The sequence below is a fragment of the Chionomys nivalis genome, chromosome 17 (genome assembly GCF_950005125.1).
Source record: "Chionomys nivalis chromosome 17, mChiNiv1.1, whole genome shotgun sequence".
NCBI classification, from domain to species: Eukaryota; Metazoa; Chordata; class Mammalia; order Rodentia; family Cricetidae; genus Chionomys; species Chionomys nivalis.
Window position 1 is genome coordinate 62897752 of NC_080102.1, and position 144179 is coordinate 63041930.

Here is a 144179-nt window from a genome sequence, read left to right on the forward strand (position 1 = left end):
GTTTCTTACTAAGGCTTTCTTGAAATAAATAATCTTTCGAAAGAAAGCGATTGTCTTTCAAAGTAAAACTTGTAATAAGAAAGGGAACACTGATCTCAGTTCTAACAGTGCTTTCACACAGAGCAAACCACTGCTTGTCTTTACAAAGAAGCCTATGTTCGTTTCTTACTAAAGCTTTCGTGAAATTAATAAACTTTCGAAATAACGCGTTTATCTTTCAAAGTAAAGCTTGTACTGAGAAAAGAAACACTGATCTCAGTTCAAACAGTGATTTCACACGCACCAAACCACTGCTTGTCATTACAAAGAAACGCATGTGCCTTTCTTAATAAAGCTTTCGTGAAATTAATAAACTTTCGAAAGAACGCGATTATCTTTCAAAGTAAAGCTTTTACTGAAAAAAAAACACTGATCTCAGTTCTAACAGTGCTTTCACACGTAGCAAACCACTGCTTGTCGTTACAAAGAAACGCATGAGCGTTTCTTACTAAAGCTTTCGTGAAATTAATAATCTTTTGATAGAAAGCGATTATCTTTCAAATTAAAGCTTGTACTGAGAAAAGGAAAACTGATCTCAGTTCTAACAGTGCTTTCACACGTAGCAAACCATTGCATGTCTTTCCAAAGAAGCCCATGTTCGTTTCTTACTAAAGCTTTCGTGAAATTAATAAATTTTTGAAAGAACGCGTTTATCTTTCGAAGTAAAGCTTGTACTGAGAAAGAAACACTGATCTCAGTTCAAACAGTGCTTTCACAGGTACCAAAACACTGCTTGTCATTACAAAGAAACGCATGTGCCTTTCTTAATAAAGCTTTCGTGAAATTAATAAACTTTCGAAAGAACGCGATTATCTTTCAAAGTAAAGCTTTTACTGAGAAAAAAAACACTGATCTCAGTTCAAACAGTGCTTTCACACGTAGCAAACCACTGCTTGTCGTTACAAAGAAACGCATCTGCCTTTCTTACTAAAGCTTTCGTGAAATTAATAAACTTTCGAAAGAACGCGATTATCTTTCAAAATAAAGCTTGTACTGAGAAAAGGAAAACTGATCTCGGTTCTAACAGTGCTTTCACACGTAGCAAACCACTGCTTGTCTTTCCAAAGAAACCCATGTGCGTTTCTTACTAAATCTTTCGTAAAATTAATAATCTTTAGAAAGAACGCGATTATCTTGCAAAGTAAAGCTTGTACTGAGAAGAGGAACACTGATCTCAGTTCAAACAGTGCTTTCAAAAGAGGCAAACCACTGCTTGTCTTTCCAAGAAAACGCATGTGCGTTTCTTACTAAAGCTTTCGTGAAATTAATAAACTTTCCAAAGAACGCGATTATCTTTCAAAGTAAAGCTTGTACTGAGAAAAGGAACACTGATCTCAGTTCTAACCGTGCTTTCACACGTAGCAAACCACTGCTTGTCGTTACAAAGAAACGCATGAGCGTTTCTTACTAAAGCTTTCGTGAAATTAATAATCTTTAGAAAGAACGCGATTATCTTGCAAAGTAAAGCTTGTACTGAGAAAAGGAACACTGATCTCAGTTCAAACAGTGCTTTCACACGTAGCAAACCACTGCTTGTCTTTCCAAGAAAACGCATGTGCGTTTCTTACTAAAGCTTTAGTGAAATTAATATTCTTTGGAAAGAACGCGATTATCTTTCAAATTAAAGCTTGTACTGAAAAAAGGAACACTGATCTCAGTTCTAAGAGTGCTTTCACACATAGCAAACGACTGCATGTCTTTACAAAGAAACGCATGTGTTTTTCTTACTAAAGCTTTCGTGAAATTAATAAACTTTCGAAAGAACGCGATTATCTTTCAAAGTAAAGCTTGTACTGAGAAAAGGAACACTGATCTCAGTTCAAACAGTGCTTTCACACGTAGTAAACCACTGCTTGTCTTTCCAAAGAAACCCATGTGCGTTTCTTACTAAAGCTTTCGTGAAATTAATAATCTTTGAAAAGAACGTGATTATCTTTCAAATTAAAGCTTGTACTGAGAAAAGGAACACTTATTGAAATTCTAAAAGTGCTTTCACACGTAGCAAATCACTGCTTGTCTTTCCAAAGAAACCCATGTGCGTTTCTTACTAAAGCTTTCGTGAAATTAATAATATTTGGAAAGAACGCGATTATCTTTCAAATTAAAGCTTGTACTGAGAAAAGGAACACTTATAGAAATTCTAACAGTGCTTTCACACGTAGCAAACCACGACTTGCCTTTCCAAAGAAACCCATGTTTGTTTCTTACTAAAGCTTTCTTGAAATTAATAAACTTTGGAAAGAACGCGATTATCTTTCAAAGTAAAGCTTGTACTGAGAAAAGGAACACTGATCTCAGTTCAAACAGTGCTTTCACACATACCGAACCACTGCTTTTCGTTACAAAGAAACGCATGTGCGTTTCTTACTAAAGCTTTCTTGAAATTTATAATCTTTCGAAAGAAAGCGATTGTCTTTCAAAGTAAAACTTGTAATAAGAAAGGGAACACTGATCTCAGTTCTAACAGTGCTTTCACACAGAGCAAACCACTGCTTGTCTTTACAAAGAAGCCTATGTTCGTTTCTTACTAAAGCTTTCGTGAAATTAATAAACTTTCAAAAGAACGCGTTTATCTTTCAAAGTAAAGCTTGTACTGAGAAAAGAAACACTGATCTCAGTTCAAACAGTGATTTCACACGCACCAAACCACTGCTTGTCATTACAAAGAAACGCATGTGCCTTTCTTAATAAAGCTTTCGTGAAATTAATAAACTTTCGAAAGAACGCGATTATCTTTCAAAGTAAAGCTTTTACTGAAAAAAAAACACTGATCTCAGTTCTAACAGTGCTTTCACACGTAGCAAACCACTGCTTGTCGTTACAAAGAAACGCATGAGCGTTTCTTACTAAAGCTTTCGTGAAATTAATAATCTTTTGAAAGAAAGCGATTATCTTTCAAAGTAAAGCTTGTACTGAGAAAAGGAAAACTGATCTCAGTTCTAACAGTGCTTTCACACGTAGCAAACCACTGCTTGTCTTTACAAAGAAGCCCATGTTCGTTTCTTACTAAAGCTTTCGTGAAATTAATAAACTTTCGAAAGAACGCGATTATCTTTCAAAATAAAGCTTGTACTGAGAAAAGGAAAACTGATCTCAGTTCTAACAGTGCTTTCACACGTAGCAAACCACTGCTTGTCTTTCCAAAGAAACCCATGTGCGTTTCTTACTAAAGCTTTCGTGAAATTAATAATATTTGGAAAGAACGCGATTATCTTTCAAATTAAAGCTTGTACTGAGAAAAGGAACACTTATTGAAATTCTAACAGTGCTTTCACACGTAGCAAACCACGACTTGCCTTTCCAAAGAAACCCATGTTTGTTTCTTACTAAAGCTTTCTTGAAATTAATAAACTTTGGAAAGAACGTGATTATCTTTCAAAGTAAAGCTTGTACTGAGAAAAGGAATACTGATCTCAGTTCAAACAGTGCTTTCACACATACCGAACCACTGCTTTTCGTTACAAAGAAACGCATGTGCGTTTCTTACTAAGGCTTTCTTGAAATTTATAATCTTTAGAAAGAAAGCGATTGTCTTTCAAAGTAAAACTTGTAATAAGAAAGCGAACACTGATCTCAGTTCCAACAGTGCTTTCACACGGAGCAAACCACTGCTTCTCTTTACAAAGAAGCCCATGTTCGTTTCTTACTAAAGCTTTCGTGAAATTAATAAACTTTCGAAAGAACATGTTTATCTTTCAAAGTAAAGCTTGTACTGAGAAAAGAAACACTGATCTCAGTTCAAACAGTGATTTCACACGCACCAAACCACTGCTTGTCATTACAAAGAAACGCATGTGCCTTTCTTAATAAAGCTTTCGTGAAATTAATAAACTTTCGAAAGAACGCGATTATCTTTCAAAGTAAAGCTTTTACTGAAAAAAAAACACTGATCTCAGTTCTAACAGTGCTTTCACACGTAGCAAACCACTGCTTGTCGTTACAAAGAAACGCATGAGCGTTTCTTACTATAGCTTTCGTGAAATTAATAATCTTTTGAAAGAAAGCGATTATCTTTCAAAGTAAAGCTTGTACTGAGAAAAGGAAAACTGATCTCAGTTCTAACAGTGCTTTCACACGTAGCAAACCACTGCATGTCTTTCCAAAGAAACCCATGTGCGTTTCTTACTAAAGCTTTCGTGAAATTAATAAACTTTCGAAAGAACGCGATTATCTTTCAAAGTAAAGCTTGTACTGAGAAAAGGAACACTGATCTCAGTTCTAACAGTGCTTTCACACGTAGCAAACCACTGCTTGTCTTTCCAAAGAAACCCATGTGCATTTCTTACTAAAGCTTTAGTGAAATTAATATTCTTTGGAAAGAACGCGATTATCTTTCAAATTAAAGCTTGTACTGAGAAAAGGAACACTGATCTCAGTTCTAAGAGTGCTTTCACACATAGCAAACGACTGCATGTCTTTACAAAGAAACGCATGTGTTTTTCTTACTAAAGCTTTCGTGAAATTAATAAACTTTCGAAAGAACGCGATTATCTTTCAAAGTAAAGCTTGTACTGAGAAAAGGAACACTGATCTCAGTTCAAACAGTGCTTCCACACGTAGTAAACCACTGCTTGTCTTTCCAAAGAAACCCATGTGCGTTTCTTACTAAAGCTTTCCTGAAATTAATAATCTTTGGAAAGAATGCGATTATCTTTCAAATTAAAGCTTGTACTGAGAAAAGGAACACTTATTGAAATTCTAACAGTGCTTTCACACGTAGCAAACCACGACTTGCCTTTCCAAAGAAACCCATGTTTGTTTCTTACTAAAGCTTTCTTGAAATTAATAAACTTTGGAAAGAACGCGATTATCTTTCAAAGTAAAGCTTGTACTGAGAAAAGGAACACTGATCTCAGTTCAAACAGTGCTTTCACACATACCGAACCACTGCTTGTCATTACAAAGAAACGCATGTGCGTTTCTTACTAAAGCTTTCTTGAAATTTATAATCTTTCGAAAGAAAGCGATTGTCTTTCAAAGTAAAACTTGTAATAAGAAAGGGAACACTGATCTCAGTTCTAACAGTGCTTTCACACAGAGCAAACCACTGCTTGTCTTTACAAAGAAGCCCGTGTTCGTTTCTTACTAAAGCTTTCGTGAAATTAATAAACTTTCGAAAGAACGCGTTTATCTTTCAAAGTAAAGCTTGTACTGAGAAAAGAAACACTGATCTCAGTTCAAGCAGTGATTTCACATGCACCAAACCACTGCTTGTCATTACAAAGAAACGCATGTGCCTTTCTTAATAAAGCTTTCGTGAAATTAATAAACTTTCGAAAGAACGTGATTATCTTTCAAAGTAAAGCTTTTACTGAAAAAAAAACACTGATCTCAGTTCTAACAGTGCTTTCACACGTAGCAAACCACTGCTTGTCTTTCCAGAGAAACGCATGTGCGTTTCTTACTAAAGCTTTCTTGAAATTAATAAACTTTCGAAAGAACGCGAATCTCTTTCAAAATAAAGCTTATACTGAGAAAAGGAACACTGATTTCAATTCTAACAGTGCTTTCACACGTAGCAAACCACTGCTTGTCTTTACAAATAAACCCATGTGCGTTTCTTACTAAGGCTTTCTTGAAATTAATAATCTTTCGAAAGAAAGCGATTGTCTTTCAAAGTAAAACTTGTAATAAGAAAGGGAACACTGATCTCAGTTCTAACAGTGCTTTCACACGGAGCAAACCACTGCTTGTCTTTACAAAGAAGCCCATGTTCGTTTCTTACTAAAGCTTTCGTGAAATTAATAAATTTTTGAAAGAACGCGTTTATCTTTCGAAGTAAAGCTTGTACTGAGAAAGAAACACTGATCTCAGTTCAAACAGTGCTTTCACAGGTACCAAAACACTGCTTGTCACTACAAAGAAACGCATGTGCCTTTCTTAATAAAGCTTTCGTGAAATTAATAAACTTTCGAAAGAACGCGATTATCTTTCAAAGTAAAGCTTTTACTGAGAAAAAAAACACTGATCTCAGTTCAAACAGTGCTTTCACACGTAGCAAACCACTGCTTGTCGTTACAAAGAAACGCATCTGCCTTTCTTACTAAAGCTTTCGTGAAATTAATAAACTTTCGAAAGAACGCGATTATCTTTCAAAGTAAAGCTTGTACTGAGAAAAGGAAAACTGATCTCAGTTCTAACAGTGCTTTCACACGTAGCAAACCACTGCTTGTCTTTCCAAAGAAACCCATGTGCGTTTCTTACTAAAGTTTCGTAAAATTAATAATCTTTAGAAAGAACGCGATTATCTTGCAAAGTAAAGCTTGTACTGAGAAAAGGAACACTGATCTCAGTTCAAACAGTGCTTTCACAAGAGGCCAACCTCTGCTTGTCTTTCCAAGAAAACGCATGTGCGTTTCTTACTAAAGCTTTCGTGAAATTAATAAACTTTCCAAAGAACGCGATTATCTTTCAAAGTAAAGCTTGTACTGAGAAAAGGAACACTACTCTCAGTTTAAACAGTGCTTTCACACGTAGCAAACCACAGATTGTCTTTCCAAAGAAACGCATGTGCCTTTCTTAATAAAGCTTTCGTGAAATTAATAAACTTTCGAAAGAACGTGATTATCTTTCAAAGTAAAGCTTTTACTGAAAAAAAAACACTGATCTCAGTTCTAACCGTGCTTTCACACGTAGCAAACCACTGCTTGTCTTTCCAAAGAAACCCATGTGCATTTCTTACTAAAGCTTTAGTGAAATTAATATTCTTTGGAAAGAACGCGATTATCTTTCAAATTAAAGCTTGTACTGAGAAAAGTAACACTGATCTCAGTTCTAAGAGTGCTTTCACACATAGCAAACGACTGCATGTCTTTACAAAGAGACGCATGTGTTTTTCTTACTAAAGCTTTCGTGAAATTAATAAACTTTCGAAAGAACGCGATCATCATTCAAAGTAAAGGTTGTACTGAGAAAAGAAACACTGATCTCAGTTCAAACAGTGCTTTCACACGTAGAAAACCACTGCTTGTCTTTACAAAGAAACGCATGTGCGTTTCTTACTAAAGCTTGCGTGAAATTAATAAACTTTCGAAAGAACGCGATTATCTTTAAATGTAAAGCTTGTACTGAGAAAAGGAACACTAAACTCAGTTCAAAGAGTGCTTTCGCACGTAGAAAACCACTGCTTGTCTTTCCAAGAAAATGCATGTGCGTTTCTTACTAAAGCTTTCTTGAAATTAATAAACTTTCGAAAGAACGCGAATATCTTTCAAAGTAAAGCTTGTACTGAGAAAAGTAACACTGATTTCAATTCTAACAGTGCTTTCACACGTAGCAAACCACTGCTTGTCTTTCCAAAGAAACCCATGTGCGTTTCTTACTAAAGCTTTCGTGAAATTAATAATCTTTAGAAAGAACGCGATTATCTTTCAAAGCAAAGCTTGTACTGAGAAAAGGAAAACTGATCTCAGTTCTAACAGTGCTTTCACACGTAGTAAACCACTGCTTGTCTTTTCAGAGAAACGCATGTGCGTTTCTTACTAAAGCTTTCTTGAAATTAATAAACTTTCGAAAGAACGCGAATCTCTTTCAAAATAAAGCTTGTACTGAGAAAAGGAACACTGATTTCAATTCTAACAGTGCTTTCACACGTAGCAAACCACTGCTTGTCTTTACAAATAAACCCATGTGCGTTTCTTACTAAGGCTTTCTTGAAATAAATAATCTTTCGAAAGAAAGCGATTGTCTTTCAAAGTAAAACTTGTAATAAGAAAGGGAACACTGATCTCAGTTCTAACAGTGCTTTCACACAGAGCAAACCACTGCTTGTCTTTACAAAGAAGCCTATGTTCGTTTCTTACTAAAGCTTTCGTGAAATTAATAAACTTTCGAAATAACGCGTTTATCTTTCAAAGTAAAGCTTGTACTGAGAAAAGAAACACTGATCTCAGTTCAAACAGTGATTTCACACGCACCAAACCACTGCTTGTCATTACAAAGAAACGCATGTGCCTTTCTTAATAAAGCTTTCGTGAAATTAATAAACTTTCGAAAGAACGCGATTATCTTTCAAAGTAAAGCTTTTACTGAAAAAAAAACACTGATCTCAGTTCTAACAGTGCTTTCACACGTAGCAAACCACTGCTTGTCGTTACAAAGAAACGCATGAGCGTTTCTTACTAAAGCTTTCGTGAAATTAATAATCTTTTGATAGAAAGCGATTATCTTTCAAATTAAAGCTTGTACTGAGAAAAGGAAAACTGATCTCAGTTCTAACAGTGCTTTCACACGTAGCAAACCATTGCATGTCTTTCCAAAGAAGCCCATGTTCGTTTCTTACTAAAGCTTTCGTGAAATTAATAAATTTTTGAAAGAACGCGTTTATCTTTCGAAGTAAAGCTTGTACTGAGAAAGAAACACTGATCTCAGTTCAAACAGTGCTTTCACAGGTACCAAAACACTGCTTGTCATTACAAAGAAACGCATGTGCCTTTCTTAATAAAGCTTTCGTGAAATTAATAAACTTTCGAAAGAACGCGATTATCTTTCAAAGTAAAGCTTTTACTGAGAAAAAAAACACTGATCTCAGTTCAAACAGTGCTTTCACACGTAGCAAACCACTGCTTGTCGTTACAAAGAAACGCATCTGCCTTTCTTACTAAAGCTTTCGTGAAATTAATAAACTTTCGAAAGAACGCGATTATCTTTCAAAATAAAGCTTGTACTGAGAAAAGGAAAACTGATCTCGGTTCTAACAGTGCTTTCACACGTAGCAAACCACTGCTTGTCTTTCCAAAGAAACCCATGTGCGTTTCTTACTAAATCTTTCGTAAAATTAATAATCTTTAGAAAGAACGCGATTATCTTGCAAAGTAAAGCTTGTACTGAGAAGAGGAACACTGATCTCAGTTCAAACAGTGCTTTCAAAAGAGGCAAACCACTGCTTGTCTTTCCAAGAAAACGCATGTGCGTTTCTTACTAAAGCTTTCGTGAAATTAATAAACTTTCCAAAGAACGCGATTATCTTTCAAAGTAAAGCTTGTACTGAGAAAAGGAACACTGATCTCAGTTCTAACCGTGCTTTCACACGTAGCAAACCACTGCTTGTCGTTACAAAGAAACGCATGAGCGTTTCTTACTAAAGCTTTCGTGAAATTAATAATCTTTAGAAAGAACGCGATTATCTTGCAAAGTAAAGCTTGTACTGAGAAAAGGAACACTGATCTCAGTTCAAACAGTGCTTTCACACGTAGCAAACCACTGCTTGTCTTTCCAAGAAAACGCATGTGCGTTTCTTACTAAAGCTTTAGTGAAATTAATATTCTTTGGAAAGAACGCGATTATCTTTCAAATTAAAGCTTGTACTGAAAAAAGGAACACTGATCTCAGTTCTAAGAGTGCTTTCACACATAGCAAACGACTGCATGTCTTTACAAAGAAACGCATGTGTTTTTCTTACTAAAGCTTTCGTGAAATTAATAAACTTTCGAAAGAACGCGATTATCTTTCAAAGTAAAGCTTGTACTGAGAAAAGGAACACTGATCTCAGTTCAAACAGTGCTTTCACACGTAGTAAACCACTGCTTGTCTTTCCAAAGAAACCCATGTGCGTTTCTTACTAAAGCTTTCGTGAAATTAATAATCTTTGAAAAGAACGTGATTATCTTTCAAATTAAAGCTTGTACTGAGAAAAGGAACACTTATTGAAATTCTAAAAGTGCTTTCACACGTAGCAAATCACTGCTTGTCTTTCCAAAGAAACCCATGTGCGTTTCTTACTAAAGCTTTCGTGAAATTAATAATATTTGGAAAGAACGCGATTATCTTTCAAATTAAAGCTTGTACTGAGAAAAGGAACACTTATAGAAATTCTAACAGTGCTTTCACACGTAGCAAACCACGACTTGCCTTTCCAAAGAAACCCATGTTTGTTTCTTACTAAAGCTTTCTTGAAATTAATAAACTTTGGAAAGAACGCGATTATCTTTCAAAGTAAAGCTTGTACTGAGAAAAGGAACACTGATCTCAGTTCAAACAGTGCTTTCACACATACCGAACCACTGCTTTTCGTTACAAAGAAACGCATGTGCGTTTCTTACTAAAGCTTTCTTGAAATTTATAATCTTTCGAAAGAAAGCGATTGTCTTTCAAAGTAAAACTTGTAATAAGAAAGGGAACACTGATCTCAGTTCTAACAGTGCTTTCACACAGAGCAAACCACTGCTTGTCTTTACAAAGAAGCCTATGTTCGTTTCTTACTAAAGCTTTCGTGAAATTAATAAACTTTCAAAAGAACGCGTTTATCTTTCAAAGTAAAGCTTGTACTGAGAAAAGAAACACTGATCTCAGTTCAAACAGTGATTTCACACGCACCAAACCACTGCTTGTCATTACAAAGAAACGCATGTGCCTTTCTTAATAAAGCTTTCGTGAAATTAATAAACTTTCGAAAGAACGCGATTATCTTTCAAAGTAAAGCTTTTACTGAAAAAAAAACACTGATCTCAGTTCTAACAGTGCTTTCACACGTAGCAAACCACTGCTTGTCGTTACAAAGAAACGCATGAGCGTTTCTTACTAAAGCTTTCGTGAAATTAATAATCTTTTGAAAGAAAGCGATTATCTTTCAAAGTAAAGCTTGTACTGAGAAAAGGAAAACTGATCTCAGTTCTAACAGTGCTTTCACACGTAGCAAACCACTGCTTGTCTTTACAAAGAAGCCCATGTTCGTTTCTTACTAAAGCTTTCGTGAAATTAATAAACTTTCGAAAGAACGCGATTATCTTTCAAAATAAAGCTTGTACTGAGAAAAGGAAAACTGATCTCAGTTCTAACAGTGCTTTCACACGTAGCAAACCACTGCTTGTCTTTCCAAAGAAACCCATGTGCGTTTCTTACTAAAGCTTTCGTGAAATTAATAATATTTGGAAAGAACGCGATTATCTTTCAAATTAAAGCTTGTACTGAGAAAAGGAACACTTATTGAAATTCTAACAGTGCTTTCACACGTAGCAAACCACGACTTGCCTTTCCAAAGAAACCCATGTTTGTTTCTTACTAAAGCTTTCTTGAAATTAATAAACTTTGGAAAGAACGTGATTATCTTTCAAAGTAAAGCTTGTACTGAGAAAAGGAATACTGATCTCAGTTCAAACAGTGCTTTCACACATACCGAACCACTGCTTTTCGTTACAAAGAAACGCATGTGCGTTTCTTACTAAGGCTTTCTTGAAATTTATAATCTTTAGAAAGAAAGCGATTGTCTTTCAAAGTAAAACTTGTAATAAGAAAGCGAACACTGATCTCAGTTCCAACAGTGCTTTCACACAGAGCAAACCACTGCTTGTTTACAAAGAAGCCCATGTTCGTTTCTTACTAAAGCTTTCGTGAAATTAATAAACTTTCGAAAGAACATGTTTATCTTTCAAAGTAAAGCTTGTACTGAGAAAAGAAACACTGATCTCAGTTCAAACAGTGATTTCACACGCACCAAACCACTGCTTGTCATTACAAAGAAACGCATGTGCCTTTCTTAATAAAGCTTTCGTGAAATTAATAAACTTTCGAAAGAACGCGATTATCTTTCAAAGTAAAGCTTTTACTGAAAAAAAAACACTGATCTCAGTTCTAACAGTGCTTTCACACGTAGCAAACCACTGCTTGTCGTTACAAAGAAACGCATGAGCGTTTCTTACTATAGCTTTCGTGAAATTAATAATCTTTTGAAAGAAAGCGATTATCTTTCAAAGTAAAGCTTGTACTGAGAAAAGGAAAACTGATCTCAGTTCTAACAGTGCTTTCACACGTAGCAAACCACTGCATGTCTTTCCAAAGAAACCCATGTGCGTTTCTTACTAAAGCTTTCGTAAAATTAATAATCTTTAGAAAGAACGCAATTATCTTTCAAAGCAAAGCTTGTACTGAGAAAAGGAAAACTGATCTCAGTTCTAACAGTGCTTTCACACGTAGTAAACCACTGCTTGTCTTTCCAGAGAAACGCATGTGCGTTTCTTACTAAAGCTTTCTTGAAATTAATAAACTTTCGAAAGAACGCGAATCTCTTTCAAAGTAAAGCTTGTACTGAGAAAAGGAACACTGATTTCAATACTAACAGTGCTTTCACACGCAGCAAACCACTGCTTGTCTTTACAAATAAACCCATGTGCGTTTCTTACTAAGGCTTTCTTGAAATAAATAATCTTTCGAAAGATAGCGATTGTCTTTCAAAGTAAAACTTGTAATAAGAAAGGGAACACTGATCTCAGTTCTAACAGTGCTTTCACACGGAGCAAACCACTGCTTGTCTTTACAAAGAAGCCCATGTTCGTTTCTTACTAAAGCTTTCGTGAAATTAATAAATTTTTGAAAGAACGCGTTTATCTTTCGAAATAAAGCTTGTACTGTGAAAGAAACACTGATCTCAGTTCAAACAGTGATTTCACACGCACCAAACCACTGCTTGTCATTACAAAGAAACGCATGTGCCTTTCTTAATAAAGCTTTCGTGAAATTAATAAACTTTCGAAAGAACGCGATTATCTTTCAAAGTAAAGCTTTTACTGAGAAAAAAAACACTGATCTCAGTTCAAACAGTGCTTTCACACGTAGCAAACCACTGCTTTTCGTTACAAAGAAACGCATCTGCCTTTCTTACTAAAGCTTTCGTGAAATTAATAAACTTTCCAAAGAACGCGATTATCTTTCAAAGTAAAGCTTGTACTGAGAAAAGGAACACTGATCTCAGTTCTAACAGTGCTTTCACACGTAGCAAACCACTGCTTGTCTTTCCAAAGAAACCCATGTTCATTTCTTACTAAAGCTTTAGTGAAATTAATATTCTTTGGAAAGAACGCGATTATCTTTCAAATTAAAGCTTGTACTGAGAAAAGTAACACTGATCTCAGTTCTAAGAGTGCTTTCACACATAGCAAACGACTGCATGTCTTTACAAAGAGACGCATGTGTTTTTCTTACTAAAGCTTTCGTGAAATTAATAAACTTTCGAAAGAACGCGATTATCTTTAAATGTAAAGCTTGTACTGAGAAAAGGAACACTAATCTCAGTTCAAAGCGTGCTTTCGCACGTAGAAAACCACTGCTTGTCTTTCCAAGAAAACCCATGTGCGTTTCTTAATAAAGCTTTCGTAAAATTAATAATCTTTAGAAAGAACGCGATTATCTTTCAAAGCAAAGCTTGTACTGAGAAAAGGAAAACTGATCTCAGTTCTAACAGTGCTTTCACACGTAGTAAACCACTGCTTGTCTTTCCAGAGAAACACATGTGCGTTTCTTACTAAAGCTTTCTTGAAATTAATAAACTTTCGAAAGAACGCGAATATCTTTCAAAATAAAGCTTGTACTGAGAAAAGGAACACTGATTTCAATTCTAACAGTGCTTTCACACGTAGCAAACCACTGCTTGTCTTTACAAATAAACCCATGTTCGTTTCTTACTAAGGCTTTCTTGAAATTTATAATCTTTTGAAAGAAAGCGATTGTCTTTCAAAGTAAAACTTGTAATAGGAAAGGGAACACTGATCTCAGTTCTAACAGTGCTTTCACACGGAGCAAACCACTGCTTGTCTTTACAAAGAAGCCCATGTTCGTTTCTTACTAAAGCTTTCGTGAAATTAATAAATTTTTGAAAGAACGCGTTTATCTTTCAAAGTAAAGCTTGTACTGAGAAAAGGAACACTGATCTCAGTTCAAACAGTGCTTTCACACGTAGCAAACCACTGCTTGTCGTTACAAAGAAACGCATCTGCCTTTCTTACTAAAGCTTTCGTGAAATTAATAAACTTTGGAAAGAACGCGATTATCTTTCAAATTAAAGCTTGTACTGAGAAAAGGAACACTGATCTCAGTTCTAAGAGTGCTTTCACACATAGCAAACGACTGCATGTCTTTACAAAGAAACGCATGTGTTTTTCTTACTAAAGCTTTCGTGAAATTAATAAACTTTCGAAAGAACGCTATTATCTTTCAAAGTAAAGCTTGTACTGAGAAAAGGAACACTGATCTCAGTTCAAACAGTGCTTTCACACGTAGTAAACCACTGCTTGTCTTTCCAAAGAAACCCATGTGCGTTTCTTACTAAAGCTTTCGTGAAATTAATAATCTTTGGAAAGAACGCGATTATCTTTCAAATTAAAGCTTGTACTGAGAAAAGGAACACTTACTGAAATTCTAAAAGTGCTTTCACACGTAGCAAATCACTGCTTGTCTTTCCAAAGAAACCCATGTGCGTTTCTTACTAAAGCTTTCGTGAAATTAATAATATTTGGAAAGAACGCGATTATCTTTCAAATTAAAGCTTGTACTGAGAAAAGGAACACTTATTGAAATTCTAACAGTGCTTTCACACGTAGCAAACCACGACTTGCCTCTCCAAAGAAACCCATGTTTGTTTCTTACTAAAGCTTTTTTGAAATTAATAAACTTTGGAAAGAACGTGATTATCTTTCAAAGTAAAGCTTGTACTGAGAAAAGGAACACTGATCTCAGTTCAAACAGTGCTTTCACACATACCGAACCACTGCTTTTCGTTACAAAGAAACGCATGTGCGTTTCTTACTAAGGCTTTCTTGAAATTTATAATCTTTAGAAAGAAAGCGATTGTCTTTCAAAGTAAAACTTGTAATAAGAAAGGGAACACTGATCTCAGTTCCAACAGTGCTTTCACACAGAGCAAACCACTGCTTGTCTTTACAAAGAAGCCCATGTTCGTTTCTTACTAAAGCTTTCGTGAAATTAATAAACTTTCGAAAGAACATGTTTATCTTTCAAAGTAAAGTTTGTACTGAGAAAAGAAACACTGATCTCAGTTCAAACAGTGATTTCACACGCACCAAACCACTGCTTGTCATTACAAAGAAACGCATGTGCCTTTCTTAATAAAGCTTTCGTGAAATTAATAAACTTTCGAAAGAACGCGATTATCTTTCAAAGTAAAGCTTTTACTGAAAAAAAAACACTGATCTCAGTTCTAACAGTGCTTTCACACGTAGCAAACCACTGCTTGTCGTTACAAAGAAACGCATGAGCGTATCTTACTATAGCTTTCGTGAAATTAATAATCTTTTGAAAGAAAGCGATTATCTTTCAAAGTAAAGCTTGTACTGAGAAAAGGAAAACTGATCTCAGTTCTAACAGTGCTTTCACACGTAGCAAACCACTGCATGTCTTTCCAAAGAAACCCATGTGCGTTTCTTACTAAAGCTTTCGTAAAATTAATAATCTTTAGAAAGAACGCGATTATCTTGCAAAGTAAAGCTTGTACTGAGAAAAGGAACACTGATCTCAGTTCAAACAGTGCTTTCACAAGAGGCAAACCACTGCTTGTCTTTCCAAAGAAACCCATGTGCGTTTCTTACTAAAGCTTTCGTGAAATTAATAAACTTTCCAAAGAACGCGATTATCTTTCAAAGTAAAGCTTGTACTGAGAAAAGGAACACTGATCTCAGTTCTAACCGTGCTTTCACACGTAGCAAACCACTGCTTGTCTTTCCAAAGAAACCCATGTTCATTTCTTACTAAAGCTTTAGTGAAATTAATATTCTTTGGAAAGAACGCGATTATCTTTCAAATTAAAGCTTGTACTGAGAAAAGTAACACTGATCTCAGTTCTAAGAGTGCTTTCACACATAGCAAACGACTGCATGTCTTTACAAAGAGACGCATGTGTTTTTCTTACTAAAGCTTTCGTGAAATTAATAAACTTTCGAAAGAACGCGATTATCTTTAAATGTAAAGCTTGTACTGAGAAAAGGAACACTAATCTCAGTTCAAAGCGTGCTTTCGCACGTAGAAAACCACTGCTTGTCTTTCCAAGAAAACCCATGTGCGTTTCTTAATAAAGCTTTCGTAAAATTAATAATCTTTAGAAAGAACGCGATTATCTTTCAAAGCAAAGCTTGTACTGAGAAAAGGAAAACTGATCTCAGTTCTAACAGTGCTTTCACACGTAGTAAACCACTGCTTGTCTTTCCAGAGAAACACATGTGCGTTTCTTACTAAAGCTTTCTTGAAATTAATAAACTTTCGAAAGAACGCGAATATCTTTCAAAATAAAGCTTGTACTGAGAAAAGGAACACTGATTTCAATTCTAACAGTGCTTTCACACGTAGCAAACCACTGCTTGTCTTTACAAATAAACCCATGTTCGTTTCTTACTAAGGCTTTCTTGAAATTTATAATCTTTTGAAAGAAAGCGATTGTCTTTCAAAGTAAAACTTGTAATAGGAAAGGGAACACTGATCTCAGTTCTAACAGTGCTTTCACACGGAGCAAACCACTGCTTGTCTTTACAAAGAAGCCCATGTTCGTTTCTTACTAAAGCTTTCGTGAAATTAATAAATTTTTGAAAGAACGCGTTTATCTTTCAAAGTAAAGCTTGTACTGAGAAAAGGAACACTGATCTCAGTTCAAACAGTGCTTTCACACGTAGCAAACCACTGCTTGTCGTTACAAAGAAACGCATCTGCCTTTCTTACTAAAGCTTTCGTGAAATTAATAAACTTTGGAAAGAACGCGATTATCTTTCAAATTAAAGCTTGTACTGAGAAAAGGAACACTGATCTCAGTTCTAAGAGTGCTTTCACACATAGCAAACGACTGCATGTCTTTACAAAGAAACGCATGTGTTTTTCTTACTAAAGCTTTCGTGAAATTAATAAACTTTCGAAAGAACGCTATTATCTTTCAAAGTAAAGCTTGTACTGAGAAAAGGAACACTGATCTCAGTTCAAACAGTGCTTTCACACGTAGTAAACCACTGCTTGTCTTTCCAAAGAAACCCATGTGCGTTTCTTACTAAAGCTTTCGTGAAATTAATAATCTTTGGAAAGAACGCGATTATCTTTCAAATTAAAGCTTGTACTGAGAAAAGGAACACTTACTGAAATTCTAAAAGTGCTTTCACACGTAGCAAATCACTGCTTGTCTTTCCAAAGAAACCCATGTGCGTTTCTTACTAAAGCTTTCGTGAAATTAATAATATTTGGAAAGAACGCGATTATCTTTCAAATTAAAGCTTGTACTGAGAAAAGGAACACTTATTGAAATTCTAACAGTGCTTTCACACGTAGCAAACCACGACTTGCCTCTCCAAAGAAACCCATGTTTGTTTCTTACTAAAGCTTTTTTGAAATTAATAAACTTTGGAAAGAACGTGATTATCTTTCAAAGTAAAGCTTGTACTGAGAAAAGGAACACTGATCTCAGTTCAAACAGTGCTTTCACACATACCGAACCACTGCTTTTCGTTACAAAGAAACGCATGTGCGTTTCTTACTAAGGCTTTCTTGAAATTTATAATCTTTAGAAAGAAAGCGATTGTCTTTCAAAGTAAAACTTGTAATAAGAAAGGGAACACTGATCTCAGTTCCAACAGTGCTTTCACACAGAGCAAACCACTGCTTGTCTTTACAAAGAAGCCCATGTTCGTTTCTTACTAAAGCTTTCGTGAAATTAATAAACTTTCGAAAGAACATGTTTATCTTTCAAAGTAAAGTTTGTACTGAGAAAAGAAACACTGATCTCAGTTCAAACAGTGATTTCACACGCACCAAACCACTGCTTGTCATTACAAAGAAACGCATGTGCCTTTCTTAATAAAGCTTTCGTGAAATTAATAAACTTTCGAAAGAACGCGATTATCTTTCAAAGTAAAGCTTTTACTGAAAAAAAAACACTGATCTCAGTTCTAACAGTGCTTTCACACGTAGCAAACCACTGCTTGTCGTTACAAAGAAACGCATGAGCGTATCTTACTATAGCTTTCGTGAAATTAATAATCTTTTGAAAGAAAGCGATTATCTTTCAAAGTAAAGCTTGTACTGAGAAAAGGAAAACTGATCTCAGTTCTAACAGTGCTTTCACACGTAGCAAACCACTGCATGTCTTTCCAAAGAAACCCATGTGCGTTTCTTACTAAAGCTTTCGTAAAATTAATAATCTTTAGAAAGAACGCGATTATCTTGCAAAGTAAAGCTTGTACTGAGAAAAGGAACACTGATCTCAGTTCAAACAGTGCTTTCACAAGAGGCAAACCACTGCTTGTCTTTCCAAAGAAACCCATGTGCGTTTCTTACTAAAGCTTTCGTGAAATTAATAAACTTTCCAAAGAACGCGATTATCTTTCAAAGTAAAGCTTGTACTGAGAAAAGGAACACTGATCTCAGTTCTAACCGTGCTTTCACACGTAGCAAACCACTGCTTGTCTTTCCAAAGAAACCCATGTGCATTTCTTACTAAAGCTTTAGTGAAATTAATATTCTTTGGAAAGAACGCGATTATCTTTCAAATTAAAGCTTGTACTGAGAAAAGTAACACTGATCTCAGTTCTAAGAGTGCTTTCACACATAGCAAACGACTGCATGTCTTTACAAAGAGACGCATGTGTTTTTCTTACTAAAGCTTTCGTGAAATTAATAAACTTTCGAAAGAACGCGATTATCTTTAAATGTAAAGCTTGTACTGAGAAAAGGAACACTAATCTCAGTTCAAAGCGTGCTTTCGCACGTAGAAAACCACTGCTTGTCTTTCCAAGAAAACGCATGTGCGTTTCTTACTAAAGCTTTCTTGAAATTAATAAACTTTCGAAAGAACGCGAATATCTTTCAAAGTAAAGCTTGTACTGAGAAAAGGAACACTGATTTCAATTCTAACAGTGCTTTCACACGTAGCAAACCACTGCTTGTCTTTCCAAAGAAACCCATGTGCGTTTCTTAATAAAGCTTTCGTAAAATTAATAATCTTTAGAAAGAACGCGATTATCTTTCAAAGCAAAGCTTGTACTGAGAAAAGGAAAACTGATCTCAGTTCTAACAGTGCTTTCACACGTAGTAAACCACTGCTTGTCTTTCCAGAGAAACACATGTGCGTTTCTTACTAAAGCTTTCTTGAAATTAATAAACTTTCGAAAGAACGCGAATATCTTTCAAAATAAAGCTTGTACTGAGAAAAGGAACACTGATTTCAATTCTAACAGTGCTTTCACACGTAGCAAACCACTGCTTGTCTTTACAAATAAACCCATGTTCGTTTCTTACTAAGGCTTTCTTGAAATTTATAATCTTTTAAAGAAAGCGATTGTCTTTCAAAGTAAAACTTGTAATAAGAAAGGGAACACTGATCTCAGTTCTAACAGTGCTTTCACACGGAGCAAACCACTGCTTGTCTTTACAAAGAAGCCCATGTTCGTTTCTTACTAAAGCTTTCGTGAAATTAATAAATTTTTGAAAGAACGTGTTTATCTTTCAAAGTAAAGCTTTTACTGAGAAAAAAAACACTGATCTCAGTTCAAACAGTGCTTTCACACGTAGCAAACCACTGCTTGTCGTTACAAAGAAACGCATCTGCCTTTCTTACTAAAGCTTTCGTGAAATTAATAAACTTTGGAAAGAACGCGATTATCTTTCAAAGTAAAGCTTGTACTGAGAAAAGGAACACTGATCTCAGTTCAAACAGTGCTTTCACACATACCGAACCACTGCTTTTCGTTACAAAGAAACGCATGTGCGTTTCTTACTAAAGCTTTCTTGAAATTTATAATCTTTCGAAAGAAAGCGATTGTCTTTCAAAGTAAAACTTGTAATAAGAAAGGGAACACTGATCTCAGTTCTAACAGTGCTTTCACACAGAGCAAACCACTGCTTGTCTTTACAAAGAAGCCCATGTTCGTTTCTTACTAAAGCTTTCGTGAAATTAATAAACTTTCGAAAGAACGCGTTTATCTTTCAAAGTAAAGCTTGTACTGAGAAAAGGAACACTGATCTCAGTTCAAACAGTGCTTTCACACGTAGAAAACCACTGCTTGTCTTTCCAAGAAAACGCATGTGCCTTTCTTAATAAAGCTTTCGTGAAATTAATAAACTTTCGAAAGAACGCGATTATCTTTCAAAGTAAAGCTTTTACTGAAAAAAAAACACTGATCTCAGTTCTAACAGTGCTTTCACACGTAGCAAACCACTGCTTGTCGTTACAAAGAAACGCATGAGCGTTTCTTACTATAGCTTTCGTGAAATTAATAATCTTTTGAAAGAAAGCGATTATCTTTCAAAGTAAAGCTTGTACTGAGAAAAGGAAAACTGATCTCAGTTCTAACAGTGCTTTCACACGTAGTAAACCACTGCTTGTCTTTCCAGAGAAACGCATGTGCGTTTCTTACTAAAGCTTTCTTGAAATTAATAAACTTTCGAAAGAACGCGAATCTCTTTCAAAATAAAGCTTGTACTGAGAAAAGGAACACTGATTTCAATACTAACAGTGCTTTCACACGTAGCAAACCACTGCTTGTCTTTACAAATAAACCCATGTGCGTTTCTTACTAAGGCTTTCTTGAAATAAATAATCTTTCGAAAGATAGCGATTGTCTTTCAAAGTAAAACTTGTAATAAGAAAGGGAACACTGATCTCAGTTCTAACAGTGCTTTCACACGGAGCAAACCACTGCTTGTCTTTACAAAGAAGCCCATGTTCGTTTCTTACTAAAGCTTTCGTGAAATTAATAAATTTTTGAAAGAACGCGTTTATCTATCGAAGTAAAGCTTGTACTGAGAAAGAAACACTGATCTTAGTTCAAACAGTGCTTTCACAGGTACCAAACCACTGCTTGTCATTACAAAGAAACGCATGTGCCTTTCTTAATAAAGCTTTCGTGAAATTAATAAACTTTCGAAAGAACGCGATTATCTTTCAAAGTAAAGCTTTTACTGAGAAAAAAAACACTGATCTCAGTTCAAACAGTGCTTTCACACGTAGCAAACCACTGCTTGTCGTTACAAAGAAACGCATCTGCCTTTCTTACTAAAGCTTTCGTGAAATTAATAAACTTTCGAAAGAACGCGATTATCTTTCAAAATAAAGCTTGTACTGAGAAAAGGAAAACTGATCTCAGTTCTAACAGTGCTTTCACACGTAGCAAACCACTGCTTGTCTTTCCAAAGAAACCCATGTGCGTTTCTTACTAAAGCTTTCGTAAAATTAATAATCTTTAGAAAGAACGCGATTATCTTGCAAAGTAAAGCTTGTACTGAGAAAAGGAACACTGATCTCAGTTCAAACAGTGCTTTCACAAGAGGCAAACCACTGCTTGTCTTTCCAAAGAAACCCATGTGCGTTTCTTAATAAAGCTTTCGTAAAATTAATAATCTTTAGAAAGAACGCGATTATCTTTCAAAGCAAAGCTTGTACTGAGAAAAGGAAAACTGATCTCAGATCTAACAGTGCTTTCACACGTAGTAAACCACTGCTTGTCTTTCCAGAGAAACACATGTGCGTTTCTTACTAAAGCTTTCTTGAAATTAATAAACTTTCGAAAGAACGCGAATATCTTTCAAAATAAAGCTTGTACTGAGAAAAGGAACACTGATTTCAATTCTAACAGTGCTTTCACACGTAGCAAACCACTGCTTGTCTTTACAAATAAACCCATGTTCGTTTCTTACTAAGGCTTTCTTGAAATTTATAATCTTTTGAAAGAAAGCGATTGTCTTTCAAAGTAAAACTTGTAATAAGAAAGGGAACACTGATCTCAGTTCTAACAGTGCTTTCACACGGAGCAAACCACTGCTTGTCTTTACAAAGAAGCCCATGTTCGTTTCTTACTAAAGCTTTCGTGAAATTAATAAATTTTTGAAAGAACGCGTTTATCTTTCAAAGTAAAGCTTTTACTGAGAAAAAAAACACTGATCTCAGTTCAAACAGTGCTTTCACACGTAGCAAACCACTGCTTGTCGTTACACAGAAACGCATCTGCCTTTCTTACTAAAGCTTTCGTGAAATTAATAAACTTTGGAAAGAACGCGATTATCTTTCAAAGTAAAGCTTGTACTGAGAAAAGGAACACTGATCTCAGTTCAAACAGTGCTTTCACACATACCGAACCACTGCTTTTCGTTACAAAGAAACGCATGTGCGTTTCTTACTAAAGCTTTCTTGAAATTTATAATCTTTCGAAAGAAAGCGATTGTCTTTCAAAGTAAAACTTGTAATAAGAAAGGGAACACTGATCTCAGTTCTAACAGTGCTTTCACACAGAGCAAACCACTGCTTGTCTTTACAAAGAAGCCCATGTTCGTTTCTTACTAAAGCTTTCGTGAAATTAATAAACTTTCGAAAGAACGCGTTTATCTTTCAAAGTAAAGCTTGTACTGAGAAAAGAAACACTGATCTCAGTTCAAACAGTGATTTCACACGCACCAAACCACTGCTTGACATTACAAAGAAACGCATGTGCCTTTCTTAATAAAGCTTTCGTGAAATTAATAAACTTTCGAAAGAACGCGATTATCTTTCAAAGTAAAGCTTTTACTGAAAAAAAAACACTGATCTCAGTTCTAACAGTGCTTTCACACGTAGCAAATCACTGCTTGTCGTTACAAAGAAACGCATGAGCGTTTCTTACTAAAGCTTTCGTGAAATTAATAATCTTTAGAAAGAACGCGATTATCTTGCAAAGTAAAGCTTGTACTGAGAAAAGGAACACTGATCTCAGTTCAAACAGTGCTTTCACACGTAGAAAACCACTGCTTGTCTTTCCAAGAAAACGCATGTGCCTTTCTTAATAAAGCTTTCGTGAAATTAATAAACTTTCGAAAGAACGCGATTATCTTTCAAAGTAAAGCTTTTACTTAAAAAAAAACACTGATCTCAGTTCTAACAGTGCTTTCACACGTAGCAAACCACTGCTTGTCGTTACAAAGAAACGCATGAGCGTTTCTTACTATAGCTTTCGTGAAATTAATAATCTTTTGAAAGAAAGCGATTATCTTTCAATGTAAAGCTTGTACTGAGAAAAGGAAAACTGATCTCAGTTCTAACAGTGCTTTCACACGTAGCAAACCACTGCATGTCTTTCCAAAGAAACCCATGTGCGTTTCTTACTAAAGCTTTCGTAAAATTAATAATCTTTAGAAAGAACGCAATTATCTTTCAAAGCAAAGCTTGTACTGAGAAAAGGAAAACTGATCTCAGTTCTAACAGTGCTTTCACACGTAGTAAACCACTGCTTGTCTTTCCAGAGAAACGCATGTGCGTTTCTTACTAAAGCTTTCTTGAAATTAATAAACTTTCGAAAGAACGCGAATCTCTTTCAAAATAAAGCTTGTACTGAGAAAAGGAACACTGATTTCAATACTAACAGTGCTTTCACACGTAGCAAACCACTGCTTGTCTTTACAAATAAACCCATGTGCGTTTCTTACTAAGGCTTTCTTGAAATAAATAATCTTTCGAAAGATAGCGATTGTCTTTCAAAGTAAAACTTGTAATAAGAAAGGGAACACTGATCTCAGTTCTAACAGTGCTTTCACACGGAGCAAACCACTGCTTGTCTTTACAAAGAAGCCCATGTTCGTTTCTTACTAAAGCTTTCGTGAAATTAATAAATTTTTGAAAGAACGCGTTTATCTTTCGAAGTAAAGCTTGTACTGAGAAAGAAACACTGATCTTAGTTCAAACAGTGCTTTCACAGGTACCAAACCACTGCTTGTCATTACAAAGAAACGCATGTGCCTTTCTTAATAAAGCTTTCGTGAAATTAATAAACTTTCGAAAGAACGCGATTATCTTTCAAAGTAAAGCTTTTACTGAGAAAAAAAACACTGATCTCAGTTCAAACAGTGCTTTCACACGTAGCAAACCACTGCTTGTCGTTACAAAGAAACGCATCTGCCTTTCTTACTAAAGCTTTCGTGAAATTAATAAACTTTCGAAAGAACGCGATTATCTTTCAAAATAAAGCTTGTACTGAGAAAAGGAAAACTGATCTCAGTTCTAACAGTGCTTTCACACGTAGCAAACCACTGCTTGTCTTTCCAAAGAAACCCATGTGCGTTTCTTACTAAAGCTTTCGTAAAATTAATAATCTTTAGAAAGAACGCGATTATCTTGCAAAGTAAAGCTTTAACTGAGAAAAGGAACACTGATCTCAGTTCAAACAGTGCTTTCACAAGAGGCAAACCACTGCTTGTCTTTCCAAAGAAACCCATGTGCGTTTCTTAATAAAGCTTTCGTAAAATTAATAATCTTTAGAAAGAACGCGATTATCTTTCAAAGCAAAGCTTGTACTGAGAAAAGGAAAACTGATCTCAGATCTAACAGTGCTTTCACACGTAGTAAACCACTGCTTGTCTTTCCAGAGAAACACATGTGCGTTTCTTACTAAAGCTTTCTTGAAATTAATAAACTTTCGAAAGAACGCGAATATCTTTCAAAATAAAGCTTGTACTGAGAAAAGGAACACTGATTTCAATTCTAACAGTGCTTTCACACGTAGCAAACCACTGCTTGTCTTTACAAATAAACCCATGTTCGTTTCTTACTAAGGCTTTCTTGAAATTTATAATCTTTTGAAAGAAAGCGATTGTCTTTCAAAGTAAAACTTGTAATAAGAAAGGGAACACTGATCTCAGTTCTAACAGTGCTTTCACACGGAGCAAACCACTGCTTGTCTTTACAAAGAAGCCCATGTTCGTTTCTTACTAAAGCTTTCGTGAAATTAATAAATTTTTGAAAGAACGCGTTTATCTTTCAAAGTAAAGCTTTTACTGAGAAAAAAAACACTGATCTCAGTTCAAACAGTGCTTTCACACGTAGCAAACCACTGCTTGTCGTTACAAAGAAACGCATCTGCCTTTCTTACTAAAGCTTTCGTGAAATTAATAAACTTTGGAAAGAACGCGATTATCTTTCAAAGTAAAGCTTGTACTGAGAAAAGGAACACTGATCTCAGTTCAAACAGTGCTTTCACACATACCGAACCACTGCTTTTCGTTACAAAGAAACGCATGTGCGTTTCTTACTAAAGCTTTCTTGAAATTTATAATCTTTCGAAAGAAAACGATTGTCTTTCAAAGTAAAACTTGTAATAAGAAAGGGAACACTGATCTCAGTTCTAACAGTGCTTTCACACAGAGCAAACCACTGCTTGTCTTTACAAAGAAGCCCATGTTCGTTTCTTACTAAAGCTTTCGTGAAATTAATAAACTTTCGAAAGAACGCGTTTATCTTTCAAAGTAAAGCTTGTACTGAGAAAAGAAACACTGATCTCAGTTCAAACAGTGATTTCACACGCACCAAACCACTGCTTGACATTACAAAGAAACGCATGTGCCTTTCTTAATAAAGCTTTCGTGAAATTAATAAACTTTCGAAAGAACGCGATTATCTTTCAAAGTAAAGCTTTTACTGAAAAAAAAACACTGATCTCAGTTCTAACAGTGCTTTCACACGTAGCAAATCACTGCTTGTCGTTACAAAGAAACGCATGAGCGTTTCTTACTAAAGCTTTCGTGAAATTAATAATCTTTAGAAAGAACGCGATTATCTTGCAAAGTAAAGCTTGTACTGAGAAAAGGAACACTGATCTCAGTTCAAACAGTGCTTTCACACGTAGAAAACCACTGCTTGTCTTTCCAGAGAAACGCATGTGCGTTTCTTACTAAAGCTTTCTTGAAATTAATAAACTTTCGAAAGAACGCGAATCTCTTTCAAAATAAAGCTTGTACTGAGAAAAGGAACACTGATTTCAATACTAACAGTGCTTTCACACGTAGCAAACCACTGCTTGTCTTTACAAATAAACCCATGTGCGTTTCTTACTAAGGCTTTCTTGAAATAAATAATCTTTCGAAAGATAGCGATTGTCTTTCAAAGTAAAACTTGTAATAAGAAAGGGAACACTGATCTCAGTTCTAACAGTGCTTTCACACGGAGCAAACCACTGCTTGTCTTTACAAAGAAGCCCATGTTCGTTTCTTACGAAAGCTTTCGTGAAATTAATAAATTTTTGAAAGAACGCGTTTATCTTTCGAAGTAAAGCTTGTACTGAGAAAGAAACACTGATCTTAGTTCAAACAGTGCTTTCACAGGTACCAAACCACTGCTTGTCATTACAAAGAAACGCATGCGCCTTTCTTAATAAAGCTTTCGTGAAATTAATAAACTTTCGAAAGAACGCGATTATCTTTCAAAGTAAAGCTTTTACTGAGAAAAAAAACACTGATCTCAGTTCAAACAGTGCTTTCACACGTAGCAAACCACTGCTTGTCGTTACAAAGAAACGCATCTGCCTTTCTTACTAAAGCTTTCGTGAAATTAATAAACTTTCGAAAGAACGCGATTATCTTTCAAAATAAAGCTTGTACTGAGAAAAGGAAAACTGATCTCAGTTCTAACAGTGCTTTCACACGTAGCAAACCACTGCTTGTCTTTCCAAAGAAACCCATGTGCGTTTCTTACTAAAGCTTTCGTAAAATTAATAATCTTTAGAAAGAACGCGATTATCTTGCAAAGTAAAGCTTGTACTGAGAAAAGGAACACTGATCTCAGTTCAAACAGTGCTTTCACAAGAGGCAAACCACTGCTTGTCTTTCCAAAGAAACCCATGTGCGTTTCTTACTAAAGCTTTCGTGAAATTAATAAACTTTCCAAAGAACGCGATTATCTTTCAAAGTAAAGCTTGTACTGAGAAAAGGAACACTGATCTCAGTTCTAACCGTGCTTTCACACGTAGCAAACCACTGCTTGTCTTTCCAAAGAAACCCATGTGCATTTCTTACTAAAGCTTTAGTGAAATTAATATTCTTTGGAAAGAACGCGATTATCTTTCAAATTAAAGCTTGTACTGAGAAAAGTAACACTGATCTCAGTTCTAAGAGTGCTTTCACACATAGCAAACGACTGCATGTCTTTACAAAGAGACGCATGTGTTTTTCTTACTAAAGCTTTCGTGAAATTAATAAACTTTCGAAAGAACGCGATTATCTTTAAATGTAAAGCTTGTACTGAGAAAAGGAACACTAATCTCAGTTCAAAGCGTGCTTTCGCACGTAGAAAACCACTGCTTGTCTTTTCAAGAAAACGCATGTGCGTTTCTTACTAAAGCTTTCTTGAAATTAATAAACTTTCGAAAGAACGCGAATATCTTTCAAAGTAAAGCTTGTACTGAGAAAAGGAACACTGATTTCAATTCTAACAGTGCTTTCACACGTAGCAAACCACTGCTTGTCTTTCCAAAGAAACCCATGTGCGTTTCCTAATAAAGCTTTCGTAAAATTAATAATCTTTAGAAAGAACGCGATTATCTTTCAAAGCAAAGCTTGTACTGAGAAAAGGAAAACTGATCTCAGATCTAACAGTACTTTCACACGTAGTAAACCACTGCTTGTCTTTCCAGAGAAACACATGTGCGTTTCTTACTAAAGCTTTCTTGAAATTAATAAACTTTCGAAAGAACGCGAATATCTTTCAAAATAAAGCTTGTACTGAGAAAAGGAACACTGATTTCAATTCTAACAGTGCTTTCACACGTAGCAAACCACTGCTTGTCTTTACAAATAAACCCATGTTCGTTTCTTACTAAGGCTTTCTTGAAATTTATAATCTTTTGAAAGAAAGCGATTGTCTTTCAAAGTAAAACTTGTAATAAGAAAGGGAACACTGATCTCAGTTCTAACAGTGCTTTCACACGGAGCAAACCACTGCTTGTCTTTACAAAGAAGCCCATGTTCGTTTCTTACTAAAGCTTTCGTGAAATTAATAAACTTTCGAAAGAACGCGTTTATCTTTCAAAGTAAAGCTTGTACTGAGAAAAGAAACACTGATCTCAGTTCAAACAGTGATTTCACACGCACCAAACCACTGCTTGACATTACAAAGAAACGCATGTGCCTTTCTTAATAAAGCTTTCGTGAAATTAATAAAATTTCGAAAGAACGCGATTATCTTTCAAAGTAAAGCTTTTACTGAAAAAAAAACACTGATCTCAGTTCTAACAGTGCTTTCACACGTAGCAAATCACTGCTTGTCGTTACAAAGAAACGCATGAGCGTTTCTTACTAAAGCTTTCGTGAAATTAATAATCTTTAGAAAGAACGCGATTATCTTGCAAAGTAAAGCTTGTACTGAGAAAAGGAACACTGATCTCAGTTCAAACAGTGCTTTCACACGTAGCAAACCACTGCTTGTCTTTCCAAGAAAACGCATGTGCGTTTCTTACTAAAGCTTTCGTGAAATTAATAAACTTTCGAAAGAACGCGATTATCTTTCAAATTAAAGCTTGTACTGAGAAAAGGAACACTGATCTCAGTTCAAACAGTGCTTTCACAAGAAGCAAACCACTGCTTGTCTTTCCAAAGAAACCCATGTGCGTTTCTTACTAAAGCTTTCGTGAAATTAATAAACTTTCCAAAGAACGCGATTATCTTTCAAAGTAAAGCTTGTACTGAGAAAAGGAACACTGATCTCAGTTCTAACCGTGCTTTCACACGTAGCAAACCACTGCTTGTCTTTCCAAAGAAACCCATGTGCATTTCTTACTAAAGCTTTAGTGAAATTAATATTCTTTGGAAAGAACGCGATTATCTTTCAAATTAAAGCTTGTACTGAGAAAAGTAACACTGATCTCAGTTCTAAGAGTGCTTTCACACATAGCAAACGACTGCATGTCTTTACAAAGAGACGCATGTGTTTTTCTTACTAAAGCTTTCGTGAAATTAATAAACTTTCGAAAGAACGCGATTATCTTTAAATGTAAAGCTTGTACTGAGAAAAGGAACACTAATCTCAGTTCAAAGCGTGCTTTCGCACGTAGAAAACCACTGCTTGTCTTTCCAAGAAAACGCATGTGCGTTTCTTACTAAAGCTTTCTTGAAATTAATAAACTTTCGAAAGAACGCGAATATCTTTCAAAGTAAAGCTTGTACTGAGAAAAGGAACACTGATTTCAATTCTAACAGTGCTTTCACACGTAGCAAACCACTGCTTGTCTTTCCAAAGAAACCCATGTGCGTTTCTTACTAAAGCTTTCGTAAAATTAATAATCTTTAGAAAGAACGCGATTATCTTTCAAAGCAAAGCTTGTACTGAGAAAAGGAAAACTGATCTCAGTTCTAACAGTGCTTTCACACGTAGTAAACCACTGCTTGTCTTTCCAGAGAAACACATGTGCGTTTCTTACTAAAGCTTTCTTGAAATTAATAAACTTTCGAAAGAACGCGAATATCTTTCAAAATAAAGCTTGTACTGAGAAAAGGAACACTGATTTCAATTCTAACAGTGCTTTCACACGTAGCAAACCACTGCTTGTCTTTACAAATAAACCCATGTTCGTTTCTTACTAAGGCTTTCTTGAAATTTATAATCTTTTGAAAGAAAGCGATTGTCTTTCAAAGTAAAACTTGTAATAAGAAAGGGAACACTGATCTCAGTTCTAACAGTGCTTTCACACGGAGCAAACCACTGCTTGTCTTTACAAAGAAGCCCATGTTCGTTTCTTACTAAAGCTTTCGTGAAATTAATAAATTTTTGAAAGAACGCGTTTATCTTTCAAAGTAAAGCTTTTACTGAAAAAAAAAACACTGATCTCAGTTCAAACAGTGCTTTCACACGTAGCAAACCACTGCTTGTCGTTACAAAGAAACGCATCTGCCTTTCTTACTAAAGCTTTCGTGAAATTAATAAACTTTGGAAAGAACGCGATTATCTTTCAAAGTAAAGCTTGTACTGAGAAAAGGAACACTGATCTCAGTTCAAACAGTGCTTTCACACATACCGAACCACTGCTTTTCGTTACAAAGAAACGCATGTGCGTTTCTTACTAAAGCTTTCTTGAAATTTATAATCTTTCGAAAGAAAGCGATTGTCTTTCAAAGTAAAACTTGTAATAAGAAAGGGAACACTGATCTCAGTTCTAACAGTGCTTTCACACAGAGCAAACCACTGCTTGTCTTTACAAAGAAGCCCATGTTCGTTTCTTACTAAAGCTTTCGTGAAATTAATAAACTTTCGAAAGAACGCGTTTATCTTTCAAAGTAAAGCTTGTACTGAGAAAAGAAACACTGATCTCAGTTCAAACAGTGATTTCACACGCACCAAACCACTGCTTGACATTACAAAGAAACGCATGTGCCTTTCTTAATAAAGCTTTCGTGAAATTAATAAACTTTCGAAAGAACGCGATTATCTTTCAAAGTAAAGCTTTTACTGAAAAAAAAACACTGATCTCAGTTCTAACAGTGCTTTCACACGTAGCAAATCACTGCTTGTCGTTACAAAGAAACGCATGAGCGTTTCTTACTAAAGCTTTCGTGAAATTAATAATCTTTAGAAAGAACGCGATTATCTTGCAAAGTAAAGCTTGTACTGAGAAAAGGAACACTTATCTCAGTTCAAACAGTGCTTTCACACGTAGAAAACCACTGCTTGTCTTTCCAAGAAAACGCATGTGCCTTTCTTAATAAAGCTTTCGTGAAATTAATAAACTTTCGAAAGAACGCGATTATCTTTCAAAGTAAAGCTTTTACTGAAAAAAAAACACTGATCTCAGTTCTAACAGTGCTTTCACACGTAGCAAATCACTGCTTGTCGTTACAAAGAAACGCATGAGCGTTTCTTACTAAAGCTTTCGTGAAATTAATAAACTTTCGAAAGAACGCGATTATCTTGCAAAGTAAAGCTTGTACTGAGAAAAGGAACACTGATCTCAGTTCAAACAGTGCTTTCACACGTAGCAAACCACTGCTTGTCTTTCCAAAGAAACCCATGTGCATTTCTTACTAAAGCTTTAGTGAAATTAATATTCTTTGGAAAGAACGCGATTATCTTTCAAATTAAAGCTTGTACTGAGAAAAGGAACACTGATCTCAGTTCTAAGAGTGCTTTCACACATAGCAAACGACTGCATGTCTTTACAAAGAAACGCATGTGTTTTTCTTACTAAAGCTTTCGTGAAATTAATAAACTTTCGAAAGAACGCGATTATCTTTCAAAGTAAAGCTTGTACTGAGAAAAGGAACACTGATCTCAGTTCAAACAGTGCTTTCACACGTTGTAAACCACTGCTTGTCTTTCCAAAGAAACCCATGTGCGTTTCTTACTAAAGCTTTCGTGAAATTAATAATCTTTGGAAAGAACGCGATTATCTTTCAAATTAAAGCTTGTACTGAGAAAAGGAACACTTATTGAAATTCTAAAAGTGCTTTCACACGTAGCAAATCACTGCTTGTCTTTCCAAAGAAACCCATGTGCGTTTCTTACTAAAGCTTTCGTGAAATTAATAAATTTTTGAAAGAACGCGTTTATCTTTCGAAGTAAAGCTTGTACTGAGAAAGAAACACTGATCTTAGTTCAAACAGTGCTTTCACAGGTACCAAACCACTGCTTGTCATTACAAAGAAACGCATGTGCCTTTCTTAATAAAGCTTTCGTGAAATTAATAAACTTTCGAAAGAACGCGATTATCTTTCAAAGTAAAGCTTTTACTGAGAAAAAAAACACTGATCTCAGTTCAAACAGTGCTTTCACACGTAGCAAACCTCTGCTTGTCGTTACAAAGAAACGCATCTGCCTTTCTTACTAAAGCTTTCGTGAAATTAATAAACTTTCGAAAGAACGCGATTATCTTTCAAAATAAAGCTTGTACTGAGAAAAGGAAAACTGATCTCAGTTCTAACAGTGCTTTCACACGTAGCAAACCACTGCTTGTCTTTCCAAAGAAACCCATGTGCGTTTCTTACTAAAGCTTTCGTGAAATTAATAATATTTGGAAAGAACGCGATTATCTTTCAAATTAAAGCTTGTACTGAGAAAAGGAACACTTATTGAAATTCTAACAGTGCTTTCACACGTAGCAAACCACGACTTGCCTTTCCAAAGAAACCCATGTTTGTTTCTTACTAAAGCTTTCTTGAAATTAATAAACTTTGGAAAGAACGTGATTATCTTTCAAAGTAAAGCTTGTACTGAGAAAAGGAACACTGATCTCAGTTCAAACAGTGCTTTCACACATACCGAACCACTGCTTTTCGTTACAAAGATACGCATGTTCGTTTCTTACTAAGGCTTTCTTGAAATTTATAATCTTTAGAAAGAAAGCGATTGTCTTTCAAAGTAAAACTTGTAATAAGAAAGGGAACACTGATCTCAGTTCCAACAGTGCTTTCACACAGAGCAAACCACTGCTTGTCTTTACAAAGAAGCCCATGTTCGTTTCTTACTAAAGCTTTCGTGAAATTAAAAAACTTTCGAAAGAACATGTTTATCTTTCAAAGTAAAGCTTGTACTGAGAAAAGGAAAACTGATCTCAGTTCTAACAGTGCTTTCACACGTAGCAAACCACTGCATGTCTTTCCAAAGAAACCCATGTGCGTTTCTTACTAAAGCTTTCGTAAAATTAATAATCTTTAGAAAGAACGCAATTATCTTTCAAAGCAAAGCTTGTACTGAGAAAAGGAAAACTGATCTCAGTTCTAACAGTGCTTTCACACGTAGTAAACCACTGCTTGTCTTTCCAGAGAAACGCATGTGCGTTTCTTACTAAAGCTTTCTTGAAATTAATAAACTTTCGAAAGAACGCGAATCTCTTTCAAAATAAAGCTTGTACTGAGAAAAGGAACACTGATTTCAATACTAACAGTGCTTTCACACGTAGCAAACCACTGCTTGTCTTTACAAATAAACCCATGTGCGTTTCTTACTAAGGCTTTCTTGAAATAAATAATCTTTCGAAAGATAGCGATTGTCTTTCAAAGTAAAACTTGTAATAAGAAAGGGAACACTGATCTCAGTTCTAACAGTGCTTTCACACGGAGCAAACCACTGCTTGTCTTTACAAAGAAGCCCATGTTCGTTTCTTACTAAAGCTTTCGTGAAATTAATAAATTTTTGAAAGAACGCGTTTATCTTTCGAAGTAAAGCTTGTACTGAGAAAGAAACACTGATCTTAGTTCAAACAGTGCTTTCACAGGTACCAAACCACTGCTTGTCATTACAAAGAAACGCATGTGCCTTTCTTAATAAAGCTTTCGTGAAATTAATAAACTTTCGAAAGAACGCGATTATCTTTCAAAGTAAAGCTTTTACTGAGAAAAAAAACACTGATCTCAGTTCAAACAGTGCTTTCACACGTAGCAAACCACTGCTTGTCGTTACAAAGAAACGCATCTGCAATTCGTACTAAAGCTTTCGTGAAATTAATAAACTTTCGAAAGAACGCGATTATCTTTCAAAATAAAGCTTGTACTGAGAAAAGGAAAACTGATCTCAGTTCTAACAGTGCTTTCACACGTAGCAAACCACTGCTTGTCTTTCCAAAGAAACCCATGTGCGTTTCTTACTAAAGCTTTCGTAAAATTAATAATCTTTAGAAAGAACGCGATTATCTTGCAAAGTAAAGCTTTAACTGAGAAAAGGAACACTGATCTCAGTTCAAACAGTGCTTTCACAAGAGGCAAACCACTGCTTGTCTCTCCAAAGAAACCCATGTGCGTTTCTTAATAAAGCTTTCGTAAAATTAATAATCTTTAGAAAGAACGCGATTATCTTTCAAAGCAAAGCTTGTACTGAGAAAAGGAAAACTGATCTCAGATCTAACAGTGCTTTCACACGTAGTAAACCACTGCTTGTCTTTCCAGAGAAACACATGTGCGTTTCTTACTAAAGCATTCTTGAAATTAATAAACTTTCGAAAGAACGCGAATATCTTTCAAAATAAAGCTTGTACTGAGAAAAGGAACACTGATTTCAATTCTAACAGTGCTTTCACACGTAGCAAACCACTGCTTGTCTTTACAAATAAACCCATGTTCGTTTCTTACTAAGGCTTTCTTGAAATTTATAATCTTTTGAAAGAAAGCGATTGTCTTTCAAAGTAAAACTTGTAATAAGAAAGGGAACACTGATCTCAGTTCTAACAGTGCTTTCACACGGAGCAAACCACTGCTTGTCTTTACAAAGAAGCCCATGTTCGTTTCTTACTAAAGCTTTCGTGAAATTAATAAATTTTTGAAAGAACGCGTTTATCTTTCAAAGTAAAGCTTTTACTGAGAAAAAAAACACTGATCTCAGTTCAAACAGTGCTTTCACACGTAGCAAACCACTGCTTGTCGTTACAAAGAAACGCATCTGCCTTTCTTACTAAAGCTTTCGTGAAATTAATAAACTTTGGAAAGAACGCGATTATCTTTCAAAGTAAAGCTTGTACTGAGAAAAGGAACACTGATCTCAGTTCAAACAGTGCTTTCACACATACCGAACCACTGCTTTTCGTTACAAAGAAACGCATGTGCGTTTCTTACTAAAGCTTTCTTGAAATTTATAATCTTTCGAAAGAAAGCGATTGTCTTTCAAAGTAAAACTTGTAATAAGAAAGGGAACACTGATCTCAGTTCTAACAGTGCTTTCACACAGAGCAAACCACTGCTTGTCTTTACAAAGAAGCCCATGTTCGTTTCTTACTAAAGCTTTCGTGAAATTAATAAACTTTCGAAAGAACGCGTTTATCTTTCAAAGTAAAGCTTGTACTGAGAAAAGAAACACTGATCTCAGTTCAAACAGTGATTTCACACGCACCAAACCACTGCTTGACATTACAAAGAAACGCATGTGCCTTTCTTAATAAAGCTTTCGTGAAATTAATAAACTTTCGAAAGAACGCGATTATCTTTCAAAGTAAAGCTTTTACTGAAAAAAAAACACTGATCTCAGTTCTAACAGTGCTTTCACACGTAGCAAATCACTGCTTGTCGTTACAAAGAAACGCATGAGCGTTTCTTACTAAAGCTTTCGTGAAATTAATAATCTTTAGAAAGAACGCGATTATCTTGCAAAGTAAAGCTTGTACTGAGAAAAGGAACACTGATCTCAGTTCAAACAGTGCTTTCACACGTAGAAAACCACTGCTTGTCTTTCCAAGAAAACGCATGTGCCTTTCTTAATAAAGCTTTCGTGAAATTAATAAACTTTCGAAAGAACGCGATTATCTTTCAAAGTAAAGCTTTTACTGAAAAAAAAACACTGATCTCAGTTCTAACAGTGCTTTCACACGTAGCAAACCACTGCTTGTCGTTACAAAGAAACGCATGAGCGTTTCTTACTATAGCTTTCGTGAAATTAATAATCTTTTGAAAGAAAGCGATTATCTTTCAAAGTAAAGCTTGTACTGAGAAAAGGAAAACTGATCTCAGTTCTAACAGTGCTTTCACACGTAGCAAACCACTGCATGTCTTTCCAAAGAAACCCATGTGCGTTTCTTACTAAAGCTTTCGTAAAATTAATAATCTTTAGAAAGAACGCAATTATCTTTCAAAGCAAAGCTTGTACTGAGAAAAGGAAAACTGATCTCAGTTCTAACAGTGCTTTCACACGTAGTAAACCACTGCTTGTCTTTCCAGAGAAACGCATGTGCGTTTCTTACTAAAGCTTTCTTGAAATTAATAAACTTTCGAAAGAACGCGAATCTCTTTCAAAATAAAGCTTGTACTGAGAAAAGGAACACTGATTTCAATACTAACAGTGCTTTCACACGTAGCAAACCACTGCTTGTCTTTACAAATAAACCCATGTGCGTTTCTTACTAAGGCTTTCTTGAAATAAATAATCTTTCGAAAGATAGCGATTGTCTTTCAAAGTAAAACTTGTAATAAGAAAGGGAACACTGATCTCAGTTCTAACAGTGCTTTCACACGGAGCAAACCACTGCTTGTCTTTACAAAGAAGCCCATGTTCGTTTCTTACGAAAGCTTTCGTGAAATTAATAAATTTTTGAAAGAACGCGTTTATCTTTCGAAGTAAAGCTTGTACTGAGAAAGAAACACTGATCTTAGTTCAAACAGTGCTTTCACAGGTACCAAACCACTGCTTGTCATTACAAAGAAACGCATGCGCCTTTCTTAATAAAGCTTTCGTGAAATTAATAAACTTTCGAAAGAACGCGATTATCTTTCAAAGTAAAGCTTTTACTGAGAAAAAAAACACTGATCTCAGTTCAAACAGTGCTTTCACACGTAGCAAACCACTGCTTGTCGTTACAAAGAAACGCATCTGCCTTTCTTACTAAAGCTTTCGTGAAATTAATAAACTTTCGAAAGAACGCGATTATCTTTCAAAATAAAGCTTGTACTGAGAAAAGGAAAACTGATCTCAGTTCTAACAGTGCTTTCACACGTAGCAAACCACTGCTTGTCTTTCCAAAGAAACCCATGTGCGTTTCTTACTAAAGCTTTCGTAAAATTAATAATCTTTAGAAAGAACGCGATTATCTTGCAAAGTAAAGCTTGTACTGAGAAAAGGAACACTGATCTCAGTTCAAACAGTGCTTTCACAAGAGGCAAACCACTGCTTGTCTTTCCAAAGAAACCCATGTGCGTTTCTTACTAAAGCTTTCGTGAAATTAATAAACTTTCCAAAGAACGCGATTATCTTTCAAAGTAAAGCTTGTACTGAGAAAAGGAACACTGATCTCAGTTCTAACCGTGCTTTCACACGTAGCAAACCACTGCTTGTCTTTCCAAAGAAACCCATGTGCATTTCTTACTAAAGCTTTAGTGAAATTAATATTCTTTGGAAAGAACGCGATTATCTTTCAAATTAAAGCTTGTACTGAGAAAAGTAACACTGATCTCAGTTCTAAGAGTGCTTTCACACATAGCAAACGACTGCATGTCTTTACAAAGAGACGCATGTGTTTTTCTTACTAAAGCTTTCGTGAAATTAATAAACTTTCGAAAGAACGCGATTATCTTTAAATGTAAAGCTTGTACTGAGAAAAGGAACACTAATCTCAGTTCAAAGCGTGCTTTCGCACGTAGAAAACCACTGCTTGTCTTTTCAAGAAAACGCATGTGCGTTTCTTACTAAAGCTTTCTTGAAATTAATAAACTTTCGAAAGAACGCGAATATCTTTCAAAGTAAAGCTTGTACTGAGAAAAGGAACACTGATTTCAATTCTAACAGTGCTTTCACACGTAGCAAACCACTGCTTGTCTTTCCAAAGAAACCCATGTGCGTTTCTTAATAAAGCTTTCGTAAAATTAATAATCTTTAGAAAGAACGCGATTATCTTTCAAAGCAAAGCTTGTACTGAGAAAAGGAAAACTGATCTCAGATCTAACAGTGCTTTCACACGTAGTAAACCACTGCTTGTCTTTCCAGAGAAACACATGTGCGTTTCTTACTAAAGCTTTCTTGAAATTAATAAACTTTCGAAAGAACGCGAATATCTTTCAAAATAAAGCTTGTACTGAGAAAAGGAACACTGATTTCAATTCTAACAGTGCTTTCACACGTAGCAAACCACTGCTTGTCTTTACAAATAAACCCATGTTCGTTTCTTACTAAGGCTTTCTTGAAATTTATAATCTTTTGAAAGAAAGCGATTGTCTTTCAAAGTAAAACTTGTAATAAGAAAGGGAACACTGATCTCAGTTCTAACAGTGCTTTCACACGGAGCAAACCACTGCTTGTCTTTACAAAGAAGCCCATGTTCGTTTCTTACTAAAGCTTTCGTGAAATTAATAAACTTTCGAAAGAACGCGTTTATCTTTCAAAGTAAAGCTTGTACTGAGAAAAGAAACACTGATCTCAGTTCAAACAGTGATTTCACACGCACCAAACCACTGCTTGACATTACAAAGAAACGCATGTGCCTTTCTTAATAAAGCTTTCGTGAAATTAATAAAATTTCGAAAGAACGCGATTATCTTTCAAAGTAAAGCTTTTACTGAAAAAAAAACACTGATCTCAGTTCTAACAGTGCTTTCACACGTAGCAAATCACTGCTTGTCGTTACAAAGAAACGCATGAGCGTTTCTTACTAAAGCTTTCGTGAAATTAATAATCTTTAGAAAGAACGCGATTATCTTGCAAAGTAAAGCTTGTACTGAGAAAAGGAACACTGATCTCAGTTCAAACAGTGCTTTCACACGTAGAAAACCACTGCTTGTCTTTCCAAGAAAACGCATGTGCCTTTCTTAACAAAGCTTTCGTGAAATTAATAAACTTTCGAAAGAACGCGATTATCTTTCAAAGTAAAGCTTTTACTGAAAAAAAAACACTGATCTCAGTTCTAACAGTGCTTTCACACGTAGCAAATCACTGCTTGTCGTTACAAAGAAACGCATGAGCGTTTCTTACTAAAGCTTTCGTGAAATTAATAATCTTTAGAAAGAACGCGATTATCTTGCAAAGTAAAGATTGTACTGAGAAAAGGAACACTGATCTCAGTTCAAACAGTGCTTTCACACGTAGCAAACCACTGCTTGTCTTTCCAAGAAAACGCATGTGCGTTTCTTACTAAAGCTTTCGTGAAATTAATAAACTTTCGAAAGAACGCGATTATCTTTCAAATTAAAGCTTGTACTGAGAAAAGGAACACTGATCTCAGTTCAAACAGTGCTTTCACAAGAAGCAAACCACTGCTTGTCTTTCCAAAGAAACCCATGTGCGTTTCTTACTAAAGCTTTCGTGAAATTAATAAACTTTCCAAAGAACGCGATTATCTTTCAAAGTAAAGCTTGTACTGAGAAAAGGAACACTGATCTCAGTTCTAACCGTGCTTTCACACGTAGCAAACCACTGCTTGTCTTTCCAAAGAAACCCATGTGCATTTCTTACTAAAGCTTTAGTGAAATTAATATTCTTTGGAAAGAACGCGATTATCTTTCAAATTAAAGCTTGTACTGAGAAAAGTAACACTGATCTCAGTTCTAAGAGTGCTTTCACACATAGCAAATGACTGCATGTCTTTACAAAGAGACGCATGTGTTTTTCTTACTAAAGCTTTCGTGAAATTAATAAACTTTCGAAAGAACGCGATTATCTTTAAATGTAAAGCTTGTACTGAGAAAAGGAACACTAATCTCAGTTCAAAGCGTGCTTTCGCACGTAGAAAACCACTGCTTGTCTTTCCAAGAAAACGCATGTGCGTTTCTTACTAAAGCTTTCTTGAAATTAATAAACTTTCGAAAGAACGCGAATATCTTTCAAAGTAAAGCTTGTACTGAGAAAAGGAACACTGATTTCAATTCTAACAATGCTTTCACACGTAGCAAACCACTGCTTGTCTTTCCAAAGAAACCCATGTGCGTTTCTTACTAAAGCTTTCGTAAAATTAATAATCTTTAGAAAGAACGCGATTATCTTTCAAAGCAAAGCTTGTACTGAGAAAAGGAAAACTGATCTCAGTTCTAACAGTGCTTTCACACGTAGTAAACCACTGCTTGTCTTTCCAGAGAAACACATGTGCGTTTCTTACTAAAGCTTTCTTGAAATTAATAAACTTTCGAAAGAACGCGAATATCTTTCAAAATAAAGCTTGTACTGAGAAAAGGAACACTGATTTCAATTCTAACAGTGCTTTCACACGTAGCAAACCACTGCTTGTCTTTACAAATAAACCCATGTTCGTTTCTTACTAAGGCTTTCTTGAAATTTATAATCTTTTGAAAGAAAGCGATTGTCTTTCAAAGTAAAACTTGTAATAAGAAAGGGAACACTGATCTCAGTTCTAACAGTGCTTTCACACGGAGCAAACCACTGCTTGTCTTTACAAAGAAGCCCATGTTCGTTTCTTACTAAAGCTTTCGTGAAATTAATAAATTTTTGAAAGAACGCGTTTATCTTTCAAAGTAAAGCTTTTACTGAAAAAAAAAACACTGATCTCAGTTCAAACAGTGCTTTCACACGTAGCAAACCACTGCTTGTCGTTACAAAGAAACGCATCTGCCTTTCTTACTAAAGCTTTCGTGAAATTAATAAACTTTGGAAAGAACGCGATTATCTTTCAAAGTAAAGCTTGTACTGAGAAAAGGAACACTGATCTCAGTTCAAACAGTGCTTTCACACATACCGAACCACTGCTTTTCGTTACAAAGAAACGCATGTGCGTTTCTTACTAAAGCTTTCTTGAAATTTATAATCTTTCGAAAGAAAGCGATTGTCTTTCAAAGTAAAACTTGTAATAAGAAAGGGAACACTGATCTCAGTTCTAACAGTGCTTTCACACAGAGCAAACCACTGCTTGTCTTTACAAAGAAGCCCATGTTCGTTTCTTACTAAAGCTTTCGTGAAATTAATAAACTTTCGAAAGAACGCGTTTATCTTTCAAAGTAAAGCTTGTACTGAGAAAAGAAACACTGATCTCAGTTCAAACAGTGATTTCACACACACCAAACCACTGCTTGACATTACAAAGAAACGCATGTGCCTTTCTTAATAAAGCTTTCGTGAAATTAATAAACTTTCGAAAGAACGCGATTATCTTTCAAAGTAAAGCTTTTACTGAAAAAAAAACACTGATCTCAGTTCTAACAGTGCTTTCACACGTAGCAAATCACTGCTTGTTGTTACAAAGAAACGCATGAGCGTTTCTTACTAAAGCTTTCGTGAAATTAATAATCTTTAGAAAGAACGCGATTATCTTGCAAAGTAAAGCTTGTACTGAGAAAAGGAACACTTATCTCAGTTCAAACAGTGCTTTCACACGTAGAAAACCACTGCTTGTCTTTCCAAGAAAACGCATGTGCCTTTCTTAATAAAGCTTTCGTGAAATTAATAAACTTTCGAAAGAACGCGATTATCTTTCAAAGTAAAGCTTTTACTGAAAAAAAAACACTGATCTCAGTTCTAACAGTGCTTTCACACGTAGCAAATCACTGCTTGTCGTTACAAAGAAACGCATGAGCGTTTCTTACTAAAGCTTTCGTGAAATTAATAAACTTTCGAAAGAACGCGATTATCTTGCAAAGTAAAGCTTGTACTGAGAAAAGGAACACTGATCTCAGTTCAAACAGTGCTTTCACACGTAGCAAACCACTGCTTGTCTTTCCAAAGAAACCCATGTGCATTTCTTACTAAAGCTTTAGTGAAATTAATATTCTTTGGAAAGAACGCGATTATCTTTCAAATTAAAGCTTGTACTGAGAAAAGGAACACTGATCTCAGTTCTAAGAGTGCTTTCACACATAGCAAACGACTGCATGTCTTTACAAAGAAACGCATGTGTTTTTCTTACTAAAGCTTTCGTGAAATTAATAAACTTTCGAAAGAACGCGATTATCTTTCAAAGTAAAGCTTGTACTGAGAAAAGGAACACTGATCTCAGTTCAAACAGTGCTATCACACGTTGTAAACCACTGCTTGTCTTTCCAAAGAAACCCATGTGCGTTTCTTACTAAAGCTTTCGTGAAATTAATAATCTTTGGAAAGAACGCGATTATCTTTCAAATTAAAGCTTGTACTGAGAAAAGGAACACTTATTGAAATTCTAAAAGTGCTTTCACACGTAGCAAATCACTGCTTGTCTTTCCAAAGAAACCCATGTGCGTTTCTTACTAAAGCTTTCGTGAAATTAATAAATTTTTGAAAGAACGCGTTTATCTTTCGAAGTAAAGCTTGTACTGAGAAAGAAACACTGATCTTAGTTCAAACAGTGCTTTCACAGGTACCAAACCACTGCTTGTCATTACAAAGAAACGCATGTGCCTTTCTTAATAAAGCTTTCGTGAAATTAATAAACTTTCGAAAGAACGCGATTATCTTTCAAAGTAAAGCTTTTACTGAGAAAAAAAACACTGATCTCAGTTCAAACAGTGCTTTCACACGTAGCAAACCACTGCTTGTCGTTACAAAGAAACGCATCTGCCTTTCTTACTAAAGCTTTCCTGAAATTAATAAACTTTCGAAAGAACGCGATTATCTTTCAAAATAAAGCTTGTACTGAGAAAAGGAAAACTGATCTCAGTTCTAACAGTGCTTTCACACGTAGCAAACCACTGCTTGTCTTTCCAAAGAAACCCATGTGCGTTTCTTACTAAAGCTTTCGTGAAATTAATAATATTTGGAAAGAACGCGATTATCTTTCAAATTAAAGCTTGTACTGAGAAAAGGAACACTTATTGAAATTCTAACAGTGCTTTCACACGTAGCAAACCACGACTTGCCTTTCCAAAGAAACCCATGTTTGTTTCTTACTAAAGCTTTCTTGAAATTAATAAACTTTGGAAAGAACGTGATTATCTTTCAAAGTAAAGCTTGTACTGAGAAAAGGAACACTGATCTCAGTTCAAACAGTGCTTTCACACATACCGAACCACTGCTTTTCGTTACAAAGATACGCATGTGCGTTTCTTACTAAGGCTTTCTTGAAATTTATAATCTTTAGAAAGAAAGCGATTGTCTTTCAAAGTAAAACTTGTAATAAGAAAGGGAACACTGATCTCAGTTCCAACAGTGCTTTCACACAGAGCAAACCACTGCTTGTCTTTACAAAGAAGCCCATGTTCGTTTCTTACTAAAGCTTTCGTGAAATTAAAAAACTTTCGAAAGAACATGTTTATCTTTCAAAGTAAAGCTTGTACTGAGAAAAGAAACACTGATCTCAGTTCAAACAGTGATTTCACACGCACCAAACCACTGCTTGTCATTACAAAGAAACGCATGTGCCTTTCTTAATAAAGCTTTCGTGAAATTAATAAACTTTCGAAAGAACGCGATTATCTTTCAAAGTAAAGCTTTTACTGAAAAAAAAACACTGATCTCAGTTCTAACAGTGCTTTCACACGTAGCAAACCACTGCTTGTCGTTACAAAGAAACGCATTAGCGTTTCTTACTATAGCTTTCGTGAAATTAATAATCTTTTGAAAGAAAGCGATTATCTTTCAAAGTAAAGCTTGTACTGAGAAAAGGAAAACTGATCTCAGTTCTAACAGTGCTTTCACACGTAGCAAACCACTGCATGTCTTTCCAAAGAAACCCATGTGCGTTTCTTACTAAAGCTTTCGTAAAATTAATAATCTTTAGAAAGAACGCAATTATCTTTCAAAGCAAAGCTTGTACTGAGAAAAGGAAAACTGATCTCAGTTCTAACAGTGCTTTCACACGTAGTAAACCACTGCTTGTCTTTCCAGAGAAACGCATGTGCGTTTCTTACTAAAGCTTTCTTGAAATTAATAAACTTTCGAAAGAACGCGAATCTCTTTCAAAATAAAGCTTGTACTGAGAAAAGGAACACTGATTTCAATACTAACAGTGCTTTCACACGTAGCAAACCACTGCTTGTCTTTACAAATAAAGCCATGTGCGTTTCTTACTAAGGCTTTCTTGAAATAAATAATCTTTCGAAAGATAGCGATTGTCTTTCAAAGTAAAACTTGTATTAAGAAAGGGAACACTGATCTCAGTTCTAACAGTGCTTTCACACGGAGCAAACCACTGCTTCTCTTTACAAAGAAGCCCATGTTCGTTTCTTACTAAAGCTTTCGTGAAATTAATAAATTTTTGAAAGAACGCGTTTATCTTTCGAAGTAAAGCTTGTACTGAGAAAGAAACACTGATCTTAGTTCAAACAGTGCTTTCACAGGTACCAAACCACTGCTTGTCATTACAAAGAAACGCATGTGCCTTTCTTAATAAAGCTTTCGTGAAATTAATAAACTTTCGAAAGAACGCGATTATCTTTCAAAGTAAAGCTTTTACTGAGAAAAAAAACACTGATCTCAGTTCAAACAGTGCTTTCACACGTAGCAAAGCACTGCTTGTCGTTACAAAGAAACGCATCTGCCTTTCTTACTAAAGCTTTCGTGAAATTAATAAACTTTCGAAAGAACGCGATTATCTTTCAAAATAAAGCTTTTACTGAGAAAAGGAAAACTGATCTCAGTTCTAACAGTGCTTTCACACGTAGCAAACCACTGCTTGTCTTTCCAAAGAAACCCATGTGCGTTTCTTACTAAAGCTTTCGTAAAATTAATAATCTTTAGAAAGAACGCGATTATCTTGCAAAGTAAAGCTTGTACTGAGAAAAGGAACACTGATCTCAGTTCAAACAGTGCTTTCACAAGAGGCAAACCACTGCTTGTCTTTCCAAAGAAACCCATGTGCGTTTCTTACTAAAGCTTTCGTGAAATTAATAAACTTTCCAAAGAACGCGATTATCTTTCAAAGTAAAGCTTGTACTGAGAAAAGGAACACTGATCTCAGTTCTAACCGTGCTTTCACACGTAGCAAACCACTGCTTGTCTTTCCAAAGAAACCCATGTGCATTTCTTACTAAAGCTTTAGTGAAATTAATATTCTTTGGAAAGAACGCGATTATCTTTCAAATTAAAGCTTGTACTGAGAAAAGTAACACTGATCTCAGTTCTAAGAGTGCTTTCACACATAGCAAACGACTGCATGTCTTTACAAAGAGACGCATGTGTTTTTCTTACTAAAGCTTTCGTGAAATTAATAAACTTTCGAAAGAACGCGATTATCTTTAAATGTAAAGCTTGTACTGAGAAAAGGAACACTAATCTCAGTTCAAAGCGTGCTTTCGCACGTAGAAAACCACTGCTTGTCTTTCCAAGAAAACGCATGTGCGTTTCTTACTAAAGCTTTCTTGAAATTAATAAACTTTCGAAAGAACGCGAATATCTTTCAAAGTAAAGCTTGTACTGAGAAAAGGAACACTGATTTCAATTCTAACAGTGCTTTCACACGTAGCAAACCACTGCTTGTCTTTACAAATAAACCCATGTTCGTTTCTTACTAAGGCTTTCTTGAAATTTATAATCTTTTGAAAGAAAGCGATTGTCTTTCAAAGTAAAACTTGTAATAAGAAAGGTAACACTGATCTCAGTTCTAACAGTGCTTTCACACGGAGCAAACCACTGCTTGTCTTTACAAAGAAGCCCATGTTCGTTTCTTACTAAAGCTTTCGTGAAATTAATAAATTTTTGAAAGAACGCGTTTATCTTTCAAAGTAAAGCTTTTACTGAGAAAAAAAACACTGATCTCAGTTCAAACAGTGCTTTCACACGTAGCAAACCACTGCTTGTCATTACAAAGAAACGCATCTGCCTTTCTTACTAAAGCTTTCGTGAAATTAATAAACTTTGGAAAGAACGCGATTATCTTTCAAAGTAAAGCTTGTACTGAGAAAAGGAACACTGATCTCAGTTCAAACAGTGCTTTCACACATACCGAACCACTGCTTTTCGTTACAAAGAAACGCATGTGCGTTTCTTACTAAGGCTTTCTTGAAATTTATAATCTTTAGAAACAAAGCGATTGTCTTTCAAAGTAAAACTTGTAATAAGAAAGGGAACACTGATCTCAGTTCCAACAGTGCTTTCACACAGAGCAAACCACTGCTTGTCTTTACAAAGAAGCCCATGTTCGTTTCTTACTAAAGCTTTCGTGAAATTAAAAAACTTTCGAAAGAACATGTTTATCTTTCAAAGTAAAGCTTGTACTGAGAAAAGAAACACTGATCTCAGTTCAAACAGTGATTTCACACGCACCAAACCACTGCTTGTCATTACAAAGAAACGCATGTGCCTTTCTTAATAAAGCTTTCGTGAAATTAATAAACTTTCGAAAGAACGCGATTATCTTTCAAAGTAAAGCTTTTACTGAAAAAAAAACACTGATCTCAGTTCTAACAGTGCTTTCACACGTAGCAAACCACTGCTTGTCGTTACAAAGAAACGCATGAGCGTTTCTTACTATAGCTTTCATGAAATTAATAATCTTTTGAAAGAAAGCGATTATCTTTCAAAGTAAAGCTTGTACTGAGAAAAGGAAAACTGATCTCAGTTCTAACAGTGCTTTCACACGTAGCAAACCACTGCATGTCTTTCCAAAGAAACCCATGTGCGTTTCTTACTAAAGCTTTCGTAAAATTAATAATCTTTAGAAAGAACGCAATTATCTTTCAAAGCAAAGCTTGTACTGAGAAAAGGAAAACTGATCTCAGTTCTAACAGTGCTTTCACACGTAGTAAACCACTGCTTGTCTTTCCAGAGAAACGCATGTGCGTTTCTTACTAAAGCTTTCTTGAAATTAATAAACTTTCGAAAGAACGCGAATCTCTTTCAAAATAAAGCTTGTACTGAGAAAAGGAACACTGATTTCAATACTAACAGTGCTTTCACACGTAGCAAACCACTGCTTGTCTTTACAAATAAACCCATGTGCGTTTCTTACTAAGGCTTTCTTGAAATAAATAATCTTTCGAAAGAAAGCGATTGTCTTTCAAAGTAAAACTTGTAATAAGAAAGGGAACACTGATCTCAGTTCTAACAGTGCTTTCACATGGAGCAAACCACTGCTTGTCTTTACAAAGAAGCCCATGTTCGTTTCTTACTAAAGCTTTCGTGAAATTAATAAATTTTTGAAAGAACGCGTTTATCTTTCGAAGTAAAGCTTGTACTGAGAAAGAAACACTGATCTTAGTTCAAACAGTGCTTTCACAGGTACCAAACCACTGCTTGTCATTACAAAGAAACGCATGTGCCTTTCTTAATAAAGCTTTCGTGAAATTAATAAACTTTCGAAAGAACGCGATTATCTTTCAAAGTAAAGCTTTTACTGAGAAAAAAAACACTGATCTCAGTTCAAAAAGTGCTTTCACACGTAGCAAACCACTGCTTGTCGTTACAAAGAAACGCATCTGCCTTTCTTACTAAAGCTTTCGTGAAATTAATAAACTTTCGAAAGAACGCGATTATCTTTCAAAATAAAGCTTGTACTGAGAAAAGGAAAACTGATCTCAGTTCTAACAGTGCTTTCACACGTAGCAAACCACTGCTTGTCTTTCCAAAGAAACCCATGTGCGTTTCTTACTAAAGCTTTCGTAAAATTAATAATCTTTAGAAAGAACGCGATTATCTTGCAAAGTAAAGCTTGTACTGAGAAAAGGAACACTGATCTCAGTTCAAACAGTGCTTTCACAAGAGGCAAACCACTGCTTGTCTTTCCAAAGAAACCCATGTGCGTTTCTTACTAAAGCTTTCGTGAAATTAATAAACTTTCCAAAGAACGCGATTATCTTTCAAAGTAAAGCTTGTACTGAGAAAAGGAACACTGATCTCAATTCTAACCGTGCTTTCACACGTAGCAAACCACTGCTTGTCTTTCCAAAGAAACCCATGTGCATTTCTTACTAAAGCTTTAGTGAAATTAATATTCTTTGGAAAGAACGCGATTATCTTTCAAATTAAAGCTTGTACTGAGAAAAGTAACACTGATCTCAGTTCTAAGAGTGCTTTCACACATAGCAAACGACTGCATGTCTTTACAAAGAGACGCATGTGTTTTTCTTACTAAAGCTTTCGTGAAATTAATAAACTTTCGAAAGAACGCGATTATCTTTAAATGTAAAGCTTGTACTGAGAAAAGGAACACTAATCTCAGTTCAAAGCGTGCTTTCGCATGTAGAAAACCACTGCTTGTCTTTCCAAGAAAACGCATGTGCGTTTCTTACTAAAGCTTTCTTGAAATTAATAAACTTTCGAAAGAACGCGAATATCTTTCAAAGTAAAGCTTGTACTGAGAAAAGGAACACTGATTTCAATTCTAACTGTGCTTTCACACGTAGCAAACCACTGCTTGTCTTTCCAAAGAAACCCATGTGCGTTTCTTACTAAAGCTTTCGTAAAATTAATAATCTTTAGAAAGAACGCGATTATCTTTCAAAGCAAAGCTTGTACTGAGAAAAGGAAAACTGATCTCAGTTCTAACAGTGCTTTCACACGTAGTAAACCACTGCTTGTCTTTCCAGAGAAACACATGTGCGTTTCTTACTAAAGCTTTCTTGAAATTAATAAACTTTCGAAAGAACGCGAATATCTTTCAAAATAAAGCTTGTACTGAGAAAAGGAACACTGATTTCAATTCTAACAGTGCTTTCACACGTAGCAAACCACTGCTTGTCTTTACAAATAAACCCATGTTCGTTTCTTACTAAGGCTTTCTTGAAATTTATAATCTTTTGAAAGAAAGCGATTGTCTTTCAAAGTAAAACTTGTAATAAGAAAGGGAACACTGATCTCAGTTCTAACAGTGCTTTCACACGGAGCAAACCACTGCTTGTCTTTACAAAGAAGCCCATGTTCGTTTCTTACTAAAGCTTTCGTGAAATTAATAAATTTTTGAAAGAACGCGTTTATCTTTCAAAGTAAAGCTTTTACTGAGAAAAAAAACACTGATCTCAGTTCAAACAGTGCTTTCACACGTAGCAAACCACTGCTTGTCGTTACAAAGAAACGCATCTGCCTTTCTTACTAAAGCTTTCGTGAAATTAATAAACTATGGAAAGAACACGATTATCTTTCAAAGTAAAGCTTGTACTGAGAAAAGGAACACTGATCTCAGTTCAAACAGTGCTTTCACACATACCGAACCACTGCTTTTTGTTACAAAGAAACGCATGTGCGTTTCTTACTAAAGCTTTCTTGAAATTTATAATCTTTCGAAAGAAAGCGATTGTCTTTCAATGTAAAACTTGTAATAAGAAAGGGAACACTGATCTCAGTTCTAACAGTGCTTTCACACAGAGCAAACCACTGCTTGTCTTTACAAAGAAGCCCATGTTCGTTTCTTACTAAAGCTTTCGTGAAATTAATAAACTTTCGAAAGAACGCGTTTATCTTTCAAAGTAAAGCTTGTACTGAGAAAAGAAACACTGATCTCACTTCAAACAGTGATTTCACACGCACCAAACCACTGCTTGACATTACAAAGAAACGCATGTGCCTTTCTTAATAAAGCTTTCGTGAAATTAATAAACTTTCGAAAGAACGCGATTATCTTTCAAAGTAAAGCTTTTACTGAAAAAAAACACTGATCTCAGTTCTAACAGTGCTTTCACACGTAGCAAATCACTGCTTGTCGTTACAAAGAAACCCATGTGCATTTCTTACTAAAGCTTTAGTGAAATTAATATTCTTTGGAAAGAACGCGATTATCTTTCAAATTAAAGCTTGTACTGAGAAAAGGAACACTGATCTCAGTTCTAAGAGTGCTTTCACACATAGCAAACGACTGCATGTCTTTACAAAGAAACGCATGTGTTTTTCTTACTAAAGCTTTCGTGAAATTAATAAACTTTCGAAAGAACGCGATTATCTTTCAAAGTAAAGCTTGTACTGAGAAAAGGAACACTTATCTCAGTTCAAACAGTGCTTTCACACGTAGCAAACCACTGCTTGTCTTTCCAAAGAAACCCATGTGCATTTCTTACTAAAGCTTTAGTGAAATTAATATTCTTTGGAAAGAACGCGATTATCTTTCAAATTAAAGCTTGTACTGAGAAAAGGAACACTGATCTCAGTTCTAAGAGTGCTTTCACACATAGCAAACGACTGCATGTCTTTACAAAGAAACGCATGTGTTTTTCTTACTAAAGCTTTCGTGAAATTAATAATCTTTAGAAAGAACGCGATTATCTTGCAAAGTAAAGCTTGTACTGAGAAAAGGAACACTGATCTCAGTTCAAACAGTGCTTTCACACGTAGCAAACAACTGCTTGTCTTTCCAAGAAAACGCATGTGCGTTTCTTACTAAAGCTTTCGTGAAATTAATAAACTTTCGAAAGAACGCGATTATCTTTCAAAGTAAAGCTTGTACTGAGAAAAGGAACACTGATCTCAGTTCTAACAGTGCTTTCACACGTAGCAAACCACTGCTTGTCTTTCCAAAGAAACCCATGTGCATTTCTTACTAAAGCTTTAGTGAAATTAATATTCTTTGGAAAGAACGCGATTATCTTTCAAATTAAAGCTTGTACTGAGAAAAGGAACACTGATCTCAGTTCTAAGAGTGCTTTCACACATAGCAAACGACTGCATGTCTTTACAAAGAAACGCATGTGTTTTTCTTACTAAAGCTTTCGTGAAATTAATAAACTTTCGAAAGAACGCGATTATCTTTCAAAGTAAAGCTTGTACTGAGAAAAGGAACACTGATCTCAGTTCAAACAGTGCTTTCACACGTAGTAAACCACTGCTTGTCTTTCCAAAGAAACCCATGTGCGTTTCTTACTAAAGCTTTCGTGAAATTAATAATCTTTGGAAAGAACGCGATTATCTTTCAAATTAAAGCTTGTACTGAGAAAAGGAACACTTATTGAAATTCTAAAAGTGCTTTCACACGTAGCAAAACACTGCTTGTCTTTCCAAAGAAACCCATGTGCGTTTCTTACTAAAGCTTTCGTGAAATTAATAATATTTGGAAAGAACGCGATTATCTTTCAAATTAAAGCTTGTACTGAGAAAAGGAACTCTTATTGAAATTCTAACAGTGCTTTCACACGTAGCAAACCACGACTTGCCTTTCCAAAGAAACCCATGTTTGTTTCTTACTAAAGCTTTCTTGAAATTAATAAACTTTGGAAAGAACGTGATTATCTTTCAAAGTAAAGCTTGTACTGAGAAAAGGAACACTGATCTCAGTTCAAACAGTGCTTTCACACATACCGAACCACTGCTTTTCGTTACAAAGAAACGCATGTGCGTTTCTTACTAAGGCTTTCTTGAAATTTATAATCTTTAGAAAGAAAGCGATTGTCTTTCAAAGTAAAACTTGTAATAAGAAAGGGAACACTGATCTCAGTTCCAACAGTGCTTTCACACAGAGCAAACCACTGCTTGTCTTTACAAAGAAGCCCATGTTCGTTTCTTACTAAAGCTTTCGTGAAATTAATAAACTTTCGAAAGAACATGTTTATCTTTCAAAGTAAAGCTTGTACTGAGAAAAGAAACACTGATCTCAGTTCAAACAGTGATTTCACACGCACCAAACCACTGCTTGTCATTACAAAGAAACGCATGTGCCTTTCTTAATAAAGCTTTCGTGAAATTAATAAACTTTCGAAAGAACGCGATTATCTTTCAAAGTAAAGCTTTTACTGAAAAAAAAACACTGATCTCAGTTCTAACAGTGCTTTCACACGTAGCAAACCACTGCTTGTCGTTACAAAGAAACGCATGAGCGTTTCTTACTATAGCTTTCGTGAAATTAATAATCTTTTGAAAGAAAGCGATTATCTTTCAAAGTAAAGCTTGTACTGAGAAAAGGAAAACTGATCTCAGTTCTAACAGTGCTTTCACACGTAGCAAACCACTGCATGTCTTTCCAAAGAAACCCATGTGCGTTTCTTACTAAAGCTTGCGTAAAATTAATAATCTTTAGAAAGAACGCAATTATCTTTCAAAGCAAAGCTTGTACTGAGAAAAGGAAAACTGATCTCAGTTCTAACAGTGCTTTCACACGTAGTAAACCACTGCTTGTCTTTCCAGAGAAACGCATGTGCGTTTCTTACTAAAGCTTTCTTGAAATTAATAAACTTTCGAAAGAACGCGAATCTCTTTCAAAATAAAGCTTGTACTGAGAAAAGGAACACTGATTTCAATACTAACAGTGCTTTCACACGTAGCAAACCACTGCTTGTCTTTACAAATAAACCCATGTGCGTTTCTTACTAAGGCTTTCTTGAAATAAATAATCTTTCGAAAGATAGCGATTGTCTTTCAAAGTAAAACTTGTAATAAGAAAGGGAACACTGATCTCAGTTCTAACAGTGCTTTCACACGGAGCAAACCACTGCTTGTCTTTACAAAGAAGCCCATGTTCGTTTCTTACTAAAGCTTTCGTGAAATTAATAAATTTTTGAAAGAACGCGTTTATCTTTCGAAGTAAAGCTTGTACTGAGAAAGAAACACTGATCTTAGTTCAAACAGTGCTTTCACAGGTACCAAACCACTGCTTGTCATTACAAAGAAACGCATGTGCCTTTCTTAATAAAGCTTTCATGAAATTAATAAACTTTCGAAAGAACGCGATTATCTTTCAAAGTAAAGCTTTTACTGAGAAAAAAAAACACTGATCTCAGTTCAAACAGTGCTTTCACACGTAGCAAACCACTGCTTGTCGTTACAAAGAAACGCATCTGCCTTTCTTACTAAAGCTTTCGTGAAATTAATAATCTTTTGAAAGAAAGCGATTATCTTTCAAAGTAAAGCTTGTACTGAGAAAAGGAAAACTGATCTCAGTTCTAACAGTGCTTTCACACGTAGCAAACCACTGCATGTCTTTCCAAAGAAACCCATGTGCGTTTCTTACTAAAGCTTTCGTAAAATTAATAATCTTTAGAAAGAACGCAATTATCTTTCAAAGCAAAGCTTGTACTGAGAAAAGTAACACTGATCTCAGTTCTAACAGTGCTTTCACACGTAGTAAACCACTGCTTGTCTTTCCAGAGAAACGCATGTGCGTTTCTTACTAAAGCTTTCTTGAAATTAATAAACTTTCGAAAGAACGCGAATCTCTTTCAAAATAAAGCTTGTACTGAGAAAAGGAACACTGATTTCAATACTAACAGTGCTTTCACACGTAGCAAACCACTGCTTGTCTTTACAAATAAACCCATGTGCGTTTCTTACTAAGGCTTTCTTGAAATAAATAATCTTTCGAAAGATAGCGATTGTCTTTCAAAGTAAAACTTGTAATAAGAAAGGGAACACTGATCTCAGTTCTAACAGTGCTTTCACACGGAGCAAACCACTGCTTGTCTTTACAAAGAAGCCCATGTTCGTTTCTTACTAAAGCTTTCGTGAAATTAATAAACTTTCGAAAGAACGCGATTATCATTCAAAGTAAAGCTTGTACTGAGAAAAGAAACACTGATCTCAGTTCTAACAGTGCTTTCATATGTAGCAAACCACTGCTTGTCTTTACAAATAAACCCATGTGCGTTTCTTAAAAGCTTTCGTGAAATTAATAAACTTTCAAAAGAACGCGATTATCTTACAAAGTATAGCTTGTACTGAGAAAAGAAACACTGATCTCAGTTCAAACAGTGCTTTCACACGTACCTAACCACTGCTTGTCATTACAAAGAAATGCATGTGCCTTTCTTAATAAAGCTTTCGTGAAATTAATGAACTTTCGAAAGAACGCGATTATCTATCAAAGTAAAGCATGTACTGAGAAAAGAAACACTGATCTCAGTTCAAACAGTGCTTTCAAACGTAGCAAACCACTGCTTTTCATTACAAAGAAACGCATGTGCCGTTCTTAATAAAGCTTTCGTGAAATTAATAAACTTTCGAAAGAACGCGATTATCTTTCAAACTAAACCTTGTACTGAGAAAAAGAACACTGATCTCAGTTCTAACAGTGCTTTCACACAGAGCAAACCACTGCTTTTCTTTACAAAGAAGCCCATGTGCGTTTCTTACTAAAGCTTTCGTGAAATTAATAAACTTTCGAAAGAACGCGATTATCATTCAAAGTAAAGCTTGTATTGAGAAAAGAAACACTGATCTCAGTTCAAACAGTGCTTTCACATGTAGAAAAACACTGCTTGTCTTTACAAATAAAGCCATGTGCGTTTCTTAAAAGCTTTCGTGAAATTAATAAACTTTCAAAAGAACGCGATTATCTTACAAAGTATAGCTTGTACTGAGAAAAGAAACACTGATCTCAGATGAAACAGTGCTTTCACATGTAGAAAAACATTGCTTGTCTTTACAAAGAAACACATGTGCGTTTCTTACTAAAGCTTTCGTGAAATTAATAAACTTTGGAAAGAAAGCGATTATCTTTCAAATTAAAGCTTGTACTGCGAAAATTAAGACTTATTGAAATTCTAACAGTGCTTTCACACGTAGCAAACCACTGCTTGTCTTTCCAAAGAAACGCATGTGCGTTTCTTACTAAAGCTTTCGTGAAATTAATAAACTTTCGAAAGAACGCGATTATCATTCAAAGTAAAGCTTGTACTGAGAAAAGAAACACTGATCTCAGTTCTAACAGTGCTTTCATATGTAGCAAACCACTGCTTGTCTTTACAAATAAACCCATGTGCGTTTTTTAAAAGCTTTTGTGAAATTAATAAACTTTCAAAAGAACGCGATTATCTTACAAAGTATAGCTTGTACTGAGAAAAGAAACACTGATCTCAGTTCAAACAGTGCTTTCACACGTACCAAACCACTGCTTGTCATTACAAAGAAACGCATGTGCGTTTCTTACTAAAGCTTTCGTGAAATTAATAATCTTTCGAAAGAACGCGTTTATCTTTCAAACTAAAGCTTGTACTGAGAAAAGAAACACTGATCTCAGTTCAAACAGTGCTTTCACACGTACCAAACCACTGCTTGTCATTACAAAGAAACGCATGTGCCTTTCTTAATAAAGCTTTCGTGAAATTAATGAACTTTCGAAAGAACGCGATTATCTATCAAAGTAAAGCATGTACTGAGAAAAGAAACACTGATCTCAGTTCAAACAGTGCTTTCAAACGTAGCAAACCACTGCTTTTCATTACAAAGAAACGCATGTGCCTTTCTTACTAAAGCTTTCGTGAAATTAATAAACTTTCGAAAGAACGCGATTATCTTTCAAACTAAAGATTGTACTGAGAAAAAGAACACTGATCTCAGTTCTAACAGTGCTTTCACACGGAGCAAACCACTGCTTGTCTCTACAAAGAAGCCCATGTGCGTTTCTTACTAAAGCTTTCGTGAAATTAATAAACTTTCGAAAGAACGCGATTATCATTCAAAGTAAAGCTTGTACTGAGAAAAGAAACACTGATCTCAGTTCTAACAGTGCTTTCATATGTAGCAAACCACTGCTTGTCTTTACAAATAAACCCATGTGCGTTTCTTAAAAGCTTTCGTGAAATTAATAAACTTTCAGAAGAACGCGATTATCTTACAAAGTATAGCTTGTACTGAGAAAAGAAACACTGATCTCAGTTCAAACAGTGCTTTCACACGTACCAAACCACTGCTTGTCATTACAAAGAAATGCATGTGCCTTTCTTAATAAAGCTTTCGTGAAATTAATGAACTTTCGAAAGAACGCGATTATCTATCAAAGTAAAGCATGTACTGAGAAAAGAAACACTGATCTCAGTTCAAACAGTGCTTTCAAACGTAGCAAACCACTGCTTTTCATTACAAAGAAACGCATGTGCCGTTCTTAATAAAGCTTTCGTGAAATTAATAAACTTTCGAAAGAACGCTATTATCTTTCAAACTAAAGCTTGTACTGAGAAAAAGAACCCTGATCTCAGTTCTAACAGTGCTTTCACACAGAGAAAACCACTGCTTTTCTTTACAAAGAAGCCCATGTGCGTTTCTTACTAAAGCTTTCGTGAAATTAATAAACTTTCGAAAGAACGCGATTATCATTCAAAGTAAAGCTTGTATTGAGAAAAGAAACACTGATCTCAGTTCAAACAGTGCTTTCACATGTAGAAAAACACTGCTTGTCTTTACAAATAAAGCCATGTGCGTTTCTTAAAAGCTTTCGTGAAATTAATAAACTTTCAAAAGAACGCGATTATCTTACAAAGTATAGCTTGTACTGAGAAAAGAAACACTGATCTCAGATGAAACAGTGCTTTCACATGTAGAAAAACATTGCTTGTCTTTACAAAGAAACGCATGTGCGTTTCTTACTAAAGCTTTCGTGAAATTAATAAACTTTGGAAAGAAAGCGATTATCTTTCAAATTAAAGCTTGTACTGCGAAAAGGAAGACTTATTGAAATTCTAACAGTGCTTTCACACGTAGCAAACCACTGCTTCTCTTTCCAAAGAAACCCATGTGCGTTTCTTACTAAAGCTTTCGTGAAATTAATAAACTTTAGAAGGAACGCGATTATCTTTCAAAGTAAAGCTTGTACTGAGAAAAGAAACACTGACTTCAGTTCAAACAGTGCTTTCACACGTACCAAACCATTGCTTGTCATTACAAAGAAACGCATGTGCCTTTCTTAATAAAGCTTTCGTGAAATTAATGAACTTTCGAAAGAACGTGATTATCTATCAAAGTAAAGCATGTACTGAGAAAAGAAACACTGATCTCAGTTCAAACAGTGCTTTCAAATGTAGCAAACCACTGCTTTTCATTACAATGAAACGCATGTGCCTTTCTTACTAAAGCTTTCGTGAAATTAATAAACTTTCGAAAGAACGCGATTATCTTTCATACTAAAGCTTGTACTGAGAAAAAGAACACTGATCTCAGTTCTAACAGTGCTTTCACACGGAGCAAACCACTGCTTGTCTCTACAAATCAGCCCATGTGCGTTTCTTACTAAAGCTTTCGTGAAATTAATAAACTTTCGAAAGAACGCGATTATCATTCAAAGTAAAGCTTGTACTGAGAAAAGAAACACTGATCTCAGTTCTAACAGTGCTTTCATATGTAGCAAACCACTGCTTGTCTTTACAAAGAAACCCATGTGCGTTTCTTACTAAAGCTTTCGTGAAATTAATAAACTTTCAAAAGAACGCGATTATCTTACAAAGTAAAGTTTGTACTGAGAAAAGAAACACTGATCTCAGTTCAAACAGTGCTTTCACATGTAGAAAAACACTGCTTGTCTTTACAAATAAACCCATGTGCGTTTCTTAAAAGCTTTCGTGAAATTAATAAACTTTCAAAAGAACGCGATTATCTTACAAAGTATAGCTTGTACTGAGAAAAGAAACACTGATCTCAGTTGAAATAGTGCTTTCACATGTAGAAAAACACTGCTTGTCTTTACAAAGAAACGCATGTGCGTTTCTTACTAAAGCTTTCGTGAAATTAATAAACTTTGGAAAGAACGCGATTATCTTTCAAATTAAAGCTTGTACTGAGAAAAGGAAGACCTATTGAAATTCTAACAGTGCTTTCACACGTAGCAAACCACTGCTTGTCTATCCAAAGAAACCCATGTGCGTTTCTTACTAAAGATTTCGTGAAATTAATAAACTTTAGAAGGAACGCGATTATCTTTCAAAGTAAAGCTTGTACTGAGAAAAGAAACACTGATCTCAGTTCAAACAGTGCTTTCACACGTACCAAACCACTGCTTGTCATTACAAAGAAACGCATGTGCGTTTCTTACTAAAGCTTTCGTGAAATTAATGAACTTTCGAAAGAATGCGATTATCTAAGTAAAGCATGTACTGAGAAAAGAAACACTGATCTCAGTTCAAACAGTGCTTTCACACGTACCAAACCACTGCTTGTCATTACAAAGAAACGCATGTGCGTTTCTTACTAAAGCTTTCGTGAAATTAATAATCTTTCCAAAGAACGCGTTTATCTTTCAAACTAAAGCTTGTACTGAGAAAAGAAACACTGATCTCAGTTCAAACAGTGCTTTCACACGTACCAAACCACTGCTTGTCATTACAAAGAAACGCATGTGCCTTTCTTAATAAAGCTTTCGTGAAATTAATGAACTTTCGAAAGAACGCGATTATCTATCAAAGTAAAGCATGTACTGAGAAAAGAAACACTGATTTCAGTTCAAACAGTGCTTTCAAACGTAGCAAACCACTGCTTTTCATTACAAAGAAACGCATGTGCCGTTCTTAATAAAGCTTTCGTGAAATTAATAAACTTTCGAAAGAACGCGATTATCTTTCAAACTAAAGCTTGTACTGAGAAAAAGAACACTGATCTCAGTTCTAACAGTGCTTTCACACAGAGCAAACCACTCCTTTTCTTTACAAAGAAGCCCATGTGCGTTTCTTACTAAAGCTTTCGTGAAATTAATAACCTTTCGAAAGAACGCGATTGTCTTTCAAAGCAAAGCTTGTACTGAGAAAAGAAACACTGATCTCAGTTCTAACAATGCTTACACATGTAGCAAACCACTGCTTGTCTTTACAAAGAAGCCCATGTGCGTTTCTTACTAAAGCTTTCGTGAAATTAATAAACTTTCGAAAGAACTCGATTATCATTCAAAGTAAAGCTTGTACTGAGAAAAGAAACACTGATCTCAGTTCTAACAGTGCTTTCACATGTAGCAAACCACTGTTTGTCATTACAAAGAAACCCATGTGCGTTTCTTACTAAAGCTTTCGTGAAATTAATAAACTTTCAAAAGAACGCGATTATCTTACAAAGTAAAGTTTGTACTGAGAAAAGAAACACTGATCTCAGTTCTAACAGTGCTTTCACATGTAGCAAACCACTGCTTGTCTTTCCAAAGAACCCAACTGCGTTTATTACTAAAGCTTTCTTGAAATTAATAATCTTTCGAAAGAACGCGATTATCTTTCAAAGTAAAGCTTGTACTGAGAAAAGGAACACTGATCTCAGTTCTAACAGTGCTTTCACACGGAGCAAACCACTGCTTGTCTTTACAAAGAAGCCCATGTGCGTTTCTTACTAAAGCTTTCGTGAAATTAATAAACTTTCGAAAGAACGCGATTATCATTCAAAGTAAAGCTTGTACTGAGAAAAGAAACCCTGATCTCAGTTCAAACAGTGCTTTCAAACGTAGCAAACCACTGCTTTTCATTACAAAGAAACGCATGTGCGTTTCTTACTAAAGCTTTCGTGAAATTAATAAACTTTGGAAAGAACGCGATTATCTTTCAAATTAAAGCTTGTACTGAGAAAAGGAAGACTTATTGAAATTCTAACAGTGCTTTCACACGTAGCAAACCACTGCTTGTCTTTCCAAAGAAACCCATGTGCGTTTCTTACTAAAGCTTTCGTGAAATTAATAAACTTTAGATGGAACGTGATTATCTTTCAACGTAAAGCTTGTACTGAGAAAAGAAACACTGATCTCAGTTCAAACAGTGCTTTCACACGTACCAAACCACTGCTTGTCATTACAAAGAAACGCATGTGCGTTTCTTACTAAAGCTTTCGTGAAATTAATAATCTTTCGAAAGAACGCGTTTATCTTTCAAACTAAAGCTTGTACTGAGAAAAGAAACACTGATCTCAGTTCAAACAGTGCTTTCACACGTACCAAACCACTGCTTGTCATTACAAAGAAACGCATGTGCCTTTCTTAATAAAGCTTTCGTGAAATTAATGAACTTTCGAAAGAACGCGATTATCTATCAAAGTAAAGCATGTACTGAGAAAAGAAACACTGATCTCAGTTCAAACAGTGCTTTCAAACGTAGCAAACCACTGCTTTTCATTACAAAGAAACGCATGTGCCTTTCTTACTAAAGCTTTCGTGAAATTAATAAACTTTCGAAAGAACGCGATTATCTTTCAAACTAAAGATTGTACTGAGAAAAAGAACACTGATCTCAGTTCTAACACTGCTTTCACACGGAGCAAACCACTGCTTGTCTCTACAAAGAAGCCCATGTGCGTTTCTTACTAAAGCTTTCGTGAAATTAATAAACTTTCGAAAGAACGCGATTATCATTCAAAGTAAAGCTTGTACTGAGAAAAGAAACACTGATCTCAGTTCTAACAGTGCTTTCATATGTAGCAAACCACTGCTTGTCTTTACAAATAAACCCATGTGCGTTTCTTAAAAGCTTTCGTGAAATTAATAAACTTTCAAAAGAACGCGATTATCTTACAAAGTATAGCTTGTACTGAGAAAAGAAACACTGATCTCAGTTCAAACAGTGCTTTCACACGTACCAAACCACTGCTTGTCATTACAAAGAAATGCATGTGCCTTTCTTAATAAAGCTTTCGTGAAATTAATGAACTTTCGAAAGAACGCGATTATCTATCATAGTAAAGCATGTACTGAGAAAAGAAACACTGATCTCAGTTCAAACAGTGCTTTCAAACGTAGCAAACCACTGCTTTTCATTACAAAGAAACGCATGTGCCGTTCTTAATAAAGCTTTCGTGAAATTAATAAACTTTCGAAAGAACGCGATTATCATTCAAAGTAAAGCTTGTATTGAGAAAAGAAACACTGATCTCAGTTCAAACAGTGCTTTCACATGTAGAAAAACACTGCTTGTCTTTACAAATAAAGCCATGTGCGTTTCTTAAAAGCTTTCGTGAAATTAATAAACTTTCAAAAGAACGCGATTATCTTACAAAGTATAGCTTGTACTGAGAAAAGAAACACTGATCTCAGATGAAACAGTGCTTTCACATGTAGAAAAACATTGCTTGTCTTTACAAAGAAACGCATGTGCGTTTCTTACTAAAGCTTTCGTGAAATTAATAAACTTTGGAAAGAAAGCGATTATCTTTCAAATTAAAGCTTGTACTGCGAAAAGGAAGACTTATTGAAATTCTAACAGTGCTTTCACACGTAGCAAACCACTGCTTGTCTTTCCAAAAAACCCACGTGCGTTTCTTACTAAAGCTTTCGTGAAATTAATAAACTTTAGAAGGAACGCGATTATCTTTCAAAGTAAAGCTTGTACTGAGAAAAGAAACACTGATCTCAGTTCAAACAGTGCTTTCACACGTACCAAACCACTGCTTGTCGTTACAAAGAAACGCATGTGCGTTTCTTACTAAAGCTTTCGTGAAATTAATAACCTTTCGAAAGAACGCGATTGTCTTTCAAAGCAAAGCTTGTACTGAGAAAAGAAACACTGATCTCAGTTCTAACAATGCTTACACATGTAGCAAACCACTGCTTGTCTTTACAAAGAAGCCCATGTGCGTTTCTTACTAAAGCTTTCGTGAAATTAATAAACTTTCGAAAGAACTCGATTATCATTCAAAGTAAAGCTTGTACTGAGAAAAGAAACACTGATCTCAGTTCTAACAGTGCTTTCACATGTAGCAAACCACTGTTTGTCATTACAAAGAAACCCATGTGCGTTTCTTACTAAAGCTTTCGTGAAATTAATAAACTTTCAAAAGAACGCGATTATCTTACAAAGTAAAGTTTGTACTGAGAAAAGAAACACTGATCTCAGTTCTAACAGTGCTTTCACATGTAGCAAACCACTGCTTGTCTTTCCAAAGAACCCAACTGCGTTTATTACTAAAGCTTTCTTGAAATTAATAATCTTTCGAAAGAACGCGATTATCTTTCAAAGTAAAGCTTGTACTGAGAAAAGGAACACTGATCTCAGTTCTAACAGTGCTTTCACACGGAGCAAACCACTGCTTGTCTTTACAAAGAAGCCCATGTGCGTTTCTTACTAAAGCTTTCGTGAAATTAATAAACTTTCGAAAGAACGCGATTATCATTCAAAGTAAAGCTTGTACTGAGAAAAGAAACCCTGATCTCAGTTCAAACAGTGCTTTCAAACGTAGCAAACCACTGCTTTTCATTACAAAGAAACGCATGTGCGTTTCTTACTAAAGCTTTCGTGAAATTAATAAACTTTGGAAAGAACGCGATTATCTTTCAAATTAAAGCTTGTACTGAGAAAAGGAAGACTTATTGAAATTCTAACAGTGCTTTCACACGTAGCAAACCACTGCTTGTCTTTCCAAAGAAACCCATGTGCGTTTCTTACTAAAGCTTTCGTGAAATTAATAAACTTTAGATGGAACGTGATTATCTTTCAACGTAAAGCTTGTACTGAGAAAAGAAACACTGATCTCAGTTCAAACAGTGCTTTAACACGTACCAAACCACTGCTTGTCATTACAAAGAAACGCATGTGCCTTTCTTAATAAAGCTTTCGTGAAATTAATGAACTTTCGAAAGAACGCGATTATCTATCAAAGTAAAGCATGTACTGAGAAAAGAAACACTGATCTCAGTTCAAACAGTGCTTTCAAACGTAGCAAACCACTGCTTTTCATTACAAAGAAACGCATGTGCCTTTCTTACTAAAGCTTTCGTGAAATTAATAAACTTTCGAAAGAACGCGATTATCTTTCAAACTAAAGATTGTACTGAGAAAAAGAACACTGATCTCAGTTCTAACAGTGCTTTCACACGGAGCAAACCACTGCTTGTCTCTACAAAGAAGCCCATGTGCGTTTCTTACTAAAGCTTTCGTGAAATTAATAAACTTTCGAAAGAACGCGATTATCATTCAAAGTAAAGCTTGTACTGAGAAAAGAAACACTGATCTCAGTTCTAACAGTGCTTTCATATGTAGCAAACCACTGCTTGTCTTTACAAATAAACCCATGTGCGTTTCTTAAAAGCTTTCGTGAAATTAATAAACTTTCAAAAGAACGCGATTATCTTACAAAGTATAGCTTGTACTGAGAAAAGAAACACTGATCTCAGTTCAAACAGTGCTTTCACACGTACCAAACCACTGCTTGTCATTACAAAGAAATGCATGTGCCTTTCTTAATAAAGCTTTCGTGAAATTAATGAACTTTCGAAAGAACGCGATTATCTATCAAAGTAAAGCATGTACTGAGAAAAGAAACACTGATCTCAGTTCAAACAGTGCTTTCAAACGTAGCAAACCACTGCTTTTCATTACAAAGAAACGCATGTGCCGTTCTTAATAAAGCTTTCGTGAAATTAATAAACTTTCGAAAGAACGCGATTATCATTCAAAGTAAAGCTTGTATTGAGAAAAGAAACACTGATCTCAGTTCAAACAGTGCTTTCACATGTAGAAAAACATTGCTTGTCTTTACAAAGAAACGCATGTGCGTTTCTTACTAAAGCTTTCGTGAAATTAATAAACTTTGGAAAGAAAGCGATTATCTTTCAAATTAAAGCTTGTACTGCGAAAAGGAAGACTTATTGAAATTCTAACAGTGCTTTCACACGTAGCAAACCACTGCTTGTCTTTCCAAAAAACCCACGTGCGTTTCTTACTAAAGCTTTCGTGAAATTAATAAACTTTAGAAGGAACGCGATTATCTTTCAAAGTAAAGCTTGTACTGAGAAAAGAAACACTGATCTCAGTTCAAACAGTGCTTTCACACGTACCAAACCACTGCTTGTCATTACAAAGAAACGCATGTGCCTTTCTTAATAAAGCTTTCGTGAAATTAATGAACTTTCGAAAGAACGTGATTATCTATCAAAGTAAAGCATGTACTGAGAAAAGAAACACTGATCTCAGTTCAAACAGTGCTTTCAAATGTAGCAAACCACTGCTTTTCATTACAAAGAAACGCATGTGCGTTTCTTACTAAAGCTTTCGTGAAATTAATAAACTTTCGAAAGAACGCGATTATCTTTCATACTAAAGCTTGTACTGAGAAAAAGAACACTGATCTAAGTTCTAACAGTGCTTTCACACGGAGCAAACCACTGCTTGTCTCTACAAATCATCCCATGTGCGTTTCTTACTAAAGCTTTCGTGAAATTAATAAACTTTCGAAAGAACGCGATTATCATTCAAAGTAAAGCTTGTACTGAGAAAAGAAACACTGATCTCAGTTCTAACAGTGCTTTCATATGTAGCAAACCACTGCTTGTCTTTACAAAGAAACCCATGTGCGTTTCTTACTAAAGCTTTCGTGAAATTAATAAACTTTCAAAAGAACGCGATTATCTTACAAAGTAAAGTTTGTACTGAGAAAAGAAACACTGATCTCAGTTCAAACAGTGCTTTCACATGTAGAAAAACACTGCTTGTCTTTACAAATAAACCCATGTGCGTTTCTTAAAAGCTTTCGTGAAATTAATAAACTTTCAAAAGAACGCGATTATCTTACAAAGTATAGCTTGTACTGAGAAAAGAAACACTGATCTCAGTTGAAATAGTGCTTTCACATGTAGAAAAACACTGCTTGTCTTTACAAAGAAACGCATGTGCGTTTCTTACTAAAGCTTTCGTGAAATTAATAAACTTTGGAAAGAACGCGATTATCTTTCAAATTAAAGCTTGTACTGAGAAAAGGAAGACCTATTGAAATTCTAACAGTGCTTTCACACGTAGCAAACCACTGCTTGTCTATACAAAGAAACCCATGTGCGTTTCTTACTAAAGATTTCGTGAAATTAATAAACTTTAGAAGGAACGCGATTATCTTTCAAAGTAAAGCTTGTACTGAGAAAAGAAACACTGATCTCAGTTCAAACAGTGCTTTCACACGTACCAAACCACTGCTTGTCATTACAAAGAAACGCATGTGCGTTTCTTACTAAAGCTTTCGTGAAATTAATGAACTTTCGAAAGAATGCGATTATCTAAGTAAAGCATGTACTGAGAAAAGAAACACTGATCTCAGTTCAAACAGTGCTTTCACACGTACCAAACCACTGCTTGTCATTACAAAGAAACGCATGTGCGTTTCTTACTAAAGCTTTCGTGAAATTAATAATCTTTCCAAAGAACGCGTTTATCTTTCAAACTAAAGCTTGTACTGAGAAAAGAAACACTGATCTCAGTTCAAACAGTGCTTTCACACGTACCAAACTACTGCTTGTCATTACAAAGAAACGCATGTGCCTTTCTTAATAAAGCTTTCGTGAAATTAATGAACTTTCGAAAGAACGCGATTATCTATCAAAGTAAAGCATGTACTGAGAAAAGAAACACTGATCTCAGTTCAAACAGTGCTTTCAAACGTAGCAAACCACTGCTTTTCATTACAAAGAAACGCATGTGCCGTTCTTAATAAAGCTTTCGTGAAATTAATAAACTTTCGAAAGAACGCGATTATCTTTCAAACTAAAGCTTGTACTGAGAAAAAGAACACTGATCTCAGTTCTAACAGTGCTTTCACACAGAGCAAACCACTCCTTTTCTTTACAAAGAAGCCCATGTGCGTTTCTTACTAAAGCTTTCGTGAAATTAATAAACTTTCGAAAGAACGCGATTATCATTCAAAGTAAAGCTTGTATTGAGAAAAGAAACACTGATCTCAGTTCAAACAGTGCTTTCACATGTAGAAAAACACTGCTTGTCTTTACAAATAAACCCATGTGCGTTTCTTAAAAGCTTTCGTGAAATTAATAAACTTTCAAAAGAACGCGATTATTTTACAAAGTATAGCTTGTACTGAGAAAAGAAACACTGATCTCAGTTGAAACAGTGCTTTCACATGTAGAAAAACACTGCTTGTCTTTACAAAGAAACGCATGTGCGTTTCTTACTAAAGCTTTCGTGAAATTAATAAACTTTCAAAAGAACGCGATTATCTTACAAAGTAAAGTTTGTACTGAGAAAAGAAACACTGATCTCAGTTCAAACTGTGCTTTCACATGTAGAAAAACACTGCTTGTCTTTAGAAATAAACCCATGTGCGTTTCTTAAAAGCTTTCGTGAAATTAATAAACTTTCAAAAGAACGCGATTATCTTACAAAGTATAGCTTGTACTGAGAAAAGAAACACTGATCTCAGTTGAAATAGTGCTTTCACATGTAGAAAAACACTGCTTGTCTTTACAAAGAAACGCATGTGCGTTTCTTACTAAAGCTTTCGTGAAATTAATAAACTTTGGAAAGAACGCGATTATCTTTCAAATTAAAGCTTGTACTGAGAAAAGGAAGACCTATTGAAATTCTAACAGTGCTTTCACACGTAGCAAACCACTGCTTGTCTATCCAAAGAAACCCATGTGCGTTTCTTACTAAAGATTTCGTGAAATTAATAAACTTTAGAAGGAACGCGATTATCTTTCAAAGTAAAGCTTGTACTGAGAAAAGAAACACTGATCTCAGTTCAAACAGTGCTTTCACACGTACCAAACCACTGCTTGTCATTACAAAGAAACGCATGTGCCTTTCTTAATAAAGCTTTCGTGAAATTAATGAACTTTCGAAAGAACGCGATTATCTATCAAAGTAAAGCATGTACTGAGAAAAGAAACACTGATCTCAGTTCAAACAGTGCTTTCAAACGTAGCAAACCACTGCTTTTCATTACAAAGAAACGCATGTGCCGTTCTTAATAAAGCTTTCGTGAAATAAATAAACTTTCGAAAGAACGCGATTATCTTTCATACTAAAGCTTGTACTGAGAAAAAGAACACTGATCTCAGTTCTAACAGTGCTTTCACACGGAGCAAACCACTGCTTGTCTCTACAAATCAGCCCATGTGCGTTTCTTACTAAAGCTTTCGTGAAATTAATAAACTTTCGAAAGAACGCGATTATCATTCAAAGTAAAGCTTGTACTGAGAAAAGAAACACTGATCTCAGTTCTAACAGTGCTTTCATATGTAGCAAACCACTGCTTGTCTTTACAAAGAAACCCATGTGCGTTTCTTACTAAAGCTTTCGTGAAATTAATAAACTTTCAAAAGAACGCGATTATCTTACAAAGTAAAGTTTGTACTGAGAAAAGAAACACTGATCTCAGTTCAAACAGTGCTTTCACATGTAGAAAAACACTGCTTGTCTTTACAAATAAACCCATGTGCGTTTCTTAAAAGCTTTCGTGAAATTAATAAACTTTCAAAAGAACGCGATTATCTTACAAAGTATAGCTTGTACTGAGAAAAGAAACACTGATCTCAGTTGAAATAGTGCTTTCACATGTAGAAAAACACTGCTTGTCTTTACAAAGAAACGCATGTGCGTTTCTTACTAAAGCTTTCGTGAAATTAATAAACTTTGGAAAGAACGCGATTATCTTTCAAATTAAAGCTTGTACTGAGAAAAGGAAGACCTATTGAAATTCTAACAGTGCTTTCACACGTAGCAAACCACTGCTTGTCTATACAAAGAAACCCATGTGCGTTTCTTACTAAAGATTTCGTGAAATTAATAAACTTTAGAAGGAACGCGATTATCTTTCAAAGTAAAGCTTGTACTGAGAAAAGAAACACTGATCTCAGTTCAAACAGTGCTTTCACACGTACCAAACCACTGCTTGTCATTACAAAGAAACGCATGTGCGTCTCTTACTAAAGCTTTCGTGAAATTAATGAACTTTCGAAAGAATGCGATTATCTAAGTAAAGCATGTACTGAGAAAAGAAACACTGATCTCAGTTCAAACAGTGCTTTCACACGTACCAAACCACTGCTTGTCATTACAAAGAAACGCTTGTGCGTTTCTTACTAAAGCTTTCGTGAAATTAATAATCTTTCCAAAGAACGCGTTTATCTTTCAAACTAAAGCTTGTACTGAGAAAAGAAACACTGATCTCAGTTCAAACAGTGCTTTCACACGTACCAAACCACTGCTTGTCATTACAAAGAAACGCATGTGCCTTTCTTAATAAAGCTTTCGTGAAATTAATGAACTTTCGAAAGAACGCGATTATCTATCAAAGTAAAGCATGTACTGAGAAAAGAAACACTGATCTCAGTTCAAACAGTGCTTTCAAACGTAGCAAACCACTGCTTTTCATTACAAAGAAACGCATGTGCCGTTCTTAATAAAGCTTTCGTGAAATTAATAAACTTTCGAAAGAACGCGATTATCTTTCAAACTAAAGCTTGTACTGAGAAAAAGAACACTGATCTCAGTTCTAACAGTGCTTTCACACAGAGCAAACCACTCCTTTTCTTTACAAAGAAGCCCATGTGCGTTTCTTACTAAAGCTTTCGTGAAATTAATAAACTTTCGAAAGAACGCGATTATCATTCAAAGTAAAGCTTGTATTGAGAAAAGAAACACTGATCTCAGTTCAAACAGTGCTTTCACATGTAAAAAAACACTGCTTGTCTTTACAAATAAACCCATGTGCGTTTCTTAAAAGCTTTCGTGAAATTAATAAACTTTCAAAAGAACGCGATTATTTTACAAAGTATAGCTTGTACTGAGAAAAGAAACACTGATCTCAGTTGAAACAGTGCTTTCACATGTAGAAAAACACTGCTTGTCTTTACAAAGAAACGCATGTGCGTTTCTTACTAAAGCTTTCGTGAAATTAATAAACTTTCAAAAGAACGCGATTATCTTACAAAGTAAAGTTTGTACTGAGAAAAGAAACACTGATCTCAGTTCAAACAGTGCTTTCACATGTAGAAAAACACTGCTTGTCTTTACAAATAAACCCATGTGCGTTTCTTAAAAGCTTTCGTGAAATTAATAAACTTTCAAAAGAACGCGATTATCTTACAAAGTATAGCTTGTACTGAGAAAAGAAACACTGATCTCAGTTGAAATAGTGCTTTCACATGTAGAAAAACACTGCTTGTCTTTACAAAGAAACGCATGTGCCTTTCTTACTAAAGCTTTCGTGAAATTAATAAACTTTCGAAAGAACGCGATTATCTTTCAAACTAAAGCTTGTACTGAGAAAAAGAACACTGACCTCAGTTCTAACAGTGCTTTCACACGGAGCAAACCACTGCTTGTCTCTACAAAGAAGCCCATGTGCGTTTCTTACTAAAGCTTTCGTGAAATTAATAAACTTTGGAAAGAACGCGATTATCTTTCAAATTAAAGCTTGTACTGAGAAAAGGAAGACTTATTGAAATTCTAACAGTGCTTTCACACGTAGCAAACCACTGCTTGTCTTTCCAAAGAAACCCATGTGCGTTTATTACTAAAGCTTTCTTGATATTAATAAACTTTGGAAGGAACGCGATTATCTTTCGAAGTAAAGCTTGTACTGAGAAAAGAAACACTGATCTCAGTTCAAACAGTGCTTTAACACGTACCAAACCACTGCTTGTCATTACAAAGAAACGCATGTGCCTTTCTTAATAAAGCTTTCGTGAAATTAATGAACTTTCGAAAGAACGCGATTATCTATCAAAGTAAAGCATGTACTGAGAAAAGAAACACTGATCTCAGTTCAAACAGTGCTTTCAAACGTAGCAAACCACTGCTTTTCATTACAAAGAAACGCATGTGCCGTTCTTAATAAAGCTTTCGTAAAATTAATAAACTTTCGAAAGAACGCGATTATCTTTAAAACTAAAGCTTGTACTGAGAAAAAGAACACTGATCTCAGTTCTAACAGTGCTTTCACACAGAGCAAACCACTCCTTTTCTTTACAAAGAAGCCCATGTGCGTTTCTTACTAAAGCTTTCGTGAAATTAATAAACTTTCGAAAGAACGCGATTATCATTCAAAGTAAAGCTTGTATTGAGAAAAGAAACACTGATCTCAGTTCAAACAGTGCTTTCACATGTAGAAAAACACTGCTTGTCTTTACAAAGAAACGCATGTGCGTTTCTTACTAAAGCTTTCGTGAAATTAATAAACTTTGGAAGAAAGCGATTATCTTTCAAATTAAAGCTTGTACTGAGAAAAGGAAGACTTATTGAAATTCTAACAGTGCTTTCACACGTAGCAAACCACTGCTTGTCTTTCCAAAGAAACCCATGTGCGTTTCTTACTAAAGCTTTCGTGAAATTAATAAACTTTAGAAGGAACGCGATTATCTTTCAAAGTAAAGCTTGTACTGAGAAAAGAAACACTGATCTCAGTTCAAACAGTGCTTTCACACGTACCAAACCACTGCTTGTCATTACAAAGAAACGCATGTGCGTTTCTTACTAAAGCTTTCGTGAAATTAATAATCTTTCGAAAGAACGCGTTTATCTTTCAAACTAAAGCTTGTACTGAGAAAAGAAACACTGATCTCAGTTCAAACTGTGCTTTCACACGTACCAAACCACTGCTTGTCATTACAAAGAAACGCATGTGCCTTTCTTAATAAAGCTTTCGTTAAATTAATGAACTTTCGAAAGAACGCGATTATCTATCAAAGTAAAGCATGTACTGAGAAAAGAAACACTGATCTCAGTTCAAACAGTGCTTTCAAACGTAGCAAACCACTGCTTTTCATTACAAAGAAACGCATGTGCCTTTCTTAATAAAGCTTTCGTGAAATTAATAAACTTTCGAAAGAACGCGATTATCTTTCAAACTAAAGCTTGTACTGAGAAAAAGAACACTGATCTCAGTTCTAACAGTGCTTTCACACGGAGCAAACCACTGCTTGTCTCTACAAAGAAGCCCATGTGCGTTTCTTATTAAAGCTTTCGTGAAATTAATAAACTTTCGAAAGAACGCGATTATCATTCAAAGTAAAGTTTGTACTGAGAAAAGAAACACTGATCTCAGTTCTAACAGTGCTTTCATATGTAGCAAACCACTGCTTGTCTTTACAAAGAAACCCATGTGCGTTTCTTACTAAAGCTTTCGTGAAATTAATAAACTTTCGAAAGAACACGATTATCATTCAAAGTAAAGCTTGTACTGAGAAAAGAAACACTGATCTCAGTTCAAACAGTGCTTTCACATGTAGAAAAAAACTGCTTGTCTTTACAAATAAACCCATGTGCGTTTCTTTAAAGCTTTCGTGAAATTAATAAACTTTCAAAAGAACGCGATTATCTTACAAAGTATAGCTTGTACTGAGAAAAGAAACACTGATCTCAGTTCAAACAGTGCTTTCACATGTAGAAAAACACTGCTTGTCTTTACAAAGAAACGCATGTGCGTTTCTTACTAAAGCTTTCGTGAAATTAATAAACTTTGGAAAGAACGCGATTATCTTTCAAATTAAAGCTTGTACTGAGAAAAGGAAGACTTATTGAAATTCTAACAGTGCTTTCACACGTAGCAAACCACTGCTTGTCTTTCCAAAGAAACCCATGTGCGTTTCTTACTAAAGCTTTCGTGAAATTAATAAACTTTAGAAGGAACGCGATTATCTTTCAAAGTAAAGCTTGTACTGAGAAAAGAAACACTGATCTCAGTTCAAACAGTGCTTTCACACGTACCAAACCACTGATTGTCATTACAAAGAAACGCGTGTGCCTTTCTTAATAAAGCTTTCGTGAAATTAATAAACTTTCGAAAGAACGCGATTATCTTTCAAAGTAAAGCTTGTACTGAGAAAAGGAACACTGGTCTCAGTTCTAACAGTGCTTTCACACGGAGCAAACCAATGCTTGTCTTTACAAAGGAGCCCATGTGCGTTTCTTACTGAATCTTTTGTGAAATTAATAAACTTTCGTAAGAACGCGATTATCTTTCAATGTAAAGCTTGTACTGAGAAAAGGAACACTGATTGAAAGTGTAACAGTGCTTTCACACGTAGGAAACCACTGCTTGTCTTTCCAAAGAAACCCATGTGCATTTCTTACTAAAGCTTTCGTGAAATTAATAAACTTTCGAAAGAACGCGATTATCTTTCAAAGTAAAGCTTGTACTGAGAAAAGGAACACTGATCTCAGTTCTAACAGTGCTTTCACACGGAGCAAACCACTGCTTGTCTTTACAAAGAAGCCCATGTGCGTTTCTTACTAAAGCTTTCGTGAAATTAAAAACATTCGTAAGAACGCGATTATCTTTCAATGTAAAGCTTGTACTGTGAAAAGGAACACTGATTGAATGTCTAACAGTGCTTTCACACGAGCAAACCACTTCTTGTCTTTCCAAAGAAGCCCATGTGCGTTTCTTACTAAAGCTTTCGTGAAATTAATAAACTTTCGAAAGAACGCGATTATCATTCAAAGTAAAGCTTGTACTGAGAAAAGAAACACTGATCTCAGTTCTAACAGTGCTTTCACATGTAGCAAACCACTGCTTGTCTTTACAAAGAAACCCATGTGCGTTTCTTACTAAAGCTTTCGTGAAATTAATAAACTTTCAAAAGAACGCGATTATCTTACAAAGTAAAGTTTGTACTGAGAAAAGAAACACTGATCTCAGTTCAAACAGTGCTTTCACATGTAGAAAAACACTGCTTGTCTTTACAAATAAACCCATGTGCGTTTCTTTAAAGCTTTCCTGAAATTAATAAACTTTCAAAAGAACGCGATTATCTTACAAAGTATAGCTTGTACTGAGAAAAGAAACACTGATCTCAGTTCAAACAGTGCTTTCACATGTAGAAAAACACTGCTTCTCTTTACAAATGAACCCATGTGCGTTTCTTTAAAGCTTTCGTGAAATTAATAAACTTTCAAAAGAACGCGATTATCTTACAAAGTATAGCTTGTACTGAGAAAAGAAACACTGATCTCAGTTCAAACAGTGCTTTCACATGTAGAAAAACACTGCTTGTCTTTACAAAGAAACGCATGTGCGTTTCTTACTAAAGCTTTCGTGAAATTAATAAACTTTGGAAAGAACGCGATTATCTTTCAAATTAAAGCTTGTACTGAGAAAAGGAAGACTTATTGAAATTCTAACAGTGCTTTCACACGTAGCAAACCACTGCTTGTCTTTCCAAAGAAACCCATGTGCGTTTCTTACTAAAGCTTTCGTGAAATTAATAAACTTTAGAAGGAACGCGATTATCTTTCAAAGTAAAGCTTGTACTGAGAAAAGAAACACTGATCTCAGTTCAAACAGTGCTTTCACACGTACTAAACCACTGATTGTCATTACAAAGAAAAGCGTGTGCCTTTCTTAATAAAGCTTTCGTGAAATTAATAAACTTTCGAAAGAACGCGATTATCTTTCAAAGTAAAGCTTGTACTGAGAAAAGGAACACTGGTCTCAGTTCTAACAGTGCTTTCACACGGAGCAAACCAATGCTTGTCTTTACAAAGGAGCCCATGTGCGTTTCTTACTGAATCTTTCGTGAAATTAATAAACTTTCGTAAGAACGCGATTATCTTTGAATGTAAAGCTTGTACTGAGAAAAGGAACACTGATTGAAAGTGTAACAGTGCTTTCACACGTAGGAAACCACTGCTTGTCTTTCCAAAGAAACCCATGTGCATTTCTTACTAAAGCTTTCGTGAAATTAATAAACTTTCGAAAGAACGCGATTATCTTTCAAAGTAAAGCTTGTACTGAGAAAAGGAACACTGATCTCAGTTCTAACAGTGCTTTCACACGGAGCAAACCACTGCTTGTCTTTACAAAGAAGCCCATGTGCGTTTCTTACTAAAGCTTTCGTGAAATTAAAAACATTCGTAAGAACGCGATTATCTTTCAATGTAAAGCTTGTACTGTGAAAAGGAACACTGATTGAATGTCTAACAGTGCTTTCCCACGTAGCAAACCACTGCTTGTCTTTCCAAAGAAACCCATGTGCATTTCTTACTAAAGCTTTAGTGAAAGTAATAAACTTTGGAAAGAACGCGATTATCTTTCAAAGTAAAGCTTGTACTGAGAAAAGGAACACAGATCTAAGATCTAACAGTGCTTTCACATGTAGCAAACAACTGCTTGTCGTTACAAAGAAAAGCATGTGCATTTCTTACTAAAACTTTCGTGATATTAATAAACTTTCGAAAGAACGCGAATATCATTCAAAGCAAAGCTTGTACTGAGAAAAGAAACATTGACCTCAGTTCTAACAGTGCTTTCACATGTAGCAAACCACTGCTTGTCTTTACAAAGAAATGCATGTGCCTTTCTTACTAAAGCTTTCGTGAAATTAATAAACTTTGGAAAGAACGCGATTATCTTTCAAATTAAAGCTTGTACTGAGAAAAGGAAGACTTATTGAAATTCTAACAGTGCTTTCACACGTAGCAAACCACTGCTTGTCTTTCCAAAGAAACCCATGTGCGTTTATTACTAAAGCTTTCTTGATATTAATAAACTTTGGAAGGAACGCGATTATCTTTCGAAGTAAAGCTTGTACTGAGAAAAGAAACACTGATCTCAGTTCAAACAGTGCTTTCATACGTACCAAACCACTGCTTGTCGTTACAAAGAAACGCATGTGCATTTCTTACTAAAGCTTTCGTGAAATTAATAATCTTTCGAAAGAACGCGATTATCTTTCAAAGTAAAGCTTGTACTGAGAAAAGGAAGACTTATTGAAATTCTAACAATGCTTTCACATGTAGCAAACCACTGCTTGTCTTTCCAAAGAAACCCATGTGCATTTCTTACTAAAGCTTTAGTGAAATTAATAAACTTTGGAAAGAGCGCGATTATCTTTCAAAGTAAAGCTTGTACTGAGAAAAGGAACACTGATCTAAGTTCAAACAGTTCTTTCACAGGTGTCAAACCACTGCTTGTCGATACAAAGAAAAGCATGTGCATTTCTTACTAAAGCTTTACTGAAATTAATAAACTTTCGAAAGAACGCGATTATCATTCAAAGTAAAGCTTGTACTGAGAAAGAAACACTGATCTCAGTTCTAACAGTGCTTTCACACGTAGCAAACCACTGCTTGTCGTTACAAAGAAACCCATGTTCATTTCTTACTAAAGCTTTCGTGAAATTAATAAACTTTCGAAAGAACGCGATTATCTTTCAAAGTAAAGCTTGTACTGAGAAAAGGAACACTGATCTAAGTTCTAACAGTGCTTTCACATGTAGCAAACCACTGCTTGTCGTTACAAAAAAAAGCATGTACATTTCTTACTAAAGTTTCGTGAAATTAATAAACTTTCGAAAGAACGCGATTATCATTTAAAGTAAAGCTTGTACTGAGAAAAGAAACACTGATCTCAGTTCTAACAGTGCTTTCACATGTAGCAAACCACTGCTAGTCTTTCCAAAGAAGCCCATGTGCGTTTCTTACTAAAGCTTTCGTGAAATTAATAAACTTTCAAAAGAACGCGATTATCTTTCAAAGTAAAGCTTGGACTGAGAAAAGGAACACTGATCTAAGTTCTAACAGTGCTTTCACATGTAGAAATATACTGCTTGTGTTTACAAAGAAACGCATGTGCGTTTCTTACTAAAGCTTTCGTGAAATTAATAAACTTTGGAAAGAACGCGATTATCCTTCAAATTAAAGCTTGTACTGAGAAAAGGAAGACTTATTGAAATTCTAACAGTGCTTTCACATGTAGCAAACCACTGCTTGTCTTTTCAAAGAAACCATTGTGCGTTTCTTACTAAATCTTTCTTGAAATTAATAATCTTTGGAAAGAACGTGATTCTCTTTCAAATTAAAGCTTGTACTGAGAAAAGGAACACTTATTGAAATTCTAACAGTGCTTTCACACGGAGCAAATCACTGCTTGTCTTGACAAAGAAGCCCCTCTTCGTTTCTTACTAAAGCTCTCTTAAAATTAATAAACTTTCGAAAGAGTGCGTTTATCTTTCAAAGTAAAGCTTGTACTGAGAAAAGAAACACTGATCTCAGTTCAAACAGTGCTTTCACACATAACAAACCACTGCTTGTCATTACAAGGAAACGCATGTGCCTTTCTTAATAAAGCTTTAATAAATTCATAAATTTCGAAAGAAAGCGATTATCTTTTAAAGTGAAGCTTGTACTGAGAAAAGAAACACTGATCTCAGTTCAAACAGTGCTTTCACATGTAGCAAACTACTGCTTTTCGTTACAAAGAAACGCATGTGCCTTTCTTACTAAATCTTTCGTGAAATTAATAAACTTTCGAAAGAACGCGATTATCTTTCAAAGTAAAGCTTGTACTGAGAAAAAGAACACTGATCTCAGTTCAAACAGTGCTTTCACACGTAGCAAACCACTGCTTGTCGTTACAAAGAAACGCATGAGCGTTTCTTACTAAAGCTTTCGTGAAATTAATAACCTTTGAAAAGAACGCGATTATCATTCAAAGTAAAGCTTGTATTGAGAAAAGGAACACTGATTGAAAGTCTAACAGTGCTTTCACACGTAGAAAACCACTGCTTGTTTTACAAAGAAACGCATGTGTGTTTCTTACTAAAGCTTTCGTGAAATTAATAAACTTTCGAAAGAACGCGATTATCTTTCAAAGTAAAGCTTGTACTGAGAAAAGGAACACTGATCTCAGTTTATACAGTGCTTTCACACGTAGCAAACAACTGTTGTCTTTACAAAAAAACGCATGTGCGTTTCTTACTAAAGCTTTTGTGAAATTAATAAACTTTCCAAAGAACGCGATTATCTTTCAAAGTAAAGCTTGTACTGAGAAAAGGAATATTGATCTCAGTTCTAACAGTGCTTTCCCACGTAGGTAGCCACTGCTTGTCTTTCCAAAGAAACGCATGTGCGTTTCTTACTAAAGCTTTCGTGAAATTAATAATCTTTAGAAAGAATGCGATTATCTTTCAAAGTAAAGCTTGTACTTAGAACAGGAACACTGATCTCAGTAAAAACAGTGCTTTCACACGTAGCAAACCACTGCTTGTCTTTCCAAGAATACGCATGTGCGTTTCTTACTAAAGCTTTCGTGAATTTAATAAACTTTCGAAAGAACGCGATTATCTTTCAAAGTAAAGCTTGTACTGAGAAAAGGAACACTGATTGAAAGTCTAACAGTGCTTTCACACGTAGGAAACCACTGCTTGTCTTTCCAAAGAAACCCATGTGCATTTCTTACTAAAGCTTTAGTGAAATTAATAAACTTTCGAAAGAACGCGATTATCATTCAAAGTAAAGCTTGTATTAAGAAAAGGAACACTGATCTCAGTTCCAACAGTGCTTTCACACGTAGCAAATCACTGCTTGTCTTTCCAAAGAAACGCATGTGCGTTTCTTACTAAAGCTTTCGTGAAATTAATAAACTTTCGAAGAACGCAATTATCTTTCAAAGTAAAGCTTGTACTGAGAAAAGAAACCCTATTTTCAATTCTAACAGTGCTTTCACACGTTGCAAACCACTGCTTGTCTATCCAAAGAAACCCATGTTCGTTTCTTACTAAAGCTTTCGTGAAATTAATAATTTTTGGAAAGAACGTGATTATCTTTCAAAGTAAAGGTTGTACTGAGAAAAGGAAAACTGATCTCATTTCTAACAGCACTTTCACACGTAGTAAACCACTGCTTATCTTTCCAAAGAAACGCATGTGCGTTTCTTACTAAAGCTTTCTTGAAATTAATAAACTTTCGAAAGAACGCGATTATATTTCAAAGTAAAGCTTGTACTGAGAAAAGGATCACTTATTGAAATTCTAACAGTGCTTTCACATGTAGCAAACCAATGCTTGTCTTTCCAAAGAAACCCATGTGCGTTTCTTACTAAAGCTTTCGTGAAATTAATAACCTTTCGAAAGAACGCGATTATCTTTCAAATTAAAGCTTGTACTGAGAAAAGGAACACTGATCTCAGTTCTAACACTGCTTTTACACGAAGCAAACCACTGCTTGTCTTTACAAAGAAGCCCCTGTTAGTCTCTTAGTAAAGCTTTCTTGAAATAAATAAACTTTCGAAAGAACGCGTTTATCTTTCAAAGTAAAGCTTGTACTGAGAAAAGAAACACTGATCTCAGTTCAAACAGTGCTTTCACACGTAGCAAACCACTGCTTGTCGTTACAAAGAAACGCATCAGCGTTTCTTACTAAAGCTTTCGTGAAATTAATAACCTTTCGAAAGAACGCGATTATCTTTCAAAGTAAAGCTTGTACTGAGAAAAGGAACATTGATCTCAGTTCTAACAGTGCTTTCACACGTAGCAAACCACTGCTTGTCTTTCCAAAGAAACCCATGTGCGTTTCTTACTAAATCTTTCGTGAAATAAAAAATCTTTCGAAAGAACGCGATTATCTTTCAAAGTAAAGCTTGTACTGAGGAAGGGAACACTGATCTCATTTCTAACACTGCTTTCACACGGAGCAAACCACTGCTTGTCTTTACAAATAAGCCCATGTTCGTTTCTTACTAAAGCTTTCGTGAAATTAATAAACTTTCGAAAGAACGCGTTTATCTTTCAATGTAAAGCTTGTACTGAGAAAAGAAACACTGATCTCTGTTCAAACAGTGCTTTCACACGTAGCAAACCACTGCTTGTTTTACAAAGAAACCCATGTGCGTTTCTTACTAAAGCTTTCGTGAAATTAATAAACTTTCAAAGAATGCGATTATCTTTCAAAGTAAAGCTTTTACTGAGAAAAGAAACACTGATCTCAGTTCAAACAGTGCTTTCACACGTAGAAAACCCCTGCTTGTCTTTACAAAGAAACGCATGTGCATTTCTTACTAAAGCTGTCGTGAAATTAATAATCTTTGGAAAGAACGTGATTATCTTTCAAAGTAAAGCTTGTGCTGAGCAAAGGAACACTGATCTCAGTTCTAACAGTGCTTTCACACATAGGAAACAACTGCATGTCTTTACAAAGCAACGCACATACTAAAGCTTTCGTGAAATTAATAAACTTTCGAAAGAACGCGATTATCTTTCAAATTAAAGCTTGTACTGAGAAAAGGAACACTTATTGAAATTCTAACAGTGCTTTCACACGTAGGAAACCACTGCTTGTCTTTCCAAAGAAATCCATGTGCGTTTCTTACTAAAGCTTTCGTGAAATTAATAATCTTTGGAAAGAACGAGATTATCTTTCAAATTAAAGCTTGTACTGAGAAAAGGAACACTTATTGAAATTCTAACAGTGCTTTCACACGTAGCAAACCACTGCTTTTCGTTACAAAGAAACGCATGTGCGTTTCTTACTAAAGCTTTCGTGAAATTAATAAACTTTCAAAAGAACGCGATTATCTTTCAAAGTAAAGCTTGTACTGAGAAAAGGAACACTGATCTCAGTTTATACAGTGCTTTCACGTAGCAAACCACTGCTTGTCGTTACGAAGAAACGCATGAGCGTTTCTTACTAAAGCTTTCGTGAAATTAATAAACTTTCAAAAGAACGCGATTATCTTTCAAATTAAAGCTTGTACTGAGAAAAGAAACACTTATTGAAATTCTAACAGTGCTTCCACACGTAGCAAACCACTGCTTGTCTTTCCAAAGAAACCCATGTGTGTTTCTTACTAAAGCTTCCCTGAAATAAATAAACTTTGGAAAGAACGCGATTATCTTTCAAAGTAGAGCATGTACTGAGAAAAGAAACACTGATCTCAGTTCAAACAGTGCTTTCAAACGTACCAAACCACTCCTTGTCCTTACAAAGAAACGCATGTGCGTTTCTTACTATAGCTTTCTTGAAATTAATAATCTTTCGAAAGAAAGCGATTATCTTTCAAATAAAGCTTGTACTAAGAAAGGGAACACTGATCTCAGTTCTAACAGTGCTTTCACACGGAGCAAACCACTATTGTCTTTACAAAGAAGCCCATGTTCTTTCTACTAAAGCTTTCGTGAAATTAATTATCTTCCGAAAGAACGCGTTTATCCTTCAAAGTAAAGCTTGTACTGAGAAAAGAAACATTGATCTCAGTTCAAACAGTGCTTTCACACACACCAAACCACTGCTTGTCATTACAAAGTAACGCATGTGCCTTTCTTAATAAAGCTTTCTTGAAATTAATAAACATTTGAAAGAACGCGATTATCTATCAAAGTAAAGCTTGTAATGAGAGAAGGAACACTGATCTCAGTTCTAACAGTGCTTTCACACGTAGCAAACAAGTGCTTGTCTTTCCAAAGAAATGCATGTGCGTTTCTTACTAAGCTTTCGTGAAATTAATAAACTTTCGAAAGAACGCATTTATCCTTCAAAGTAAAGCTTGTACTGAGAAAAGGAACACTGATCTCAGTTCAAAGAGTGCTTTCACACGTAGCAAACCACTGCTTGTCTTTCCAAAGAAACCCATGTGCGTTTCTTACTAAAGCTTTCGTGAAATTAATAAACTTTGGAAAGAACGCGATTATCTTTCAAATTAAAGCTTGTACTGAGAAAAGGAAGACTTATTGAAATTCTAACAGTGCTTTCACACGTAGCAAACCACTGCTTGTCTTTCCAAAGAAACCCATGTGCGTTTCTTACTAAAGCTTTCGTGAAATTAATAAACTTTAGATGGAACGTGATTATCTTTCAACGTAAAGCTTGTACTGAGAAAAGAAACACTGATCTCAGTTCAAACAGTGCTTTAACACGTACCAAACCACTGCTTGTCATTACAAAGAAACGCATGTGCCTTTCTTAATAAAGCTTTCGTGAAATTAATGAACTTTCGAAAGAACGCGATTATCTATCAAAGTAAAGCATGTACTGAGAAAAGAAACACTGATCTCAGTTCAAACAGTGCTTTCAAACGTAGCAAACCACTGCTTTTCATTACAAAGAAACGCATGTGCCTTTCTTACTAAAGCTTTCGTGAAATTAATAAACTTTCGAAAGAACGCGATTATCTTTCAAACTAAAGATTGTACTGAGAAAAAGAACACTGATCTCAGTTCTAACAGTGCTTTCACACGGAGCAAACCACTGCTTGTCTCTACAAAGAAGCCCATGTGCGTTTCTTACTAAAGCTTTCGTGAAATTAATAAACTTTCGAAAGAACGCGATTATCATTCAAAGTAAAGCTTGTACTGAGAAAAGAAACACTGATCTCAGTTCTAACAGTGCTTTCATATGTAGCAAACCACTGCTTGTCTTTACAAATAAACCCATGTGCGTTTCTTAAAAGCTTTCGTGAAATTAATAAACTTTCAAAAGAACGCGATTATCTTACAAAGTATAGCTTGTACTGAGAAAAGAAACACTGATCTCAGTTCAAACAGTGCTTTCACACGTACCAAACCACTGCTTGTCATTACAAAGAAATGCATGTGCCTTTCTTAATAAAGCTTTCGTGAAATTAATGAACTTTCGAAAGAACGCGATTATCTATCAAAGTAAAGCATGTACTGAGAAAAGAAACACTGATCTCAGTTCAAACAGTGCTTTCAAACGTAGCAAACCACTGCTTTTCATTACAAAGAAACGCATGTGCCGTTCTTAATAAAGCTTTCGTGAAATTAATAAACTTTCGAAAGAACGCGATTATCATTCAAAGTAAAGCTTGTATTGAGAAAAGAAACACTGATCTCAGTTCAAACAGTGCTTTCACATGTAGAAAAACATTGCTTGTCTTTACAAAGAAACGCATGTGCGTTTCTTACTAAAGCTTTCGTGAAATTAATAAACTTTGGAAAGAAAGCGATTATCTTTCAAATTAAAGCTTGTACTGCGAAAAGGAAGACTTATTGAAATTCTAACAGTGCTTTCACACGTAGCAAACCACTGCTTGTCTTTCCAAAAAACCCACGTGCGTTTCTTACTAAAGCTTTCGTGAAATTAATAAACTTTAGAAGGAACGCGATTATCTTTCAAAGTAAAGCTTGTACTGAGAAAAGAAACACTGATCTCAGTTCAAACAGTGCTTTCACACGTACCAAACCACTGCTTGTCATTACAAAGAAACGCATGTGCCTTTCTTAATAAAGCTTTCGTGAAATTAATGAACTTTCGAAAGAACGTGATTATCTATCAAAGTAAAGCATGTACTGAGAAAAGAAACACTGATCTCAGTTCAAACAGTGCTTTCAAATGTAGCAAACCACTGCTTTTCATTACAAAGAAACGCATGTGCGTTTCTTACTAAAGCTTTCGTGAAATTAATAAACTTTCGAAAGAACGCGATTATCTTTCATACTAAAGCTTGTACTGAGAAAAAGAACACTGATCTAAGTTCTAACAGTGCTTTCACACGGAGCAAACCACTGCTTGTCTCTACAAATCATCCCATGTGCGTTTCTTACTAAAGCTTTCGTGAAATTAATAAACTTTCGAAAGAACGCGATTATCATTCAAAGTAAAGCTTGTACTGAGAAAAGAAACACTGATCTCAGTTCTAACAGTGCTTTCATATGTAGCAAACCACTGCTTGTCTTTACAAAGAAACCCATGTGCGTTTCTTACTAAAGCTTTCGTGAAATTAATAAACTTTCAAAAGAACGCGATTATCTTACAAAGTAAAGTTTGTACTGAGAAAAGAAACACTGATCTCAGTTCAAACAGTGCTTTCACATGTAGAAAAACACTGCTTGTCTTTACAAATAAACCCATGTGCGTTTCTTAAAAGCTTTCGTGAAATTAATAAACTTTCAAAAGAACGCGATTATCTTACAAAGTATAGCTTGTACTGAGAAAAGAAACACTGATCTCAGTTGAAATAGTGCTTTCACATGTAGAAAAACACTGCTTGTCTTTACAAAGAAACGCATGTGCGTTTCTTACTAAAGCTTTCGTGAAATTAATAAACTTTGGAAAGAACGCGATTATCTTTCAAATTAAAGCTTGTACTGAGAAAAGGAAGACCTATTGAAATTCTAACAGTGCTTTCACACGTAGCAAACCACTGCTTGTCTATACAAAGAAACCCATGTGCGTTTCTTACTAAAGATTTCGTGAAATTAATAAACTTTAGAAGGAACGCGATTATCTTTCAAAGTAAAGCTTGTACTGAGAAAAGAAACACTGATCTCAGTTCAAACAGTGCTTTCACACGTACCAAACCACTGCTTGTCATTACAAAGAAACGCATGTGCGTTTCTTACTAAAGCTTTCGTGAAATTAATGAACTTTCGAAAGAATGCGATTATCTAAGTAAAGCATGTACTGAGAAAAGAAACACTGATCTCAGTTCAAACAGTGCTTTCACACGTACCAAACCACTGCTTGTCATTACAAAGAAACGCATGTGCGTTTCTTACTAAAGCTTTCGTGAAATTAATAATCTTTCCAAAGAACGCGTTTATCTTTCAAACTAAAGCTTGTACTGAGAAAAGAAACACTGATCTCAGTTCAAACAGTGCTTTCACACGTACCAAACTACTGCTTGTCATTACAAAGAAACGCATGTGCCTTTCTTAATAAAGCTTTCGTGAAATTAATGAACTTTCGAAAGAACGCGATTATCTATCAAAGTAAAGCATGTACTGAGAAAAGAAACACTGATCTCAGTTCAAACAGTGCTTTCAAACGTAGCAAACCACTGCTTTTCATTACAAAGAAACGCATGTGCCGTTCTTAATAAAGCTTTCGTGAAATTAATAAACTTTCGAAAGAACGCGATTATCTTTCAAACTAAAGCTTGTACTGAGAAAAAGAACACTGATCTCAGTTCTAACAGTGCTTTCACACAGAGCAAACCACTCCTTTTCTTTACAAAGAAGCCCATGTGCGTTTCTTACTAAAGCTTTCGTGAAATTAATAAACTTTCGAAAGAACGCGATTATCATTCAAAGTAAAGCTTGTATTGAGAAAAGAAACACTGATCTCAGTTCAAACAGTGCTTTCACATGTAGAAAAACACTGCTTGTCTTTACAAATAAACCCATGTGCGTTTCTTAAAAGCTTTCGTGAAATTAATAAACTTTCAAAAGAACGCGATTATTTTACAAAGTATAGCTTGTACTGAGAAAAGAAACACTGATCTCAGTTGAAACAGTGCTTTCACATGTAGAAAAACACTGCTTGTCTTTACAAAGAAACGCATGTGCGTTTCTTACTAAAGCTTTCGTGAAATTAATAAACTTTCAAAAGAACGCGATTATCTTACAAAGTAAAGTTTGTACTGAGAAAAGAAACACTGATCTCAGTTCAAACTGTGCTTTCACATGTAGAAAAACACTGCTTGTCTTTAGAAATAAACCCATGTGCGTTTCTTAAAAGCTTTCGTGAAATTAATAAACTTTCAAAAGAACGCGATTATCTTACAAAGTATAGCTTGTACTGAGAAAAGAAACACTGATCTCAGTTGAAATAGTGCTTTCACATGTAGAAAAACACTGCTTGTCTTTACAAAGAAACGCATGTGCGTTTCTTACTAAAGCTTTCGTGAAATTAATAAACTTTGGAAAGAACGCGATTATCTTTCAAATTAAAGCTTGTACTGAGAAAAGGAAGACCTATTGAAATTCTAACAGTGCTTTCACACGTAGCAAACCACTGCTTGTCTATCCAAAGAAACCCATGTGCGTTTCTTACTAAAGATTTCGTGAAATTAATAAACTTTAGAAGGAACGCGATTATCTTTCAAAGTAAAGCTTGTACTGAGAAAAGAAACACTGATCTCAGTTCAAACAGTGCTTTCACACGTACCAAACCACTGCTTGTCATTACAAAGAAACGCATGTGCCTTTCTTAATAAAGCTTTCGTGAAATTAATGAACTTTCGAAAGAACGCGATTATCTATCAAAGTAAAGCATGTACTGAGAAAAGAAACACTGATCTCAGTTCAAACAGTGCTTTCAAACGTAGCAAACCACTGCTTTTCATTACAAAGAAACGCATGTGCCGTTCTTAATAAAGCTTTCGTGAAATAAATAAACTTTCGAAAGAACGCGATTATCTTTCATACTAAAGCTTGTACTGAGAAAAAGAACACTGATCTCAGTTCTAACAGTGCTTTCACACGGAGCAAACCACTGCTTGTCTCTACAAATCAGCCCATGTGCGTTTCTTACTAAAGCTTTCGTGAAATTAATAAACTTTCGAAAGAACGCGATTATCATTCAAAGTAAAGCTTGTACTGAGAAAAGAAACACTGATCTCAGTTCTAACAGTGCTTTCATATGTAGCAAACCACTGCTTGTCTTTACAAAGAAACCCATGTGCGTTTCTTACTAAAGCTTTCGTGAAATTAATAAACTTTCAAAAGAACGCGATTATCTTACAAAGTAAAGTTTGTACTGAGAAAAGAAACACTGATCTCAGTTCAAACAGTGCTTTCACATGTAGAAAAACACTGCTTGTCTTTACAAATAAACCCATGTGCGTTTCTTAAAAGCTTTCGTGAAATTAATAAACTTTCAAAAGAACGCGATTATCTTACAAAGTATAGCTTGTACTGAGAAAAGAAACACTGATCTCAGTTGAAATAGTGCTTTCACATGTAGAAAAACACTGCTTGTCTTTACAAAGAAACGCATGTGCGTTTCTTACTAAAGCTTTCGTGAAATTAATAAACTTTGGAAAGAACGCGATTATCTTTCAAATTAAAGCTTGTACTGAGAAAAGGAAGACCTATTGAAATTCTAACAGTGCTTTCACACGTAGCAAACCACTGCTTGTCTATACAAAGAAACCCATGTGCGTTTCTTACTAAAGATTTCGTGAAATTAATAAACTTTAGAAGGAACGCGATTATCTTTCAAAGTAAAGCTTGTACTGAGAAAAGAAACACTGATCTCAGTTCAAACAGTGCTTTCACACGTACCAAACCACTGCTTGTCATTACAAAGAAACGCATGTGCGTCTCTTACTAAAGCTTTCGTGAAATTAATGAACTTTCGAAAGAATGCGATTATCTAAGTAAAGCATGTACTGAGAAAAGAAACACTGATCTCAGTTCAAACAGTGCTTTCACACGTACCAAACCACTGCTTGTCATTACAAAGAAACGCTTGTGCGTTTCTTACTAAAGCTTTCGTGAAATTAATAATCTTTCCAAAGAACGCGTTTATCTTTCAAACTAAAGCTTGTACTGAGAAAAGAAACACTGATCTCAGTTCAAACAGTGCTTTCACACGTACCAAACCACTGCTTGTCATTACAAAGAAACGCATGTGCCTTTCTTAATAAAGCTTTCGTGAAATTAATGAACTTTCGAAAGAACGCGATTATCTATCAAAGTAAAGCATGTACTGAGAAAAGAAACACTGATCTCAGTTCAAACAGTGCTTTCAAACGTAGCAAACCACTGCTTTTCATTACAAAGAAACGCATGTGCCGTTCTTAATAAAGCTTTCGTGAAATTAATAAACTTTCGAAAGAACGCGATTATCTTTCAAACTAAAGCTTGTACTGAGAAAAAGAACACTGATCTCAGTTCTAACAGTGCTTTCACACAGAGCAAACCACTCCTTTTCTTTACAAAGAAGCCCATGTGCGTTTCTTACTAAAGCTTTCGTGAAATTAATAAACTTTCGAAAGAACGCGATTATCATTCAAAGTAAAGCTTGTATTGAGAAAAGAAACACTGATCTCAGTTCAAACAGTGCTTTCACATGTAAAAAAACACTGCTTGTCTTTACAAATAAACCCATGTGCGTTTCTTAAAAGCTTTCGTGAAATTAATAAACTTTCAAAAGAACGCGATTATTTTACAAAGTATAGCTTGTACTGAGAAAAGAAACACTGATCTCAGTTGAAACAGTGCTTTCACATGTAGAAAAACACTGCTTGTCTTTACAAAGAAACGCATGTGCGTTTCTTACTAAAGCTTTCGTGAAATTAATAAACTTTCAAAAGAACGCGATTATCTTACAAAGTAAAGTTTGTACTGAGAAAAGAAACACTGATCTCAGTTCAAACAGTGCTTTCACATGTAGAAAAACACTGCTTGTCTTTCCAAAGAAACGCATGTGCGTTTCTTACTAAAGCTTTCGTGAAATTAATAAACTTTCGAAGAACGCAATTATCTTTCAAAGTAAAGCTTGTACTGAGAAAAGAAACCCTATTTTCAATTCTAACAGTGCTTTCACACGTTGCAAACCACTGCTTGTCTATCCAAAGAAACCCATGTTCGTTTCTTACTAAAGCTTTCGTGAAATTAATAATTTTTGGAAAGAACGTGATTATCTTTCAAAGTAAAGGTTGTACTGAGAAAAGGAAAACTGATCTCATTTCTAACAGCACTTTCACACGTAGTAAACCACTGCTTATCTTTCCAAAGAAACGCATGTGCGTTTCTTACTAAAGCTTTCTTGAAATTAATAAACTTTCGAAAGAACGCGATTATATTTCAAAGTAAAGCTTGTACTGAGAAAAGGATCACTTATTGAAATTCTAACAGTGCTTTCACATGTAGCAAACCAATGCTTGTCTTTCCAAAGAAACCCATGTGCGTTTCTTACTAAAGCTTTCGTGAAATTAATAACCTTTCGAAAGAACGCGATTATCTTTCAAATTAAAGCTTGTACTGAGAAAAGGAACACTGATCTCAGTTCTAACACTGCTTTTACACGAAGCAAACCACTGCTTGTCTTTACAAAGAAGCCCCTGTTAGTCTCTTAGTAAAGCTTTCTTGAAATAAATAAACTTTCGAAAGAACGCGTTTATCTTTCAAAGTAAAGCTTGTACTGAGAAAAGAAACACTGATCTCAGTTCAAACAGTGCTTTCACACGTAGCAAACCACTGCTTGTCGTTACAAAGAAACGCATCAGCGTTTCTTACTAAAGCTTTCGTGAAATTAATAACCTTTCGAAAGAACGCGATTATCTTTCAAAGTAAAGCTTGTACTGAGAAAAGGAACATTGATCTCAGTTCTAACAGTGCTTTCACACGTAGCAAACCACTGCTTGTCTTTCCAAAGAAACCCATGTGCGTTTCTTACTAAATCTTTCGTGAAATAAAAAATCTTTCGAAAGAACGCGATTATCTTTCAAAGTAAAGCTTGTACTGAGGAAGGGAACACTGATCTCATTTCTAACACTGCTTTCACACGGAGCAAACCACTGCTTGTCTTTACAAATAAGCCCATGTTCGTTTCTTACTAAAGCTTTCGTGAAATTAATAAACTTTCGAAAGAACGCGTTTATCTTTCAATGTAAAGCTTGTACTGAGAAAAGAAACACTGATCTCTGTTCAAACAGTGCTTTCACACGTAGCAAACCACTGCTTGTTTTACAAAGAAACCCATGTGCGTTTCTTACTAAAGCTTTCGTGAAATTAATAAACTTTCAAAGAATGCGATTATCTTTCAAAGTAAAGCTTTTACTGAGAAAAGAAACACTGATCTCAGTTCAAACAGTGCTTTCACACGTAGAAAACCCCTGCTTGTCTTTACAAAGAAACGCATGTGCATTTCTTACTAAAGCTGTCGTGAAATTAATAATCTTTGGAAAGAACGTGATTATCTTTCAAAGTAAAGCTTGTGCTGAGCAAAGGAACACTGATCTCAGTTCTAACAGTGCTTTCACACATAGGAAACAACTGCATGTCTTTACAAAGCAACGCACATACTAAAGCTTTCGTGAAATTAATAAACTTTCGAAAGAACGCGATTATCTTTCAAATTAAAGCTTGTACTGAGAAAAGGAACACTTATTGAAATTCTAACAGTGCTTTCACACGTAGGAAACCACTGCTTGTCTTTCCAAAGAAATCCATGTGCGTTTCTTACTAAAGCTTTCGTGAAATTAATAATCTTTGGAAAGAACGAGATTATCTTTCAAATTAAAGCTTGTACTGAGAAAAGGAACACTTATTGAAATTCTAACAGTGCTTTCACACGTAGCAAACCACTGCTTTTCGTTACAAAGAAACGCATGTGCGTTTCTTACTAAAGCTTTCGTGAAATTAATAAACTTTCAAAAGAACGCGATTATCTTTCAAAGTAAAGCTTGTACTGAGAAAAGGAACACTGATCTCAGTTTATACAGTGCTTTCACGTAGCAAACCACTGCTTGTCGTTACGAAGAAACGCATGAGCGTTTCTTACTAAAGCTTTCGTGAAATTAATAAACTTTCAAAAGAACGCGATTATCTTTCAAATTAAAGCTTGTACTGAGAAAAGAAACACTTATTGAAATTCTAACAGTGCTTCCACACGTAGCAAACCACTGCTTGTCTTTCCAAAGAAACCCATGTGTGTTTCTTACTAAAGCTTCCCTGAAATAAATAAACTTTGGAAAGAACGCGATTATCTTTCAAAGTAGAGCATGTACTGAGAAAAGAAACACTGATCTCAGTTCAAACAGTGCTTTCAAACGTACCAAACCACTCCTTGTCCTTACAAAGAAACGCATGTGCGTTTCTTACTATAGCTTTCTTGAAATTAATAATCTTTCGAAAGAAAGCGATTATCTTTCAAATAAAGCTTGTACTAAGAAAGGGAACACTGATCTCAGTTCTAACAGTGCTTTCACACGGAGCAAACCACTATTGTCTTTACAAAGAAGCCCATGTTCTTTCTACTAAAGCTTTCGTGAAATTAATTATCTTCCGAAAGAACGCGTTTATCCTTCAAAGTAAAGCTTGTACTGAGAAAAGAAACATTGATCTCAGTTCAAACAGTGCTTTCACACACACCAAACCACTGCTTGTCATTACAAAGTAACGCATGTGCCTTTCTTAATAAAGCTTTCTTGAAATTAATAAACATTTGAAAGAACGCGATTATCTATCAAAGTAAAGCTTGTAATGAGAGAAGGAACACTGATCTCAGTTCTAACAGTGCTTTCACACGTAGCAAACAAGTGCTTGTCTTTCCAAAGAAATGCATGTGCGTTTCTTACTAAGCTTTCGTGAAATTAATAAACTTTCGAAAGAACGCATTTATCCTTCAAAGTAAAGCTTGTACTGAGAAAAGGAACACTGATCTCAGTTCAAAGAGTGCTTTCACACGTAGCAAACCACTGCTTGTCTTTCCAAAGAAACCCATGTGTATTTCTTACTACAGCTTTAGTGAAATTAATAATAAATCGAAAGCACGCGATTATCTTTCAAAGTAAAGCTTGTACTGAGAAAAGGAACACTTATTGAAATTCTAACAGTGCTTTCACACGTAGCAAACCACTGCTTGTCTTTACAAAGAAACCCATGTGCGTTTCTTACTAAAGCTTTCGGGAAATTCATAAAATTTAAAAAGGACGCGATTATCTTTCGAAGAAAAGCTTGTACTGAGAAAAGGAACACTGATCTCAGTTCTAACAGTGCTTTCAAACGTAGAATACCACTACTTGTCTTTCCAAAGAAACATATGTGCCTTTCTAACTAAAGCTTTCGTGAAATTAATAAACTTTCGAAAGAACGCGATTATCTTTCAAAGTAAAGCTTGTACTGAGAAAAGGAACACTGATCTCAGTTCAAACAGTGCTTTCACACATAGCAAATCACTGCTTGTCTTTCCAAAGAAACCCATGTGCGTTTCTTACTAAAGCTTTCGTGAAATTAATAATCTTTCGAAAGAACGTGATTATCTTTCAAAGTAAAGCTTGTACTGAGAAAAGGAACACTGATTGAAAGTCTAACAGTGCTTTCACACGTAGCAAACCACTGCTTGTCTTTCCAAAGAATTCCATGTGCATTTCTTACTAAACCTTTAGTGAAATTAATAAACTTTGGAGAGAATGCGATTATCTTTCAAAGTAAAGCTTGTACTGAGAAAAGGAACACTGATCTCAGTTCTAACAGTGCTTTCACACATAGCAAACAACTGCATGTCTTTACAAAGAAACGCATGTGCATTTCTTACTAAAGCTTTCGTGAAATTAATCAACTTTTGAAAGAACGCGATTATCTTTCAAATTAAAGCTCGTACTGAGAAAAGGAACACTTATTGAAATTCTAACAGTGCTTTCACACGTAGCAAACCACTGCTTGTCTTTCCAAAGAAACCCATGAGCGTTTCTTACTAAAGCTTTCGTGAAATTAATAATATTTGGAAAGCACGTGATTATCTTTCAAATTAAACCTTGTACTGAGTAAAGGAACACTTATTGAAATTCTTACAGTGCTTTCACATGTAGCAAACCACTGCTTGTCTTTCCAAAGAAACCCATGTGCCTTTCTTACTAAAGCTTTCGTGAAATTAATAAACTTTGGAAAGAATGCAATTATCTTTCAAAGTAAAGCCTGTACTGAGAAAAGGAACACTGATCTCAGTTCAAACAGTGCTTTCACACGTAGCAAACCACTGCTTGTCTTTCCAAAGAAACCCATGTGCGTTTCTTACTAAAGCTTTCGGGAAATTAATAAAATTTAAAAAGAACTCGATTATCTTTAAAGTAAATCTTGTACTGAGAAAAGGAACACTGATCTCAGTTCTAACAGTGCTTTCACACGTAGCAAACAACTGCTTGTCATTACAAAGAAACGCATGTGCGTTTCTTACTAAAGCTTTCGTGAAATTAATAAACTTAGGAAAGAACGCGATTATCTTTCAAATTAAAGCTTGTACTGAGAAAAGAAACACTTAATGAAATTATAAGAGTGCTTCCACACGTAGCAAACCACTGCTTGTCTTTCCAAAGAAACCCATGTGCGTTTCTTACTAAAGCTTTCCTTAAATTAATAAACTTTGGAAAGAACGCGATTATCTTTCAAAGTAAAGCATGTACTGAGAAAAGAAACACTGATCTCAGTTCAAACAGTGCTTTCAAACGTACCAAACCACTCCTTGTCCTTACAAAGAAACGCATGTGCGTTTCTTACTATAGCTTTCTTGAAATTAATAATCTTTCGAAAGAAAGCTATTATCTTTCAAAGTAAAGCTTGTACTAAGAAAGGGAACACTGATCTCAGTTCTAACAGTGCTTTCACACGGAGCAAACCACTATTGTCTTTACAAAGAAACCCATGTTCGTTTCTACTAAAGCTTTCGTGAAATTAATAATCTTCCGAAAGAACGCGTTTATCCTTCAAAGTAAAGCTTGTACTGAGAAAAGAAACATTGATCTCAGTTCAAACAGTGCTTTCACACATACCAAACCACTGCTTGTCATTAGAAAGAAACGCATGTGCCTTTCTTAATAAAGCTTTCGTGAAATTAATAAACTTTTGAAAGAACGCAATTATCTTTCACAGTAAAGCTTGTAATGAGAGAAGGAACACAGATCTCAGTTATAACAGTGCTTTCACACGTAGCAAACCACTGCTTGTCTTTCCAAAGAAACGCATGTGCGTTTCTTACTAAAGCTTTCGTGAAATTAATTAACTTTCGAAAGAACGCGTTTATCTTTCAAAGTAAAGCTTGTACTGAGAAAAGGAACACTGATCTCAGTTAAAACAGTGCTTTCACACGTAGCAAACCACTGCTTGTCTTTCCAAGAAAACGCATGTGCGTTTCCTACTAAAGCTTTCGTGAAATTAATAAACTTTCGAAAGAACGCGATTATCTTTCAAAGTAAAGCTTGTACTGAGAAAAGAAACACTGATTGAAATTCGAACAGTGCTTTCACACGTAGCAAACCACTGCTTGTCTTTACAAAAAACCCATGTGCATTTCTTACTACAGCTTTAGTGAAATTAATAATATTTGGAAAGCACGCGATTATCTTTCAAATTAAAGCTTGTACTGAGTATAGGAACACTGATTGAAATTCTAACAGTGCTTTCACACGTAGCAAACCATTGCTTGTCTTTCCAAAGAAACCCATGTGCATTTCTTACTACAGCTTTAGTGAAATTAATAATATTTGGAAAGCACGCGATTATCTTTCAAAGTAAAGCTTGTACTGAGAAAAGGAACACTTATTGAAATTCTAACAGTGCTTTCACACGTAGCAAACCACTGCTTGTCTTTCCAAAGAAACCCATGAGCGTTTCTTACTAAAGCTTTCGTGAAATTAATAATATTTGGAAAGCACGCGATTATCTTTCAAACTAAAGCTTGTACTGAGTAAAGGAACACTTATTGAAATTCTTACAGTGCTTTCACACGTAGCAAACCACTGCTTGTCTTTCCAAAGAAACCCATGTGCGTTTCTTACTAAAGCTTTTGTGAAATTAATAAACTTTGGAAAGAATGCAATTATCTTTCAAAGTAAAGCTTGGACTGAGAAAAGAAACACTGATATCAGTTCAAACAGTGCTTTCACACGTACCAAAGCACTGCTTGTCATTACAAAGAAACGCATGTGCCTTTCTTAATAAAGCTTTCGTGAAATTAATAAACTTTCGTAAGAACGCGATTATCTTTCAAAGTAAAGCTTGTACTGAGAAAAGGAACACTGATTGAAAGTCTAACAGTGCTTTCACACGTAGCAAACCACTGCTTGTGTTTCCAAAGAATTCCATGTGCATTTCTTACTAAAGCTTTAGTGAAATTAATAAACTTTGGAAAGAATGCGATTATCTTTCAAAGTAAAGCTTGTACTGAGAAAAGGAACACTGATCTCAGTTCTAACAGTGCTTTCACACATAGTAAACAACTGCATGTCTTTACAAAGAAAAGCATGTGCGTTTCTTACTAAAGGTTTCGTGAAATTAATCAACTTTTGAAAGAACGCGGTTATCTTTCAAATTAAAAATCGTACTGAGAAAAGGAACACTTATTGAAATTCTAACAGTGCTTTCACACGTAGCAAACCACTGCTTGTCTTCCCAAAGAAACCCATGAGCATTTCTTACTAAAGCTTTCGTGAAATTAATAACATTTGGAAAGCACGTGATTATCTTACAAAGTAAAGCTTGTACTGAGAAAAGGAACACTGATCTCAGTTCTAACAGTGCTTTCACATGTAGCAAACCACTGCTTGTCTTTACAAAGAAACCCATGTGCGTTTCTTACTAAAGCTTTCGGGAAATTAAAAAATTTAAAACGAACTCGATTATCTTTGAAAGTAAAGCTTGTACTGAGAAAAGGAACACTGATCTCAGTTCTAACAGTGCTTTCACACGTAGCAAACAACTGCTTGTCATTACAAAGAAACGCATGTGCGTTTCTTACTAAAGCTTTTGTGAAATTAATAAACTTTTGAAAGAACGCGATTATCTTTCAAAGTAAAGCTTGTACTGAGAACAGGAACACTGATCTCAGATCTAACAGTGCTTTCAAACGTAGAATACCACTACTTGTCTTTCCAAAGAAACATATGTGCCTTTCTAACTAAAGCTTTCGTGAAATTAATAAACTTTCGAAAGAACGCAATTATCTTTCAATGTAAAGCTTGTACTGAGAAAAGAAACACTGATCTCCATTCAAGCAGTGCTTTCACACGTAGCAAACCACTGCTTGTCATTACAAAGAAACGCATGTGCCTTTCTTACTAAAGCTTACGTGAAATTAATAAACTTTTGAAAGAACGCGATTATCTTTCAAAGTAAAGCTTGTAATGAGAAAAAAAACACTGATCTCATTTCTAACAGTGCTTTCACACGTAGAAAACCACTGCTTGTCTTACCAAAGAAACCCATGTTCGTTTCTTACTAAAGCTTTCGTGAAATTATTAAACTTTGGAAAGAACGCAATTATCTTTCAAAGTAAAGCTTGTACTGAGAACAGGAACACTGATCTCAGTTCTAACAGTGCTTTCAAACGTAGTATACCACTACTTGTCTTTCCAAAGAAACATATGTGCCTTTCTAACTAAAGCTTTCGTGAAATTAATAAACTTTCGAAAGAACGCGATTATCTTTCAAAGTAAAGCTTGTACTAAGAAAGGGAACACTGATCTCATTTCTAACAGTGCTTTCACATGGAGCAAACCACTGTTTGTCTTTACAAAGAAGCCCATGTTCGTTTCTTACTAAAGCTCTCGTGAAATTAATAAACTTTTGAACGAACGCGTTTATCTTTCAAAGTAAAGCTTGTACTGAGAAAAGAAACACTGATCTCAGTTCAAACAGTGCTTTCACACGTACCAAGCCACTGCTTGTCATTACAAAGAAACGCATGTGCCTTTCTTAATAAAGCTTTCGTGAAATTAATAAACTTTCGAAAGAACGCGATTATCTTTCAAAGTAAAGCTTGTACTGAGAAAATAAACACTGATCTCAGTTCAAACAGTGCTTTCACATGTAGCAAACCACTGCTTGTCGTTACAAAGTAACGCATGTGCCTTTCTTACTAAAGCTTTCGTGAAATTAATAAACTTTCGAAAGAACACGATTATTTTTCAAAGTAAAGCTTGTACTGAGAAAAGGAACACTGATCTCAGTTCAAACAGTGCTTTCACACGTAGCAAACCACTGCTTGTCGTTACAAAGAAACGCATGAGCGTTTCTTACTAAAGCTTTCGTGATATTAATAAACTTTCATAAGAACTCGTTTATCTTTCAAAGTAAAGCTTGTACTGAGAAAAGGAACACTGATTGAAAGTCTAACAGTGCTTTCACACGTAGCAAACCACTGCTTGTCTTTCCAAAGAAACCCATGTGCATTATTTACTAAAGCTTTAGTGAAATTAATAAACTTTGGAAAGAACGCGTTTATCCTTCAAAGTAAAGCTTGTACTGAGAAAAGAAACATTGATCTCAGTTCAAACAGTGCTTTCACACATACCAAACCACTGCTTGTCATTAGAAAGAAACGCATGTGCCTTTCTTAATAAAGCTTTCGTGAAATTAATAAACTTTTGAAAGAACGCAATTATCTTTCACAGTAAAGCTTGTAATGAGAGAAGGAACACAGATCTCAGTTATAACAGTGCTTTCACACGTAGCAAACCACTGCTTGTCTTTCCAAAGAAACGCATGTGCGTTTCTTACTAAAGCTTTCGTGAAATTAATTAACTTTCGAAAGAACGCGTTTATCTTTCAAAGTAAAGCTTGTACTGAGAAAAGGAACACTGATCTCAGTTAAAACAGTGCTTTCACACGTAGCAAACCACTGCTTGTCTTTCCAAGAAAACGCATGTGCGTTTCCTACTAAAGCTTTCGTGAAATTAATAAACTTTCGAAAGAACGCGATTATCTTTCAAAGTAAAGCTTGTACTGAGAAAAGAAACACTGATTGAAATTCGAACAGTGCTTTCACACGTAGCAAACCACTGCTTGTCTTTACAAAAAACCCATGTGCATTTCTTACTACAGCTTTAGTGAAATTAATAATATTTGGAAAGCACGCGATTATCTTTCAAATTAAAGCTTGTACTGAGTATAGGAACACTGATTGAAATTCTAACAGTGCTTTCACACGTAGCAAACCACTGCTTGTCTTTCCAAAGAAACCCATGTGCATTTCTTACTACAGCTTTAGTGAAATTAATAATATTTGGAAAGCACGCGATTATCTTTCAAAGTAAAGCTTGTACTGAGAAAAGGAACACTTATTGAAATTCTAACAGTGCTTTCACACGTAGCAAACCACTGCTTGTCTTTCCAAAGAAACCCATGAGCGTTTCTTACTAAAGCTTTCGTGAAATTAATAATATTTGGAAAGCACGCGATTATCTTTCAAACTAAAGCTTGTACTGAGTAAAGGAACACTTATTGAAATTCTTACAGTGCTTTCACACGTAGCAAACCACTGCTTGTCTTTCCAAAGAAACCCATGTGCGTTTCTTACTAAAGCTTTTGTGAAATTAATAAACTTTGGAAAGAATGCAATTATCTTTCAAAGTAAAGCTTGGACTGAGAAAAGAAACACTGATATCAGTTCAAACAGTGCTTTCACACGTACCAAAGCACTGCTTGTCATTACAAAGAAACGCATGTGCCTTTCTTAATAAAGCTTTCGTGAAATTAATAAACTTTCGTAAGAACGCGATTATCTTTCAAAGTAAAGCTTGTACTGAGAAAAGGAACACTGATTGAAAGTCTAACAGTGCTTTCACACGTAGCAAACCACTGCTTGTGTTTCCAAAGAATTCCATGTGCATTTCTTACTAAAGCTTTAGTGAAATTAATAAACTTTGGAAAGAATGCGATTATCTTTCAAAGTAAAGCTTGTACTGAGAAAAGGAACACTGATCTCAGTTCTAACAGTGCTTTCACACATAGTAAACAACTGCATGTCTTTACAAAGAAAAGCATGTGCGTTTCTTATTAAAGGTTTCGTGAAATTAATCAACTTTTGAAAGAACGCGGTTATCTTTCAAATTAAAAATCGTACTGAGAAAAGGAACACTTATTGAAATTCTAACAGTGCTTTCACACGTAGCAAACCACTGCTTGTCTTCCCAAAGAAACCCATGAGCATTTCTTACTAAAGCTTTCGTGAAATTAATAACATTTGGAAAGCACGTGATTATCTTACAAAGTAAAGCTTGTACTGAGAAAAGGAACACTGATCTCAGTTCTAACAGTGCTTTCACATGTAGCAAACCACTGCTTGTCTTTACAAAGAAACCCATGTGCGTTTCTTACTAAAGCTTTCGGGAAATTAAAAAATTTAAAACGAACTCGATTATCTTTGAAAGTAAAGCTTGTACTGAGAAAAGGAACACTGATCTCAGTTCTAACAGTGCTTTCACACGTAGCAAACAACTGCTTGTCATTACAAAGAAACGCATGTGCGTTTCTTACTAAAGCTTTTGTGAAATTAATAAACTTTGGAAAGAACGCGATTATCTTTCAAAGTAAAGCTTGTACTGAGAACAGGAACACTGATCTCAGATCTAACAGTGCTTTCAAACGTAGAATACCACTACTTGTCTTTCCAAAGAAACATATGTGCCTTTCTAACTAAAGCTTTCGTGAAATTAATAAACTTTCGAAAGAACGCAATTATCTTTCAATGTAAAGCTTGTACTGAGAAAAGAAACACTGATCTCCATTCAAGCAGTGCTTTCACACGTAGCAAACCACTGCTTGTCATTACAAAGAAACGCATGTGCCTTTCTTACTAAAGCTTACGTGAAATTAATAAACTTTTGAAAGAACGCGATTATCTTTCAAAGTAAAGCTTGTAATGAGAAAAAAAACACTGATCTCATTTCTAACAGTGCTTTCACACGTAGAAAACCACTGCTTGTCTTACCAAAGAAACCCATGTTCGTTTCTTACTAAAGCTTTCGTGAAATTATTAAACTTTGGAAAGAACGCAATTATCTTTCAAAGTAAAGCTTGTACTGAGAACAGGAACACTGATCTCAGTTCTAACAGTGCTTTCAAACGTAGTATACCACTACTTGTCTTTCCAAAGAAACATATGTGCCTTTCTAACTAAAGCTTTCGTGAAATTAATAAACTTTCGAAAGAACGCGATTATCTTTCAAAGTAAAGCTTGTACTAAGAAAGGGAACACTGATCTCATTTCTAACAGTGCTTTCACATGGAGCAAACCACTGTTTGTCTTTACAAAGAAGCCCATGTTCGTTTCTTACTAAAGCTCTCGTGAAATTAATAAACTTTTGAACGAACACGTTTATCTTTCAAAGTAAAGCTTGTACTGAGAAAAGAAACACTGATCTCAGTTCAAACAGTGCTTTCACACGTACCAAGCCACTGCTTGTCATTACAAAGAAACGCATGTGCCTTTCTTAATAAAGCTTTCGTGAAATTAATAAACTTTCGAAAGAACGCGATTATCTTTCAAAGTAAAGCTTGTACTGAGAAAATAAACACTGATCTCAGTTCAAACAGTGCTTTCACATGTAGCAAACCACTGCTTGTCGTTACAAAGTAACGCATGTGCCTTTCTTACTAAAGCTTTCGTGAAATTAATAAACTTTCGAAAGAACACGATTATTTTTCAAAGTAAAGCTTGTACTGAGAAAAGGAACACTGATCTCAGTTCAAACAGTGCTTTCACACGTAGCAAACCACTGCTTGTCGTTACAAAGAAACGCATGAGCGTTTCTTACTAAAGCTTTCGTGATATTAATAAACTTTCATAAGAACTCGTTTATCTTTCAAAGTAAAGCTTGTACTGAGAAAAGGAACACTGATTGAAAGTCTAACAGTGCTTTCACACGTAGGAAACCACTGCTTGTCTTTCCAAAGAAACCCATGTGCATTATTTACTAAAGCTTTAGTGAAATTAATAAACTTTGGAAAGAACGCTATTTTCTTTCAAAGTAAAGCTTGTACTGAGAAAAGGAACACTGATCTAAGTTCTAACAGTGATTTCACATGTAGCAAACCAATGCTTGTCGTTACAAAGAAAAGCATTTGCATTTCTTACTTAAGCTTTCGTGAAATTAATAAACTTTCGAAAGAACGCGATTATCTTTCAAAGTAAAGCTTGTACTGAGAAAAGAAACACTGATCTCAGTTCAAACAGTGCTTTCACTCTTAGCAAACCAATGCTTGTCTTTCCAAAGAAACCCATGTGCGTTTCTTACTAATGCTTTCGTGAAATTAATAATCTTCGGAAAGAACACGATAATCATTCAAATTAAAGCTTGTAATGAGAAAAGGAACACTTATTGAAATTCTAACCGTGCTTTAACACGTAGCAAACCACTGCTTGTCTTTCCAAAGAATCCCATGTTCGTTTCTTACTAAAGCAATCTTGAAACTAATAAACTTTGGAAAGAACGCGATTATCTTTCAAAGTAAAGCTTGTACTGAGAAAAGAAACACTGATCTCAGTTCAAACAGTGATTTCACACGCACCAAACCACTGCTTGTCATTACAAAGAAACGCATGTGCCTTTCTTCCTAAAGCTTTCGTGAAATTAATAATCTTTCGAAAGAAAGCGATTATCTTTCAAAGTAAAGCTTGTACTAAGAAAGGGAACACTGATCTCAGTTCTAACAGTGCTTTCACACGGAGCAAACCATTGCTTGTCTTTACAAAGAAGCCCATGTTCGTTTCTTACTAAAGCTTTCGTGAAATAAATAAACTTTCGAAACAACGCTTTTATCTCTCAAAGTAAAGCTTGTACTGAGAAAGGAACACTGATTGAAAGTCTAACAGTGCTTTCAACGTAGCAAACCACTGCTTGTCTTTCCAAAGAAACCCATGTGCGTTTCTTACTAAAGCTTTCGTGAAATTAATAATCTTTAGAAAGAACGCGATTATCTTGCAAAGTAAAGCTTGTACTAAGAAAAGGAACACTAAGCTCAGTTCAAACAGTGCTTTCACATGTAGCAAACCACTGCTTGTCTTTCCAAGAAAACGCATGTGCGTTTCTTAATAAAGTTATCGTGAAATTAATAAACTTTTGAAAGAACGCGATTATCTTTCAAAGTAAAGCTTGTACTGAGAAAAGGAACACTGATTGAAAGTCTAACAGTGCTTTCACACGTAGCAAACCACTACTTGTCTTTCCAAAGAAACCCATATGCATTTCTTACTAAAGCTTTAGTGAAATTAATATTCTTTGTAAAGAACGCGATTATCTTTCAAAGTATAGCTTGTACTGAGAAAAGGAAAACTGATCTCAGTTCTAACAGTGCTTTCACACGTAGCAAACCACTGCTTGTCGTTACAAAGAAATGCCTGAGCGTTTCTTACTAAAACTTTCGTGAAATTAATAATCTATCGAAAGAAAGCGATTATCTTTCACAGTAAAGCTTGTATTGAGAAAGGGAACACTGATCTCAGTTCTAACAGGGCTTTCACACGGAGCAAACCACTGCTTGTCTTTACAAAGAAGCCCATGTTTGTTTCTTACTAAAGCTTTCGTGAAATTAATAAACTTTCGAAAGAATGCGTTTATCTTTCAAAGTAAAGCTTGTACTGAGTAAAGAAACACTGATATCAGTTCAAACAGTGCTTTCACACGTACCAAACCACGGCTTGTAATTACAAAGAAACGCATGTGCCTTTCTTAATAAAGCTTTCGTGAAATTAATAAACTTTCGAAAGAACGCGATTATCTTTCAAAGTAAAGCTTGTACTGAGAAAAGAAACACTGATCTCAGTTCAAACAGTGCTTTCACACGTAGCAAACCACTGCTTGTCGTTACAAAGAAACACATGAGCGTTTCTTACTAAAGCTTTCGTGAAATTAATAAACTTTCCATAGAACGCGATTTTCTTTCAAAGTAAAGCTTGTACTGAGAAAAGGAACATTGATCTGAGTTCTAACAGTGGTTTGACACGTAGGTAACCACTGCTTGACATTCCAAAGAAACCCAAGTGCATTTCTTACTAAAGCTTTCGTGAAATTAATAATCTTTCGAAAGAACGTGATTATCTTTCAAAATAGAGCTTGTACAGGGAAAGGGAACACTGATCACAGTTCTAACAGTGCTTTCACACGGAGCAAACCACTGCTTGTCTTTACAAAGAAGCCCATGTACGTATCTTACTAAAGCTTTCGTGAAATTAATAATCTTTCGAAAGAACGCGATTATCTTACAAAGTAAAGCTTGTACAGAGAAAGGGAACACTGATCTCAGTTCTAACAGTGCTTTCACACGGAGCAAACCACTGCTTGTCGTTATAAAGAAACGCATGAGCGTTTCTTACTAAAGCTTTCGTGAAATTAATAAACTTTCGAAAGAACGCGATTATCTTTCAAAGTAAAGCTTGCACTAAGAAAGGGAACACTGATCTCATTTCTAACAGTGCTTTCACATGGAGCAAACCACTGTTAGTCTTTACAAAGAAGCCCATGTTCGTTTCTTACTAAAGCTCTCGTGAAATTAATAAACTTTTGAAAGAACGCGTTTATCTTTCAAAGTAAAGCTTGTACTGAGAAAAAAAACACTGATCTCAGTTCTAACAGTGCTTTCACACGTAGCAAACCACTGCTTGTCTTTCCAAAGAAACCCATGTGCATTTCTTACTAAAGCTTTAGTGAAATTAATAAACTTTGGAAAGAACGCTATTTTCTTTCAAAGTAAAGCTTGTACTGAGAAAAGGAACACTGATCTAAGCTCTAACAGTGCTTTCACATGTAGCAAACCATTGCTTGTCGTTACAAAGAAAAGCATTTGCATTTCTTACTAAAGCTTTCGTGAAATTAATAAACTTTTGAAAGAACGCGATTATCTTTCAAAGTAAAGCTTGTACTGAGAAAAGAAACACTGATCTCAGTTCAAACAGTGCTTTCACACATAGCAAACCACTGCTTTTCGTTACAAAGAAATGCATGTGCCTTTCTTACTAAAGCTTTCGTGAAAATAATAAACTTTCGAAAGAACGCGATTATCTTTCAAAGTAAAGCTTGTACTGAGAAAAGAAACACTGATCTCAGTTCAAACAGTGCTTTCACACGTAGCAAACCACTGCTTGTCGTTACAAAGAAACACATGAGCGTTTCTTACTAAAGCTTTCGTGAAATTAATAAACTTTCCATAGAACGCGATTATCTTTCAAAGTAAAGCTTGTACTGAGAAAAGGAACATTGATCTCAGTTCTAACAGTGGTTTGACACGTAGGTAACCACTGCTTGTCTTTCCAAAGAAACCCAAGTGCATTTCTTACTAAAGCTTTCGTGAAATTAATAATCTTTCGAAAGAACGTGATTATCTTTCAAAATAGAGCTTGTACAGGGAAAGGGAACACTGATCTCAGTACTAAAAGTGCTTTCACACGGAGCAAACCACTGCTTGTCTTTACAAAGAAGCCCATGTGCGTTTCTTACTAAAGCTTTCGTGAAATTAATAATCTTTCGAAAGAACGCGATTATCTTACAAAGTAAAGCTTTTACAGAGAAAGGGAACACTGATCTCAGTTCTAACAGTGCTTTCACACGGAGCAAACCACTGTTTGTCTTTACAAAGAAGCCCATGTTCGTTTCTTACTAAAGCTCTCGTGAAATTAATAAACTTTTGAAAGAACGCGTTTATCTTTCAAAGTAAAGCTTGTACTGAGAAAAGAAACACTGATCTCAGTTCAAACAGTGCTTTCACACGTACCAAGCCACTGCTTGTCATTACAAAGAAACGCATGTGCCTTTCTTAATAAAGCTTTCGTGAAATTAATAATTTTTGGAAAGAACACGATAATCATTCAAATTAAAGCTTGTAATGAGAAAAGGAACACTTATTGAAATTCTAACCGTGCTTTCACACGTAGCAAACCACTGCTTGTCTTTCCAAAGAATCCCATGTTCGTTTCTTACTAAAGCAATCTTGAAACTAATAAACTTTGGAAAGAACGCGATTATCTTTCAAAGTAAAGCTTGTACTGAGAAAAGAAACACTGATCTCAGTTCAAACAGTGATTTCACACGCACCAAACCACTGCTTGTCATTACAAAGAAACGCATGTGCCTTTCTTCCTAAAGCTTTCGTGAAATTAATAATCTTTCGAAAGAAAGCGATTATCTTTCAAAGTAAAGCTTGTACTGAGAAAGGAACACTGATTGAAATTCTAACAGTGCTTTCAACGTAGCAAACCACTGCTTGTCGTTACAAAGCAAAGCATGTGCGTTTTCTAGTAAAGCTTACGTGAAATTAATAAACTTTCCAAAGAACGGGATTATCTTTCAAAGTAAAGATTGTACTGAGAAAAGGAACACTGATCTCAGTTCTAACACTGCTTTCACACGTAGCAAACAACTGCATGTCTTTAAAAAGAAACGCATGTGTGTTTCTTACTAAAGCTTTCGTGAAATTAATAAACTTTCGAAAGAACGCGATTATCTTTCAAAGTAAAGCTTGTACTGAGAAATGGAACACTGATCTCAGTTCCAACAGTGCTTTGACACGTAGCAAACCACTGCTTGTCTTTCCAAAGAAACGCATGTGTGTTTCTTAGTAAAGCTTACGTGAAATTAATAATCTTTCGAAAGAACGGGATTATCTTTCAAAGTAAAGCTTGTACTGAGAAAAGGAACACTGATCTCAGTTCAAACAGTGCTTTCACAAGTAGCAAACCACTGCTTGTCATTACAAAGAAATGCATGTGCCTTTCTTAGTAAAGCTTTCGTGAAATTAATAAACTTCCAAGAGAACGCGATTATCTTTCAAAGTAAAGCTTGTACTGAGAAAAGAAACACTGATCTCAGTTCAAACAGTGCTTTTAGACGTACCAAATCACTGCTTGTCATTACAAAGAAACGCATGTACCTTTGTTAATAAAGCTTTCGTGAAACTAATAATCTTTCGAAAGAACGCGATTATCTTTCAAAGTAAAGCTTGTACTGAGAAAAGAAACACTGATCTCAGTTCAAACAGTGCTTTCACACGTAGCAAACCACTGCTTTTCGTTATAAAGAAACGCATGTGCCTTTCTTAATAAAGCTTTCGTGAAAATAATAAACTTTCGAAAGAACGCGATTATCTTTCAAAGTAAAGCTTGTACTGAGAAAAGGAACACTGATCTCAGTTCAAAAAGTGCTTTCACACGTAGCAAACCACTACTTGTCGTTACAAAGAAACACATGAGCGTTTCTTACTAAAGCTTTCGTGAAATTAATAAACTTTACATAGAACGCGATTATCTTTCAAAGTAAAGCTTGTATTGAGAAAAGGAACATTGATCTCAGTTCTAACAGTGCTTTCAAACGTAGGTAACCACTGCTTGTCGTTCCAAAGAAACCCATGTGCATTTATTACTAAAGCTTTCGTGAAATTAATAATCTTTCGAAAGAACGTGATTATCTTTCAAAGTAGAGCTTGTACAGGGAAAGGGAACACTGATCTCAGTTCTAAAAGTGCTTTCACACGAAGCAAACCACTGCTTGTCTTTACAAAGAAGCCCACGTGCGTTTCTTACTAAAGCTTTCGTGAATTTAATAAACTTTCGAAAGAACGCATTTATCTTTAAAAGTAAAGCTTGTACTGAGAAAAGAAACACTGATCTCAGTTCAAACAGTGCTTTTACACGTACCAAACCACTGCTTGTCATTACAAAGAAACGCATGTACCTTTCTTAATAAAGCTTTCGTGAAATTAATAAACTTTCGAAAGAACGCGATTATCTTTCAAAGTAAAGCTTGTACTGAGAAAAGGAACACTGATTGAAAGTCTAACAGTGCTTTCACACGTAGCAAACCACTGCTTGTCTTTCCAAAGAAACCCATGTCCATTTCTTACTAAAGCTTTAGTGAAATTAATATTCTTTGTAAAGAACGCGATTATCTTTCAAAGTATAGCTTGGACTGAAAAAAGGAAAACTGATCTCAGTTCTAACAGTGCTTTCACACGTAGTAAACCACTGCTTGTCTTTCCAAAGAAACGCATGTGTGTTTCTTACTAAAGCTTTCGTGAAATTAATAAACTTTCGAAAGAACGCGATCATCATTCAAAGTAAAGGTTGTACTGAGAAAAGAAACACTGATCTCAGTTCAAACAGTGCTTTCACATGTAGAAAAACACTGCTTGTTTTTCCAAAGAAACGCATGTGCGTTTCTTACTAGGCATTCGTGAAATTAATAAACTTTCGAAAGAACGCGATTATCTTTCAAAGTAAAGCTTGGACTGAGAAAAAGAACACTGATCTCAGTTCAAAGAGTGCTTTCACACGTAGAAAACCACTGCTTCTCTTTCCAACAAAACGCATGTGCGTTTCTTACTAAAGCTTTCTTGACATTAATAAACTTTCGAAAGAACGCGATTATCTTTCAAAGTAAAGCTTGTACTGAGAAAAGGAACACTGATCTCAGTTCAAACAGTGCTTTCACACATACCGAACCACTGCTTTTCGTTACAAAGAAACGCATGTGCGTTTCTTACTAAAGCTTTCTTGAAATTTATAATCTTTCGAAAGAAAGCGATTGTCTTTCAAAGTAAAACTTGTAATAAGAAAGGGAACACTGATCTCAGTTCTAACAGTGCTTTCACACAGAGCAAACCACTGCTTGTCTTTACAAAGAAGCCCATGTTCGTTTCTTACTAAAGCTTTCGTGAAATTAATAAACTTTCGAAAGAACGTGTTTATCTTTCAAAGTAAAGCTTGTACTGAGAAAAGAAACACTGATCTCAGTTCAAACAGTGATTTCACACGCACCAAACCACTGCTTGTCATTACAAAGAAACGCATGAGCCTTTCTTAATAAAGCTTTCGTGAAATTAATAAACTTTCGAAAGAACGCGATTATCTTTCAAAGTAAAGCTTTTACTGAAAAAAAAACACTGATCTCAGTTCTAACAGTGCTTTCACACGTAGCAAACCACTGCTTGTCGTTACAAAGAAACGCATGAGCGTTTCTTACTAAAGCTTTCGTGAAATTAATAATCTTTTGAAAGAAAGTGATTATCTTTCAAAGTAAAGCTTGTACTGAGAAAAGGAAAACTGATCTCAGTTCTAACAGTGCTTTCACATGTAGCAAACCACTGCTTGTCTTTCCAAAGAAACCCATGTGCGTTTCTTACTAAAGCCTTCGTAAAATTAATAATCTTTAGAAAGAACGCGATTATCTTTCAAAGCAAAGCTTGTACTGAGAAAAGGAAAACTGATCTCAGTTCTAACAGTGCTTTCACACGTAGTAAACCACTGCTTGTCTTTCCAGAGAAACGCATGTGCGTTTCTTACTAAAGCTTTCTTGAAATTAATAAACTTTCGAAAGAACGCGAATCTCTTTCAAAATAAAGCTTGTACTGAGAAAAGGAACACTGATTTCAATTCTAACAGTGCTTTCACACGTAGCAAACCACTGCTTGTCTTTACAAATAAACCCATGTGCGTTTCTTACTAAGGCTTTCTTGAAATAAATAATCTTTCGAAAGAAAGCGATTGTCTTTCAAAGTAAAACTTGTAATAAGAAAGGGAACACTGATCTCAGTTCTAACAGTGCTTTCACACGGAGCAAACCACTGCTTGTCTTTACAAAGAAGCCCATGTTCGTTTCTTACTAAAGCTTTCGTGAAATTAATAAATTTTTGAAAGAACGCGTTTATCTTTCGAAGTAAAGCTTGTACTGAGAAAGAAACACTGATCTCAGTTCAAACAGTGCTTTCACAGGTACCAAAACACTGCTTGTCATTACAAAGAAACGCATGTGCCTTTCTTAATAAAGCTTTCGTGAAATTAATAAACTTTCGAAAGAACGCGATTATCATTCAAAGTAAAGCTTTTACTGAGAAAAAAAACACTGATCTCAGTTCAAACAGTGCTTTCACACGTAACAAACCACTGCTTGTCTTTCCAAGAAAACGTATGTGCGTTTCTTACTAAAGCTTTCGTGAAATTAATAAACTTTCCAAAGAACGCGATTATCTTTCAATGTAAAGCTTGTACTGAGAAAAGGAACACTGATCTCAGTTTTAACGGTGCTTTCACACGTAGCAAACCACTGCTTGTCTTTCCAAAGAAACCCATGTGCATTTCTTACTAAAGCTTTAGTGAAATTAATATTCTTTGGAAAGAACGCGATTATCTTTCAAATTAAAGCTTGTACTGAGAAAAGTAACACTGATCTCAGTTCTAAGAGTGCTTTCACACATAGCAAACGAATGCATGTCTTTACAAAGAGACGCATGTGTTTTTCTTACTAAAGCTTTCGTGAAATTAATAAACTTTCGAAAGAACGCGATCATCATTCAAAGTAAAGGTTGTACTGAGAAAAGAAAAACTGATCTCAGTTCAAACAGTGCTTTCACACGTAGAAAACCACTGCTTGTTTTTACAAAGAAACGCATGTGCGTTTCTTACTAAAGCTTTCGTGAAATTAATAAACTTTCGAAAGAACGCGATTATCTTTAAAAGTAAAGCTTGTACTGAGAAAAGGAACACTAATCTCAGTTCAAAGAGTGCTTTCGCACGTAGAAAACCACTGCTTGTCTTTCCAAGAAAACGCATGTGCGTTTCTTACTAAAGCTTTCTTGAAATTAATAAACTTTCGAAAGAACGCGATTATCTTTCAAAGTAAAGCTTGTACTGAGAAAGAAACACTGATCTCAGTTCAAACAGTGCTTTCACAGGTACCAAACCACTGCTTGTCATTACAAAAAAAAGCATGTGCCTTTCTTAATAAAGCTTTCGTGAAATTAATAAACTTTCGAAAGAACGCGATTATCTTTCAAAGTAAAGCTTTTACTGAGAAAAAAAACACTGATCTCAGTTCAAACAGTGCTTTCACACGTAGCAAACCACTGCTTGTCGTTACAAAGAAAGGCATCTGACTTTCTTACTAAAGCTTTCGTGAAATTAATAAACTTTCGAAAGAACGCGATTATCTTTCAAAGTAAACCTTGTACTGAGAAAAGGAACACTGATCTCAGTTCTAAGAGTGCTTTCACACATAGCAAACGACTGCATGTCTTTACAAAGAAACGCATGTGTTTTTCTTACTAAAGCTTTCGTGAAATTAATAAACTTTTGAAAGAACGCGATTATCTTTCAAAGTAAGGCTTGTACTGAGAAAAGGAACACTGATCTCAGTTCAAACAGTGCTTTCACACGTAGTAAACCACTGCTTGTCTTTCCAAAGAAACCCATGTGCGTTTCTTACTAAAGCTTTCGTGAAATTAATAATCTTTGGAAAGAACGCGATTATCTTTCAAATTAAAGCTTGTACTGAGAAAAGGAACACTTATTGAAATTCTAACAGTGCTTTCACACGTAGCAAACCACGACTTGCCTTTCCAAAGAAACCCATGTTTGTTTCTTACTAAAGCTTTCTTGAAATTAATAAACTTTGGAAAGAACGCGATTATCTTTCAAAGTAAAGCTTGTACTGAGAAAAGGAACACTGATCTCAGTTCAAACAGTGCTTTCACTCATACCGAACCACTGCTTTTCGTTACAAAGAAACGCATGTGCGTTTCTTACTAAAGCTTTCTTGAAATTTATAATCTTTCGAAAGAAAGCGATTGTCTTTCAAAGTAAAACTTGTAATAAGAAAGGGAACACTGATCTCAGTTCTAACAGTGCTTTCACACAGAGCAAACCACTGCTTGTCTTTACAAAGAAGCCCATGTTCGTTTCTTACTAAAGCTTTCGTGAAATTAATAAACTTTCGAAAGAACGCGTTTATCTTTCAAAGTAAAGCTTGTACTGAGAAAAGAAACACTGATCTCAGTTCAAACAGTGATTTCACATGCACCAAACCACTGCTTGTCATTACAAAGAAACGCATGTGCCTTTCTTAATAAAGCTTTCGTGAAATTAATAAACTTTCGAAAGAACGTGATTATCTTTCAAAGTAAAGCTTTTACTGAAAAAAAAACACTGATCTCAGTTCTAACAGTGCTTTCACACGTAGCAAACCACTGCTTGTCTTTCCAGAGAAACGCATGTGCGTTTCTTACTAAAGCTTTCTTGAAATTAATAAACTTTCGAAAGAACGCGAATCTCTTTCAAAATAAAGCTTGTACTGAGAAAAGGAACACTGATTTCAATTCTAACAGTGCTTTCACACGTAGCAAACCACTGCTTGTCTTTACAAATAAACCCATGTGCGTTTCTTACTAAGGCTTTCTTGAAATTAATAATCTTTCGAAAGAAAGCGATTGTCTTTCAAAGTAAAACTTGTAATAAGAAAGGGAACACTGATCTCAGTTCTAACAGTGCTTTCACACGGAGCAAACCACTGCTTGTCTTTCCAAAGAAGCCCATGTTCGTTTCTTACTAAAGCTTTCGTGAAATTAATAAATTTTTGAAAGAACGCGTTTATCTTTCGAAGTAAAGCTTGTACTGAGAAAGAAACACTGATCTCAGTTCAAACAGTGCTTTCACAGGTACCAAAACACTGCTTGTCATTACAAAGAAACGCATGTGCCTTTCTTAATAAAGCTTTCGTGAAATTAATAAACTTTCGAAAGAACGCGATTATCTTTCAAAGTAAAGCTTTTACTGAGAAAAAAAACACTGATCTCAGTTCAAACAGTGCTTTCACACGTAGCAAACCACTGCTTGTCGTTACAAAGAAACGCATCTGCCTTTCTTACTAAAGCTTTCGTGAAATTAATAAACTTTCGAAAGAACGCGATTATCTTTCAAAGTAAAGCTTGTACTGAGAAAAGAAAAACTGATCTCAGTTCTAACAGTGCTTTCACACGTAGCAAACCACTGCTTGTCTTTCCAAAGAAACCCATGTGCGTTTCTTACTAAAGTTTCGTAAAATTAATAATCTTTAGAAAGAACGCGATTATCTTGCAAAGTAAAGCTTGTACTGAGAAAAGGAACACTGATCTCAGTTCAAACAGTGCTTTCACAAGAGGCAAACCTCTGCTTGTCTTTCCAAGAAAACGCATGTGCGTTTCTTACTAAAGCTTTCGTGAAATTAATAAACTTTCCAAAGAACGCGATTATCTTTCAAAGTAAAGCTTGTACTGAGAAAAGGAACACTACTCTCAGTTTAAACAGTGCTTTCACACGTAGCAAACCACAGATTGTCTTTCCAAAGAAACGCATGTGCCTTTCTTAATAAAGCTTTCGTGAAATTAATAAACTTTCGAAAGAACGTGATTATCTTTCAAAGTAAAGCTTTTACTGAAAAAAAAACACTGATCTCAGTTCTAACCGTGCTTTCACACGTAGCAAACCACTGCTTGTCTTTCCACAGAAACCCATGTGCATTTCTTACTAAAGCTTTAGTGAAATTAATATTCTTTGGAAAGAACGCGATTATCTTTCAAATTAAAGCTTGTACTGAGAAAAGGAACACTGATCTCAGTTCTAAGAGTGCTTTCACACATAGCAAACGACTGCATGTCTTTACAAAGAGACGCATGTGTTTTTCTTACTAAAGCTTTCGTGAAATTAATAAACTTTCGAAAGAACGCGATCATCATTCAAAGTAAAGGTTGTACTGAGAAAAGAAACACTGATCTCAGTTCAAACAGTGCTTCCACACGTAGAAAACCACTGCTTGTCTTTACAAAGAAACGCATGTGCGTTTCTTACTAAAGCTTGCGTGAAATTAATAAACTTTCGAAAGAACGCGATTATCTTTAAATGTAAAGCTTGTACTGAGAAAAGGAACACTAAACTCAGTTCAAAGAGTGCTTTCGCACGTAAAAAACCACTGCTTGTCTTTCCAAGAAAATGCATGTGCGTTTCTTACTAAAGCTTTCTTGAAATTAATAAACTTTCGAAAGAACGCGAATATCTTTCAAAGTAAAGCTTGTACTGAGAAAAGTAACACTGATTTCAATTCTAACAGTGCTTTCACACGTAGCAAACAAATGCTTGTCGTTACAAAGAAACGCATGAGCGTTTCTTACTAAAGCTTTCGTGAAATTAATAATCTTTAGAAAGAACGCGATTATCTTTCAAAGCAAAGCTTGTACTGAGAAAAGGAAAACTGATCTCAGTTCTAACAGTGCTTTCACACGTAGTAAACCACTGCTTGTCTTTTCAGAGAAACGCATGTGCGTTTCTTACTAAAGCTTTCTTGAAATTAATAAACTTTCGAAAGAATGCGAATATCTTTCAAAATAAAGCTTGTACTGAGAAAAGGAACACTGATTTCAATTCTAACAGTGCTTTCACACGTAGCAAACCACTGCTTGTCTTTACAAATAAACCCATGTGCGTTTCTTACTAAGGCTTTCTTGAAATTTATAATCTTTTGAAAGAAAGCGATTGTCTTTCAAAGTAAAACTTATAATGGAAAGGGAACACTGATCTCAGTTCTAACAGTGCTTTCACACGGAGCAAACCACTGCTTGTCTTTACAAAGAAGCCCATGTTCGTTTCTTACTAAAGCTTTCGTGAAATTAATAAATTTTTGAAAGAACACGTTTATCTTTCAAAGTAATGCTTTTACTGAGAAAAAAAACACTGATCTCAGTTCAAACAGTGCTTTCACACGTAGCAAACCACTGCTTGTCGTTACAAAGAAACGCATCTGCCTTTCTTACTAAAGCTTTCGTGAAATTAATAAACTTTGGAAAGAACGCGATTATCTTTCAAAGTAAAGCTTGTACTGAGAAAAGGAACACTGATCTCAGTTCAAACAGTGCTTTCACACATACCGAACCACTGCTTTTCGTTACAAAGAAACGCATGTGCGTTTCTTACTAAAGCTTTCTTGAAATTTATAATCTTTCGAAAGAAAGCGATTGTCTTTCAAAGTAAAACTTGTAATAAGAAAGGGAACACTGATCTCAGTTCTAACAGTGCTTTCACACAGAGCAAACCACTGCTTGTCTTTACAAAGAAGCCTATGTTCGTTTCTTACTAAAGCTTTCGTGAAATTAATAAACTTTCGAAAGAACGCGTTTATCTTTCAAAGTAAAGCTTGTACTGAGAAAAGAAACACTGATCTCAGTTCAAACAGTGATTTCACACGCACCAAACCACTGCTTGTCATTACAAAGAAACGCATGTGCCTTTCTTAATAAAGCTTTCGTGAAATTAATAAACTTTCGAAAGAACGCGATTATCTTTCAAAGTAAAGCTTTTACTGAGAAAAAAACACTGATCTCAGTTCTAACAGTGCTTTCACACGTAGCAAACCACTGCTTTTCGTTACAAAGAAACGCATGAGCGTTTCTTACTAAAGCTTTCGTGAAATTAATAATCTTTTGAAAGAAAGCGATTATCTTTCAAAGTAAAGCTTGTACTGAGAAAAGGAAAACTGATCTCAGTTCTAACAGTGCTTTCACACATAGCAAACCACTGCTTGTCTTTCCAAAGAAACCCATGTGCGTTTCTTACTAAAGCTTTCGTGAAATTAATAATCTTTAGAAAGAACGCGATTATCTTTCAAAGCAAAGCTTGTACTGAGAAAAGGAAAACTGATCTCAGTTCTAACAGTGCTTTCACACGTAGTAAACCACTGCTTGTCTTTCCAGAGAAACGCATGTGCGTTTCTTACTAAAGCTTTCTTGAAATTAATAAACTTTCGAAAGAACGCGAATCTCTTTCAAAATAAAGCTTGTACTGAGAAAAGGAACACTGATTTCAATTCTAACATTGCTTTCACACGTAGCAAACCACTGCTTGTCTTTACAAATAAACCCATGTGCGTTTCTTACTAAGGCTTTCTTGAAATAAATAATCTTTCGAAAGAAAGCGATTGTCTTTCAAAGTAAAACTTGTAATAAGAAAGGGAAAACTGATCTCAGTTCTAACAGTGCTTTCACACGGAGCAAACCACTGCTTGTCTTTACAAAGAAGCCCATGTTCGTTTCTTACTAAAGCTTTCGTGAAATTAATAAATTTTTGAAAGAACGCGTTTATCTTTCGAAGTAAAGCTTGTACTGAGAAAGAAACACTGATCTCAGTTCAAACAGTGCTTTCACAGGTACCAAACCACTGCTTGTCATTACAAAGAAACGCATGTGCCTTTCTTAATAAAGCTTTCGTGAAATTAATAAACTTTCGAAAGAACGCGATTATCTTTCAAAGTAAAGCTTTTACTGAGAAAAAAAACACTGATCTCAGTTCAAACAGTGCTTTCACACGTAGCAAACCACTGCTTGTCGTTACAAAGAAACGCATCTGCCTTTCTTACTAAAGCTTTCGTGAAATTAATAAACTTTCGAAAGAACGCGATTATCTTTCAAAGTAAAGCTTGTACTGAGAAAAGGAACACTGATCTCAGTTCAAACAGTGCTTTCACAAGAGGCAAACCACTGCTTGTCTTTCCAAGAAAATGCATGTGCGTTTCTACCTAAAGCTTTCGTGAAATTAATAAACTTTCCAAAGAACGCGATTATCTTTCAAAGTAAAGCTTGTACTGAGAAAAGGAACACTGATCTCAATTCTAACCGTGCTTTCACACGTAGCAAACCACTGCTTGTCTTTCCAAAGAAACCCATGTGCATTTCTTACTAAAGCTTTAGTGAAATTAATATTCTTTGGAAAGAACGCGATTATCTTTCAAATTAAAGCTTGTACTGAGAAAAGTAACACTGATCTCAGTTCTAAGAGTGCTTTCACACATAGCAAACGACTGCATGTCTTTACAAAGAGACGCATGTGTTTTTCTTACTAAAGCTTTCGTGAAATTAATAAACTTTCGAAAGAACGCGATCATCATTCAAAGTAAAGGTTGTACTGAGAAAAGAAACACTGATCTCAGTTCAAACAGTGCTTCCACACGTAGAAAACCACTGCTTGTCTTTACAAAGAAACGCATGTGCGTTTCTTACTAAAGCTTTCGTGAAATTAATAAACTTTCGAAAGAACGCGATTATCTTAAAATGTAAAGCTTGTACTGAGAAAAGGAACACTAATCTCAGTTCAAAGAGTGCTTTCGCACGTAGAAAACCACTGCTTGTCTTTCCAAGAAAACGCATGTGCGTTTCTTACTAAAGCTTTCTTGAAATTTATAATCTTTCGAAAGAAAGCGATTGTCTTTCAAAGTAAAACTTGTAATAAGAAAGGGAACACTGATCTCAGTTCTAACAGTGCTTTCACACAGAGCAAACCACTGCTTGTCTTTACAAAGAAGCCTATGTTCGTTTCTTACTAAAGCTTTCGTGAAATTAATAAACTTTCGAAAGAACGCGTTTATCTTTCAAAGTAAAGCTTGTACTGAGAAAAGAAACACTGATCTCAGTTCAAACAGTGATTTCACACGCACCAAACCACTGCTTGTCATTACAAAGAAACGCATGTGCCTTTCTTAATAAAGCTTTCGTGAAATTAATAAACTTTCGAAAGAACGCGATTATCTTTCAAAGTAAAGCTTTTACTGAAAAAAAAACACTGATCTCAGTTCTAACAGTGCTTTCACACGTAGCAAACCACTGCTTGTCGTTACAAAGAAACGCATGAGCGTTTCTTACTAAAGCTTTCGTGAAATTAATAATCTTTTGAAAGAAAGCGATTATCTTTCAAATTAAAGCTTGTACTGAGAAAAGGAAAACTGATCTCAGTTCTAACAGTGCTTTCACACGTAGCAAACCATTGCATGTCTTTCCAAAGAAGCCCATGTTCGTTTCTTACTAAAGCTTTCGTGAAATTAATAAATTTTTGAAAGAACGCGTTTATCTTTCGAAGTAAAGCTTGTACTGAGAAAGAAACACTGATCTCAGTTCAAACAGTGCTTTCACAGGTACCAAACACTGCTTGTCATTACAAAGAAACGCATGTGCCTTTCTTAATAAAGCTTTCGTGAAATTAATAAACTTTCGAAAGAACGCGATTATCTTTCAAAGTAAAGCTTTTACTGAGAAAAAAAACACTGACCTCAGTTCAAACAGTGCTTTCACACGTAGCAAACCACTGCTTGTCGTTACAAAGAAACGCATCTGCCTTTCTTACTAAAGCTTTCGTGAAATTAATAAACTTTCGAAAGAACGCGATTATCTTTCAAAATAAAGCTTGTACTGAGAAAAGGAAAACTGATCTCGGTTCTAACAGTGCTTTCACACGTAGCAAACCACTGCTTGTCTTTCCAAAGAAACCCATGTGCGTTTCTTACTAAATCTTTCGTAAAATTAATAATCTTTAGAAAGAACGCGATTATCTTGCAAAGTAAAGCTTGTACTGAGAAGAGGAACACTGATCTCAGTTCAAACAGTGCTTTCAAAAGAGGCAAACCACTGCTTGTCTTTCCAAGAAAACGCATGTGCGTTTCTTACTAAAGCTTTCGTGAAATTAATAAACTTTCCAAAGAACGCGATTATCTTTCAAAGTAAAGCTTGTACTGAGAAAAGGAACACTGATCTCAGTTCTAACCGTGCTTTCACACGTAGCAAACCACTGCTTGTCGTTACAAAGAAACGCATGAGCGTTTCTTACTAAAGCTTTCGTGAAATTAATAATCTTTAGAAAGAACGCGATTATCTTGCAAAGTAAAGCTTGTACTGAGAAAAGGAACACTGATCTCAGTTCAAACAGTGCTTTCACACGTAGCAAACCACTGCTTGTCATTCCAAGAAAACGCATGTGCGTTTCTTACTAAAGCTTTCGTGAAATTAATAAACTTTCGAAAGAACGCGATTATCTTTCAAAATAAAGCTTGTACTGAGAAAAGGAACACTTATTGAAATTCTAAAAGTGCTTTCACACGTAGCAAATCACTGCTTGTCTTTCCAAAGAAACCCATGTGCGTTTCTTACTAAAGCTTTCGTGAAATTAATAATATTTGGAAAGAACGCGATTATCTTTCAAATTAAAGCTTGTACTGAGAAAAGGAACACTTTTAGAAATTCTAACAGTGCTTTCACACGTAGCAAACCACGACTTGCCTTTCCAAAGAAACCCATGTTTGTTTCTTACTAAAGCTTTCTTGAAATTAATAAACTTTGGAAAGAACGCGATTATCTTTCAAAGTAAAGCTTGTACTGAGAAAAGGAACACTGATCTCAGTTCAAACAGTGCTTTCACACATACCGAACCACTGCTTTTCGTTACAAAGAAACGCATGTGCGTTTCTTACTAAAGCTTTCTTGAAATTTATAATCTTTCGAAAGAAAGCGATTGTCTTTCAAAGTAAAACTTGTAATAAGAAAGGGAACACTGATCTCAGTTCTAACAGTGCTTTCACACAGAGCAAACCACTGCTTGTCTTTACAAAGAAGCCTATGTTCGTTTCTTACTAAAGCTTTCGTGTAATTAATAAACTTTCAAAAGAACGCGTTTATCTTTCAAAGTAAAGCTTGTACTGAGAAAAGAAACACTGATCTCAGTTCAAACAGTGATTTCACACGCACCAAACCACTGCTTGTCATTACAAAGAAACGCATGTGCCTTTCTTAATAAAGCTTTCGTGAAATTAATAAACTTTCGAAAGAACGCGATTATCTTTCAAAGTAAAGCTTTTACTGAAAAAAAAACACTGATCTCAGTTCTAACAGTGCTTTCACACGTAGCAAACCACTGCTTGTCGTTACAAAGAAACGCATGAGCGTTTCTTACTAAAGCTTTCGTGAAATTAATAATCTTTTGAAAGAAAGCGATTATCTTTCAAAGTAAAGCTTGTACTGAGAAAAGGAAAACTGATCTCAGTTCTAACAGTGCTTTCACACGTAGCAAACCACTGCTTGTCTTTACAAAGAAGCCCATGTTCGTTTCTTACTAAAGCTTTCGTGAAATTAATAAACTTTCGAAAGAACGCGATTATCTTTCAAAATAAAGCTTGTACTGAGAAAAGGAAAACTGATCTCAGTTCTAACAGTGCTTTCACACGTAGCAAACCACTGCTTGTCTTTCCAAAGAAACCCATGTGCGTTTCTTACTAAAGCTTTCGTGAAATTAATAATATTTGGAAAGAACGCGATTATCTTTCAAATTAAAGCTTGTACTGAGAAAAGGAACACTTATTGAAATTCTAACAGTGCTTTCACACGTAGCAAACCACGACTTGCCTTTCCAAAGAAACCCATGTTTGTTTCTTACTAAAGCTTTCTTGAAATTAATAAACTTTGGAAAGAACGTGATTATCTTTCAAAGTAAAGCTTGTACTGAGAAAAGGAACACTGATCTCAGTTCAAACAGTGCTTTCACACATACCGAACCACTGCTTTTCGTTACAAAGAAACGCATGTGCGTTTCTTACTAAGGCTTTCTTGAAATTTATAATCTTTAGAAAGAAAGCGATTGTCTTTCAAAGTAAAACTTGTAATAAGAAAGGGAACACTGATCTCAGTTCCAACAGTGCTTTCACACAGAGCAAACCACTGCTTGTTTACAAAGAAGCCCATGTTCGTTTCTTACTAAAGCTTTCGTGAAATTAATAAATTTTTGAAAGAACGCGTTTATCTTTCGAAGTAAAGCTTGTACTGAGAAAGAAACACTGATCTCAGTTCAAACAGTGATTTCACACGCACCAAACCACTGCTTGTCATTACAAAGAAACGCATGTGCCTTTCTTAATAAAGCTTTCGTGAAATTAATAAACTTTCGAAAGAATGCGATTATCTTTCAAAGTAAAGCTTTTACTGAGAAAAAAAACACTGATCTCAGTTCAAACAGTGCATTCACACGTAGCAAACCACTGCTTGTCGTTACAAAGAAACGCATCTGCCTTTCTTACTAAAGCTTTCGTGAAATTAATAAACTTTCCAAAGAACGCGATTATCTTTCAAAGTAAAGCTTGTACTGAGAAAAGGAACACTGATCTCAGTTCTAACAGTGCTTTCACACGTAGCAAACCACTGCTTGTCTTTCCAAAGAAACCCATGTGCATTTCTTACTAAAGCTTTAGTGAAATTAATATTCTTTGGAAAGAACGCGATTATCTTTCAAATTAAAGCTTGTACTGAGAAAAGTAACACTGATCTCAGTTCTAAGAGTGCTTTCACACATAGCAAACGACTGCATGTCTTTACAAAGAGACGCATGTGTTTTTCTTACTAAAGCTTTCGTGAAATTAATAAACTTTCGAAAGAACGCGATTATCTTTAAATGTAAAGCTTGTACTGAGAAAAGGAACACTAATCTCAGTTCAAAGCGTGCTTTCGCACGTAGAAAACCACTGCTTGTCTTTCCAAGAAAACGCATGTGCGTTTCTTACTAAAGCTTTCTTGAAATTAATAAACTTTCGAAAGAACGCGAATATCTTTCAAAGTAAAGCTTGTACTTAGAAAAGGAACACTGATTTCAATTCTAACAGTGCTTTCACACGTAGCAAACCACTGCTTGTCTTTCCAAAGAAACCCATGTGCGTTTCTTAATAAAGCTTTCGTAAAATTAATAATCTTTAGAAAGAACGCGATTATCTTTCAAAGCAAAGCTTGTACTGAGAAAAGGAAAACTGATCTCAGTTCTAACAGTGCTTTCACACGTAGTAAACCACTGCTTGTCTTTCCAGAGAAACACATGTGCGTTTCTTACTAAAGCTTTCTTGAAATTAATAAACTTTCGAAAGAACGCGAATATCTTTCAAAATAAAGCTTGTACTGAGAAAAGGAACACTGATTTCAATTCTAACAGTGCTTTCACACGTAGCAAACCACTGCTTGTCTTTACAAATAAACCCATGTTCGTTTCTTACTAAGGCTTTCTTGAAATTTATAATCTTTTGAAAGAAAGCGATTGTCTTTCAAAGTAAAACTTGTAATAGGAAAGGGAACACTGATCTCAGTTCTAACAGTGCTTTCACACGGAGCAAACCACTGCTTGTCTTTACAAAGAAGCCCATGTTCGTTTCTTACTAAAGCTTTCGTGAAATTAATAAATTTTTGAAAGAACGCGTTTATCTTTCAAAGTAAAGCTTGTACTGAGAAAAGGAACACTGATCTCAGTTCAAACAGTGCTTTCACACGTAGCAAACCACTGCTTGTCGTTACAAAGAAACGCATCTGCCTTTCTTACTAAAGCTTTCGTGAAATTAATAAACTTTGGAAAGAACGCGATTATCTTTCAAAGTAAAGCTTGTACTGAGAAAAGGAACACTGATCTCAGTTCAAACAGTGCTTTCACACATACCGAACCACTGCTTTTCGTTACAAAGAAACGCATGTGCGTTTCTTACTAAAGCTTTCTTGAAATTTATAATCTTTCGAAAGAAAGCGATTGTCTTTCAAAGTAAAACTTGTAATAAGAAAGGGAACACTGATCTCAGTTCTAACAGTGCTTTCACACAGAGCAAACCACTGCTTGTCTTTACAAAGAAGCCCATGTTCGTTTCTTACTAAAGCTTTCGTGAAATTAATAAACTTTCGAAAGAACGCGTTTATCTTTCAAAGTAAAGCTTGTACTGAGAAAAGAAACACTGATCTCAGTTCAAACAGTGATTTCACACGCACCAAACCACTGCTTGACATTACAAAGAAACGCATGTGCCTTTCTTAATAAAGCTTTCGTGAAATTAATAAACTTTCGAGAGAACGCGATTATCTTTCAAAGTAAAGCTTTTACTGAAAAAAAAACACTGATCTCAGTTCTAACAGTGCTTTCACACGTAGCAATTCACTGCTTGTCGTTACAAAGAAACGCATGAGCGTTTCTTACTAAAGCTTTCGTGAAATTAATAATCTTTAGAAAGAACGCGATTATCTTGCAAAGTAAAGCTTGTACTGAGAAAAGGAACACTGATCTCAGTGCAAACAGTGCTTTCACACGTAGCAAACCACTGCTTGTCTTTCCAAGAAAACGCATGTGCGTTTCTTACTAAAGCTTTCGTGAAATTAATAAACTTTCGAAAGAACGCGATTATCTTTCAAAGTAAAGCTTGTACTGAGAAAAGGAACACTGATCTCAGTTCTAACAGTGCTTTCACACGTAGCAAACCACTGCTTGTCTTTCCAAAGAAACCCATGTGCATTTCTTACTAAAGCTTTAATGAAATTAATATTCTTTGGAAAGAACGCGATTATCTTTCAAATTAAAGCTTGTACTGAGAAAAGGAACACTGATCTCAGTTCTAAGAGTGCTTTCACACATAGCAAACGACTGCATGTCTTTACAAAGAAACGCATGTGTTTTTCTTACTAAAGCTTTCGTGAAATTAATAAACTTTCGAAAGAACGCTATTATCTTTCAAAGTAAAGCTTGTACTGAGAAAAGGAACACTGATTTCAATTCTAACAGTGCTTTCACACGTAGCAAACCACTGCTTGTCTTTCCAAAGAAACCCATGTGCGTTTCTTAATAAAGCTTTCGTAAAATTAATAATCTTTAGAAAGAACGCGATTATCTTTCAAAGCAAAGCTTGTACTGAGAAAAGGAAAACTGATCTCAGTTCTAACAGTGCTTTCACACGTAGTAAACCACTGCTTGTCTTTCCAGAGAAACACATGTGCGTTTCTTACTAAAGCTTTCTTGAAATTAATAAACTTTCGAAAGAACGCGAATATCTTTCAAAATAAAGCTTGTACTGAGAAAAGGAACACTGATTTCAATTCTAACAGTGCTTTCACACGTAGCAAACCACTGCTTGTCTTTACAAATAAACCCATGTTCGTTTCTTACTAAGGCTTTCTTGAAATTTATAATCTTTTGAAAGAAAGCGATTGTCTTTCAAAGTAAAACTTGTAATAGGAAAGGGAACACTGATCTCAGTTCTAACAGTGCTTTCACACGGAGCAAACCACTGCTTGTCTTTACAAAGAAGCCCATGTTCGTTTCTTACTAAAGCTTTCGTGAAATTAATAAATTTTTGAAAGAACGCGTTTATCTTTCAAAGTAAAGCTTGTACTGAGAAAAGGAACACTGATCTCAGTTCAAACAGTGCTTTCACACGTAGCAAACCACTGCTTGTCGTTACAAAGAAACGCATCTGCCTTTCTTACTAAAGCTTTCGTGAAATTAATAAACTTTGGAAAGAACGCGATTATCTTTCAAAGTAAAGCTTGTACTGAGAAAAGGAACACTGATCTCAGTTCAAACAGTGCTTTCACACATACCGAACCACTGCTTTTCGTTACAAAGAAACGCATGTGCGTTTCTTACTAAAGCTTTCTTGAAATTTATAATCTTTCGAAAGAAAGCGATTGTCTTTCAAAGTAAAACTTGTAATAAGAAAGGGAACACTGATCTCAGTTCTAACAGTGCTTTCACACAGAGCAAACCACTGCTTGTCTTTACAAAGAAGCCCATGTTCGTTTCTTACTAAAGCTTTCGTGAAATTAATAAACTTTCGAAAGAACGCGTTTATCTTTCAAAGTAAAGCTTGTACTGAGAAAAGAAACACTGATCTCAGTTCAAGCAGTGATTTCACACGCACCAAACCACTGCTTGACATTACAAAGAAACGCATGTGCCTTTCTTAATAAAGCTTTCGTGAAATTAATAAACTTTCGAGAGAACGCGATTATCTTTCAAAGTAAAGCTTTTACTGAAAAAAAAACACTGATCTCAGTTCTAACAGTGCTTTCACACGTAGCAATTCACTGCTTGTCGTTACAAAGAAACGCATGAGCGTTTCTTACTAAAGCTTTCGTGAAATTAATAATCTTTAGAAAGAACGCGATTATCTTGCAAAGTAAAGCTTGTACTGAGAAAAGGAACACTGATCTCAGTGCAAACAGTGCTTTCACACGTAGCAAACCACTGCTTGTCTTTCCAAGAAAACGCATGTGCGTTTCTTACTAAAGCTTTCGTGAAATTAATAAACTTTCGAAAGAACGCGATTATCTTTCAAAGTAAAGCTTGTACTGAGAAAAGGAACACTGATCTCAGTTCTAACAGTGCTTTCACACGTAGCAAACCACTGCTTGTCTTTCCAAAGAAACCCATGTGCATTTCTTACTAAAGCTTTAATGAAATTAATATTCTTTGGAAAGAACGCGATTATCTTTCAAATTAAAGCTTGTACTGAGAAAAGGAACACTGATCTCAGTTCTAAGAGTGCTTTCACACATAGCAAACGACTGCATGTCTTTACAAAGAAACGCATGTGTTTTTCTTACTAATGCTTTCGTGAAATTAATAAACTTTCGAAAGAACGCTATTATCTTTCAAAGTAAAGCTTGTACTGAGAAAAGGAACACTGATCTCAGTTCAAACAGTGCTTTCACACGTAGTAAACCACTGCTTGTCTTTCCAAAGAAACCCATGTGCGTTTCTTACTAAAGCTTTCGTGAAATTAATAATCTTTGGAAAGAACGCGATTATCTTTCAAATTAAAGCTTGTACTGAGAAAAGGAACACTTATTGAAATTCTAAAAGTGCTTTCACACGTAGCAAATCACTGCTTGTCTTTCCAAAGAAACCCATGTGCGTTTCTTACTAAAGCTTTCGTGAAATTAATAATATTTGGAAAGAACGCGATTATCTTTCAAATTAAAGCTTGTACTGAGAAAAGGAACACTTATTGAAATTCTAACAGTGCTTTCACACGTAGCAAACCACGACTTGCCTTTCCAAAAAACCCATGTTTGTTTCTTACTAAAGCTTTTTTGAAATTAATAAACTTTGGAAAGAACGTGATTATCTTTCAAAGTAAAGCTTGTACTGAGAAAAGGAACACTGATCTCAGTTCAAACAGTGCTTTCACACATACCGAACCACTGCTTTTCGTTACAAAGAAACGCATGTGCGTTTCTTACTAAGGCTTTCTTGAAATTTATAATCTTTAGAAAGAAAGCGATTGTCTTTCAAAGTAAAACTTGTAATAAGAAAGGGAACACTGATCTCAGTTCCAACAGTGCTTTCACACAGAGCAAACCACTGCTTGTCTTTACAAAGAAGCCCATGTTCGTTTCTTACTAAAGCTTTCGTGAAATTAATAAACTTTCGAAAGAACATGTTTATCTTTCAAAGTAAAGCTTGTACTGAGAAAAGGAACACTGATCTCAGTTCAAACAGTGCTTTCACACGTAGCAAACCACTGCTTGTCGTTACAAAGAAACGCATCTGCCTTTCTTACTAAAGCTTTCGTGAAATTAATAAACTTTGGAAAGAACGCGATTATCTTTCAAAGTAAAGCTTGTACTGAGAAAAGGAACACTGATCTCAGTTCAAACAGTGCTTTCACACATACCGAACCACTGCTTTTCGTTACAAAGAAACGCATGTGCGTTTCTTACTAAAGCTTTCTTGAAATTTATAATCTTTCGAAAGAAAGCGATTGTCTTTCAAAGTAAAACTTGTAATAAGAAAGGGAACACTGATCTCAGTTCTAACAGTGCTTTCACACAGAGCAAACCACTGCTTGTCTTTACAAAGAAGCCCATGTTCGTTTCTTACTAAAGCTTTCGTGAAATTAATAATCTTTAGAAAGAACGCGATTATCTTGCAAAGTAAAGCTTGTACTGAGAAAAGGAACACTGATCTCAGTTCAAACAGTGCTTTCACACGTAGCAAACCACTGCTTGTCTTTCCAAGAAAACGCATGTGCGTTTCTTACTAAAGCTTTCGTGAAATTAATAAACTTTCGAAAGAACGCGATTATCTTTCAAAGTAAAGCTTGTACTGAGAAAAGGAACACTGATCTCAGTTCTAACAGTGCTTTCACACGTAGCAAACCACTGCTTGTCTTTCCAAAAAAACCCATGTGCATTTCTTACTAAAGCTTTAGTGAAATTAATATTCTTTGGAAAGAACGCGATTATCTTTCAAATTAAAGCTTGTACTGAGAAAAGGAACACTGATCTCAGTTCTAAGAGTGCATTCACACATAGCAAACGACTGCATGTCTTTACAAAGAAACGCATGTGTTTTTCTTACTAAAGCTTTCGTGAAATTAATAAACTTTCGAAAGAACGCTATTATCTTTCAAAGTAAAGCTTGTACTGAGAAAAGGAACACTGATCTCAGTTCAAACAGTGCTTTCACACGTAGTAAACCACTGCTTGTCTTTCCAAAGAAACCCATGTGCGTTTCTTACTAAAGCTTTCGTGAAATTAATAATCTTTGGAAAGAACGCGATTATCTTTCAAATTAAAGCTTGTACTGAGAAAAGGAACACTTATTGAAATTCTAAAAGTGCTTTCACACGTAGCAAATCACTGCTTGTCTTTCCAAAGAAACCCATGTGCGTTTCTTACTAAAGCTTTCGTGAAATTAATAATATTTGGAAAGAACGCGATTATCTTTCAAATTAAAGCTTGTACTGAGAAAAGGAACACTTATTGAAATTCTAACAGTGCTTTCACACGTAGCAAACCACGACTTGCCTTTCCAAAGAAACCCATGTTTGTTTCTTACTAAAGCTTTTTTGAAATTAATAAACTTTGGAAAGAACGTGATTATCTTTCAAAGTAAAGCTTGTACTGAGAAAAGGAACACTGATCTCAGTTCAAACAGTGCTTTCACACATACCGAACCACTGCTTTTCGTTACAAAGAAACGCATGTGCGTTTCTTACTAAGGCTTTCTTGAAATTTATAATCTTTAGAAAGAAAGCGATTGTCTTTCAAAGTAAAACTTGTAATAAGAAAGGGAACACTGATCTCAGTTCCAACAGTGCTTTCACACAGAGCAAACCACTGCTTGTCTTTACAAAGAAGCCCATGTTCGTTTCTTACTAAAGCTTTCGTGAAATTAAAAAACTTTCGAAAGAACATGTTTATCTTTCAAAGTAAAGCTTGTACTGAGAAAAGAAACACTGATCTCAGTTCAAACAGTGATTTCACACGCACCAAACCACTGCTTGTCATTACAAAGAAACGCATGTGCCTTTCTTAATAAAGCTTTCGTGAAATTAATAAACTTTCGAAAGAACGCGATTATCTTTCAAAGTAAAGCTTTTACTGAAAAAAAAACACTGATCTCAGTTCTAACAGTGCTTTCACACGTAGCAAACCACTGCTTGTCGTTACAAAGAAACGCATTAGCGTTTCTTACTATAGCTTTCGTGAATTTATAATCTTTTGAAAGAAAGCGATTATCTTTCAAAGTAAAGCTTGTACTGAGAAAAGCAACACTGATCTCAGTTCTAACAGTGCTTTCACACGTAGCAAACCACTGCATGTCTTTCCAAAGAAACCCATGTGCGTTTCTTACTAAAGCTTTCGTAAAATTAATAATCTTTAGAAAGAACGCAATTATCTTTCAAAGCAAAGCTTGTACTGAGAAAAGGAAAACTGATCTCAGTTCTAACAGTGCTTTCACACGTAGTAAACCACTGCTTGTCTTTCCAGAGAAACGCATGTGCGTTTCTTACTAAAGCTTTCTTGAAATTAATAAACTTTCGAAAGGACGCGAATCTCTTTCAAAATAAAGCTTGTACTGAGAAAAGGAACACTGATTTCAATACTAACAGTGCTTTCACACGTAGCAAACCACTGCTTGTCTTTACAAATAAACCCATGTGCGTTTCTTACTAAGGCTTTCTTGAAATAAATAATCTTTCGAAAGATAGCCATTGTCTTTCAAAGTAAAACTTGTAATAAGAAAGGGAACACTGATCTCAGTTCTAACAGTGCTTTCACACGGAGCAAACCACTGCTTCTCTTTACAAAGAAGCCCATGTTCGTTTCTTACTAAAGCTTTCGTGAAATTAATAAATTTTTGAAAGAACGCGTTTATCTTTCGAAGTAAAGCTTGTACTGAGAAAGAAACACTGATCTTAGTTCAAACAGTGCTTTCACAGGTACGAAACCACTGCTTGTCATTACAAAGAAACGCATGTGCCTTTCTTAATAAAGCTTTCGTGAAATTAATAAACTTTCGAAAGAACGCGATTATCTTTCAAAGTAAAGCTTTTACTGAGAAAAAAAACACTGATCTCAGTTCAAACAGTGCTTTCACACGTAGCAAAGCACTGCTTGTCGTTACAAAGAAACGCATCTGCCTTTCTTACTAAAGCTTTCGTGAAATTAATAAACTTTCGAAAGAACGCGATTATCTTTCAAAATAAAGCTTGTACTGAGAAAAGGAAAACTGATCTCAGTTCTAACAGTGCTTTCACACGTAGCAAACCACTGCTTGTCTTTCCAAAGAAACCCATGTGCGTTTCTTACTAAAGCTTTCGTAAAATTAATAATCTTTAGAAAGAACGCGATTATCTTGCAAAGTAAAGCTTGTACTGAGAAAAGGAACACTGATCTCAGTTCAAACAGTGCTTTCACAAGAGGCAAACCACTGCTTGTCTTTCCAAAGAAACCCATGTGCGTTTCTTACTAAAGCTTTCGTGAAATTAATAAACTTTCCAAAGAACGCGATTATCTTTCAAAGTAAAGCTTGTACTGAGAAAAGGAACACTGATCTCAGTTCTAACCGTGCTTTCACACGTAGCAAACCACTGCTTGTCTTTCCAAAGAAACCCATGTGCATTTCTTACTAAAGCTTTAGTGAAATTAATATTCTTTGGAAAGAACGCGATTATCTTTCAAATTAAAGCTTGTACTGAGAAAAGTAACACTGATCTCAGTTCTAAGAGTGCTTTCACACATAGCAAACGACTGCATGTCTTTACAAAGAGACGCATGTGTTTTTCTTACTAAAGCTTTCGTGAAATTAATAAACTTTCGAAAGAACGCGATTATCTTTAAATGTAAAGCTTGTACTGAGAAAAGGAACACTAATCTCAGTTCAAAGCGTGCTTTCGCACGTAGAAAACCACTGCTTGTCTTTCCAAGAAAACGCATGTGCGTTTCTTACTAAAGCTTTCTTGAAATTAATAAACTTTCGAAAGAACGCGAATATCTTTCAAAGTAAAGCTTGTACTGAGAAAAGGAACACTGATTTCAATTCTAACAGTGCTTTCACACGTAGCAAACCACTGCTTGTCTTTCCAAAGAAACCCATGTGCGTTTCTTACTAAAGCTTTCGTAAAATTAATAATCTTTAGAAAGAACGCGATTATCTTTCAAAGCAAAGCTTGTACTGAGAAAAGGAAAACTGATCTCAGTTCTAACAGTGCTTTCACACGTAGTAAACCACTGCTTGTCTTTCCAGAGAAACACATGTGCGTTTCTTACTAAAGCTTTCTTGAAATTAATAAACTTTCGAAAGAACGCGAATATCTTTCAAAATAAAGCTTGTACTGAGAAAAGGAACACTGATTTCAATTCTAACAGTGCTTTCACACGTAGCAAACCACTGCTTGTCTTTACAAATAAACCCATGTTCGTTTCTTACTAAGGCTTTCTTGAAATTTATAATCTTTTGAAAGAAAGCGATTGTCTTTCAAAGTAAAACTTGTAATAAGAAAGGGAACACTGATCTCAGTTCTAACAGTGCTTTCACACGGAGCAAACCACTGCTTGTCTTTACAAAGAAGCCCATGTTCGTTTCTTACTAAAGCTTTCGTGAAATTAATAAATTTTTGAAAGAACGCGTTTATCTTTCAAAGTAAAGCTTTTACTGAGAAAAAAAACACTGATCTCAGTTCAAACAGTGCTTTCACACGTAGCAAACCACTGCTTGTCGTTACAAAGAAACGCATCTGCCTTTCTTACTAAAGCTTTCGTGAAATTAATAAACTTTGGAAAGAACGCGATTATCTTTCAAAGTAAAGCTTGTACTGAGAAAAGGAACACTGATCTCAGTTCAAACAGTGCTTTCACACATACCGAACCACTGCTTTTCGTTACAAAGAAACGCATGTGCGTTTCTTACTAAGGCTTTCTTGAAATTTATAATCTTTAGAAAGAAAGCGATTGTCTTTCAAAGTAAAACTTGTAATAAGAAAGGGAACACTGATCTCAGTTCCAACAGTGCTTTCACACAGAGCAAACCACTGCTTGTCTTTACAAAGAAGCCCATGTTCGTTTCTTACTAAAGCTTTCGTGAAATTAAAAAACTTTCGAAAGAACATGTTTATCTTTCAAAGTAAAGCTTGTACTGAGAAAAGAAACACTGATCTCAGTTCAAACAGTGATTTCACACGCACCAAACCACTGCTTGTCATTACAAAGAAACGCATGTGCCTTTCTTAATAAAGCTTTCGTGAAATTAATAAACTTTCGAAAGAACGCGATTATCTTTCAAAGTAAAGCTTTTACTGAAAAAAAAACACTGATCTCAGTTCTAACAGTGCTTTCACACGTAGCAAACCACTGCTTGTCGTTACAAAGAAACGCATGAGCGTTTCTTACTATAGCTTTCGTGAAATTAATAATCTTTTGAAAGAAAGCGATTATCTTTCAAAGTAAAGCTTGTACTGAGAAAAGGAAAACTGATCTCAGTTCTAACAGTGCTTTCACACGTAGCAAACCACTGCATGTCTTTCCAAAGAAACCCATGTGCGTTTCTTACTAAAGCTTTCGTAAAATTAATAATCTTTAGAAAGAACGCAATTATCTTTCAAAGCAAAGCTTGTACTGAGAAAAGGAACACTGATTTCAATACTAACAGTGCTTTCACACGTAGCAAACCACTGCTTGTCTTTACAAATAAACCCATGTGCGTTTCTTACTAAGGCTTTCTTGAAATAAATAATCTTTCGAAAGATAGCGATTGTCTTTCAAAGTAAAACTTGTAATAAGAAAGGGAACACTGATCTCAGTTCTAACAGTGCTTTCACACGGAGCAAACCACTGCTTGTCTTTACAAAGAAGCCCATGTTCGTTTCTTACTAAAGCTTTCGTGAAATTAATAAATTTTTGAAAGAACGCGTTTATCTTTCGAAGTAAAGCTTGTACTGAGAAAGAAACACTGATCTTAGTTCAAACAGTGCTTTCACAGGTACCAAACCACTGCTTGTCATTACAAAGAAACGCATGTGCCTTTCTTAATAAAGCTTTCGTGAAATTAATAAACTTTCGAAAGAACGCGATTATCTTTCAAAGTAAAGCTTTTACTGAGAAAAAAAAACACTGATCTCAGTTCAAACAGTGCTTTCACAAGAGGCAAACCACTGCTTGTCTTTCCAAGAAAACGCATGTGCGTTTCTTACTAAAGCTTTCGTGAAATTAATAAACTTTCCAAAGAACGCGATTATCTTTCAAAGTAAAGCTTGTACTGAGAAAAGGAACACTGATCTCAGTTCTAACCCTGCTTTCACACGTAGAAAACCACTGCTTGTCTTTACAAAGAAACGCATGTGCGTTTCTTACTAAAGCTTTCGTGAAATTAATAAACTTTCGAAAGAACGGGATTATCTTTAAATGTAAAGCTTGTACTGAGAAAAGGAACACTAATCTCAGTTCAAAGAGTGCTTTCGCACGTAGAAAACCACTGCTTGTCTTTCCAAGAAAACGCATGTGCGTTTCTTACTAAAGCTTTCTTGAAATTAATAAACTTTCGAAAGAACGCGAATATCTTTCAAAGTAAAGCTTGTACTGAGAAAAGGAACACTGATTTCAATTCTAACAGTGCTTTCTCACGTAGCAAACCACTGCTTGTCTTTACAAATATACCCATGTGCGTTTCTTACTAAGGCTTTCTTGAAATTAATAATCTTTCGAAAGAAAGCGATTGTCTTTCAAAGTAAAACTTGTAATAAGAAAGGGAACACTGATCTCAGTTCTAACAGTGCTTTCACACAGAGCAAACCACTGCTTGTCTTTACAAAGAAGCCCATGTTCGTTTCTTACTAAAGCTTTCGTGAAATTAATAAACTTTCGAAAGAACGCGTTTATCTTTCAAAGTAAAGCTTGTACTGAGAAAAGAAACACTGATCTCAGTTCAAACAGTGATTTCACACGCACCAAACCACTGCTTGACATTACAAAGAAACGCATGTGCCTTTCTTAATAAAGCTTTCGTGAAATTAATAAACTTTCGAAAGAACGCGATTATCTTTCAAAGTAAAGCTTTTACTGAAAAAAAAACACTGATCTCAGTTCTAACAGTGCTTTCACACTTAGCAAATCACTGCTTGTCCTTACAAAGAAACGCATGAGCGTTTCTTACTAAAGCTTTGGTGAAATTAATAAACTTTCGAAAGAACGCGATTATCTTGCAAAGTAAAGCTTGTACTGCGAAAAGGAACACTGATCTCAGTTCAAACAGTGCTTTCACACGTAGCAAACCACTGCTTGTCTTTCCAAAGAAACCCATGTGCATTTCTTACTAAAGCTTTAGTGAAATTAATATTCTTTGGAAAGAACGCGATTATCTTTCAAATTAAAGCTTGTACTGAGAAAAGGAACACTGATCTCAGTTCTAAGAGTGCTTTCACACATAGCAAACGACTGCATGTCTTTACAAAGAAACGCATGTGTTTTTCTTACTAAAGCTTTCGTGAAATTAATAATCTTTAGAAAGAACGCGATTATCTTGCAAAGTAAAGCTTGTACTGAGAAAAGGAACACTGATCTCAGTTCAAACAGTGCTTTCACACATACCGAACCACTGCTTTTCGTTACAAAGAAACGCATGTGCGTTTCTTACTAAGGCTTTCTTGAAATTTATAATCTTTAGAAAGAAAGCGATTGTCTTTCAAAGTAAAACTTGTAATAAGAAAGGGAACACTGATCTCAGTTCCAACAGTGCTTTCACACGTAGCAAACAACTGCTTGTCTTTCCAAGAAAACGCATGTGCGTTTCTTACTAAAGCTTTCGTGAAATTAATAAACTTTCGAAAGAACGCGATTATCTTTCAAAGTAAAGCTTGTACTGAGAAAAGGAACACTGATCTCAGTTCTAACAGTGCTTTCACACGTAGCAAACCACTGCTTGTCTTTCCAAAGAAACCCATGTGCATTTCTTACTAAAGCTTTAGTGAAATTAATATTCTTTGGAAAGAACGCGATTATCTTTCAAATTAAAGCTTGTACTGAGAAAAGGAACACTGATCTCAGTTCTAAGAGTGCTTTCACACATAGCAAACGACTGCATGTCTTTACAAAGAAACGCATGTGTTTTTCTTACTAAAGCTTTCGTGAAATTAATAAACTTTCGAAAGAACGCGATTATCTTTCAAAGTAAAGCTTGTACTGAGAAAAGGAACACTGATCTCAGTTCAAACAGTGCTTTCACACGTAGTAAACCACTGCTTGTCTTTCCAAAGAAACCCATGTGCGTTTCTTACTAAAGCTTTCGTGAAATTAATAATCTTTGGAAAGAACGCGATTATCTTTCAAATTAAAGCTTGTACTGAGAAAAGGAACACTTATTGAAATTCTAAAAGTGCTTTCACACGTAGCAAAACACTGCTTGTCTTTCCAAAGAAACCCATGTGCGTTTCTTACTAAAGCTTTCGTGAAATTAATAATATTTGGAAAGAACGCGATTATCTTTCAAATTAAAGCTTGTACTGAGAAAAGGAACTCTTATTGAAATTCTAACAGTGCTTTCACACGTAGCAAACCACGACTTGCCTTTCCAAAGAAACCCATGTTTGTTTCTTACTAAAGCTTTCTTGAAATTAATAAACTTTGGAAAGAACGTGATTATCTTTCAAAGTAAAGCTTGTACTGAGAAAAGGAACACTGATCTCAGTTCAAACAGTGCTTTCACACATACCGAACCACTGCTTTTCGTTACAAAGAAACGCATGTGCGTTTCTTACTAAGGCTTTCTTGAAATTTATAATCTTTAGAAAGAAAGCGATTGTCTTTCAAAGTAAAACTTGTAATAAGAAAGGGAACACTGATCTCAGTTCCAACAGTGCTTTCACACAGAGCAAACCACTGCTTGTCTTTACAAAGAAGCCCATGTTCGTTTCTTACTAAAGCTTTCGTGAAATTAATAAACTTTCGAAAGAACATGTTTATCTTTCAAAGTAAAGCTTGTACTGAGAAAAGAAACACTGATCTCAGTTCAAACAGTGATTTCACACGCACCAAACCACTGCTTGTCATTACAAAGAAACGCATGTGCCTTTCTTAATAAAGCTTTCGTGAAATTAATAAACTTTCGAAAGAACGCGATTATCTTTCAAAGTAAAGCTTTTACTGAAAAAAAAACACTGATCTCAGTTCTAACAGTGCTTTCACACGTAGCAAACCACTGCTTGTCGTTACAAAGAAACGCATGAGCGTTTCTTACTATAGCTTTCGTGAAATTAATAATCTTTTGAAAGAAAGCGATTATCTTTCAAAGTAAAGCTTGTACTGAGAAAAGGAAAACTGATCTCAGTTCTAACAGTGCTTTCACACGTAGCAAACCACTGCATGTCTTTCCAAAGAAACCCATGTGCGTTTCTTACTAAAGCTTTCGTAAAATTAATAATCTTTAGAAAGAACGCAATTATCTTTCAAAGCAAAGCTTGTACTGAGAAAAGGAACACTGATTTCAATACTAACAGTGCTTTCACACGTAGCAAACCACTGCTTGTCTTTACAAATAAACCCATGTGCGTTTCTTACTAAGGCTTTCTTGAAATAAATAATCTTTCGAAAGATAGCGATTGTCTTTCAAAGTAAAACTTGTAATAAGAAAGGGAACACTGATCTCAGTTCTAACAGTGCTTTCACACGGAGCAAACCACTGCTTGTCTTTACAAAGAAGCCCATGTTCGTTTCTTACTAAAGCTTTCGTGAAATTAATAAATTTTTGAAAGAACGCGTTTATCTTTCGAAGTAAAGCTTGTACTGAGAAAGAAACACTGATCTTAGTTCAAACAGTGCTTTCACAGGTACCAAACCACTGCTTGTCATTACAAAGAAACGCATGTGCGTTTCTTACTAAAGCTTTCTTGAAATTAATAAACTTTCGAAAGAACGCGATTATCTTTCAAAGTAAAGCTTTTACTGAGAAAAAAAAACACTGATCTCAGTTCAAACAGTGCTTTCACACGTAGCAAACCACTGCTTGTCGTTACAAAGAAACGCATCTGCCTTTCTTACTAAAGCTTTCGTGAAATTAATAAACTTTCGAAAGAACGCGATTATCTCTCAAAGTAAAGCTTGTACTGAGAAAAGGAACACTGATCTCAGTTCAAACAGTGCTTTCACAAGAGGCAAACCACTGCTTGTCTTTCCAAGAAAACGCATGTGCGTTTCTTACTAAAGCTTTCGTGAAATTAATAAACTTTCCAAAGAACGCGATTATCTTTCAAAGTAAAGCTTGTACTGAGAAAAGGAACACTGATCTCAGTTCTAACCCTGCTTTCACACGTAGAAAACCACTGCTTGTCTTTACAAAGAAACGCATGTGCGTTTCTTACTAAAGCTTTCGTGAAATTAATAAACTTTCGAAAGAACGCGATTATCTTTAAATGTAAAGCTTGTACTGAGAAAAGGAACACTAATCTCAGTTCAAAGAGTGCTTTCGCACGTAGAAAACCACTGCTTGTCTTTCCAAGAAAACGCATGTGCGTTTCTTACTAAAGCTTTCTTGAAATTAATAAACTTTCGAAAGAACGCGAATATCTTTCAAAGTAAAGCTTGTACTGAGAAAAGGAACACTGATTTCAATTCTAACAGTGCTTTCTCACGTAGCAAACCACTGCTTGTCTTTACAAATATACCCATGTGCGTTTCTTACTAAGGCTTTCTTGAAATTAATAATCTTTCGAAAGAAAGCGATTGTCTTTCAAAGTAAAACTTGTAATAAGAAAGGGAACACTGATCTCAGTTCTAACAGTGCTTTCACACAGAGCAAACCACTGCTTGTCTTTACAAAGAAGCCCACGTTCGTTTCTTACTAAAGCTTTCGTGAAATTAATAAACTTTCGAAAGAACGCGTTTATCTTTCAAAGTAAAGCTTGTACTGAGAAAAGAAACACTGATCTCAGTTCAAACAGTGATTTCACACGCACCAAACCACTGCTTGACATTACAAAGAAACGCATGTGCCTTTCTTAATAAAGCTTTCGTGAAATTAATAAACTTTCGAAAGAACGCGATTATCTTTCAAAGTAAAGCTTTTACTGAAAAAAAAACACTGATCTCAGTTCTAACAGTGCTTTCACACTTAGCAAATCACTGCTTGTCATTACAAAGAAACGCATGAGCGTTTCTTACTAAAGCTTTCGTGAAATTAATAATCTTTAGAAAGAACGCGATTATCTTGCAAAGTAAAGCTTGTACTGAGAAAAGGAACACTGATCTCAGTTCAAACAGTGCTTTCACACGTAGCAAACCACTGCTTGTCTTTCCAAGAAAACGCATGTGCGTTTCTTACTAAAGCTTTCGTGAAATTAATAAACTTTCGAAAGAACGCGATTATCGTTCAAAGTAAAGCTTGTACTGAGAAAAGGAACACTGATCTCAGTTCTAACAGTGCTTTCACACGTACCAAACCACTGCTTTTCTTTCCAAAGAAACCCATGTGCATTTCTTACTAAAGCTTTAGTGAAATTAATATTCTTTGGAAAGAACGCAATTATCTTTCAAATTAAAGCTTGTACTGAGAAAAGGAACACTGATCTCAGTTCTAAGAGTGCTTTCACACATAGCAAACGACTGCATGTCTTTACAAAGAAACGCATGTGTTTTTCTTACTAAAGCTTTCGTGAAATTAATAAACTTTCGAAAGAACGCGATTATCTTTCAAAGTAAAGCTTGTACTGAGAAAAGGAACACTGATCTCAGTTCAAACAGTGCTTTCACACGTAGTAAACCACTGCTTGTCTTTCCAAAGAAACCCATGTGCGTTTCTTACTAAAGCTTTCGTGAAATTAATAATCTTTGGAAAGAACGCGATTATCTTTCAAATTAAAGCTTGTACTGAGAAAAGGAACACTTATTGAAATTCTAAAAGTGCTTTCACACGTAGCAAACCACGACTTGCCTTTCCAAAGAAACCCATGTTTGTTTCTTACTAAAGCCTCTTGAAATTAATAAACTTTGGAAAGAACGTGATTATCTTTCAAAGTAAAGCTTGTACTGAGAAAAGGAAAACTGATCTCAGTTCAAACAGTGCTTTCACACATACCGAACCACTGCTTTTCGTTACAAAGAAACGCATGTGCGTTTCTTACTAAGGCTTTCTTGAAATTTATAATCTTTAGAAAGAAAGCGATTGTCTTTCAAAGTAAAACTTGTAATAAGAAAGGGAACACTGATCTCAGTTCCAACAGTGCTTTCACACAGAGCAAACCACTGCTTGTCTTTACAAAGAAGCCCATGTTCGTTTCTTACTAAAGCTTTCGTGAAATTAATAAACTTTCGAAAGAACATGTTTATCTTTCAAAGTAAAGCTTGTACTGAGAAAAGAAACACTGATCTCAGTTCAAACAGTGATTTCACACGCACCAAACCACTGCTTGTCATTACAAAGAAACGCATGTGCCTTTCTTAATAAAGCTTTCGTGAAATTAATAAACTTTCGAAAGAACGCGATTATCTTTCAAAGTAAAGCTTTTACTGAAAAAAAAAACACTGATCTCAGTTCTAACAGTGCTTTCACACGTAGCAAACCACTGCTTGTCGTTACAAAGAAACGCATGAGCGTTTCTTACTATAGCTTTCGTGAAATTAATAATCTTTTGAAAGAAAGCGATTATCTTTCAAAGTAAAGCTTGTACTGAGAAAAGGAAAACTGATCTCAGTTCTAACAGTGCTTTCACACATAGCAAACCACTGCATGTCTTTCCAAAGAAACCCATGTGCGTTTCTTACTAAAGCTTTCGTAAAATTAATAATCTTTAGAAAGAACGCAATTATCTTTCAAAGCAAAGCTTGTACTGAGAAAAGTAACACTGATCTCAGTTCTAACAGTGCTTTCACACGTAGTAAACCACTGCTTGTCTTTCCAGAGAAACGCATGTGCGTTTCTTACTAAAGCTTTCTTGAAATTAATAAACTTTCGAAAGAACGCGAATCTCTTTCAAAATAAAGCTTGTACTGAGAAAAGGAACACTGATTTCAATACTAACAGTGCTTTCACACGTAGCAAACCACTGCTTGTCTTTACAAATAAACCCATGTGCGTTTCTTACTAAGGCTTTCTTGAAATAAATAATCTTTCGAAAGATAGCGATTGTCTTTCAAAGTAAAACTTGTAATAAGAAAGGGAACACTGATCTCAGTTCTAACAGTGCTTTCACACGGAGCAAACCACTGCTTGTCTTTACAAAGAAGCCCATGTTCGTTTCTTACTAAAGCTTTCGTGAAATTAATAAATTTTTGAAAGAACGCGTTTATATTTCGAAGTAAAGCTTGTACTGAGAAAGAAACACTGATCTTAGTTCAAACAGTGCTTTCACAGGTACCAAACCACTGCTTGTCATTACAAAGAAACGCATGTGCCTTTCTTAATAAAGCTTTCGTGAAATTAATAAACTTTCGAAAGAACGCGATTATCTTTCAAAGTAAAGCTTTTACTGAGAAAAAAATCACTGATCTCAGTTCAAACAGTGCTTTCACACGTAGCAAACCACTGCTTGTCGTTACAAAGAAACGCATCTGCCTTTCTTACTAAAGCTTTCGTGAAATTAATAAACTTTCGAAAGAACGCGATTATCTCTCAAAGTAAAGCTTGTACTGAGAAAAGGAACACTGATCTCAGTTCAAACAGTGCTTTCACAAGAGGCAAACCACTGCTTGTCTTTCCAAGAAAACGCATGTGCGTTTCTTACTAAAGCTTTCGTGAAATTAATAAACTTTCCAAAGAACGCGATTATCTTTCAAAGTAAAGCTTGTACTGAGAAAAGGAACACTGATCTCAGTTCTAAACGTGCTTTCACACGTAGAAAACCACTGCTTGTCTTTTCAAAAAACGCATGTGCGTTTCTTACTAAAGCTTTCGTGAAATTAATAAACTTTCGAAAGAACGCGATTATCTTTAAATGTAAAGCTTGTATTGAGAAAAGGAACACTAATCTCAGTTCAAAGAGTGCTTTCGCACGTAGAAAACCACTGCTTGTCTTTCCAAGAAAACGCATGTGCGTTTCTTACTAAAGATTTCTTGAAATTAATAAACTTTCGAAAGAACGCGAATATCTTTCAAAGTAAAGCTTGTACTGAGAAAAGGAACACTGATTTCAATTCTAACAGTGCTTTCACACGTAGCAAACCACTGCTTGTCTTTACAAATAAACCCATGTGCGTTTCTTACTAAGGCTTTCTTGAAATTTATAATCTTTTGAAAGAAAGCGATTGTCTTACAAAGTAAAACTTGTAATAAGAAAGGGAACACTGATCTCAGTTCTAACAGTGCTTTCACACGGAGCAAACCACTGCTTTTCTTTACAAAGAAGCCCATGTTCGTTTCTTACTTAAGCTTTCGTGAAATTAATAAATTTTTGAAAGAACGCGTTTATCTTTCAAAGTAAAGCTTGTACTGAGAAAAGGAACACTTATCTCAGTTCAAACAGTGCTTTCACACGTAGTAAACCACTGCTTGCCTTTCCAAAAAAACCCATGTGCGTTTCTTACTAAAGCTTTCGTAAAATTAATAATCTTTGGAAAGAACGCGATTATCTTTCAAATTAAAGCTTGTACTGAGAAAAGGAACACTTATTGAAATTCTAAAAGTGCTTTCACACGTAGCAAATCACTGCTTGTCTTTCCAAAGAAACCCATGTGCGTTTCTTACTAAAGCTTTCGTGAAATTAATAATATTTGGAAAGAACGCGATTATCTTTCAAATTAAAGCTTGTACTGAGAAAAGGAACACTTATTGAAATTCTAACAGTGCTTTCACACGTAGCAAACCACGACTTGCCTTTCCAAAGAAACCCATGTTTGTTTCTTACTAAAGCTTTCTTGAAATTAATAAACTTTGGAAAGAACGCGATTATCTTTCAAAGTAAAGCTTGTACTGAGAACAGGAACACTGATCTCAGTTCAAACAGTGCTTTCACACATACCGAACCACTGCTTTTCGTTACAAAGAAACGCATGTGCGTTTCTTACTAAAGCTTTCTTGAAATTTATAATCTTTCGAAAGAAAGCGATTGTCTTTCAAAGTAAAACTTGAAATAAGAAAGGGAACACTGATCTCAGTTCTAACAGTGCTTTCACACATAGCAAACCACTGCTTGTCTTTCCAAAGAAACCCATGTGCGTTTCTTACTAAAGCTTTAGTAAAATTAATAATCTTTAGAAAGAACGCGATTATCTTGCAAAGTAAAGCTTGTACTGAGAAAAGGAACACTGATCTCAGTTCAAACAGTGCTTTCACAAGAGGCAAAGCACTGCTTGTCTTTCCAAAGAAACCCATGTGCATTTCTTACTAAAGCTTTAGTGAAATTAATATTCTTTGGAAAGAACGCGATTATCTTTCAAATTAAAGCTTGTACTGAGAAAAGTAACACTGATCTCAGTTCTAAGAGTGCTTTGACACATAGCAAACGACTGCATGTCTTTACAAAGAGACACATGTGTTTTTCTTACTAAAGCTTTCGTGAAATTAATAAACTTTCGAAAGAACGCAATCATCATTCAAAGTAAAGGTTGTACTGAGAAAAGAAACACTGATCTCAGTTCAAACAGTGCTTTCACACGTAGAAAACCACTGCTTGTCTTTACAAAGAAACGCATGTGCGTTTCTTACTAAAGCTTTCGTGAAATTAATAAACTTTCGAAAGAACGCGATTATCTTTAAATGTAAAGCTTGTACTGAGAAAAGGAACACTAATCTCAGTTCAAAGAGTGCTTTCGCACGAAGAAAACCACTGCTTGTCTTTCCAAGAAAACGCATGTGCGTTTCTTACTAAAGCTTTCTTGAAATTAATAAACTTTCGAAAGAACGCGAATATCTTTCAAAATTAAGCTTGTACTGAGAAAAGGAACACTGATTTCAATTCTAACAGTGCTTTCACACGTAGCAAACCACTGCTTGTCTTTAAAAATAAACCCATGTGCGTTTCTTACTAAGGCTTTCTTGAAATTTATAATCTTTTGAAAGAAAGCGATTGTCTTTCAAAGTAAAACTTGTAATAAGAAAGGGAACACTGATCTCAGTTCTAACAGTGCTTTCACACGGAGCAAACCACTGCTTGTCTTTACAAAGAATCCCATGTTCGTTTCTTACTAAAGCTTTAATAAAATTAATAATCTTTAGAAAGAACGCGATTATCTTGCAAAGTAAAGCTTGTACTGAGAAAAGGAACACTGATCTCAGTTCAAACAGTGCTTTCACAAGAGGCAAACCACTGCTTGTCTTTCCAAGAAAACGCATGTGCGTTTCTTACTAAAGCTTTCGTGAAATTAATAAACTTTCCAAAGAATGCGATTATCTTTCAAAGTAAAGCTTGTACTGAGAAAAGGAACACTGATCTCTGTTCTAACCGTGCTTTCACACGTAGCAAACCACTGCTTGTCTTTCCAAAGAAACCCATGTGCATTTCTTACTAAAGCTTTAGTGAAATTAATATTCTTTAGAAAGAACACGATTATCTTTCAAATTAAAGCTTGTACTGAGAAAAGTAACACTGATCTCAGTTCTAAGAGTGCTTTCACACATAGCAAACCACTGCATGTCTTTACAAAGAGACGCATGTGTTTTTCTTACTAAAGCTTTCGTGAAATTAATATACTTTCGAAAGAACGCGATCATCATTCAAAGTAAAGGTTGTACTGAGAAAAGAAACACTGATCTCAGTTCAAACAGTGCTTTCACACGTAGAAAACCACTGCTTGTCTTTACAAAGAAACGCATGTGCGTTTCTTACTAAAGCTTTCGTGAAATTAATAAACTTTCGAAAGAACGCGATTATCTTTAAATGTAAAGCTTGTACTGAGAAAAGGAACACTAATCTCAGTTCAAAGAGTGCTTTCGCACGTAGAAAACCACTGCTTGTCTTTCCAAGAAAACGCATGTGCGTTTCTTACTAAAGCTTTCTTGAAATTAATAAACTTTCGAAAGAACGCGAATATCTTTCAAAGTAAAGCTTGTACTGAGAAAAGGAACACTGATCTCAATTCTAACAGTGCTTTCACACGTAGCAAACCACTGCTTGTCGTTACAAAGAAACACATGAGCGTTTCTTACTAAAGCTTTCGTAAAATTAATAATCTTTGGAAAGAACGCGATTATCTTTCAAATTAAAGCTTGTACTGAGAAAAGGAACACTTATTGAAATTCTAAAAGTGCTTTCACACGTAGCAAATCACTGCTTGTCTTTACAAAGAAACCCATGTTCGTTTCTTACTAAAGCTTTCGTGAAATTAATAATATTTGAAAGAACGCGATTATCTTTCAAAGTAAAGCTTGTACTGAGAAAAGGAACACTTATTGCAATTCTAACAGTGCTTTCACACGTAGCAAACCACGACTTGCCTTTCCAAAGAAACCCATGTTTGTTTCTTACTAAAGCTTTCTTGAAATTAATAAACTTTGGAAAGAACGCGATTATCTTTTAAAGTAAAGCTTGTACTGAGAAAAGGAACACTGATCTCAGTTCAAACAGTGCTTTCACACATACCGAACCACTGCTTTTCCTTACAAAGAAACGCATGTGCGTTTCTTACTAAAGCTTTCTTGAAATTTATAATCTTTCGAAAGAAAGCGATTGTCTTTCAAAGTAAAACTTGTAATAAGAAAGGGAACACTGATCTCAGTTCTAACAGTGCTTTCACACAGAGCAAACCACTGCTTGTTTTTACAAAGAAGCCCATGTTCGTTTCTTACTAAAGCTTTCGTGAAATTAATAAACTTTCGAAAGAACGCGTTTATCTTTCAAAGTAAAGCTTGTACTGAGAAAAGAAACACTGATCTCAGTTCAAACAGTGCTTTCACAGGTACCAAACCACTGCTTGTCATTACAAAGAAACGCATGTGCCTTTCTTAATAAAGCTTTCGTGAAATTAATAAACTTTCGAAAGAACGCGATTATCTTTCAAAGTAAAGCTTTTACTGAAAAAAAAACACTGATCTCAGTTCTAACAGTGCTTTCACACGTAGCAAACCACTGCTTGTCGTTACAAAGAAACGCATGAGTGTTTCTTACTAAAGCTTTCGTGAAATTAATAATCTTTTGAAAGAAAGCGATTATCTTTCAAAGTAAAGCTTGTACTGATAAAAGGAAAACTGATCTCAGTTCTAACAGTGCTTTCACACGTAGCAAACCACTGCTTGTCTTTCCAAAGAAACCCATGTGCGTTTCTTACTAAAGCTTTCGTAAAATTAATAATCTTTAGAAAGAACGCGATTATCTTTCAAAGCAAAGCTTGTACTGAGAAAAGGAAATCTGATCTCAGTTCTAACAGTGCTTTCACACGTAGTAAACCACTGCTTGTCTTTCCAGAGAAACGCATGTGCGTTTCTTACTAAAGCTTTCTTGAAATTAATAAACTTTCGAAAGAACGCGAATCTCTTTCAAAATAAAGCTTGTACTGAGAAAAGGAACACTGATTTCAATTCTAATAGTGTTTTCACACGTAGCAAACCACTGCTTGTCTTTACAAATAAACCCATGTGCGTTTCTTACTAAGGCTTTCTTGAAATTAATAATCTTTCGAAAGAAAGCGATTGTCTTTCAAAGTAAAACTTGTAATAAGAAAGGGAACACTGATCTCAGTTCTAACAGTGCTTTCACACGGAGCAAACCACTGCTTGTCTTTACAAAGAATCCCATGTTCGTTTCTTACTAAAGCTTTCGTGAAATTAATAAATTTTTGAAAGAACGCGTTTATCTTTCGAAGTAAAGCTTGTACTGAGAAAGAAACACTGATCTCAGTTCAAACAGTGCTTTCACAGGTACCAAACCACTGCTTGTCATTACAAAGAAACGCATGTGCCTTTCTTAATAAAGCTTTCGCGAAATTAATAAACTTTCGAAAGAACGCGATTATCTTTCAAAGTAAAGCTTTTACTGAGGAAAAAAACACTGATCTCAGTTCAAACAGTGCGTTTACACGTAGCAAACCACTGCTTGTTGTTACAAAGAAACGCATCTGCCTTTCTTACTAAAGCTTTCGTGAAATTAATAAACTTTCGAAAGAACGCGATTATCTTTCAAAGTAAAGCTTGTACTGAGAAAAGGAAAACTGATCTCAGTTCTAACAGTGCTTTCACACGTAGCAAACCACTGCTTGTCTGTCCAAAGAAACCCATGTGCGTTTCTTACTAAAGCTTTCGTAAAATTAATAATCTTTAGAAAGAACGCGATTATCTTGCAAAGTAAAGTTTGTACTGAGAAAAGGAACACTGATCTCAGTTCAAACAGTGCTTTCACAAGAGGCAAACCACTGCTTGTCGTTCCAAGAAAACGCATGTTCATTTCTTACTAAAGCTTTCGTGAAATTAATAAACTTTCCAAAGAAAGCGATTATCTTTCAAAGTAAAGCTTGTACTGAGAAAAGGAACACTGATCTCAGTTCTCACCGTGCTTTCACACATAGCAAACGACTGCATGTCTTTACAAAGAGACGCATGTGTTTTTCTTACTAAAGCTTTCGTGAAATTAATAAACTTTCGAAAGAACGCGATCATCATTCAAAGTAAAGGTTGTACTGAAAAAAGAAACACTGATCTCAGTTCAAACAGTGCTTTCACACGTAGAAAACCACTGCTTGTCTTTACAAAGAAACGCATGTGCGTTTCTTACTAAAGCTTTCGTGAAATTAATAAACTTTCGAAAGAACGCGATTATCTTTAAATTTAAAGCTTGTACTGAGAAAAGGAACACTAATCTCAGTTCAAAGAGTGCTTTCGCACGTAGAAAACCACTGCTTGTCTTTCCAAGAAAACGCATGTGCGTTTCTTACTAAAGCTTTCTTGAAATTAATAAACTTTCGAAAGAACGCGAATATCTTTCAAAGTAAAGCTTGTACTGAGAAAAGGAACACTGATTTCAGTTCTAACAGTGCTTTCACACGTAGCAAACCACTGCTTGTCTTTCCAAAGAAACCCATGTGCGTTTCTTACTAAAGCTTTCGTAAAATTAATAATCTTTAGAAAGAACGCGATTATCTTTCAAAGCAAAGCTTGTACTGAGAAAAGGAAAACTGATCTCAGTTCTAACAGTGCTTTCACACGTAGTAAACCACTGCTTGTCTTTCCAGAGAAACGCATGTGCGTTTCTTACTAAAGCTTTCTTGAAATTAATAAACTTTCGAAAGAACGCGAATATCTTTCAAAATAAAGCTTGTACTGAGAAAAGGAACACTGATTTCAATTCTAACAGTGCTTTCACACGTAGCAAACCACTGCTTGTCTTTACAAATAAACCCATGTGCGTTTCTTACTAAGGATTTCTTGAAATTTATAATCTTTTGAAAGAAAGCGATTGTCTTTCAAAGTAAAACTTGTAATAAGAAAGGGAACACTGATCTCAGTTCTAACAGTGCTTTCACACGGAGCAAACCACTGGTTGTCTTTACAAAGAAGCCCATGTTCGTTTCTTACTAAAGCTTTCGTGAAATTAATAAATTTTTGAAAGAACGCGTTTATCTTTCAAAGTAAAGCTGGTACTGAGAAAGAAACACTGATCTCAGTTCAAACAGTGCTTTCACAGGTACCAAACCACTGCTTGTCTTTACAAAGAAACGCATGGGCCTTTCTTAATAAAGCTTTCGTGAAATTAATAAACTTTCGAAAGAACGCGATTATCTTTCAAAGTAAAGCTTTTACTGAGAAAAAAAACACTGATCTCAGTTCAAACAGTGCTTTCACACGTAGCAAACCACTGCTTGTCATTACAAAGAAACGCATCAGCCTTTCTTACTAAAGCTTTCGTGAAATTAATAAACTTTCGAAAGAACGCGATTATCTTTCAAAGTAAAGCTTGTACTGAGAAAAGGAACACTGATCTCAGTTCTAACAGTTCTTTCACACGTAGCAAACTACTGCTTGTCGTTACGTTTCTTACTAAATCTTTAGTGAAATTAATAATCTTTTGAAAGAAAGCGATTATCTTTCAAATTAAAGCTTGTACTGAGAAAAGGAAAACTGATCTCAGTTCTAACAGTGCTTTCACATGTAGCAAACCACTGCTGGTCTTTCCAAAGAAACCCATGTGCATTTCTTACTAAAGCTTTAGTGAAATAAATATTCTTTGGAAAGAACGCGATTATCTTTCAAATTAAAGCTTGTACTGAGAAAAGTAACACTGATCTCAGTTCTAAGAGTGCTTTCACACATAGCAAACCACTGCTTGTCTTTCCAAGAAAACGCATGTGCGTTTCTTACTAAAGCTTTCTTGAAATTAATAAACTTTCGAAAGAACGCGAATATCTTTCAAAGTAAAGCTTGTACTGAGAATTGGAACACTGATTTCAATTCTAACAGTGCTTTCACACGTAACAAACCACAGCTTGTCTTTACAAATAAACCCATGTGCGTTTCTTACTGAAGCTTCCGTGAAATTAATAATCTTTGGAAAGAACGCGATTATCTTTCAAAGTAAAGCTTGTACTGAGAAAAGGAAAACTGATCTCAGTTCTAACAGTGCTTTCACACGTAGTAAAACACTGCTTGTCTTTCCAAAGAAACGCATGTGCGTTTCTTACTAAAGCTTTCGTGAAATTAATAAACTTTCGAAAGAACGCGATTATCTTTCAAAGTAAAGCTTGTACTGAGAAAAGGAACACTGATCTCAGTTCTAACAGTGCTTTTACACATAGCAAACAACTGAATGTCTTTACAAAGAAATGCATGTGCGTTTCTTACTAAACTTTCGTGAAATTAATAAACTTTCGAAAGAACGCGATTATTTTTCAAAGTAAAGCTTGTACTGAGAAAAGGAACACTTATTGAAATTCTAACAGTGCTTTCACACGTACCAAACCACTGCTTGTCTTTCCAAAGAAACCCATGTGCATTTCTTACTAAAGCTTTCGTGAAATTAATAAACTTAGGAAAGAATGCGATTATCTTTCAAAGTAAAGCTTGTACTGAGAAATGGAACACTGATCTCAGTTTTAACAGTGCTTTCCCATGTAGCAAACCACTGCTTGTCGTTACAAAGAAACGCATGTGCATTTCTTACTAAAGCTTTCGTGAAATTAATAAACTTTTCGAAAGAACCCGATTATCTTTCAAAGTAAAGCTTGTACTGAGAAAAGAAACACTGATCTCAGTTCTAACAGTGCTTTCACACGTAGCAAACCACTGCTTGTCTTTACTAAGAAACCCATGTGCGTTTCTTACAAAAGCTTTAGTGAAATTAATAATCTTTGGAAAGAACGCGATTATCTTTCAAAGTAAAGCTTGTACTGAGAAAAGAAACACTGATCTCAGTTCAAACAGTGCTTTCACACGTAGAAAAACACTGCTTGTCTTTACAAAAAAACGCATGTGCGTTTCTTACTAAAGCTTTCTTGAAATTTATAATCTTTCGAAAGAAAGCGATTGTCTTTCAAAGTAAAACTTGTAATAAGAAAGGGAACACTGATATCCGTTCTAACAGTGCTTTCACACAGAGCAAACCACTGCTTGTCTTTACAAAGAAGCACATGTTCGTTTCTTACTAAAGCTTTCGTGAAATTAATAAACTTTCGAAAGAACGCGTTTATCTTTCAAAGTAAAGCTTGTACTGAGAAAAGAAACACTGATCTCAGTTCAAACAGTGATTTCACACGTACCAAACCACTGCTTGTCATTACAAAGAAACGCATGTGCCTTTCTTAATAAAGCTTTCGCGAAATTAATAAACTTTCGAAAGAACGCGATTATCTTTCAAAGTAAAGCTTGTACTGAGAAAAGAAACACTGATCTCAGTTCAAACAGTGCTTTCACACGTAGAAAACCACTGCTTGTCTTTGTTTCTTACTAAAGCTTTCGTGAAATTAATAAACTTTCGAAAGAACGCGATTATCTTTCAAAGTAAAGCTTGTACTGAGAAAAGAAACACTGATCTCAGTTCAAACAGTGCTTTCACACGTAGAAAACCACTGCTTCTCTGTTTCAATATTGTGAAATACATTCAGGAGTATAGGTATTAGGTCTTCTTGGAAGTTCTGGTAGAATTCTGCATTGAAGCCATCTGGACCTGGGCTTTTTTTGGTGGGGAGGTTTTTTATAACAACTTCTAATTCTTCGCGACTAACAGGTCTATTTAGATTGTTCACCTGGTCCTGGTTTAACTTTGGTATATGGTACTTATCTAAAAAAGTGTCCATTTCTATAACATTTTCCAATTTTGTGGCATACAGATTTTTGTAGTAAGATCTAATGATTCTCTGAATTTCCTCTGAGTCTGTGGTTATGTCTCCCTTTTCGTTTCTGATTTTGTTAATTTGCGTATTCTCTCTTCGCCGTTTGATTAGTTTGGATAGGGGTTTATCAATCTTATTGATTTTCTCAATGAACCAGCTTTTTGTTTCATTGATTCTTTGGATTGTTTTCTGTGTTTCTATTTTGTTGATTTCAGCCCTCAATTTGATTATTTCCAGTCTTCTACTTCTCCTAGGTGAGTCTGCTTCTTTTTTTTCTAAAGCTTTCAGGTGGGCTATTAAGTCTCCAATGTGTGCTTTCTCCGTTTTCTTTAAGTGGGCACTTAATGCTAT